The 144,179-nt window shown below is 40.9% G+C and overlaps 5 protein-coding genes across 6 annotated transcripts in view; 2 read left to right on the forward strand and 3 right to left on the reverse strand.

Annotated features, from left to right (window-relative positions):
- tfap2a (transcription factor AP-2 alpha) overlaps positions 1–875 on the reverse strand; it is a gene marked incomplete at its 5' end in the record, with an annotated part of 8,395 nt that extends 7,520 nt beyond the window's left edge. Inside the window, one exon of the mRNA XM_062985205.1 lies at positions 435–875. Coding sequence (XP_062841275.1) covers positions 435–875 — 441 coding nt within the window. The remainder of the gene's footprint in view (positions 1–434) is intronic.
- A 12,252-nt stretch (positions 876–13,127) lies between these two features.
- bloc1s5 (biogenesis of lysosomal organelles complex-1, subunit 5, muted) lies at positions 13,128–21,297 on the forward strand. The gene is made up of 5 exons (XM_062985786.1): positions 13,128–13,270; positions 15,558–15,640; positions 16,941–17,070; positions 17,495–17,553; positions 20,439–21,297. The coding sequence occupies exons 1-5, from the start codon at positions 13,252–13,254 to the stop codon at positions 20,610–20,612; spliced, it is 465 nt and encodes a 154-aa protein (XP_062841856.1). The 5' UTR covers positions 13,128–13,251; the 3' UTR covers positions 20,613–21,297.
- Positions 21,298–36,923: 15,626 nt separating this feature from the next.
- txndc5 (thioredoxin domain containing 5) lies at positions 36,924–55,030 on the forward strand. 2 transcript variants are annotated; one of them, XM_062985464.1, is made up of 11 exons: positions 36,924–37,105; positions 39,262–39,411; positions 40,022–40,127; positions 42,909–43,005; positions 43,195–43,310; positions 46,418–46,504; positions 46,636–46,803; positions 47,474–47,556; positions 48,116–48,245; positions 49,975–50,103; positions 54,929–55,030. In XM_062985464.1, the coding sequence occupies exons 1-10, from the start codon at positions 36,933–36,935 to the stop codon at positions 50,095–50,097; spliced, it is 1,233 nt and encodes a 410-aa protein (XP_062841534.1). In that variant the 5' UTR covers positions 36,924–36,932; the 3' UTR covers positions 50,098–50,103; positions 54,929–55,030. The 2 variants fall into 2 exon arrangements, with proteins under 2 accessions (XP_062841534.1, XP_062841533.1); XM_062985463.1 differs by lacking the exon at positions 54,929–55,030 and having other exon boundaries at positions 49,975–51,416.
- Positions 55,031–55,176: 146 nt separating this feature from the next.
- bmp6 (bone morphogenetic protein 6) lies at positions 55,177–109,889 on the reverse strand. The gene is made up of 9 exons (XM_062985249.1): positions 109,874–109,889; positions 107,334–107,660; positions 84,809–85,001; positions 76,927–77,075; positions 75,089–75,273; positions 61,909–61,933; positions 59,121–59,200; positions 56,909–57,019; positions 55,177–55,326 (listed from the first exon to the last, which is right to left on the reverse strand). Exons 1-9 carry the CDS (start codon positions 109,887–109,889, stop codon positions 55,177–55,179), a joined length of 1,236 nt encoding a protein of 411 aa, XP_062841319.1.
- Positions 109,890–125,764: 15,875 nt separating this feature from the next.
- Positions 125,765–143,307, reverse strand: zgc:101569 (uncharacterized protein LOC449822 homolog). Its single transcript, XM_062985668.1, has 7 exons — positions 143,098–143,307; positions 142,884–142,958; positions 135,758–135,922; positions 130,674–130,771; positions 130,243–130,387; positions 127,736–127,885; positions 125,765–126,252 (listed from the first exon to the last, which is right to left on the reverse strand). The coding sequence occupies exons 1-7, from the start codon at positions 143,150–143,152 to the stop codon at positions 126,029–126,031; spliced, it is 912 nt and encodes a 303-aa protein (XP_062841738.1). The 5' UTR covers positions 143,153–143,307; the 3' UTR covers positions 125,765–126,028.
- Positions 143,308–144,179: the final 872 nt, after the last annotated feature.

Genomic DNA, 144,179 nt, shown 5'->3' on the forward strand with positions numbered 1-144,179 from the left:
ATATATAACAGTAAGTAAGTAAAGGTAAATGGGAGTAAAGGAACGCGTAAAGTGTTATTTAACAAGATACGTGTTTTGTATTTAATTTCGTAGAATATCTGACACCAAGAATTTGGCATTAATAAAATTATTTATACTATTACTTTAGCACTACTTCATTTAACACGTATTCTATTATTGTTTTTATTACAATTATGGAATACACTTTGGCTATATGCCTTATTTAAAAAAAAATAGGACATAATGTCAATAATGTCAATAAAATTCTTTAAAACAAATGCATTACTTTTTTTTTTTTTTTGGAAATTTATATTTCTTAATGCGTTGTTTTCTGTTGATTTTGCTTTATGGGGGTATTCGTAACTGTAGAATCTAACGAAACATGCAAATCTAACAGTCAAACCAAGGCTAAAGTTCTGGCGTTGAAGACTGACCTGTACGTCGTCTAAAGAATGAGGTATTCCATGGATAGAAATCGAGTCTGTGAGTCCCGCGTCGATGCCGTGGGCCGAGGGCAGCAGCACTTCTCGGCGGTACTCCCTGCAGAGCTGGTGTGGCAGGCCCCGGTGCTGGTGCAGCAGGCCGCTCTCCTGGCTCTGGCGCTGGCTCGGCCAGGCCGGGTGTTGAGGCTGCGCCTGTGCGTGTAGCGAGTTGATGGAGTAAGGATCGTTAACGTGCGAGTATGGATCCTGAGACTGGGGGTAGATGGGCTGGTAGGGTGGTGGGAAATACGGAGGCTGGAAGTCCGAGTTGGGCGTGTGCGAGAGCGGCGGTGCGCTGCTGTACTGGCCCACACCGCCCAGCTGAGGTAGCCTGGCTGTACCATTACTGGTACCGTCGTGACGATCCTGCAAATTGGGCGAAAGAGAGAAAAAGAATTAGGAATTCTGGCTGACTTTTTTTTTTTTTTTTTTTTTTTTTTTTTTGGTTTGTTTTTTAGAGGTGATATTTATTTTCGTTACAAATAGCAAGACAGTTGCATGACGACAATTTTACAATTATTGTATATTGTATATTATTAATAATATATAACCTATTGTTTGCAACCTATAATAACCTTACTACAACTACCAATAATTATTATTATTCAATGCAAGAAGAGAATGAGATAAAGAAAGAAGAATACTGAAACAAACAAATTATTTGATAGATATACAGCCCACATTAAATAAAATTTTTGCCTAATATTTTTCATGCAACCAAAACAGCTTGCTTGATGTTAGAAGATAATACACAAGTACTTTAAATGTGAAAAGTCCTCAAAGCTTTAGCAACTCACCATTGCGGAAAAACTGTGAACTAACATTTTTGAAGGTTTCAAAACACGCAAAAACTATAAGGGATAAAATGAGCGTCGAAACCGAAAAAACCAAAAACAAACAAATGAAGTTAACTCAGCACTGAATTGTGCGTAGACAATGCGGAGACCAGTGTTCAGATAAGTGAAAAACAAGCACGATAATCCATCAGAGTTTGGGTAGATTCCCCAGTCCCAGTGTTCTTCATCTGCTGTTAAAAAATGCGCAGTTTATGTTTTGCGGATAAACTGTTTAAAGTGCCTCGTATCCCTTTTCCATCGCCTGGCTGTCAGTAAGCTGGTCCCTCGGCTGGGCGCATAGTAACGAAGAGCTGGCTTCTTCCTCTAGACTCCTAATAGAAGATATTCATGACTATTAATATTACACGAATGCTTAAGAGAAGAATGGTCGCAAATCGAGCGTGAAGCGAGGAAGCAACTCAAGGCAGACTCTGCACTAAATGACGTCCATTGAACGAGGAATCAGTATATCTAATCAGAGATGGGGAAAGAAAGAGGGGGAGTGAAAGAGTGTGAGAGTGTGTGTGAGAGAGAGAGAGAGAGAGAGAGAGAGAGAGAGAGAGAGAGAGAGAGAGAGAGAACTGGGAGTGAGAGAGAAAAAGAGGGAGGGAGACAAAAAAGAGGGACATTCTCTTGCGCCTGACGAATCAGAGAGAGGGGTAAACATTTTAAAATGTTCCAGGGTGAGCACAAGAACCAAGGGGAAACGAATAATTGAAAAACGAATACATGAAACAGTGCGCAACTATGATACGGGTGAAAATCGTGCAAATGCTGGGGCAATTTCGTCCCTCATATTTCTTCAAAAAACGACAACGATCATCTGCGCACAGGTTTAATGCTATTTTGCACTTTTTTACTTTTTGCACTTCATGGCCTGCAAAAAAATCTTTCCCCAGAATTTGACAAATGCCACCTCACACAAGGTTGCTTTCTGAGCGAATATACTCCAAAGTTTACGATTCAACGTTCACCATGCAAACACACTTGACGAGGAAAAAAAAAACCCTTGCCCTCCCTTCCTTCCTAGCTTATTCGCACGCAATCCTGTTTTGTGTTCTCTGGCACGATTTACGACCTTAATTATGAAAACTATCGTAATAAAAGACAGATCAAGAAAGACAATTCGATAAAAAAAAAAAAACAAGAAAGACGAAATAAGTGAACTAAACAAGTGCACTTGAGAAGTAAAGCGAAACTTTGTGTTCTTGGCTGGGGTGCTTCTGTCCTTCAGAGGCTGTCAAACTACACATTGGTGGCTACACCGATTTAAAACAGCTTCCAAATATTCCAAACATTTCCAAATATAACCTTGTTCTTCTTCACTAAAGCACCAGCACATTCAATTTATATTACATTTTAACTTTTTTATTTTGATAAATTTAGAATTTAACACCACAAAAGTGTAATAAATAAATGATAATACATCTTAAATTAAAAGCAATTATAATAATAACAATAATAATTATTATTATGTTTTTTTATTCAGTATGAAGTACCAGTGTAGTATTAGTAAAATATATTTTTTATTGTAAATATTAATATTTTCGCCAAATACCAGGTGTACAAGGAATTTCAACATATAGGTGTCAACATATAAACATATAAACATCTAATTAAATAATAGAAAGTTGTACTATATATAAACATAGAATAAAAAATATATAAAATAAGTAGTATCAGTAATATTAGTAGTAGTACTTATAGAAGCAGTTGTATTTATCTTATAATAACCATGTTATTATAAAGTCAACACAAAATAAGTAAAGTATTTAATAAAAAGTTAATAAAACGTGTTTGTAAAGTATTATTAATGTTGTACATTATACAACAACAAAAAAATAATAATAATGATAATAATAATAATTATTATTATTTTTATTAATAATATTATTATTACTATAATACACCATGCAACATCGCACATTCAGCAATTTCAGAAAATACAATATATAATAACAAAAAAATTCAAATATTGCAATTGACAAAAAAAAAAAAATTTGACGATTTTTTCTTTAAAATCCTGTCTTACCTCGCACTCTTCATATTTAATATTGTCTGTTAATTTCCAAAGCATTTTCATGGGTTGTGGATTGAAGAGCGTCTTTTGCCTGGTTTTGCACAGTGCGCGTGAACACAGCACAGCAGGCTTTTTTGGCAGGTTGGCTTGTGGGCGCGCTCATATCTCCCTCTAATGGTGAAAGTTAAAAGCCTCGCGCATTGCTGCACGAGCACTTTGCGCTCCTTCATTAGCATATTACCAGTCAAAAGATTCTCATCTTATTCAACATCAAGTCATAAACTCAGGTAAAACCAACTGTGTGAGTCAAAGTGTTTTGGAAAATGTAGTTTATTTTTGAAGTCATGAATGTAGAGGGTTGTATAAAGGTATTACAAACAACACTGGCTTATTCTGGCTTGAAAAATTCCAACTTATGCAAAGGTTGGAATCATTTGCAAAATATTGACCCACATTCCCCCCAATTACAGGCAAATCCTTCCAGTGGATGCAAACAACAGAGGACAAGTTTAGATTTTTAGTGGTATGTTGCAATGACAGCTCTCAAAACTAAGGTGGTTTAGCATATCACTGAGCTTTTCATGCAATGCAAATACTTCACGTCTCTCCGTCGCCAGAGATACTTTGTTGCCGAGCTGATTTTTGTAAACTGTTGTTTTAGACCCATTGAGATCCTTGACCGTGAGGCAGTGATTCTACGTACTGTTATGCTAAGAGGTCGATCCTTGTGCGCGTATGGGACTGTATCGGGGACAAGCATCGTGTGCGGTTTTTAAAAAAGGGGTTAATAATTAACACAACAACATGGGTTGTTAAATATGAATGAGCGATTGGACGAGTGGGGTTGAGGCTCGCGAAAGCGGCGACACAAGCACCCCGGGTTGCGGGTTAGAAGTCTGGCCGACAGGTTTTAGGCGTTGGCCTTCTCCTCTCGCCGTGGCTATAGTCTGATGGGGGTAAAACCTTAAACGACAGTTGTCATTAATGAGAGAAACTTTGCTCAGAATGAGAATTAGGTGCAATTGAAACGGGTAGTTGTGTGGCTCTGTGCTGGCTTGCGTGGGGGTTCTGCTTGGGTGAAACCACACCAATGAAACAAGATGTCTTTTCTAAAACAGGTTTGATTTTTAGGACTTTAATACTTTTTAGAGATACACCATTTTCACTGAAAATAATTTGTCTCACACATCTCACACATTAACAAAGCTTAAAATTGTATATAGTCACATAATGAGAGGAAAGGCCAATTTTTTCAATTTTAGAGCAAATTTTTAAATAATATAATAATAATTATATATATTGCTATTATTAATATTATTGTTGTTGTTATTATATAACCTATTCATATTGTGTATTACAGAACAGACTTCGATTTTCTGACATTTTTGGACACTAAAATATAAACAGTAGCCTATAGTACCTAAATCAACTACTTTCATCTGCACGTTTTTTATTATTATTTGAGCCCTTAATTGATTGGTAAACAGAAAATGTACACTCATTGATTTAACTGAATGAGGTCAATTAACACAATGGGTAATTGATATGCAAAGTGAGCAGCTTAAGAAGAATCAGCAGCGGTCGGGATGGATTAAAAATCTGTTCACGAAGGGGTTAAAAATCATGATTGTGTGTATTTGAAGAATGATTTGTTGTTTAGTTGCACACACCTGGTTACAAACCTAAGATCGAACCAGTTTGTTTAAGTTTTTATTCAATTATTTTTGTGTTAAACATCTCAAACGTATTTTTTCCCCAACTGTCTAAGTAAAACTGAATAAAAATAATACAAAAAAATGGCAAAAACGTAACAGTTTAAAATTAGATTTAATGTTGCGCAGTGTTAATAATGCACCCTGTTTTCTTGATTCATGTTATGTAAATGCGCGATTTAGCCAACGAATCTCTGTGCACAAACTGCACTGACATTAACGCTAAACCACCTTTCTAACAATCACATATCTCGTATGATCGAAACCTGGAACACATACCTGCCAGTCTCCCATTTTGCCAATCATTGACATTGGTAACTCTTCTTGCTGAATAGATAACACCTTGTTATTGCATTTAGCCTGTAGTTCTTAAGCCAAATTTTCCTTTCACCTGAACAAAAAGTTCTCACCTGGTCATAAAAACGCGGTGGCGCATGCGCGCTGAATTGTGTGTGTGAAGGTAAACTATACGTGAAAAGCTAAACGCTGTCAAGATTGAAAACCTTTTTAGGGACCATTTGAGAAATTGATTTTGAAAGAAAGTAATAGTTCAAATGGGAAGTGCATGGACCGACGTATGCTTGTATTTTTTTTTTAGTTTATTTATGTATCTTTTTAAAGAAAAACAATAATATGAATTCTTTGTTTTGTTATGTGAACTAATTTCTCTAAAAGGTTATTTTAAAAAAATAATAATAATAACAAAACTTCTACCAATGTTGCTGTTTTTAAGACTGGCAAATGCAACAAAAAATAGCAAAAATTGAAATTAAGTGTATTTTCTTGAAATGTTTAACCCAAAAGAGGACCGGCCACTGCACCAGGCAACCATTTATTATAGCTCTGTTTAAAGCCATGTGTGTTGAGAGCTTTGGCTTGTGATTGAATAGCCCAAATCCCCCAAGCATGCCAAATAAAAGAATAGCACGTGCGCGTCCCGTGGTGAAAACACTGCTCTGAGGTTGTTTTCAATAAGTCACATACCGATACTGTCCTGCCTTTGCAAACACAACTTCAGACCAGTTTCTCATAGAGAGCATTAGGGAAAGAGCTAGAGAGAAAGGGCAGAAAATATCATATTTAATAAATCACTGATTAAGTCCAGTAACTGTACATTTTTATGTGGCTGTTTGGCCTCTGAAACATTAATGTGCAGACACAAAGTTACCAGTTACCAGTATAATATAATAGTTATAATAATTCACTATTATAAATATAATTGGGTTTACAATAATAATAGTAATAATAACAACAACAACAACAACAACAAAACAACAATATAATAATAATAATAATAATAATAATAACAAAACAACAATATAATAATAATAATAATAATAATAATAATAACAAAACAACAATATAATAATAATAATAATAACAACAACAAAACAACAATATAATAATAATAATAATAATAATAATAATAATAATAACTATTATTACTAAGGGGTTTTTGGTCTGTTGGTCCTGGATTCTGTAAAGCTGATTTGAGACAATGTTCATTGTAAAAAGCACTATATAAATGAGTCTGACTTGACTTGATACACATAACTTATTGTGTACAATACCTGCACATCTGGACATTTAAAAAAGATATCCTAATTCTAAACTGAAACGTTATATGCTGGAATAATACTTGAAACATTTACATTTGCATATCAGAATATGTTTTTCTACCTCACCCATCATTTACTCAGTACCATGTACTGACCAACACTTGTCTCTAGTCTTGTCTTCCTAATTACTCTTTAGATTAGAAATGTCTTTTTGTATTTATTGTACTGTTGTTTATCTGCACTGGGTATTGTACTGTCTTGCACTTTTGTTCTGTGTTGCACCCTGGTCCTGGAGGAACGTTGTTTCCTTTCAATATGTACTTGTATATAGCTGAAATGACAATAAAGCCTCTCTTGACCTCTCTCTCTCTCTCTCTTTATTAATAATATGTATAATAATTCGGGCGCTACAGACTGTCGCCTCACAGCTACAAGGTTCTGGGTTCAAATCCCAAGTGAAGTGGTACGGGTTCTTTCAGTGTCGAGCTTTCTGTGTCGAACTACCAAAATTGCCTAGGGTGTGAGTGTGTGTATCCAGTAAATTGGGCCCGCCGCGACCCTGAATAGGATAAAACAGACAATGAATGAATGAAAGAATTAATTAACTGCTTAATTTACAGTCTTGACAGGGAGTACATACCAAACGGAGGTGTGGTTTAAACCAAGGTCCAGATCTGTCATGCTGTTGTCTGGGACCCGCTATACCTGCTGCATCTTCATCCCAGCACTATTATTATTATTATTATTGTTATTGTTATTGTTATTATTATTATTATTATTATTATTGTTGTTGTTGTTGTTGTTGTTGTTGTTGTTGTTGTTGTTATTATTATTGTTATTATTATTATTATCATCATTATTATTATTATTATTATTATTATTATTATTATTATTCATTATTATTCATGGTAGTAGTAGCAGTAGTATTATAACAGTAATAATAGTATAGTCAAAAAAGAGCAAACGTTACAGGCTTGCAAATGATTAGACTGGTTCTAACGTTCCCATTACTGATCATTTATTTGCCCTAAATTAGCAGTTTAAAGTGGGATACAATGGGAAAAATAGATCTTTGGGATCGAGTGTCCCCCAGCAACGCGTAAATGAGTGGTATCACAATCCTTCAGCCGTTCTCTGTCTCCATCTTTTGAGTAAATAGGGTTGTGGCAGTGTGGATCCCAAAAATAATTAATCCCCACATAAAAAAAAAAAATCACTGACATAAATGAGGCATTATCATTCCAGTCTAGATCTTTTTTCACTCGTCATTTTGGTTGTTTACATGTATTATGTATGTATGTATGTATGTATATATGTATGTGGGCCAGCTTTAGCCTAGTGGTTAAGGTACTGGACCAGTGATCAGAGGGTCGCTGGTTCAAGCCCCACCAATGCCAGACTGCTGCTGTTAGGCTCTTGAGCAAGGTCGTTAACCCTCAATTGCTCAGACTGTATACTGTAACTGTAATGTAAGTCGCTTTGGATTAAGGCGTCTGCTAAATGCTGTAAATGTATTTATTTCCTCCGGGTGTCCCGGTTTCCTCCCACAGTCCTAAAAAAAAAACAAGTGAGGTAAATTGGAGACACTAAATTGTCCAAGACTGTATTTGATATGATGAACCTTGTGTAATGAGTAGCTACCAATCCTGTCATGAATGTAACTAAAGTGTAAAACATGACGTTAAAATCCTAATAAACAATTAAGCAAAGACTCCTTTAATTTTTTTTCTACCAGTAACATCTAGGCTATTGCATTATTGTTCTCCAACCAAAAAATACCATTTACCACCCTAGGTACAATTTGACATGACACGGGGCATATAAGGGCAGTTGTAGCCTAGCGGTTAAGGTATTGGACTAGTAATCAAAAGTTCACTGGTTCAAGCCCCACCACTGCCAGGTTGCCACTGTTGGGCCCTTGAGCAAGGCCCTTAACCCTCAATTGCTTAGACAACACACTGTCACAGTACTGTAAGTCACTTTGGATAAAAGCGTCTGCTAAACGCAGAAAATGTAAAATGTGAATGTAAATATCCTTGACCCCCTTCTTTGCAAAGATGAACACAGTAATGAGTTTTTATATCTGGATTTTCACTTTCAAGAGCAAATCTTTAACCTTGTCTTTCGGATTTTGGAGTGTGTCTGTGGAATTCTGTGCATTTAGTCAAAATAGCATTTTAACCACAAGATCTGGGTTGCATTTGGGTTAAGGTCAGGGATTGATGCAGTTCACTGGGGTTCTTCCCCACTACACAGGTACAAACACAGTCTTGGACAATTTAGTGTCTCCAGTTCACCTCACTTGCATGTCTTTGGACTGTAGGAGGAAACCGGAGCACCCGGAGGAAACCCACGCGGACACGGGGAGAACATGCAAACCCTACACAGAAAGGACCCGGACCGCCCCACCTGGGGATTGAACCCAGGACCTTCTTGCTGTGAGGCGACAGTTCTACCCACTTAATCTTGTGAAGTGATGAACCTTGTGTAATGAGTAACTACCGTTCCTGTCATGGATGTAACCAAAGTGTAAAACATGACGTTAAAATCCTAATAAACAAACAAACTTCCACACTACACCTGTCAAGTCATTACTTTAAAAGCCTTGCTTTGTGTGCAGGGAAAGGAAAGGGCCTGACGTTCTTATATTGAAGTAATATCGAATCAAGCCGTTTCATACTTGCCTGATCCTCTGGTGCCACCTTGTGGTTATTTTAACATCTCCATTTAATGGTAGAGTAATACAGTGCGTTGATAGTATTGACCCCAGCCACAAGCCTGTTAGGAGATCAATACAGCATTAAATCAGTCTTTTAAACTTATCATTCTCTCATTAATCTTCACTTCATCTTGGTCAGGGTCATGGTGGGATCTGAGCCTATCCTGTTAAGACAGGGTGCAAAGCAGAAATACACTCTGCGTAGGAAACCAGTTTACATTTAGCAGACACTTTTATCCAAAGCGACTTACAGTTGTGACAGTATACAGTCTAAGCAATTGAGGGTTAAGGGCCTTGCTCAAGGGCCCAACAGTGGTAACCTAGCAGTGGTGGGGCTTAAACCAGTGACCTTTCAAATACTAGGCCTATACCTAATGCCCTAGGCTACAACTGCCCTGTTTTACAGTTTTTTGCATGGTATCGCACACTCACCTATATCCAATTAGACTTAACTGTTAGCATCTAGGTGGGTAACACTGTTGCCTCACAGCAAGAAGGTCATGGGTTCGATCCCCAGGTGGGGAGGTCCGGGTCCTTTCTGTGTAGAGTTTGCATGTTCTCCCCGTGTACGCGTGGGCACTAAATTGACTGTGTTCGATATAACTTTGTGTAATGAGTAACAACCGTTTTGTCATGAATGTAACCAAAGTGTAAAACATGACGTTAAAATCCTAATAAACAAACAAACAAACCTGTTAGCATAATTTTAATATACAGACGGAAAATGAAAATTTCCAGAGAAAACCAATGCAGGTTAAAAGAACATGCCAAATCTACACAATAAGTACCTAATAAAGAGTAAATTTGTCTGGTTTTAATACAAGTAAAATGGTTGACTGGCCAGTGGTGCACAAGTTAAAGAATTTAATACAGTAGATGAAGCTTCTATTAAAATCTATTTAAAAGATCTATCAGTTTTAGGCAAGACTCTCACTATAATATGGTTTGCTGTAGGTGAGATTGATATTTAAGGACCTAAACAGATAAGGGAACAAAGAAGTTAAGATATTGTTTGGGGTGCTGGGTAAAGTCATTTAACTAGTTAACTAAGGGACGTAACATTTGTACTGAAACCCCCGGGATCAGGATTTGAAACTGGGCCTGGTAATCAACTGGTAATGATGAGCTTTGCTGGATCGACCTTTTATACCAAATTATAATTCCTTCACCTGTTACCATTTGACCTGCTTACTGTAGAATGATTTTACTTGAGATACACCTATCTATAAACCTTTTATACAGTTCTATCAAATCTATTAAAAAAACTCTCATTTTACCTCTCTCCTAACTTTTTTGAAGTGTGTTGCAGGCATCAAATTACAAACTACCATGATCAGTGAAAACATTGGAAATCTTTTCTTTCTACCTTTAAATGAGTTAATAAATAATAGATTCTTCTTTTTACTGCATTTACACAATGTCCCTTTTTTAATACTGTTGTTTTAAATGTTTTAAATAGGCTACAAGTTAGAACGTTCAACCAGTAATGGCAAGTAGATGGCACACTATAGTCACCGTTAAAAATGACATCGGTACCTTGTAACCCGACGTCCCCTAAACTCGAAATCTTTTAAACTCGACACCCTTCTCAAAAATTGTACCTTTAAACTCGATGTTTGTGCAACTGTTGCTTTGTTCAGCACTTGGCTTGAGCAGTGTGGTAAAACATCATCAAAGTTTGACTATTAGGCATATGTGCATTTGTGTGGAACAATCGTCAGATTCACTATAAAAGCGTCCACATGCATCTGTGTTTAGTTGGATTTTCCTCACTGTTTCACTTTTAAACCTGTGTTATAGCTCGAGGTGCTGAGAAATTGTGAGCATCAGCTTTTACATAAGCCTAAAATATAGCCTAAAACCGGAACATGGAATGCATTAACAGGTTTCCCATACATCCTCATGGGGAAAAATACCCTGAAACTCAACGCTTTTTAACTCAATGCCACTCCCAGAACCAACTACCGTCGAGTTTCAAGATACCACTGTATATAGTTTTTTTTTAATTGTCTGTTTTACAACCACTTAATCCTATTCAGGGTCGTGGTGGGTCCAATTCACTGGGCGAAAGGTAGGAAACACCCTGGACAGGTCATCAGTCCATCACTGGGCAAACACACACACACATACACACACCTAGAGCAATTTTGTTTCCCAACTAACCTGACTGCATGGGTTTGGTGTATTGGAGAACACACATGCAAACTTCACACAGAAAGGACTCGGATCACTTCACCTGGGAATCAAACCCAGGACCTTCCTGCTGTAAGACGCCACGCTACCCACCGAGCCACTGTACTGCCTCAACCTGAAAGTAAAAATGCTAAAATGTTAAAATGTAAGCTTTTACTTTAAAAATGAATTGAAAAAAGGATGGTCTTACAGCATAAAAATTTATTTAAAAAATCCCAATATTTAAACAAAATTAACTTTGTCACAATTTGAACTTACCCTTTTATAACCTAAAAAACTAAAATGCAAGCTAATTAATTTAATTAGAAAGTGGATTTAAATGTTGATCTTACAACATAAACATCTAAAATAAATGAATAAATACATTTTAATAAATGTACATTGTATTAAGAAGTTATATAATAAAAAAAAAATATTATATTATATGATAAAAAATAATTTCATTTTTAACATACCCTTTTTTTGGTTAAACCTAAAACATAAAATGCAAACATGTTAAGATAAGCTTTTAATTTAAAAATGTATTTAAATGTATGATCTGATGACATTAAAATGTTGTTGAGAAATTTGTACCCTTAAACTCAACGTTTCCCTTAAACTCTACGTGTCTGCGACTGCTGCTTTGTTCAGCGCTTGGCTTGAGCGGTGCATCTTTGTGCAGGCGCCCTCAATCAGCCAGCAGAGGTCGTAATTGCACCAGTCATGGGAGAGAGACTCTATCTGGCTTAGTCCCGCCCATATCTGAACAACAGGCCAATCGTTGTTCATGTGGCCTCAGCCTTAGCCGGCAGACAGAGCTGAGATTCGATACGATGTATTCGAGATCCCAGCTCTGGTTCCAGTGTGTGTTGTACCGCTGCGCCACCTGAGTGGCTTGTTTCACTTTTAAACATGTGTTACAGCTCGGGGGAGCTGAGTAATTGTAAGAATCAGCTTTTCCGAGAGTCTAAAATGCTTATCGTTTAAAGAAAATAATGTAACTTAATGTATTAAAAGAATGACACACTTCACTAAACTAAACTTCACTTAATTATTACTGCTAATTGGTTTTGTCCACTAATTAAGAAGCGTAAGAAAATAATAAAGAGGTAAAGATAAAGTGCAGGTTTTATTGTATTTTTGATTGATTTTTAACTGTTTTTAATTGTATTTCAGTGTTTTATATTATATTTGTGTTATTTTTAGTGTATAAGTGTCAAAAACAACCCCATTATTTTACATAAGCCTAAAATATACAGGTATGTAGTTCCACGGGACCATGGAACACATTAACAGGCTTCCCATACATCCTTATGGGAAAAAATACCTTAAAACTCAACGCCTTTTAAACTCAACGCCACTCCCAGAACCAATTGACGTCGAGTTTAGGCAAAAATTTACTTTATTCGTCACAATTTTAACAAACCCTTGTTTTTTTATTCCCTCTAGATGGAGTCAACGTTCTTCTAGAAGAATCCATTTCGAAGCTACACAAACATGGCTGACCAGTAGGGGTCAGAAATGCTTCTCAGATTGAGCCGCTATACACTAGAAGAAGATATGTTCCTTTATTGTTGCAGGAAAAGCAGCTGACAGAGTTAGTGGTTTATTGTAGTTTAATGTTTACTGTATTTTATGCTGATAATATTCTTCTGTAGCGTGTAGGCAGATAATTTAATGGTTTTCTTTAACTGGTTTGTAGCTTCATGTATAAGCGCGCTTTGTTTTTGAGAAAGTGAAGTCTCGTGACCATGGACAAAATAACCCATGGTAAGTAATCGCGCGCATGCGCAATAACAACTGATTATGAGGAGTTATTGTTTATATTACAGTAAACTTCTAAGTTAGAATTTAGAAGTCAGACATTTTTTTTTACTCTAGTACAAATAGACAACAGACTGCAGATCTTAAATCTATCTGCAAAACCATGTAAGACAAGCCGTAGCCTAGTGATTAAGGAACTGGACTAGTAATCAGAAGGTCACTGGTTTAAGCCCCACCACTGCCAAGTTGCTGCTGTTGGGCCCTTGAGCAAGGCCCTTAACCCTCAATTGCTCAGACTGTAAACTGTAACAGTACTGTAAATCGCTTTGGATAAAGGCATCTGTCTTTGGCTGCATTGCACTCTATTGTTAGCTATATGTTATATAGCTGGTCTGGTTGTAGATGCTGCTGTTAAAGGCTATACGATTTGGTGTGTGGAAGCAGAGACAATTACCTTTTTCATGGGTGATATAGGTGTTTTATAACCTTTTCTGACTAAAACAATGATATAAAATATTTTGTAAAAACTGTTTCCTTATGTTTCCATTAGGGATGCATCAATACCATTTTTTCCCAACCGAGTACAAGTACATGTATTTTTGTACTTGCCGATACCGATACCGATACCTATTTAGAATGATGGAGTTAATGAGTTGGAGGTTAATAAATATTTTTGCAATGTTGGTGTTTTGTTGTTATGTTTTGTAGAGAACGATCAGGTCAGAAATACTGTAAAACGTGTGTGTGTGCCAGTGTATTCTGATATAAACTATATTATCCCCCTGTCCCACCTGTTTACACTCCTCTCCTGCGTTTCCCCTCACACCGTATCCTGCGTTCTCACTGGCTGTTCGACATGTCACTCATTCCCAGTCGCACATCTCAGATCAGATATCTGACATGCTAGAAAACTCGATCCGGTCGCCGAGCACTCGGCGAGCCGGTCGGATCGAGTTGTTGGATAGTTCACACTTAGCGATCGAGAGCCGAGTTTTGATCGCCGAGCGAACGCCGAGTTGCTCCCGAGCCGGCAAATCTAGCGCCGACCAGTCGCAGAGCGAAAATCAGGGCAGAAATCGTGTAGTGTGAACCAGGCATAACGCAGCAACGTGCACTAGGCACACGGTATCGGATGTTTAGTATCGGAGCCTCGTTTGCGAGTACAAGTTAATGAGCGCGGTATCGGGCAAATATCTCTAGTTTCCATTGCCTATTACTTCAGAGAGGAATGGCCAAATGTTCCTGATGTTGTAGAGGAAGAATCTGGGAATTCAGATTAGACAACATGAGCCATAGCTGAGAGGATAGCTGGCTATGCAGAACAACGTCAAGGTTTCGGACATTCTTAGAGGTCTGAAGTGGAATGACAAACTGGAGATGGAGATATATTCCCAGCAGTATACAGTGAATTCAAAGTATTCAGACCTCTGGACTTATGCGAACTGTGTTGCTGTTTTTAGAATTTTTATATATTTTTATTTTTACCCTTCAATCTCTACTTAATCCCCCATAAGGACAGAGTGACAACAATTTAATAACCCCAAAGCATTTTGGGATAATTACTCTAGCTTGGAAAGTAATCATTTTGGATGGTCAAACAAATGGTGGTAGTAGTGTAAAACTGACAAAATGCATTGCTGCTTTAGGTCCTGGGTAATCTCAGATCTTCAAGAACGTAAGTAATAGGCAATGGGAACATGAGGAAACAGTTTTTACAAAATATTTTATTTCATTGTTTTTGTCGGAAAAGGTTATACAACACCTATATCACCCATGAAATTGTCTCTGCTTCCACACCCCAAATTTTATCATCTTTAGCAGCAGCATCTTCAACCAGACTAAAAAAAAGTAATTGCTTCTGCCTCCACACACCAAATCTTATAGCCTTTAGCAGCAGCATCTACAACCAGACCATATATATAACATATAGCTAACAATAGAGTGAAATGCAGCCAGTATGTTAGCAATAACTAGCTTCTACTGATCAGTTTTGAGGGCGGCATGGTGCCTCGGTGGGTAGCACTGTCGCCTCACTGCAAGAAGGTCCTGGGTTCGATCCCCAGGCGGGGCGGTCTGGGTCCTTTCTATGCGTAGTTTGCATGTTCTCAATTACCTGTCAATTACAATTACCTGTCCTTGATAAAATATGTAAACACAGCTGTGGTCAGGTGTGGTTGTTCAACTTGATGTTGAACAACTTTTGTTTGTTTTCTTTGTTTTTAGGGCACTTATATAGTTAGAAAACTTGACATTCTCTATATTTTACATTAAAAGTTTGCTTTTTAATACACAGCTGTAGGTGATGTTCAGTCTAGGCTGTTGGACCACAAGCCCATCATTCAGGGTGAGATCAGATACTTTGTACAGGAGTTTGAGGTGAGAAACCGTCTTTCACTTCTTGCTTATCTTGTCATGGTATAGCTGGTTTCTCATTATTTAGTTCATTTTATCAGCCTTATAGAGGCATGTGTGGGTACACAATTACTAACTGTAGCCTATCTGTTGTACACGTTCATTATTTTATTTTGTTAATTAGAAATTAGATATATTTGGGCACTGCAATGACACCAACATGGTAATGACATGGTAGTCATACTGGTATGAGTGTATAAGGTGCAGGAGTGCTGTTGACTTTAACATCTTAATGTCAATGCTAGGAATAACTTCTTCAGTCAAACCATTAAAAACGGCAGAGAACTGCCCTAATAAAGCATTGATTTATAGAAGGCAATAGAATTCTAAATGTACACCTATAATGTGTGCTTACAGAGTACGTGTACCTAAAAAGAGGCTAATAAGCTATATGAAAGCTCCTAAATAACTGCATCACCTGATACACTACTACCAATACAGCACACTACCACTTCACGGCTGTTTGTGTCATTGCCGTGCTGAGAATGGTACTTGGTCCTGGAGGAATCCCTTTCTACTGACGGCTAACAAAGTGTTCAGACCATCAACAGCTACCTACAGCCAGTAAATGTATACCCACTAAATGCATTTATATGGTAGGTGTATCTCTTACAGTGGACAGTACATTTATGTACAGGATAGGTGACTCAGGGGCTGACAAAGGGGCTGCTGGCCCTCAGGTGGTGCAGCAGCCTGTTTTATTTGCCCACCACCATTAAGATCTTGGTTCTAGATTCAGCAGTGCCACTGGTCTGGATAGGCACTCCACAGACAATATTAACCATGTCTGTGTGTATTACTTTTGGAGGATTGTATGTTCTTCCATGCATGTTACTCAGTAGGAAGAGCCCAATGACTTTACAGGTATCAGAGGAGCATTGGGTGTTATGCATGAGGCAGAAGTTGCTCGGTGGGTAGCATTGTCACCTCACAGCTACAAAGTCCTGGGTTTGTTTCCCAGACGGAGCGCTCCAGGTCCTTTCTGTGTGGAGTTTGCATGTTTTCCCCCGTGTCTGTGTGGGTTTTCTCCGGGATCTCCAGTTTCCTCCTACAGTCCAAAGACATGCAAGTGAGGTGAATTAATCTTGTGTAACCAGTGATTACCTGTCCTGTCATGAATGTAAAACATGACGTTAAAATCCTAATAAATAAATATTTTAAAAAATTTTTAATAAATTGACTGGTAAGTGTGTGTACATAGCTGTAAAATTAGACGAAGGCTAACATGTTGTCTTCAGTTATAGAACGTTTTGTTTGTTTATAGGAAAAACGAGGCTTTAGGGAGTGCCGTCTGCTAGAAAACATTAACAAGATGGTTGCTGAAGCCAACGAACAAGCAATGCAAAGATGCACCGAGACCATGCAGGAGAATTTATTTGATGCGATCACACGCCGTATGTATAAAATATTTATTATAGGATATTATTGTATTGCAGAAGAACAAATCCTAGACCACATGCTATTAATACATTTTTGTTACTGGTAGTATGGGACATTTAGTGCATATAGCTAAACACACACACATTCCCCCTTTTTAATAAGCCATACCCATTATACATATGAACGTTGTGGGTATACATTACTGATTCTAGCCCATGTGTAGCTTTCTACACTTTGCCACCACCTGTACCTCTTTTTAACAATTGGCAGCGACCACATAGGGTCACCACAGACATCATTGGGTGGTGGACTTATTCTCTGCACGATCTTAATAATTAGAACATTTATAAAAGTAATGAAATGCAGTTTTCTTTCAAGGCTGAAAAATGCAGTGTATTGTCGATTAGAAGTTGTAAATTTTGTTATTTCTCTTTAAAGTGGAAGCTGTAAATCATATGACGCAGAGAATCCAGCAGAGGGAACTAGAAGCCCAGCAGGTGGGTGAAGTGGCACAATCTTAAACAATGGTACCGTGTAACAACTTGTAGTAGTGGATTTAACAGCTGTGACTATAAGGGAGGCTTGTGGTTGATTCGAATTAGTACAGGCATTCCAAAAACCTCAACATCTGTAAATTAGTAAACAAAAAAGTGTCTGCCCCCTGCCCCATTTCTTCTATTTGTCACACACAGATGTTTAAGATGTTTTAACTAATTTTAATATAACGGCAACAGAAGTAAACACAAAATGCAGTTTCTAAATGATCATTCCTTTATTAAAGATAAAGTTTTAATTAAAACCTATATGCCTATGTGAAAAAGTAATTGCCCACCCGGTTGTGCCATCCTTTGCAGTAACAATTTACATAGCCATAGGATTGCTTTACTTCAGCTACATTGGAGGGCCTCCAAGCATGAACTGTCCATTTAAGGTCTTACCACATCATAGGATTTGACTTGGCCATTCCAGCGCCTTATTTTTGTTTCTTTTGAGGTCATGAACTGATGGGCGCACATTCTCCATCAGTATTTTCTGATAGAGAGCAGAATTTAGGGTCAGTTATGTAAGGTTTTCCAGGTCATGTGGAAGCAAAGCAACCCCAGACCATCACTCTACCATGACGGTGTCTAACTGTTGGTATGATGTTCCTATGGTGGTATAGCGTTACGCCAAATGTAACAGGAGCCGTGTCTTCCAAAATTATTTCTTAGTCTTGAGGGTCATATTAATGTTTTTGTGGTCTTTCTGGTCTGCAGTGGTTTGCAGATATCCCATGGATGCCATTCTTGCCCAGTGTCTTTCTTATTGTGGTGTTGTGCTGTTCACCTGGGTTCTTTTGTGATCCCTTGGATGTGTCGTTAATGCATCCCCGGTGAAATTTTGGCACCCTGGTTGCTCCTGGGAAGGTTTACCACTGTTCCTGGTTATCGCCATTTGTGGATAATGTCTCTCACTGTGGTTCGCTGGTTTCCCAGAGCCTTAGCAATGGCATGTAACCCTTTCCAGACAGTAGATTTCAAATGACCTTATTTTGCATCTATATATGAATCTCTTTAGAACGTAGCTGTGTTGCTTTTTGAGACCCTTTAGCCAGCTTCACATTACCAGACAGGTTTTATCTAAGTAATTCAACAGCCAGCGCTGATATTCTGAACTCCTCGGTTCGAAACTCGGCGTTGCCGCCGGTCGTCTGGGCACCATCTAGAGCAGGGGTGTCAAACTCACGGCCCGCGGGCCAGATCCGGCCCGCCACGTCATTGTATGTGGCCCGCGAGAGCTTAAACGACTGTACGATTGTTGTGATGGTTCGAGTCGTCACAGAGACGCGCTTATAATTTAATGGGACTCCTACGCCTTTAAACGGCAACCGGTGGCATCGTAGTCATGGCAACTAACTTTGACCTTCGCTGAGAAGCCATGTGACTTTTACGGCAAAAGAACGCGGGTAGTAATGTAAACAATAATAATAAATATAAATAATTATCTTGCAGTATAATACCAAAGCATCGTCTGTAAGTAGTGGCGTTTATATTCTCAGTTGTTTGTAAATGTTTAGTGAGTATATCACAGCGTTTTAGTTACAAATTTACCGTAATGAAATACAATTGTTACCGTTACTATAGCAATTAGTATATTTACACAAAATGCTAACTCGTTAGCGCTATTTTACTCTTGGTTAAAGCTCATATTGTACCAGATGTAACACTTGACTACAGCTGTGTGCTTGTACTGTATTAAGTTCTTTATTGTTTTTATTGTTTGTATTTTTATTTCATTCTGGTGCACACAGTGTCTCACACAGCTGGGAAGCAAATAAAACCAACTGTATTCTGAAGAGAGCTGTCTGTCTGTCTAGCTGAGAAAGGGGGATAAACTATTAGTGAGGGCAGAACAATTGTCTTAAAATACACTGTAAAATCCTACATTAACTGCATCTCTCAAAATGCATGCTGATTTTGTGACCTGCAAAGTGACACATCCCGCCAGTAGATAAGAAATATTTACACATAATCCCAAAATGTACAAGAAGATAAGTAAGAAAATTAAGCAGAAGGAGGAAATTTAATGAAAATGAAAACAAGTTTGTGCTTCAGGAAGAGAAAACGGTGCGTCTCTTGTGTTATGAGGCCGTGTCTGTGGTGAAGGAGGACAATATAAATGCATTTATGCCATTTATGCTTTATAAATGAATTTAGCCGCCAAGAAAAACAACAGACTGCAATCACAGCAGGATACGTTACAATCGGCCCTTTGAGGGCCACCGTAATGCTGATGTGGCCCTCGGTGAAAATGAGTTTGACACCCCTGATCTAGAGGGAATAATTGGCACGTTTCTGACGTTTCTGCCAGGGTGGGATGACGGGACTATGTGGGTGGGATCTTTAAACTTTGTGTAAGGACCCTGATTAGCAGATAGAGAGGCGCCTCTGCTGAATGCATGGGTGGAAAAGGGCTCCACTAAGGGCTGCACGCGGTTGGAGGAGGTGTGAGCAGCAATATACCCACCTCGACTGCAATCAGGGATCCCCCAGCAGTGGAAGACATATTGATTACACTAAATTGGGAGAAAATGCATAAATAAAGTAGAAAAAAAGAGCTCTGGGATTAATTAGGCCTGGATGCCGCTAGTGAAATTAAAAAATGAAATCATCATTTTAAAAAGCATTTTGTGTTTACTTTGGTTATGTTTGACTAATATTAAAGTAGTTTGTTTATCTGAACCATATTATTGTGACCAATATGCAAAAATAAGTTTTACAGGGAATTCGGAGACCCACAAAAGCTATTTGGTTTATAATAATGCACACTAAACGTTAAGACAATACTGTGATAATGCTTTGCTTTACCTACATAATGTGTGTGTGTGTGTGTGTGTTTGTAGGGCTCCCTTCTACAGGAGAATAAGGAAAGGTGTAAGGAGGACTGGGAAAAGTTCTTAAAGGAGCAGAACAGGCTAAAGGAGGAGGTGGATGAGGAGCATCTTAAAGCTGTGAGCAGACTAAGTACTCAGTACAGTGAGATGAAGAAAGACCTTTCAAACCTTTCTCATATTTGACTTCTTTTGTTCCTGGACTGTTTTTTCTTGTTTATTTATGTTGTACAGGGAAACATGTTAAGTTTCCTGCCAAAGTCTGATTAAAAAAGTAGTGCAATCAATAAGGCTTAATAATTACCAAAGGTAGGTGTTAATGGATGGTACTCAGTGTCTTATCATTGTTGTAATACATTTTTTAAACCACAAATAGCAGCCAATTTCAGCGCTTCAGTTTTTTACTTGGTAGTTTTATTAGTGAGCCTCTGTACAGTAGACATTTCCCTAATGCCACTACTAAATTATATTACTTATACACAAATAATTTGTACAAGGATTAAAACTTTGCTCTTTAATACTAGACTTTAATTAATGTTCTTTAAGGTGCCCAGGTGGCGCAGCGGGATATTCCGCTAGCACACCAGCGTCGCCGGTCGGCTGGGCGCCATCTAGCAGGCATAATTGGCAGTCCCTGCAGGGCAGGATGACAGGACTATGTGGGTGGGGTCTTCAATCGCTGTGTAAGGACCCTGATTAGCAGATAGAGAGGTGCCTGTGCAGAATGCATGGGTGAAAAAGGGTTTCGTTAAGGGCTGCGCGCGAGTCAGAGGAGGTGTGAGCAGCAATATACCCACCTCGACTGCAATCGGGGATCCCCCAGCAGCGGAAGACAAATTGACTACACTAAATTGGGAGAAAATGCATAAAATACAGTGTATCACAAAAGTGAGTACACCCCTCACATTTCTGCAAATATTTTATTATATCTTTTCATGGGACAACACTATAGACATGAAACTTGGATATAACTTAGAGAAGTCAGTGTACAACTTGTATAGCAGTGTAGATTTACTGTCTTCTGAAAATAACTCAACACACAGCCATTAATGTCTAAATGGCTGGCAACATAAGTGAGTACACCCCACAGTGAACATGTCCAAATTGTGCCCAAAGTGTCAATATTTTGTGTGACCACCATTATTATCCAGCACTGCCTTAACCCTCCTGGGCATGGAATTCACCAGAGCTGCACAGGTTGCTACTGGAATCCTCTTCCACTCCTCCATGATGACATCACGGAGCTGGTGGATGTTAGACACCTTGAACTCCTCCACCTTCCACTTGAGGATGTGCCACAGGTGCTCAATTGGGTTTAGTCCATCACCTTTACCTTCAGCTTCCTCATTAAGGCAGTTGTCATCTTGGAGGTTGTTTGGGGTCGTTATCCAGTTTTCGAAGGGAGGGGATCATGCTCTGTTTCAGAATGTCACAGTACATGTTGGAATTCATGTTTCCCTCAATGAACTGCAGCTCCCCAGTGCCAGCAACACTCATGCAGCCCAAGACCATGATGCTACCACCACCATGCTTGACTGTAGGCAAGATACAGTTGTCTTGGTACTTCTCACCAGGGTGCCGCCACACATGCTGGACACCATCTGAGCCAAACAAGTTTATCTTGGTCTCGTCAGACCACAGGGCATTCCAGTAATCCATGTTCTTGGACTGCTTGTCTTCAGCAAACTGTTTGCGGGCTTTCTTGTGCGTCAGCTTCCTTCTGGGATGACGACCATGCAGACCGAGTTGATGCAGTGTGCGGCGTATGGTCTGAGCACTGACAGGCTGACCTCCCACGTCTTCAACCTCTGCAGCAATGCTGGCAGCACTCGTGTCTATTTTTTAAAGCCAACCTCTGGATATGACGCCGAACACATGGACTCAACTTCTTTGGTCGACCCTGGCGAAGCCTGTTCCGAGTGGAACCTGTCCTGGAAAACCGCTGTATGACCTTGGCCACCATGCTGTAGCTCAGTTTCAGGGTGTTAGCAATCTTCTTATAGCCCAGGCCATCTTTGTGGAGAGCAACAATTCTATTTCTCACATCCTCAGAGAGTTCTTTGCCATGAGGTGCCATGTTGAATATCCAGTGGCCAGTATGAGAGAATTGTACCCAAAACACCAAATTTAACAGCCCTGCTCCCCATTTACACCTGGGACCTTGACACATGACACCAGGGAGGGACAACGACACATTTGGGCACAATTTGGACATGTTCACTGTGGGGTGTACTTACTTATGTTGCCAGCTATTTAGACATTAATGGCTGTGTGTTGAGTTATTTTCAGAAGACAGTAAATCTACACTGCTATACAAGTTGTACACTGACTACTCTAAGTTATATCAAGTTTCATGTCTATAGTGTTGTCCCATGAAAAGATATAATGAAATATTTGCAGAAATGTGAGGGGTGTACTCACTTTTGTGATACACTGTATAATAGAAAAAAAATAGTAATAATGTTCTCTAGCCAGCTTGCCATAAATTACGAATTCTGAACTTTATTTTCCTTGTGCTAGATTTACCACTTCACATGTCTGCGATATTAAAATGTGTAATAAATTATTATTTTAATTAATTACATGAATAATATAATTGTTTAATAATATAACCAAATGTTTATTGTCTTAATTTTTTCCACTGCTTGTCAACTGATTTCTTGTAAGCACTTCAGCTACTGATCAGCCATAACATTAAAACCACCTCCTTGTTTCTACACTCACTGTCCGTTTTATTAGCTCCACTTACCATATAGATACTTATCATCTAGTTCATCAGCACTCTCCCAGGACCACCACAGAGCAGGTATTATTTAGGTGGTGGGTCATTCTCAGCACTGCAGTGACACTGACGTGGTGGTGTGTTAGTGTGTGTTGTGCTAGTATGAGTGGATCAGACACAGCAGCGCTGCTGGAGTTTTTAAATACCGAGTCCACTCACTGTCCACTCTATTAGACACTCCTACCTAGTTGGTCCACCTTGTAGATGTAAAGTCAGAGACGATCGCTCATCTATTGCTGCTGTTTGAGTTGATCATCTTCTAGACCTTCATTAGGGGTCACACAAAGCTACCCATGTGGTGCTGTTGGCTGGATATTTTTGGTTGGTGGACTATTCTCAGTCCAGCAGTGACAGTGAGGTGTTCAAAAACTCCAGCAGCACTGCTGTGTCTCATCCACTCATACCAGCACAACACACACTAACACACCACCACCATGTCAGTGTCACTGCAGTTCTGAGAATCATCCACCACCTAAATAGTATCTGCTCTGTAGTGGTTTTGGGGGGTCCTGACCATTGAAGAACAGCATGAAAGGGGGCTAACAAGGCATGCAGAGAAACAGATGGACTACAGTCAGTAATTGTAGAACTACAAAGTGCTTCTATATGGTAAGTGGAGCTGATAAAATGGACAGTGAGTGTAGAAACAAGGAGGTGGTTTTAATGTTATGGTTGATCTGTGTATAAACCTATTCTATAAAAAAAATGGCTTTTTGACTGTTTTATGCTTTTATTCATTTTAGATCCTTATTCTATTATTGTGATACTGTGATTGTAGGCAAATAAACCTATCGATAAACATTTAAGAGAGTAAAATTGGGCTTCTAAATGGTGCAGGAATAGCATTAATTGTCCTGTTGTTGACAGACTGCTCATTCAAGCGTCTAAATGCTATTTGTGGACATGGTTCAAAGAGTCAGAGTGCAGCAAAATGTGACTTATGACCCTATTTTGCTCATTAAAAAAGCTTGCTTAGATTTAGCGCTCTGTACAGGAAAGTGTTTGATACCACCTTACTGCCTGTAACCTTTAAGATGGGCTTTCAGATGGAAAGACAGGAAGAAGATCAGTTGTGAGCATGCTCATTGCCACGGCATCTTATCATGCCTTGACCTGACTTGCCTGAACACCACAAACCCAAGGTTGTTTTTCTTTTTTTTGTTAATTTGTCTCCTTTTTATCACTTCCTAGGTCTTCCTGTTTTGGCAGCGACACAGTGATGTAAATCAGAGAATAAAGCAAAATGTCAACATAAATTTTAAAGGGCAGAGGTAGTGAGGTCTGGTCTGTCAGAAAAAAGAAATAACATTTGATTTCATTGTATATACACCAATCAGCCATAACATTAAAACCACCGCCTTGTTTCTACACTCACTGTCCATTTTATCAGCTCCACTTACCATATAGAAGCACTTTGTAGTTCTACAATTACTGACTGTAGTCCATCTGTTTCTCTGCATGCTTTGTTAGCCCCCTTTCATGCTGTTCTTCAATGGTCAGGACTCTCCCAGGACCACTACAGAGCAGGTATTATTTGGGTGGTGGATCACTCTCAGCACGTTAGTGTGTATTGTGCTGTTGTGTATGAGTGGATCAGACACAGCGATGCTGATGAAGTTTTTAAACACCTCACTGAGAAAAGTCCACCAACCAAAAACACCCAGCTAACAGCTCCCCGTGGGCAGCGTCCTGTGACCACTGATGAAGGTCTAGAAGATGACCGACTCGAACAGCAGCAATAGATGAGTGATCGTTTCTGACTTTACATCTACAAGGTGGTCCAATTAGGTAGGAGTGTCTAATAGAGTGGACAGTGAGTGGACACGGTATTTAAAAACTCCAGCAGCGCTGCTGTGTCTGATCCACTCATACCAGCACAACACACACTAACACACCACCACCATGTCAGTGTCACTGCAGTGCTGAGAATGATCCACCACCCAAATAATACCTGCTCTGTGGCGGTCCTGTGGGGGTCTTGGGAGTGTATACCACACCAGGTCAGGTTGCCAAATACACAACATTGGCCTATTTAATTAGCCTACACCACAAAGTATTATAACTCAACACACACACACACACAGGTGACCTCTTTGCTTTCAAGTCAACTCTACTCTCTTTAGATCCACCTTTGTGTCACAAAAAATGTGTTATTCAAAATTAGGTTAATAGATAATTACTATGTGTGTGTGCACACAAATATTTTTTCTTGGCCCACATCGGGATCCCTTACAATTATTGTGCCTATTCCAGAAAAACACAGATAAGAGTAATCTCAACATTCCCCTTCCTCAGTCAATCATTTTCCAAACAATAGGCAGCCAGGTCAGAAAAAATGCCCTGTCACTGCAGTCTCTCCTTTTTATGTTTTTTGCCTCTTGGAATGTGTAGACCATGTCCTGGCTGCACCCCAACACATTTTTTCCTATTCCTGCAGATTGTGTTTTGAAGATAAGTGTATTTTTGGGCAGGATTTCAATATAAATCCATACTCAGGAATTGCAAAGCTCTGTAGGCATTTTGCTTTGCAACACATTAAATTTTAAGAAGTAAAAAGGAACCATTTCAAGTCCTTTTCTTAAAAACAAAAACACTCAAAATAAAATACCTTAATATGGTTACATGATAAAAGTTTGTTTGTTTATTTGGGTTATATCGAACACAGTCATGGATAAATTTGTATTTCCAATTCACTTCACTTGCATGTCTTTGGACTGTGGGAGGAAACCCACGAAGGCACGGGGAGAACATGCAAACTCCACAAAGAAAGGACCCGGACCGCCCCACCTGGGGATCGAACCCAGGACCTTCCTGCTGTGAGGCAACAGTGCTACCCACTTAGCCACCCCGCCACCCCGCCACCCCATAATAAAAGTTGTCTATACTGATAACAGATTAGGCCTCACAATGGAACATCAGGTATTGTTGGCTCGACATGGCTGAGTACTGGTTACTGTCTGTTTGGAGTCTGGCATGTTCATCCTGTATCCATGTGGAATTTTTTCGGATAAAATGATTTGGCTACTCTGAGTTTGTGGTACACTCTTAATATCAGCAGTACCCGAATCCCAGGCTGGGCTCACAAGGTGCATGGCCATATGTGAACCTTGCCATTGGGGGGGACACATACCAGTGCACCCTTGATGCTGTTCCCAAGCCCGAATAAACGGGAAGGTTGCATCAGGAAGGGCATCTGGTGTAAAAACTGTGCCAAATCAAATGGCACAAAAAAAGAAGTGATTTTGCTACTCTAAATTACACACACAGTATGCATAATGAGTTGATTAAATGTGAAATGCCCAGAGTGCTCAAGTGGCTAGCACACCAGAGCTGACATCTCAAACTTGTGAGTTCGAATCTCAGCTCTGCTACTAGCAAGCAAGGCGCCTACACAGACAACGATTGGCTCAGCCATCTGGGTTGGATGCTGGATAGGATTTATCATAACTAATGCACTTATAACATCTCTTGGCTGAACGATGGCACCTGTACAGGGACGAGAGATATTGGGATCGGTGTGTGACTCTCCATGTGCAAGACTGAGCCCCATATGAACTCGTCTCATGCGGGTGAAAAGATGCAGTCGGCTACTGCACACTTGTTGGAGGGGGTGTGTGGTAGTCACGGCTCTCCTCGGTCAGGAGTGGAGGTCAGCAGGAGTAGAGGGGAAGTGAAATGCAATCAGGTAATTGGACATGACTAGATTGGGAGTCCAAATGTCCTGACTGTTACCGTTTCCAGGGTGTATTACCTCACTTTTTAACCGCTTATCCAATCAGGGTTGCGGGGGGTGGTGGTGCTGAAGCCTATACCAGCTTTTCAATGGGCGCAAGGCACACAGTAACACCCTGGACGGGGCGCCAGTCCATCACAGGGCAGACACATATACACACACCCATTCACCTATAGGGCAACTCAGTGTCTCCAATTAACCTGACTGCATGTTTTTGGACTGTGGGAAGAAACCGGAACTCCCGGAGGAAACCTACGCAAGACACAGGGAGAACATGCAAACTTCACACAGAAAGGACCCGGACCGCCCGGCCTGGGGATCGAACCCAGGACCTTCTTGCTGTGAGGCGACAGTGCTACCCACCGAGCCACCGTGCCACCCCAGTACGTGTTTAATGGAATAAAGAGCATGGCAAACATATCATCTAGTCATTGAATGAAGCAGCAGAAGAGAAAATAGATTATTCACGGTCTCCTTTCTGGATACAGTAACACATCATGTCCTGTCTGTGGTCAGCACCAATGAGCATGCCACATAAACCATAGTCCTTTGATATATGTTGTCCTGCTGTCAGCGCAGGACCTTTCAGCAGCTTAGTATACATTATGTTAGAACAGTTGAAATTCAATCCAGATCTGGCTTTTTATGTTCCACTTTCCACTTTCTCAAAACATTAAAGCCTTAAACGCTCATGAACATTTGGGGGCATGCTGCGCTGTCATGTTATTTCTCCCTGCACTATGATCTTTGCTTTTAAGTTTTATTTCAGGGCAAACAACCGTGACCAGCATCTGAAGAGCATTTTACAGGTGATAAGCTGTCTATCTAGCTGGTATTTTTTCAACATACTAATCCAAAGAGGATGAAAAGCAATAGATTTGACATGAAAAGCAATAGATTTGCCTATTTATTCATGTGTCAGTACTCCCTGAGGATCCTTACTGTGTTTTAGACCAGGGTTTCACAATGTCAGTCATGGTAGACACTGCTGCAGTCAGCAAAACAGAAATGCAGTGGACCTTCATGAATTGTTTTTTGCAATAAAAAGACAATATTACTGATAATTCATGACCGATCTGTAAGAAAAAGCACTTTTTGTAAGACTATTATTTTTAGAACATATACTACTACAGAATATGCAGGCTACACTTAAATGACTTTCCCCACTGTCTGCGATTGCTTTGAAATATTCACCAATCAGCCATAACATTAAAACCACCTTCTTGTTTCTACACTCACTGTCCATTTTATCAGCTCCATTTGTTTCCGTTTGTCCATCTGTTTCTCTGCATAATTTGTTAGCCTCCAAGACCATCACAGAGCAGGTATTATTTGGGTGGTGGATCATTCTTAGCACTGTAGTGACACCTACTACACACTGTGTTAGTGTGTGTTTTGCTGGTATGAGTAGATCAGACACAGCAGCGCTACTGATGGAGTTTTTAAACACCTCACTGTCACTGCTGGACTGAGAATAGTCCACCAACCAAAAATATCCATTCAACAGCGCCCTGTAGGCAGCGTCCTGTGACCACTGATGAAGGTCTTGAAGATGACCAACTCAAACAGCAGCAATAGATGAGCGATCGTCTCTGACTTTACATCTACAAGGTGGACCAACTAGGTAGGAGTGTCTAATAGAGTGGACAGTGAGTGGACACGGTATTTAAAAACTCCAGCAGCGCTGCTGTGTCTGATCCACTCATACCAGCATGTCATTGTAACTGCAGTGCTGAGAATGATCCAACACCCAAATAATACCTGCTCTGTAGTGGTCCTGTGGGGGTCCTGACTATTGAAGAACAGAGTGAAAGCAGGCTAAAAAGTATGTAGAGAAATAGATGGACTACAGTTAGTAATTGTAGAACTATAAAGTGCTCCTATATGGTAAGGAGCTGATCAAATGGACAGTAAGTGTAGAAACAAGGAGGTGGTTTTAATGTTATGGCTGATCAGTGTACATAAGACATACTGTATATGCCATGACATTAGCCAATTTTTCATTTTAAAGCACTGCACAGAACATTGCAACTTTTTGTGCTTCTTAATAAATTCATAGATGATAAAATAAAAACAATAAATAGCTATACTTTGTGTAAAAGACAGTTTATAAATGATTGCTTTCTGTTTTTTTACCTACAGTCACAACAGTTTTTTTAGTTGTAAGCTAAGCTATTAAAATTAATGTTTTTGGCTAAAGATCATACAATGCACGGATATTTTAAAGGTATAAAAAAGAGCAACACTATGATGAGCAAGCATATGGTCAGATAATTAAGGATTAATAGGTTTAGCTGACAGAAATGTGGGGAATCCCTGGCTGAGTAAGTGTGGTAGTTTATGGGAAAATGGGTCTTTGGGGCATCCAGGTTGGATTATTCATTGCAACAGGAAGCTGAACTGCAAGTACAAATAGCTTCAAGATGAAGAAGCTGGAAAAACCACATCAAAAAGAAATGTTGGGATCATACAACAGGATTTAACAAGGAAGGTCCAGCGGCAAAAGGAACCATATGAGTAAAAGTAATCTTGTTGGGTATCACATAATGTTTCAAGATGACTACTACATAAACCACCTTTAGCATCAATTACTTCTAACTGATAACTAAATGCTTTTTTATTCAAGCATGTACCACACATGTACAGTGCCTTGCAAAAGTATTCAGCCCCCTTGAACTTTTCAACCTTTTGCCACATTTCAGGCTTCAAACATAACGATATGAAATTGTAATTTTTTGTGAAGAATCAACAACAAGTGGGACACAATCGTGAAGTGGAACGAAATTTATTGGATATTTTAAACTTTTTTTAGAAATAAAAAACTGAAAAGTGGGGCGTGCAATATTATTCAGCCCCCTTGCGTTAATACTTTGTAGCGCCACCTTTTGCTGCGATTACAGCTGCAAGTGGCTTGGGGTATGTCTCTATCAGTTTTGCACATCGAGAGACAGAAATTTTTGCCCATTCTTCCTTGCAAAACAGCTCGAGCTCAGTGAGAGCGTTTGTGAACAGCAGTTTTCAGCTCTTTCCACAGATTCTCGATGGGATTCAGGTCTGGACTTTGACTTGGCCATTCTAACACCTGGATACGTTTATTTGTGAACCATTCCATTGTAGATTTTGCTTTATGTTTTGGATCATTGTCTTGTTGGAAGATAAATCTCCGTCCCAGTCTCAGGTCTTTTGCAGACTGCAACAGGTTTTCTTCCAGAATGGTCCTGTATTTGGCTCCATCCATCTTCCCATCAATTTTAACCATCTTCCCTGTCCCTGCTGAAGAAAAGCAGGCCCAAACCATGATGCTGCCACCACCATGTTTGACAGTGGGGATGGTGTGTTCAGGGTGATGAGCTGTGTTGCTTTTACGCCAAACATAACGTTTTGCATTGTGGCCAAAAAGTTCGATTTTGGTTTCATCTGACCAGAGCACCTTCTTCCACATGTTTGGTGTGTCTCCCAGGTGACTTTTTATAGATATCTTTGAGAAATGGCTTTCTTCTTGCCACTCTTCTATAAAGGCCAGATTTGTGCAGTGTACGACTGATTGTGTCCTATGGACAGAGTCTCCCACCTCAGCTGTAGATCTCTGCAGTTCATTCAGAGTGATCATGGGCCTCTTGGCTGCATCCCTGATCAGTCTTCTCCTTGTTTGAGCTGAAAGTTTAGAGGGACGGCCGGGTCTTGGTAGATTTGCAGTGGTCTGATACTCCTTCCATTTCAATATGATCGCTTGCACAGTGCTCCTTGAGATGTTTAAAGCTTGGGAAATCTTTTTGTATCCAAATCCGGCTTTAAACTTCTCCACAACAGTATCTCGGACCTGCCTGGTGTGTTCCTTGGTCTTCATGATGCTCTCTGCGCTTTAAACAGAACTCTGAGACTATCACAGAGCAGGTGCATTTATACGGAGACTTGATTACACACAGGTGGATTCTATTCATCACCATCAGTCATTTAGGTCAACATTGGATCATTCAGAGATCCTCACTGAACTTCTGGAGTGAGTTTGCTGCACTGAAAGTAAAGGGGCTGAATAATATTGCACGCCCCACTTTTTAGTTTTTTATTTCTAAAAAAAGTTTAAAATATCCAATAAATTTCGTTCCACTTCACGATTGTGTCCCACTTGTTGTTGATTCTTCACAAAAAATTACAATTTCATATCGTTATGTTTGAAGCCTGAAATGTGGCAAAAGGTTGAAAAGTTCAAGGGGGCTGAATACTTTTGCAAGGCACTGTAAATGATGCTACAATATCTCTATTAGATTAATGTAACTCTGGCAACCTTGGCCAGTTGAAACACACCAAGGCTGCTCTAGGAGGGCCTCCTCTGACCCAGATCTTTAAATCGTCCAGCGCTGGAAAAGAGAATCAGCCTGCTCTCTCCTTATAACTCTGCTGAACGCCACCTTGACCACACCATTAGGAGCTGTCGTTAAAGTATGCAAAAAGACATTAAATCCAACTTTGCCTCTTTTTGTAAATTGTATTGAGGCTATAGACATTTTGCTATACTTAAAAAAACTTACTGTTGATCTTTTGTCCTTAACCCTTGTGTGATGTTCATAGTTTTGTTACTCAGCCAATGCTTGCAGGTCTGGTGAGACACACTCACAGCAGGACATGTTGTAGTAGGACAGAGTAAAGGGACACACTTTTATACCTGCGGGTCCAGACCCGAACACCACATGTGTAATATAAATGTGTAGGGGGGTGTACAGTGTGAACTCATTAAAAACATGTTATTTTATATGTTCTTTACACAAAACGAGCCAAAGGCAAAGAGGCTGAGGTTAAAATAATAATAAATAGCATCATTTTTCTTTTGGTAAACACTGAAAACCCAGTGAAAACACCACACAAGGGTTAAATAATTTTTGCAAGCCTTACTTTTCAAAGTAGTTTTTTATTTGAATTTTATCTGAACCCAAGAAATTTCATCGTTTGTTTGGTCAACGTAATTTCATTTGTTAATACTCATTCCATACAAGTCATATTTTTATTTGCATTTTCCATGACATTCGAACTTGTTCTGATTTGAGATTGTAAACAAAATAAAGCTTATTGATAACAGAGCTGATTTACGGTCTTTAGAGAACCACTTGTTAGTGAGGCTAGTCTGAAAAAAAGGCTTCCGTTTGTTTGCATGGGAGCATACACAGACATCCCAAGTTGCAAAAACTCATTTCAGGGAGGTACCCCGGGACCCGGACCCGACCCCCCAAGCCCCCAGATAGTGTGAAAGATAATAGATTTATGTTCCCTACATGGTGCACTAGATTGTATACTAGAAAAGAATTTATGTTCTTTACTTAGTGCACTAGATAGTGTACTAGATAATAGACTTATGTTTCTTACATAATGCTTTAGGTAGCGTATTAGTTAACGGATTTACTGTACATAGTGCACTAAATTGTATATCAGATAACAGATTTATGTTCCCTACATAGTGCATGAGATAGTATTTTAGATATGAATTTATGTTTCCTATGTAGTGCACTAGATAGGGAATTAGACAATTGGTTTATGTTCCCTACACAGTGCACAAGATTGTATATCAGATAACGGATTTAATACGTGATGGGGAAAAAAGTCTTTCACGGATTTGTTCCCTACATAGTGCACTAGATAATGTATTCGATAACGCATTCATGTTCACTACATAGTGCACTAGAAAGTATAACTGGATGATGATTTGTGTTCCCTACATAGTGCACTAGATTGTATATTAGAAAATAATTTATGTTCCTTACTTAGTGCACTAGATAGTGTACTAGATAATAGACTTATGTTTCTTACATAATGCTTTAGGTAGCGTATTAGTTAACGAATTTAGGTTCCTTACATAGTGCACTAGATAGTATTTTAGATATGAATTTATGTTTCCTATGTAGTGCACTAGATAGTGAATTAGACAATTGGTTTATGTTCCCTACACAGTGCGCTAGATTGTATATCAGATAACGGATTTAATACGTGATGGGGAAAAAAGTCTGTCACGGATTTGTTCCCTACATAGTGCACTAGATAATGTATTCGATAACGCATTCATGTTCACTACATAGTGCACTAGAAGGTAAAACTAGATGATGATTTGTGTTCCTTACATAGTGCACTAGATAGTGTATTACATAATTAATTATGTTCCCTACATAGTGCACTAGATTGTATATTCGATCATAGATTTATGTTCCCAACTTAGTGCACTAGACAGTATATTAGACAATTGATTTATGTTCCCGACATAGTGCACTAGATAGTATTTTAGATATGAATGTATGTTCTCTACTTAGTGCACTAGATAGTGAATTAGACAATTGATTTATGTTTCCTACACAGTGCGCTAGATTGTATATCAGATAACGGATTTAATACGCGATGGGGAAAAAAGTCTGTGTCGCCTGCGTGCGCGTGTGTGTGTGTGTATACGAATGTCCTTATTTGTCATGCCAATAAAGCTTCTTTTGAGTTTGAGTGTGTGTGTGTGTGTGTGTGTGTGTGTGTGTTGCTCTTGGCCACTCGTTCTAGATTCCGGGAGATTTTATCTGACTTGCGGGCATCAGGGAGCCGCTATAAATATGCGGGAGACTCCCGGAACTTCCAGGAGACTTGGGATGTCTGCATACAGCTTTGGGCAATGGGCAAATTAGGATAAGAAAGAAAGCCCATGAAGCCATGCCCACATTTTGCATGTTGGTTTTTTTCCATTGGTCAGATCAAGACTTAGCAGTGTTATGTGGCAATAAAATTAAGTCGTCTGACCACCTCAACGTACTTACTGACCAGTTATTCCATAAGTACATTTTTTTTCCCTGATGTCATGGCCAGATTCCAGGACTACAATACCAAACTTAAATGGGCTCAAACTGTAAAGAGTGGTTCAGAGAACATAAAGAATCATTTTAACACATTAATTGGCCATCAAAGAGTTCTGACCTTATCCTCATTTAAAATTGGGATGTGCTGAAGAAGACTGAGGTTGAGGAGTGGTTCAGCTCTCCTATATAGACAGATCAGGCATAACATTATGACCACCTTCCTAATATTATGTTGGTCCCCCTTTGCTTGTAAAACAGCCCTGCCTCGTCGAGGCATGGACTCCACTAGACTTCTGAAGGTGTGCTGTGGTATCTGGCACCAAGATGTTAGCAGCAGAGCCTTTAACTCCTCTAAGTTGTGAGGTGGGGCCTCCATGGATCGGACTTGTTTGTCCAGCACATCCCACAGATGCTCGATTGGATTGAGATCTGGGGAATTTGAAGGCCAATCAACACCTCAAACTCGTTGTTGTGCTCCTCAAACCATTCCTGAAGCATTTTTGCTCTGTGGCAGGGAGCATCATCCTGCTGGAAGAGGCCACAGCTATCAGGGAATATCGTTTCCATGAAAGGGTGTACATGGTCTGCAACAATGCTTAGGTAGGTGGTACGCGTCAGAAACCATCCACATGGATGGCAGGACCCAAGGTTTCCTAGCAGAACATTGCCCATAGCATCACACTGCCTGCGCCGGCTTGCCTTCTTCCCATAGTGCATCCTGGTGCCGTATGTTCCCCAGGTAAGCGATGCACACGCACCCGGCCATCCACGTGATGTAAAAGAAAACGTGATTCATCAGACCAGGCCACCTTCTTCCATTGCTCCTTGGTCCAGTTCTGCTTCTAACACATCAACTTTGAGGATAAAATGTTCACTTGCTGCCTAATATATCCCACCCACTAACAGGTGCCGTGAAGAGATAATCAGTGTTATTCACTTCACCTGTCAGTGGTCATAATGTTATGCCTCGTCGGGGTAGAATATGCAACTCTGGATGGAAATATAAGTTGTAACGGTACATTAGCAGACATTCAAAGTCTCCTGGAAGTTCCTGGAGTCTCCTGCATATACATAGCGGCTCCCTGATGCCCGAAAGTCAGAAAAAATCTCCCGGAATCTAGAACGAGCGGCCAAGAGCGCACACACACGCGCACGCGTATTAAATCCGTTATCTGATATACAATCTAGCGCACTGTGTAGGGAACATAAATCCAGTGTCTAATATACTGTCTAGTGCACTATGTAGGGAACATAAATCCGTTATCTGATATACAATTTAGTGCACTATGTAGGGAACATAATTAATTATGTAATACACTATCTAGTGCACTATGTAAGGAACACAAATCATCAGCTAGTTATACTTTCTTGTGCACTATGTAGTGAACATGAATGCGTTATCTAATACACTATCTAGTGCACTATGTAGGGAACATAAATCTGTGATCTGATATACAATCTAGTGCACTGTGTAGGGAACATAAATCCGTTATCTGATATACAATTTAGTGCACTATGTAGGGAACATAATTAATTATGTAATACACTATCTAGTGCACTATGTAAGGAACACAAATCATCAGCTAGTTATACTTTCTTGTGCACTATGTAGTGAACATGAATGCGTTATCTAATACATTATCTAGTGCACTATGTAGGGAACATGAATGCGTAATCTAATACACTATCTAGTGCACTATGTAGGGAACATAAATCTGTTATCTGATATACAATTTAGTGCACTATGTAGGGAACATAATTAATTATGTAATACACTATCTAGTGCACTACGTAAGGAACACAAATCTTCATCTAGTTATACTTTCTTGTGCACTATGTAGTGAACATGAATGCGTTATCTAATACACTATCTAGTGCACTATGTAGGGAACATGAATGCGTTATCTAATACACTATCTAGTGCACGATGTAGGGAACATAAATCTGTTATCTGATATACAATTTAGTGCACTATGTAGGGAACATAATTAATTATGTAAAACACTATCTAGTGCACTATGTAAGGAACACAAATCATCAGCTAGTTATACTTTCTTGTGCACTATGTAGTGAACATGAATGCGTTATCTAATACACTATCTAGTGCACTATGTAGGGAACATAAATCCATGATCTGATATACAATCTAGTGCACTGTGTAGGGAACATAAATCTGTGATCTGATATACAATCTAGTGCACTGTGTAGGGAACATAAGCCAGTTGTCTAATTCACTATCTAGTGCACTATGTAGGGAACATAATTAATTATGTAATACACTATCTAGTGCACTATGTAAGGAACACAAATCATCAGCTAGTTATACTTTCTTGTGCACTATGTAGTGAACATGAATGCGTTATCTAATACATTATCTAGTGCACTATGTAGGGAACATGAATGCGTTATCTAATACACTATCTAGTGCACTATGTAGGGAACATAAATCTTCATCTAGTTATACTTTCTTGTACACTATGTAGTGAACATGAATGCGTTATCTAATACACTATCTAGTGCACTATGTAGGGAACATAAATCTGTGATCTGATATACAATCTAGTGCACTGTGTAGGGAACATAAGCCAGTTGTCTAATTCACTATCTAGTGCACTATGTAGGGAACATAATTAATTATGTAATACACTATCTAGTGCACTATGTAAGGAACACAAATCATCAGCTAGTTATACTTTCTTGTGCACTATGTAGTGAACATGAATGTGTTATCTAATACACTATCTAGTGCACTATGTAGGGAACATAAATCCATGATCTGATATACAATCCAGTGCACTGTGTAGAGAACATAAACCAGTTGTCTAATTCACTATCTAGTGCACTATGTAGGGAACATAAATTCATATCTAAAATACTTTCTTGTGCACTATGTAGGGAACCTAAATCCGTTAACTAATACTAATAGGGTCGAGGTCCGAGTCCGTTGGTACCTCCCTGAAATGAGTTTTTGCAACTTGGGGTGCCAGGATGAACACACATGCACCCCGTATTTAAACCGGCATCTGTTGGGTTTTGTCTTTGGGCCCAGGCGGTTCGGTTTAAAAACGGCCCCAGACTCGGTTGGTCATTCCCACAATTCAGAGCGAAGTGACGTCCGCGAGCTCGCTGCTCCCTCTCTCCTGTCAGAGTCTGTAGTTTAGCTTTATGCTATCATGTTTACCTCAGCACTGATTAAATGCGCTCTTTTTACTGCTTTTTTCGTAAATACAATATTGTGTGATAATGAGACTGAAGAAGACGAACATGCTTTACATACTTATTCTGTGGAAATGTTTAACAACGCCATTCCGACTGCTCCACACTTCGTGATGTTCTTCGCTCCTTGGTAAAGTTACTGTTTTCATTAGCAAGTTGAGCTAACCGGTAGCCGGTTTAGACAAAGTGTACTGGTAATGTATTTTAGGGGTTGTGTTTTGTTTTATTCATGCACACAAAATAATACAGTATTAATTAAATACAATATAATTATAATACAATATAAAATATACTTTTTTTTTAATGTGGGGGTGGGGGTCGGTAATAAGCTGCAGAGTTGAACGAGTTCGGCTGCTGAGATTGCTTATTGAGCATTCGGTCCAGTGTTTTTCCCCCCATCAGTTAGTCTTTCTATAATCGACCGTTTGTAAGGAAAGATCTAGAACCAAGGATTATGTTGGATAGAATGATAAATGTAAGCAGTTATGGTTAACTAACTATGGATTAGTACATTTACGAGCATTTGCAACAGCACGAAATTGCAGCCTACGTGGCAAGCCCCTGCAGGACAGTTATCAAATAGTAGGGATGTAACGATACACCGTACCCACGATTCACGATACTGGGTTCACGATACGATTTATTCCCGATTTTTTTAAACAAAATCAAATTGCAGACAAATTATTTCTCTTTAAAAAGTGAAGTACTGTATTTGTGCCCTAGTGGTTAGGGTACTGGACTAGTAATCAGAAGGTTGCTGGTTCAAGTCCCACCACTGTCAGGTTGCTGCTGTTGGGCTCTTGAGCAAGGCCCTTAACCCTCAATTGCTCAGATTGTATACTGTAATACATTAACATTTACATTTTTGGCATTTAGCAGACGCTCTTATCCAGAGCGACTTACAGAAGTGCTTCCATAGTAAACATTACCTTACTCTAGTTTAAGTAAAACAACAGTCCAAGAACACATCTGCTAAAACCTGATAGAACCAACTCTTTTTTTCTTTTTTCTTTTTTTTTTTTCTTTTTTTTTAAAAGAAATGAAAAAGGGTGTTAGTAAGTACAAGTCAGCTTAAGTGTTCGGTAAAGAGGTGATGAAGGTTTTTAATCGTTTTTTAAAGACAGCAAGAGACTCAGATGTTCGGACAGACAGAGGAAGCTCGTTCCACCACTTGGGTGCCAGTACAGAGAAGAGCCTTGATGCTCGTCTTCCTCTAGTCCTGGGTGGAGGATCAAGTCGAGCGAGACTAGTGGCTCGGAGGTTTCGCAGTACAGAGCGAGGTTTGATTAGACCACGAAGGTAGCTTGGGGCTGGTCCATTTTTGGCTTTGTAGGCGAGCATCAGTGTTTTACATTGAATGCGTGCAGCTACAGGACGCCAGTGAAGAGAACGCAGCAGTGGGGTGATGATGTGGTGGCAGTGGGGTGATGTGGCAGTGTTTGGGCTGGTTAAAAACCAGGCGAGCAGCTGCATTTTGAATGAGCTGCAAGGGTTTAGTAGTAGACATGGGAGCACCTGCCAGGAGGGAGTTGCAGTAGTCCAGCTGTGACATTACAAGTGACCGGACCAGAATCTGAGTAGCTTCTATGGAGAGAAATGGTCGAATCTTTCTGATGTTGTAGAGGAGGAACCGACACGATCTTGTTATGTTGGCTACATGAGAAGAGAAGGTCAGCTGGTTATCCAGGATGACACCAAGGCTTCTTAGTTCTTACCTTATCAGATGGTCTGATCTGGGAGTCATAGTACTGTAAGCTGCTTTTGATAAAGGCGTTTGCTAAATGCTGAAAATGTAAATAATGAATGCCCTTTTATTTCTGAGGTAGGTACAAACTATGCAAAACAATGCTGCACCTTTCCCTTTGTGTGTAAAAAAAGAAAGTATCCTCACATAAATAAATTTGGCTGGAAAATTCAGAACCTGGCAACCCTGTAGTGACGTCAACCAGGCGAGGTGAGTAGAACCAGTGCCCTCTGCTGTTTAAAGTGAATATCGATTCATTATACATGTAAATCGATTTGAATCGTTACACATGTGGATCGATTTTTAACTGTCTTGTGGTACATCGTTACATCCCCATCAAATAGCATAAGCAACACTTTATATATAGCATTATACCATGCCCATGATTTATAATAACCTTGTTGTATATTAATGCAAGATCTAATTACACAATCGGGTGTGTGTGCAAAAGTTTATTGCAGTTAATATGTTTTATGCGTCCTATTAAAATCCCATGTTTATGTTATACTTTAACTTGGTGTCTTGTACTTTGTCCTGGGCAGGTGTGGTCATTGCAAGAGGCTGCAGGGGACCTGGAATGAGCTGGCAGATAAATACAACAGTATGGAATCTCCACCTGCCTATGTGGTCAAAATCGACTGCACTAAAGACACAAAGTTTTGCTCAGGTCATGGTGTTCGTGGATACCCAACGTAAGCTTTAAAAATGTGTTCTTTTTAAGCTTTTATCTTTTAACCTGCCAACCATCATTTTATATCCAAAGTTCTACCTTGGTTGCTGGTAGACATTCCTGATTTTACCGATGGTTTTGCTGGTAGATACCCAGTCCTCACCAGAACAATGCCATTTGTAACTTAAATAAATCAAAACGGGCAGTCCTAGGGTCTCTCTCATAACTAATGCAATTACGACCTCTGCTGACTGATTGATGGCGACTGCACAGAGATGGGAAAAGAGTGCCGTCAGGGTGTGTCTCTCCGTACACAGTGCTGAGCTGCATTGCAGTCGTCAAAGTGTAGGTGACAAGATGCATACGACATGCTGCCCATGTGTCGGAGGGGACATGGGTTAGCTTTGTTCTCCTCTATTAGAGCGGGGATCGGCATTGGTGGAGAGGAAGGATGACGCACTCTGGCAATTGGACGCGCTAGATAATTGTGACGTATTCAGATAATTACACATTGCTGGACGGATTCTCCAACTATTACTTGTCACATTGTACTGTATAGTTTAGGCAGTAATTTGTAGTTCTTTATTGCAGATCTGTAAGTCATTTTGTGTGTCTGTGTACTTTTTAAATAGTTTAAAGCTATTTAAACCTGAGCAGGAGTCTGTGAAGTATCAGGGCCCAAGAGACCTGAATTCTTTGGAGACCTGGATGCTTAAAACTCTCCAGGAGGAGCCAGAGGTAGGTAAACTGTAATAGTGTGTCTTAACCCAAGCTGATTAAATATCAATTTATTAACAGTGTGTGGATAAAATGAACATGAGCTTGTTGGTTTCTCTTTAAAAACCATTAACTATGATATGTTCGTGCATGTCTTTATAGACAGTACTTCGTGCACAGGGGTGTGTCTCACTGAAACAGAAATTGACCTCCACACTGTTGCTAAATAGTGGGATGCATATGTTTTAATTAGGGCTGTCGAAGTTAACGCGATAATAACGCATTAACGCGACCTCAATTTAACGCGATTAAAAAAATTAGTGCCATTAACGCAAATTCTAGTTCATGTTGACACTTGACTGGTAGAACAAACGTTTTAATGTCGGACTTGCCACCGTTTTTCATTTGCGGTTTGTTAACATAATGTAACCGATCGTGGTAGTGATGCACTTGCATAATAAAGAAATAAATACACGCTATATTCACAAGTTGTCGGGAGCAGAACACTTTATTACACTTAATTAACTTCTTCTTCTGTACCGAATACCGGAAAGCTGAGTCGAGCACGTTAGTTCATGAACTATGGAAGCCCCAAAGGGTCAAAACACACTCACTTCGTGTAGAAACGTCCATCAAACCATCGTCACGATACAACCACAGACAAGTCTGTTACAATAACTACGCCTTATCCCACCTAAAGCACCGCTGATCTACAATGTTTGCTGATGGAGAAATTCTAACCTACAATCTGACATTTACTGCCTAGTATGTGAGTGAATAAAACTCCCTTACAGTTTTCTCTTGTCCCAGCAGTTTTTAACATCAGTACATTTAGCATAAAATGTGTTCACCATTTTAATTGTAACATTTCACTTAAAAATCCTTGTTTTCTATAACATTTACACAGATTTTTTTTAATGCGATTAATCGCGATTAACTATATGAAATTCTGAGATTAATCGCGATAAAAATTTTTAATCGTTTGACAGCCCTAGTTTTAATATACAAGAGTCAGGCTCTTTTACTTTTGAGAAAGAAAGAAAGAAAGAAAGATGGATGGATGGATGGATAGAATATAGACAGATACTTTATTTATCCAGAAGGAAATAAATAAAGAAATTTTGCATTGCGCTCAGGCATTTTTCTAAGTATGCTATAAGTAGGCATATAGCAGTGTTGCTCAATGGCCCAACAGTTTGTCAACTACAGCACACACTACCACGTTCATCTTTTTAATCAATAGCATAGAGCACTAATGATTCAATCTATGCATTTGTATTATTCTCTCCTAATCTAGTTGTATCTAATTACTCAGTTGTATCTCCTCTACTGCTGCAAACCCCTAGCCCGACCAAGCAGGGCCGTAACTAACACACACCCCTTCTGACACATGTGCAGGTCTGTGTAGGATCCCAGCCTGGTCGATCTCAGAAATGATTTTATTTAAATACAATTCTTTATTTGGGTGGCATGTAAACACTGTATTTTCCATCCTTATTCAGAATTATAGATTGAAGACGATTGAAGCACGTGGTATTTGTTGGTTTAAACCAGGGGTGGGCAATTACATTTTCCAAGGGGCCACATAAGAAACTGGGACTGTTGTGGAGGGCCGGACCAATAAGGTGAACTTAATTCTGCTCGATATTAATTTTATCTCTTTATTTACGTTTACATTTACATTTTCAGCATTTAGCGTCGACGTCTTTATCCAAAGCGACTTACAATACAGTTACAGTATACAGTCTGAGCAATTGAGGGTTAAGGGCCTTGCTCAAGGGCCCAACAGCAGCAACCTGGCAGTTGTGGGGCTTGAACCAGCGATCTTCTGATTACTAGTCCAGCACCTTAAGCACTAGGCTACAACTGCCCACTCTTTATGAGAAGCAGTAAATTGTGCAGTTCTAATAAGTTGTTAATGTTTAGATGTTACAATCAGATCATTAGAAGTAGGCAGAGTAAAAACATCAACATTATTTTACTATTTAAACAAACAAATGCAAAAAAAAAACAAATGTGAACAAAATGTGCAGGTTTTTAAACTATTTTGTTTGGAGTCTAATTACCTCATTTATTTTTCAGTCTGTTGTTATTGTTGGATATTCTTTTTAAAATCACAAAGCTGGTCCTGACTGCTTCAGTTCTGGATGTGTTAAACTTTATAAAAAGTCCTTGTTGCTTTTGCAGTTTTGTTAGTGAAGCTTCAGGTGTGATGCTCCGCATCTTTCATGTTCTTGTATTTCTCTGTTTAGTACCGTGATTTAGAGCCTAAATTCTGATCCTTAACCAGCTTTACACCTGACTTCAGTTAATAAATACTTCAGAAGTTCATGTCTTGTTAAAAACTCCACCATCAGTCACACTCAGTTCTGTTCGCATTACGGTGAAGCTGATACACTCTCACACACGTAAATCGAAACTTACGGATATTTAAAGACAGCGCTCCCGTCAAAATCAGTCCTGTTGTATTGCATGTTTGATGTACATTTATTTACATCCAATTTTAAATTGTTTCAAACCTCATGCGGGCCGGCTGGGGATGTCCCGCGGGCCGTACAATGCCCAGGTCTGGTTTAAATCAAGGCATTGTCTAATATCAAATTAATATTTTGCACTTTACAACAGCAGCAGTGGTCTGCAAGTCTGTGCCAGTGTCTATAAAGAATGAGTGTTAGGCATTTGATCCTTAGAATGCTGAATGACAATGACGTTTATCCTAATAAAGCCAAAAGAATGTTTTTAATGATATTAGCAATTGTGACTGATCCATGAGACTAATTTTTCTCTTTATCTTCCTGCCAGGAACCACAGAGTGAACCAGAACCTCCCAAAGTGCCAGAACCCAAGCATGGCCTGTATGAGCTTACTGCTTCCAACTTTAAAAGTCATATTTCCACAGGTATTTTTTTTTGTTTACTTTTTCAAAGATGTATGTCATAAATGTGGACACCTTGTATGTGATAGCTGTACCATGAGTAACCATGTTTTAAAAATAAGGTAGCTTGATAGAATCGCATAGGTCAGGTTATCAGACAGTGTAATGCCAAAATATTGCTATTATATGTTTTAATGCGACCTATTTTTGCAGGCTCTCACTTTGTGAAATTCTTTGCGCCATGGTGTGGCCACTGCAAAGCTATGGCTCCTACATGGGAGCAGCTAGCTACCACCTTCGAACACTCAGACTTGGTCAAGGTTGCCAAGGTTTGTAAAGATTCCATTAATAAAACCTATTTCTCTGTGCTGTATGTGTACTTACCTGCCACTTAATTAGGTTTTCTATTCTACCTTACATTCATTGGCCAATTTATGAGCTGCAACATGTGGGTATACAATTACTGTTGCTATGTAGACTCTATAGATAAGAAGTCTCACTGAATAGTGGGTGGTGGATCATTCTTAGCACTGCATTTACACTAAAATGTTAGTGACATGGTATTTCGTGCTGTACTGGTATCAGTCTATTAGGTGCAGCAGTGTTGTTGTTTGCAAATACTTATTGCATTTACAGGCTTCTTTATATTTTTATATAATTCTCCCCCCAATTTTTATCCCCCAGTCTAGTCGTGTCCAATTACCCAGATTTTGTCCTCTATACTGATTCGACCCTTCACCGCTGACTGAGGACGCCTCTCAACTGCATTTTTCAACTGCACGAGTCGAGTTCATACACTTGACGGGCACTGTGTAAGGAGGGCCACACCCCCATCAGCATTATTCCTCAGCCCTGTGCAGGCGCCGTCAGTCAGCCAGCAGGGGCCGCAGTCGCACCAGTTATGAGGACCTACGATCCGACTTTCTTACCCTCTAACCCTGAACAACAGCCGATCGTTGTTCATGCAGCCGCCCAGCCCAGTCGGAAAGGCAGAGCTGAGATTCGATACGATGTATTCGAAACCCCAACTCTGGTGAGCTAGCGTACTTTACCTCTGCGCCACCTGAGCGGCTACAGGCTTCTTTATAAAAAACAAACACCCTATTAGGACACATCCTAAGTTCAAAGATATTGACCATAGCCATTTTCTTTTAGTACTGTGTGTGTTAACCTTCCTCTAGGCTTTTATCATTGGACAAGTTTTATTTTTTTTGGTTTGAACAGCTTTTTCCCCCAGTGTTAACACTGATGTCCCCACAACAATGTTGCACTTAATACTCTATTACCAGTACAACGCTGATTTCTGTGCCATCGAATTAGCATGTTGGTGTCATAGCCGTTCTAAGAATGGTTTGCCCCCAAATAAGATAGAAGATATACAAGATGTACTTTATTTGTTATGTACAGTGTATCACAAAAGTAAGTACACCCCTCACATTTCTGCAAATATTTCATTATATCTTTTCATGGGACAACACTATAGACATGAAACTTGGATATAACTTAGAGTAGTCAGTGTACAACTTGTATAGCAGTGTAGATTTACTGTCTTCTGAAAATAACTCAACACACAGCCATTAATGTCTAAATGGCTGGCAACATAAGTGAGTACACCCCATAGTGAACATGTCCAAATTGTGCCCAAAGTGTCAATATTTTGTGTGACCACCATTATTATCCAGCACTGCCTTAACCATCCTGGGCATGGAATTCACCAGAGCTGCACAGGTTGCTACTGGAATCCTCTTCCACTCCTCCATGATGACATCACGGAGCTGGTGGATGTTAGACACCTTGAACTCCTCCACCTTCCACTTGAGGATGCGCCACAGGTGCTCAATTGGGTTTAGTCCATCACCTTTACCTTCAGCTTCCTCAGCAAGGCAGTTGTCATCTTGGAGGTTGTGTTTGGGGTCGTTATCCTGTTGGAAAACGAGTTTTCGAAGGGAGGGGATCATGCTCTGTTTCAGAATGTCACAGTACATGTTGGAATTCATGTTTCCCTCAATGAACTGCAGCTCTCCAGTGCCAGCAGCACTCATGCAGCCCAAGACCATGATGCTACCACCACCATGCTTGACTGTAGGCAAGATACAGTTGTCTTGGTACTTCTCACCAGGGCGCCGCCACACATGCTGGACACCATCTGAGCCAAACAAGTTTATCTTGGTCTCGTCAGACCACAGGGCATTCCAGTAATCCATGTTCTTGGACTGCTTGTTTTCAGCAAACTGTTTGCTGGCTTTCTTGTGCGTCAGCTTCCTTCTGGGATGACGACCATGCAGACCGAGTTGATGCAGTGTGCGGCGTATGGTCTGAGCACTGACAGGCTGACCTCCCACGTCTTCAACCTCTGCAGCAATGCTGGCAGCACTCATGTGTCTATTTTTTAAAGCCAACCTCTGGATATGACGCCGAACACGTGGACTCAACTTCTTTGGTCGACCCTGGCGAAGCCTGTTCCGAGTGGAACCTGTCCTGGAAAACCGCTGTATGACCTTGGCCACCATGCTGTAGCTCAGTTTCAGGGTGTTAGCAATCTTCTTATAGCCCAGGCCATCTTTGTGGAGAGCAACAATTCTATTTCTCACATCCTCAGAGAGTTCTTTGCCATGAGGTGCCATGTTGAATATCCAGTGGCCAATATGAGAGAATTGTACCCAAAACACCAAATTTAACAGCCCTGCTCCCCATTTACACCTGGGACCTTGACACATGACACCAGGGAGGGACAACGACACATTTGGGCACAATTTGGACATGTTCACTGTGGGGTGTACTCACTTATGTTGCCAGCTATTTAGACATTAATGGCTGTGTGTTGAGTTATTTTCAGAAGACAGTAAATCTACACTGCTATACAAGTTGTACACTGACCACTCTAAGTTATATCCAAGTTTCATGTCTATAGTGTTGTCCCATGAAAAGATATAATGAAATATTTGCAGAAATGTGAGGGGTGTACTCACTTTTGTGATACACTGTATACATATACAGGTGTACAGTACAATGAAATTCTTTCTTCGCATATCCCAGCTTGTTTGGAAGCTGGGGTCAGAGCGCAGGGTCAGCCATCGTACGGCGCCCCTGGAGCAGACAGGGTTAAGGGTCTTGCTCGAGGACCCAACAGTGGTTGCATAGCAGAGCCTGGATTTGAACCGCCAATCTTCCGGTTGATAGCCCAAAGCTCTACCCACTAGGCTACCACTGTCCCCAAATAATATTTGGTCAGTTGGGGTTCTGTTGGGGTCCTTTGAGAAATGGGTAGTGGAAGTGGACAAAGGTTTTCAGCAGGGTTTAAGTTGTACCTCTGCAGGTTACTGTAGTTCCACCACACCAAGAAGTGTCTTCTTTAAACGTTTGCCACAGATTTGCGTATATGTACATTATTTTTTCTTTTCACTATTTAATTGTCTTTGTTGTGCTGGTTCTACAGTTGGACTGCACTCAGCATTACGAGATCTGTTCAGAAAATCAAGTGCGTGGATACCCTACTCTGCTCTTCTTCACTAATGGAGAAAAGGTAAGGACATTCGCTCTAAACCACACTACTTTGGCCAAATGTTGTCTTTGGCTATCTTATCTACAGATCTTTTCATTCCTAACCTTGTTATTTAATGAATTTAATCTTTCAGTTGCTGTATCGTTTTGCAGGTAGATCAGTACAGGGGAAAACGTGATCTGGAGTCCTTTAAAGAATTCGTTGATAACCAGTTAGCAGCGATTGCTGCCAAGGATAAACCTGCTGCTGAGGATAAACCTGCTGCTGAGGATGTAAGAGCCAATGAAATACCACAGAACACAGAGCCTGATAAGGAAGAGGTAACATCTGAATTAAAATGACTAATAATAAGCTGCTGTTATAACAACATAAACACAAAGATTTCTCACATATTGTAATAAGAAAATCCATCTTTTGCAATGCAATGGATCCCCTTCCAAAAAAAGTTGGATGGAATGCTGATATTTAAAAAAAAAAAACCATTTAAAATAGGTTATGCTGTCATGATTGGGTATAAAAGCAGTTTGAAATTATGCTTTTTGTAATGAATACAATCACGTAGTCTTGCTGTACTGTGTCTAAAAGTGGCTGAGGAGTGGAGAAGCACGGAGATCGGTGCATGACTCTCCGTGTGTGATATCTGGCCTCATGTGTCAATCCACTGAAGTATAGGCGAATAAAAAGAAGCATTGGAGGGAGCTTGTGGGTCTCACTGTTGGAGACCCAGATCGTGTCTGAAGAGGGTACATTTGCCTAATTGGCTACACAAAAATTGGGAGAAAAGAAAAAAAATGCATAAATAAAATTAAGAAATTAGAAATTGAACATTTAGTTTACTGTTTGCCATGTTGGTGAAACACCCAGATATCAATAGACAATAACAGTAATTTGGAATCTTTGACCTTGATTATTTATGCATGTGTATGTGTGTATTGTCAAGTTGCTGTATCCTCTAATATAATGTCTTTCTTTTTTTTTTTTTGCTTTCAGTCCTCTGTTGTGGTTCTTACTGAAAGCAATTTTGATGATGTTGTTTCTAAGGGTTTAGCATTCATCAAGTTTTATGCTCCATGGTAAGTGCTTCTTTAATAAGCTGTAAAATTACAGAAAAATATACAAATGTATTTAGAGTAGACTATACCACCTTGTTCTGTAGTGCAGTGGTCCCCAACCACCGGGCCACAGACCGGTACCGGTCCGTGGGTCATTTGTTACCGGGCAGCACAGAAAGAATAAATAATAAGAGATCGCTACAAGAGCAATTAAATTTCCAAAACTCTTTGGGTGTTATTGTCTCCAATCACCACTAGGTGGGAGCAGCGTCTCATTGCATAAAAAAAAAGCTTAGGATTCACACCGATTTTCCATTCTATAGTAATTCTTTTTCTAATCCTTCCGCCTCCGCCGGCACTAAAATTATATCTTATATATAAGTGGTTCATGCTGCAAAAAAGGTTGGGGACCGCTGCTATAGTTCTTATATTTGCGGGCATCACACACAACTGATTTCTAAAAATGTAACTGTGTGTGTCCTTGCTACAGGATATTGTTGAGTTTGTTTTTGTGTCTAAAAGCAGAAGGTTTTCTCATTTAAAATGAAAATGCTTATTGTGCATATGTGGTGTGTTGAAGGTGTGGTCACTGTAAGAACCTGGCTCCTGCTTGGGAGGACCTAGCCAAGAAGGACTTTCCAGGCCTTACTGATGTCAAGATTGCTAAAGTAGACTGCACTGTTGAGCGAACACTTTGTGAGAGATTCTCAGTAAGTTACTCTGTTGTTTTTGTAGTTTAATGTGAATTTTACTGGACAAACCACAAGTCCTAGCAGGTTATATTCATCAAATTCCTGATTTATTTGAACTAACTAGTACCTAATAGCCTACTCAATGTTTGATTGACACTAGTTTTCTTTATACACCAAGTACCAAAATGGGTGGCACGGTGGCTCGTTGGATGGCACTGGTTCGATCCCCAAATGGAACGATCTGGGTCCTTTCACAATGCTGCGAAACATAAAAATATAAAGCTATATAAATCTTTCTGCTTCCGCTTCAAATGCCTGTGCAGCTTCAGTTGAATTATGGGATAGATTATCGGACCGCAGTGAGCTGTTTTAGCTGTTTTTAGTTTTTAGTTTTACTTAAAAATGGCTGCCCATACAGTAGGTCATCCGGCTACTTTTCACATTCAGTACGGAAGTATGCCATTTTTTTGTTGTTCTTGTTTATGCATTTTCTCCCGACTTTTAGCACGTCCAATTGCCTGATTGCATCACGCTTCCTCTCCACTAATGCCGATCCCCGCTCTGATTGAGGAGAACGAAGCTAACCTATGCATTTTTTTCAGGCGCCATCAATCAGCCAGCGGAGGTCGAAGTTGCATCAGTTACGAGGAGACCATATTCGGCTTACTACTACCCCACCCCTATATGAACAGCAGGCCAATTGTTGTTCATGTGGCTGCACAGCCCAGCCGGCAGGCAGAGCCGAGACTCGATACGATGTATTCGAGATCCCAGCTCCGGTGTGCTCGCGTGTGTGTTACCACTATACTGTTACCACTAAAGCCTAAAAAAATGTTTTGCACATCCTGGATTTGTTTATGGTTTACCTAGTGGGTGGCGTGTGGATGAGAGTCAGCAGAACTTCACTATTGGACTAATTGGACATATCGAATAAAAGTATAGCTTTTATATTAGAGGCACAAAGCTTCTACTTAATCTTTCTTATAGACAAATCTGTGTGGATTAGGAAAGTGTTTTATATAATATATAATAAAGCAATAAGCCACGAGAGGCCGTGCATTACTGTGATTTTAGCACGGGGATGACGTTTTTGGCACGAAGCGGAGCTAAAACGGCGGTCAACATAAAATATAATAAATACAACAATGTTTAATTCATAAATGTATTTATTGTGTATAAACTTACAATAAAGCATTCTTCTGTGACGCAAAATAGTTCGATTAACAGTGTTGCTAGGCAACATGAGGGCGAAAATAACATTCACTTTTTCTTTTCAGTGGCGTATTAATATGGAATGATGTGAGGTGGTCATAGGTGTGAGTTTATCGGGGATTTTACAACGGCTTCGAACGCGGCTCAGCCAATCAGATTTTAGGACCGGAACTATCCGTTTTATAATAAAGCAATAAGCCACGAGAGACGTTACTGCGATTTTATCACGGGGAATGACGTTTTGAACCTAAAACTTCTTTCCCCGTGATAAAATCATAGCAGTAACGCACGATTAACAGTGTTGCTAGGCAACATGAGGGCGAACATAACATTAACTTTTTCTTTTCGGTGGCGTATTAATATGGAATGATGTGAGGTGGTCCTAGGTGTGCGTTTATCTGGGATTTTACAACGGCTTCGAACGCGGCTCAGCCAATCAGATTTTAGGACCGGAACTATCCGTTTTATAATAGAATTTTTGTGATAAGTTTATTGCTTAACATGTATTTGAGCTCTTCATGTTTTTCCACTGTAGGTGCGCGGATACCCATCTCTATTCATATTCCGGGCGGGCCAGCAGGGTGACGAGTATAACGGTGCTCGGGACTTGGAAAGCCTGCACAGCTTTGTTATGAAGCAGGCCAGAGATGAGCTGTAGCTCCACGTACGTCACGCCCTGTTCGGATACAAACATGATCTTGTTTTCGACACGGCAAGAATGTATTTTCATTACTGAAAACGGCAGAAATTTACACAACTTCCATTTGCTGATGTCCATGTCATGTTATTATTACCAGTGAGAAGAAAGGTACTGTTGATTGACTACAAGTTTTCCAGTAATAGAAGTACAGTGCTGCGGAAAAAAATATCACCAGATTTCTTTTATTTTTGCTAATTTATCACGTACAAATGTTTCAGATCTTCCACCTAATTTTAATATAAGATAAAGACACGAGTAAACACAAAATACAGCTTTTAAATCATCGTTCCATTTATTGAAGATAACGATTTAATTAAAACCTGTATCACTCATGTGAAAAGTGATTGCTTTCCTAAACCTTATAACTGGTTGTGCCACCTGTTAATGGTTTTGCCAGCATCTCAATGGGATTTAAGTCTAAATTTTGAACCAACCACTTGTTACTTTTAAACCATTCAAGAGTTTACTTGCTTGTGTGCTTTGGTTCTTTGTCCTGCTGCCTAATCCATCTTTAGGTCACAGACTGACAGGTGGACATCCTCCTCCAGGATGTTTGGGTTTTAACAATTATGGCAATTCGTCCCGGTCCTGCAGAGGCAAAGCAGCCCCAGAACGTTTTATCATTGGCTCATCAGTCTTGCAGATTATGTTGGTGTTTTTGGCCAGTGTGAGACAAGCAGTTATGTTCTTAGTCAGTAGTGGTTTGCATCTTGCATCTCTCCAATGGATCCCATTTTTGCCCAGTGTCTTTTTTGACTTAATGCCAAGTAGGGATGAAGAGCACTTTTCCCTTAATAAATGATATGATCATTTAAAAAGCATTTTGTGTTTATATGTGTCTAATATTAAAAGTAGTTTGATGTCTGAAACAAGTGTGACCAGTATGCAGAAATAAAAGGAATTGGGGGCCATTTTTTCCCCGCCATTTTTTCCATGCTCTCAGGGAGAACATTTTCTTAAATATCAAACTGTGTTTCTCCACTCTTCCTCTAGTTAGTAATGTTTGGGGTTTTGTGTATTTAAAAACAGCACTTTGTTTTAAAGGCACGTTTTTCCATTCACATACTATTGTCCACAATAATATCTCTTCCTTTCAGTGTACCATGCAGATTCATTATTCATTCATTATAGAAATGCACATTGTCAGATCATATTGCAGTAGAGAGTAATATCGTCTCCCTTTTTCGGGCGGTGCCTATGGATTTTGTACTACTTTTTCTAAAGTGGCTTCAAATTGTGTCACAAATTTTGTAATAAAAAACCAAAAAACCCTTTGACTGGGCATTAACTCTTTACTTTGGGTCTGGAAGCATTTTTTTTTTTTTTTATAATTGCCTAGAAAGAAAATATACACATTTACATGACGCATGATTAGGAAATATAGATCATTTATTGTTATAGAGGTATAGACCTGTGGCAGTCTTCGAGTTAGCAGAGTTTATGCCAGTAACGCTGTACAACCAATGAACAACCAAATGTACACCGATCAGACATAACATTATAACCATCTCCTTGTTTTTTACACTCACTTTCAATTTTATCAGCTCCACTTACCATATAAAAGCACTTTGTAGTTCTACAATTACTGACTGTAGTCCCATCTGTTTTTCTACATATTTCTACCGTGGACACGGTATTTTAAAAACTCCAGCAGCACTGCTGTGTCTGATCCACTCATACCAGCACAACACACACTAACACGCCACCACCATGTATGTCAGTGTCACTGCAGTGCTGAGAATCATCCACCATCTAAATAATACCTGCTCTGTGGCGGTCCTGACCATTGAAGAACAGGGTGAAAGGAGGCTAAAAAGGTATGTAGAGAAATAGATGGACTACAGTCAGTAATTGTAGAACTACAAAGTGCTCCTATATGGTAAGTGGAGCTGATAAAATGGACAGTGAGTGTAGAAACAAGGAGGTGGTTTTATGGCTGATCGTTGTGTATGTAACCAAGTCACAAGCGGTTAATATTTACATGAGGTATTTCTGTAAAAAAAAAAAATCTGATTGACATTTTTAACTCATTTAATTCATTTTAAATCCTTGTCCTTGAGACAATGGAAGTTTTACCCAGTTTTCAGATGCTTTCAGTTGCAAATGCTTTGTTCTAGCTTCTAAAAAGACCTGACACTTTGGTTAATGGCACCATGCAAAAACAAAATAAATCACAGCAGTCTAATACTAACCCATCACTGTGGAGAATTTGAGCTCTCAAGTTCGAGTCTCTGCATTACTGCTTTGACCGGACGCAGACCAGACACACTTGTCTGTGTTTAGGCGAGCGAAGGTCGAACAGGTGCTAGACTGCAGCCCTCCTTAGCCAGCATGGGCTTGGTGCCAGCAGTTTTTTTTTTTAAATATTTTGTTTATGCCTTTTCTCCCCTTTTTCTCCCTTTTAGCGCGTCCAATTAATTGCCCGACTGCGTCATGCTTCCTCTCCACCAATGTCGATCCCCGCTCTTATTGAGGAGAACGAAGCTAACCCACGCCCCCTCCGACACGTGGGCAGCAGCCGTATGCATTTTGTCACCTACACTTTGACGAGTGCAATGCGGATCAGCACTGTGTACGGAGAGACACACCCTAACGGCACTCTTTTTCCCGTCCCTGTGCAGGCGCCATCAATCAGCCAGCAGAGGTCGTAATTGCATTAGTTATGAGAGAGTCACCCCTATATGAACAACAGGCCAATCATTGTTCATGTGGCTGCTCAGCCCAGCCGGCAGGCAGAGCCGAGTCTCGATACGATGTATTCGAGATCCCAGCTCTGGTGTCCCAGGGTGTGTTTTTACCGTTGCGCCACCTGTGCGCCTGGTGCAAGCAGTTTTTAGTGGGGAATTGGAAGAAAAGGGGAAGAGAAGATGTTTTGTTGCATTATTTGCCACCCTGTCACGGTGGCTTGGTGGGTAGCACTGTTGCCTCACAGCAAGAAGGTCCTTTCTGTGTGCATGTTCTCCCCATGTCTGAATGGGTTTCCTCCCACAGTCCAAAGACATGTAAGTGAGGTGAATTGGAGGTACAAAATTGTCCATGACTGTGACATTTAAAACTTGGACTGATGAATCTTGTGTAACAAGTAACTACACTATATTGCCAAAAGTATTCACTCACCCATCCAAATCAGTGAATTCAGGTGTTCCGATCACTTCCATGGCCACAGGTGTATAAAACCGAGCACCTAAGCATACAGACTGCTTCCACACACATTAGTGAAAGAATGGGTCGCTCTCAGGAGCTCAGTGAATTCCAGCGTGGTACCGTGATAGGATGCCACCTGTGCAACAAGTCCAGTCATGAAATTTCCTCACTACTAAATATTCCACAGTCGACTGTCAGTGGTAGGATAACAAAGTGGAAGCGATTGGTAATGACAGCAACTCAATCACGAAGTGTTAGCCACGTAAAATGACAGAGCGGGGTCAGCGGATGCTGAGGAACATAGTGCGCAGAGGTGGCCAACTTTCTGCAGAGTCAATCACTACAGACCTCCAAACTTCATGTGGCCTTCAGATTAGCTCAAGAACAGTGTGTGAGAGCTTCATGGAATGGGTTTCCATGGCTGAGAAGCTGCATCCAAGCCTTACATCACCAAGCACAATGCAAAGCGCCGGATGCAGTGGTGTAAAGCACGCCGCCACTGGACTCTAGAGCAATCACGCTTCTCCGTCTGGCAATCCGATGGTCGAGTCTGGGTTTGGCGGTTGCCAGGGGAACGGTACTTGTCTGACTGCATTGTGCCGAGTGTTTGGTGGAGGGGGGATTATGGTGTGGGGTTGTTTTGCAGGACTTGGGCTCGGCCCCTTAGTTCCAGTGAAAGGAACTCTTAATGCTTCAGCATTCCAAGAGATGGACAATTTCATGCTCCTAAATTTGTGGGAACAGTTTGGGGATGGCCCCTTCCTGTTCCAACATGACTGCGCACCAGTGCAGAAAGCAAGGTCCATAAAGACACGGATGAGCGAGTTTGGTGTAGCTTGACCTCAACCCGACAGAACCCCTTTGGGATGAATTAGAGCGGAGACTGTGAGCCAGGCCTCCTCGTCCAACATCAGTGTCTGACCTCACAAATGCGCTTCTGGAAGAATGGTCAAAAATTCCCGTAAACACACTCCTAAACCTTGTGGAAAGCCTTCCCAGAAGAGTTGAAGCTGCAAAGGGTGGGCCGACATCATATTAAACCCTATGGATTAAGAATGGGACGTCACTCGATAGTCAGTTCATAGTGTGAAGGCAGACGAGCGAATACTTTTGGCAATATAGTGTACCTGTCCTGTCATGAATGTAACCAAAGTTAAAATCCTTATAAATTAAATGCAAAAAAAAAAACGTTGCTTTGAAAAAATGCTGCTAATGTTAGGACTTGTTTATAATGGTTCATAATAGTTTAATAGTAGAATAATAGTTTCCTTTGATGCTTGTGCCTATTTGTAGCTGCTTAGACAAACCACATGGATTATAGAGCAAATACCAGGAGAGTAAAAGTGTCTTTTTTTCCCCTAGTACTTAAAATAGCTTGTTTAGATGACGGGTTTGATGAGTAATTGTATAAAACACAAGCACAGCTTAATATATCTGTAGAAGTCTCTGCACTGATGTAAACGAATAAGGTTGTTAAATGTTAACAGATGTTAAAAATAAGCTTCAGTTAGTCAAATACAGAATAAATAGTATATAAAGTACTCTATATAAAATGTAGACATGGAGTATTTGCTCATGTTTCTGTGGTATTTACTCTTTTAGGTACTGCATGTGTGTATCTCACTGTCCATACTTTTCATTGTAGGCTATCCAGTCTTGAGAGCAGACTGTAAACAGGAAAGAGATTAAAGCAGCACATTTTTCACACAGTTAACAGTTCAGCTTCTAATACAGTCAGGCTGATGAGAGAGGTACACACACCCATCTGATGTCTTTATGTCTTTCATAACTCACAAACTGGTACTTTCATACCCAGGTGTTCTCTAGCAACATATTTGTATGCTGTCAGACTCTTCAAGCCGTAGCTGCTGGGCTCACATGGCTGCCGTTGGATCAGTGGCAGCCGCACGCGCGCACCACCATGTTTTTGTATTTCTTTAAGATTACGTTGGAGTTGTCGTCAAAATACAGCACAGAGATGGCGTGCAGCTTTGTTGGGGCGCAGCACGGCTTGGGGACGTTCTCAGGGTTCATCAGGTGGACCTGTGACGGGGTAGACAGATTATTAGAAATATGTAATAATATACAGGGTGTCCCTAAAGTCTGGACTCGTAGAAAATATCACTATATAGTGGAAACACATTGATAATTATTGATTAATATTCTAATGAAACTTCATTTCATTTAGTAATAAATATCCATTCCTGCATTTCAGACCTACCTTCCAAAAAAAGTTGGGACAGTAAAGCATTTACCGCTTTGTAATGTTGCCATTTCTTTTCACTACACTTAAAAGATGTTTTGGCACCGAGGAGACCAAGTGATTTAGTGTTTCAGGTTTTATTTTGTCTCGTTCTTCCTGCAAACACGTTTTAATATATACAACAGTACGGGGGTCGTCGTTGTAGCATTTTACGTTTCAAAATTCTCCACACATTCTCTATTGGGGACAGATCAGGACTGCAGGCAGGCCAGTCCAGTACCCGTACCCTCTTCTTCCACAGCCATGCCTTTGTAATGTGTGCAGTCTTGTTGAAAAATGCATGGACGTCCCTGGAAAAGATGACGTCTTGAAGGCAGCACATGTTGCTCTAAGATCTCGATGTACTTTTCTGCATTAATGCTGCATCACAGAAGTGTAAATGACCTTTACCAAGGGCACTGACACAGCCCCATACCATGACAGACCCTGGCTTTTGGACTTGTTCCTGATAACAGTCTGGATGCTCCTTTTCGTCTTTGGTCCAGTGCACACGGCATCCATTTTTTCCAAAAAAGACCTGGAATGCTGATTCATCTGACCACAATACACGTTTCCACTGTGTGATGGTCCATCGTAGATGCCTCCGAGCCCAGAGAAATCGACACCGCTTCTGGACATGGTTAACATAAGGCTTCTTTTTTGCACAGTAAAGTTTTAAGTGGCATTTGTGTATGTAACTCTGTATTGTAGTGCTTAACAAAGGTTTGCTAAAGTAATCCCTCACCCATGTGGTTATATCAGCTATTGTTGAGTGGCGGTTCTTGATGCAGTGCCGTCTGAGTGATCGAAGATCACAGGTGTTCAGCTTAAGCTTGTGCCCCTGGCCTTTATGAACTGAAATTCCTCCTGATTCCTTGAATTGTTTAATGATATTATGCACTGTAGAGGGAGAAATATGCAAATCCCTTCCAATCTTTCTTTGAGGTTCATTGTTTTTAAACATTTTAATCATTTTCTCACACATGTTGACAAACTGGAGATCCTCTGATCATCTTTGCTCATCAAAGTCCATGTGCAAAACCATGATTACAGTCACCTGTTTAAAATCGCATCATTATTTAGGTTTTTCACCTCATTACTAGCCCTAAATTGCCCCCGTCCCAACTTTTTTTGGAATGTGTTGCAGGTCTGAAATGCAGGAATGGATGTTTATTAATAAATGAAATGAAGTTGAGCAGATAAAACATGAAATCTCTCAGGTTCATCCTGTCTGCAATCAAAGAAAAGTCAAAGTAAATGTAAGGAACACTGCATTTTTATTTTATTTGCATTTTCCATAATGTCCCAATGTCTGTGATACCTGGGACAATACATTGGGAGAGTGTAATGTATTGGGTGGTGTAGTGTTTTTGCATGGCTCACCAGTGTCTGTACAATAGCATGATTAGTAGCATTCATGTGAGCATTTAGCGGGAACGAGCATTCTCCGTCACAGAAATTAGCTGAATAGCCTTCAGGTGCAATGATCCAGTCCTGACCACAGACAAAAGACAACAAAATTGGTCATCAACCCAACAGTGAATTATTTACAGTTTTTGGTTTTGTCTTGAAGGTTTATTCAGCCATGGCTAAGGTTGTAAAATGACTAACGTTCCTTAGGTCCCGTCCCATAAACAACACTGGTGAAAACACTGTGAAATCAAAGTTTTTCTAAAGTGAAATGTAAAAGTAACGTTTTATAAACCTCAAAACAATGTAAATTTAGCATTTTATATTCAGTTATTGCTCAAAAGGAGCTAAATGTACCGCTTTAACTAATCCGATTTTAACTACCTGTGATTGCCAGCAGATAGAATTAATTACTAAAATCATTTAGTTAGGGTGATCATAAATACCTCTGGTGTTCAGCTTAGGCATATATTAGTGATGTGGGGGACTACTTACACTGATCAGCCATAACATTAAAACCACCTCCTTGTTTACAGCTCCACGTACCATATAAAAGCACTTTGTAGTTCTACAATTACTGACTGTAGTCTATCTGTTTCTCTGCATACATTTTTAGACTGCTTTCACCCTGTTCTTCAATGGTCAGGACCCCCAGCACCCCCACTGTAGGACCACTACAGAGCAGGTATTATTTAGGTGGTGGATCATTCTCAGCACTGACATGGTCCACTCACTGTCCACTCTATTAGACACGCCACCTTGTAGATGTAAAGTCAGAGACGATCGCTCATCTATTGCTGCTTTTTGAGTTGGTCATCTTCTGGACCTTCATTAGTGGTCACAGGACGCTGACCATGGGGCGCTGTTGGCTGGATGTTTTTGGTAGGTGGACTATTCTCAGTCCAGCAGTGACATTGAGGTGTTCAAAAACTCCAGAAGCGCTGCTGTGTCTTATCCGCTCATACCAGCACAACCATGTCAGTGTCAGTACAGTGCTGAGAATGATCCACCACCCAAATGATACCTGCTCTGTGGTGGTCCTGGGAGAGTCCTGACCATTGAAGAACAGCATGAAAGGGGGCTAACAAAGCATGTGGAGAAACAGATGGACTACAGTCAGTAATTGTAGAACTATAAATGGTTTCCATATGGTGTTTTTATATAGGGCCCAACAGTGGCTTCATGGCAGAGCTAGGATTCGAACTCTCAACCTTTCAGTTGATAGCCCAAAGCTCTACCCACTAGGCTACCACTGTCCCTAGTAGACTAGTAAGATTTGAGGAACAGATGAATCCAGCCAAAAAAACCAGCCCCTTTTTCTCCCTTTTTAGCGCGTCCAATTGCACGATTGCGTCATGCTTCCTCTCCACCAATGCCGATCCCTGCTCTGATTGAGGAGAACGAAGCTAACCCACACCCCCTCCGACACGTGGGCAGCATGCCGTATGCATCTTATCACCTACACTTTGACGAGTGCAGTGCAGCTCAGCGTTGTGTACGGAGAGGACACACCCTGACAGCACTCTTTTCTCATCTCTGTGCAGGTGCCATCAATCAGCCAGCGGAGGTCGTAATTGTACCAGTCATGGGAGAGAGACCCCATCCGGCTTAGTCCCGCCCATACCTGAACAACAGGCCAATCGTTGTTCATGTGGCCGCTCAGCCTTAGCCGGTAGGCAGAGCTGAGATTCGATACGGTGTGTTTTTTTAGCGCTGCACCACCTGAGCGGCCGCAACAGTTGATCTTTCAATTACTATGACCCGAAGCATAGAGCAAGTCTTTAAATGTCGTCGAGTGGCTCAGTCAAAGCCCAAACATCAGTAGAGTTATCTAACAACATTAGTTTTGTGCAGAGCTTAAGAGTGTACCATGATGAATAGGATAAACTGCTTAATCCAGATGTGTAGAGACTTATCAAAGACTTCCAGCTGTAATTGCTACCCAAAGGGCATCTCCACAGTATTAAATGAAGGGTCTAAATACTTTGGCAAAAACCTCAAAACAGGTTTTTATTTCATTACGGGTAAGTGTGTGATGGGTAAAATGGGTCACACCGCAAAGTGTGCTAAACATCAAAGGTTTAATTTACATTTTATTCTTCTGTATGTGGTTTTGTTAATACGTGCTGCATAAAAACTCATATTTGTATGCTTGTTATCTTACATTAGTCATGTGTGTACTCACCTGCCAGCCTAGCTCCTTGAAGCTAACATATAGCTCATGCTTTCTGCATCCTGTCTTCTGATCACTGCTGTTGTAATCTGCTAAAGAGAGAAAAAAATGGAATATCAGCCTGGCCTTTTTATCACAAATGCTCATTTGACTAAATGAGTGCAAATTATTAAAAGAAGCACTTGGGAAGCACAGCGGTCTCTTGAGTCTATAGGCTGGTTGTATGTCTACACATGGTTGACTATGTCTGGGTTGGCAAAGAAAGGGGGGATCGTCAAAGCCCTGCCATGTATTGGAGGCCTGTCTAGGATATTCTCGTCTTTTGCCAAGTGTTTCCCTCAGTGCCCATAGCATGGGTGACTTGCATATGTGTTCGGTTTTAGAAAGGGGCAACTTCTTTACCCCCGAAAGTCTGTAGGTATTTCAACAAGATAGTGCAGGTGCTTGACTGGCCTGCCTGCAGTCTCCTATTAAAAGTACATGATTCAGCCGCTCAGGTGGCGCAGCGGTAAAAAACACACGCTGGAACCAGAGCTGGGATCTAAAACACATCGTATCGAATCTCAGCTCTGCCTGCCGGCTAAGGCTGAGCGGCCACATGAACAACGATTGGCCTGTTGTTCACATATGGGCGGGACTAAGCCGGATAGGGTCTCTCTCCCATGACTGGTGCAATTACGACCACTGCTGGCTGATTGATGGCGCCTGCTCAGAGATGAGAAAAGAGTTCTGTCAGGGTGTGTCCTCTCCGTACACAACGCTGAGCTGCACTGCACTCGTCAAAGTGTAGGTGATGAGATGCATACTGCTGCTGCACACGTGTCGGAGGGGGCGTGGGTTAGCTTCGTTCTCCTAAATCAGAGCGGGGATCGGCATTGGTGGAGAGGAAGCATGACGCAATCGGGCAATTGGACGCGATTTAAAAAATGCATGATGCATTATCAGTCAATGGCGACCACAGACTATTGAGTCTATTGAGCTGAGGTCTTGTATAAAGAAAGAATGACAGAAAATTCTGGAACGGTGATGGAACACAGTGTTAAACATGCCTCTGTCCCAACTTTTTTCAGCATGTTGCTGTAAATATAATTGTATTTAAATTTACAAATTACAATAAAGTTGATAAGTGAATACACTGGACAAGGTTCAAGAGAACTAATAAATCACAGATTCTTCTTTTTACTGGGTTGTGCCAAGTGTCCCAACTTTTCTGGAAATGTTTGTATTTGTTGTGGCACTCTTGGAATTTTAAGAATTTTGCAGCTTTTCCCCCTGTGATTATGATTAAAGCATCATTTCTTTGACCATCATGTCCTTTGACTCAAAGAATACAACTGGTATACACCTGGTATTCACAGGTTTCACACAGGAGCTTTTTTTTTCTTGCTTGGCAGCCTCTACGCCCATGATAATTTAAAGCTTGCTTGACTGTAGATACTGTCACCTGTGTTTTGAAAGCACTTATTTAATGATAGACCTGTATTTCCAGGTAGTCTGTGTATTCCATCTCACCAACCCAACAATTTTCCTTTGAGCATTTGAGTTTTCTTCCTAACCGTGGCAAGGAAACCACTGATCCATGTACAACCCCAAATCAGAAAAAGTTGGAACAGCATGGAAAATGCAAATAAAATAAAAATGCAGTGTTCCTTACATTTACTTAGATTTTTAATTTGATTGCAGGATGAACCTGAGATATTTCATGTTTTATCTGCTCAACTTCATTTCATTTATTAATAAACATCCATTCCTGCATTTCAGGCCTGCAACACATTCCAAAAAAAGTTGTGACGGGGGCAATTTAGGGCTAGTAATGAGGTGAAAAACCTAAATAATGATGCGATTTTAAACAGGTGATGTCAACAGGTGATTGTAATCATGGTTTGGTACAAAAACAGCATCCAGGAAAGGCTGAGTCTTTGATGAGCAAAGATGATCAGAGGATCTCCAGTTTGTCAACTAATGTGTGAGAAAATGATTGAAATGTTTAAAAACAATGAACCTCAAAGAAAGATTGGAAGGCATTTGCATATTTCTCCCTCTACAGTGCATAATATCATTAAACCATTCAAGGAATTGGAAGGAATTTCGGTGCGTAAAGGCTAAAGGCGCAAGCTTAAGCTGAACACCCGTGATCTTCGATCCCTCAGACGGCACTGCATCAAGAACCACCACTCAACAATAGCTGATATAACCACATGGGTGAGGGATTACTTTAGCAAACCTTTATCAAGCTCTACAATACAGAGTTACATGCACAAATGCCACTTAAAACCTTACTGTGCAAAAAAGAAGCCTCATGTTAACCATGTCCAGAAGCAGCGTCGACTTCTTGGGGCTCGGAGGCATCTAGGATGGACCATCACACAGTGGAAACGTGTATTGTGGTCAGATGAATCAGCATTCCAGGTCTTTTTTTAAAAGAATGGATGGCGTGTGCTCCGAACCAAAGACTGAAAGGACCATCCAGACTGTTATAAGGAACAAGTCCAAAAGCCAGGGTCTGTCATGGTATGGGACTGTGTCAGTGCCCTTGACAAAGGTCATTTACACTTCTGTGATGGCAGCATTAATGCAGAAATGTCCATCAGCGGACTTCGGTAAATCAAATCCCAAGAATGCTATAACATTTCCCCTACAAGTGTGTGTAAACTCCTGAAATTCAGCAGTCTGGTTGAGATCTGCATGTTGCTAAATTTATTATTGCTGAACTACAGAAACCCACTAACTAAGAAAAAAAAAGAATTTCAGACAAAGGAAGGGGGCAAACGAATGAAAAGGAAATGCACATGATATCAACACAGATTACATACTGTAGTTGCTTCCTGTAATTTTTGGTGTTCCTGTCCAGAGTGGAGTAAACTGGGCTTTCCCAGTTTCACACGACTTTGGTAAACCTGTAAACTGATTAAACTGGCATTTCAATAAAAAAGTTATATAACAACAATGGTGCATTAATCATACAGTAAAGTGGGTACAACATTAAAACCACCTCCTTGTTTCTACACTCACTGTCCATTTTATCAGCTCCACTTACCATACAGAAGCACTTTGTAGTTCTACAATTACTGACTGTAGTCCATCTGTTTCTCTGCATGCTTTGTTAGCCCCCTTTCATGCTGTTCTTCAATCGTCAGGACTCTCCCAGGACCACCACAGAGCAGGTATTATTTAGGTGGTGGATCATTCTCAGCACTGCAGTGACACTCACATGGTGGTGGTGTGTTAGTGTGTGTTGTGCTGGTATGAGTGGATCAGATACAGCAGCACTGATGGAGTTTTAAAACACCTCACTGTCACTGCTGGACTGAGAATGGGGCCAGTGATAGCTCAGTGGTTAAGGTACTGGACTAGTAAACAGAAGGTTGTCGGTTCAAGCCCCCGCCACCACCAAGTTGCCCTTAACCCTCAATTGCTCATTGTGTAAGTCGCTTTGGATAAAAGCGTCTGCTAAATGCTGAAAAGGTAAATGTAAATGTAAATGTAGAATGGTCCACCAACCAAAAATATCCAACGAACAGTGCCCTATGGGCACCACTGATGAAGGTCTAGAAGATGACCAACTCAAACAGCAGCAATAGACGAGCAATCGTCTCTGACTATACATCTACAAGGTGGACCAACTAGGTAGGAGTGTGGACACGGTATTTTAACTCCAGCAGCACTGCTGTGTCTGATCCACTCATACCAGCACCATGTCAGTGTCACTGCAGTGCTGAGAATCATCCACCACCTAAATAATACCTGCTCTGTGGGGGTCCTGACCATTGAAGAACAGGGTGAAAGCAGACTAAAAAAAGTATGTAGAGAAATAGATAGATTACAGTCAGTAATTGTAGAACTACAAGCGCTTCTATATGGTAAATGTAATTGATAAAATGGACAGTATATATAGTTTTGTACAGTACTTTTCTTATTCTTGGCTCAATCTGCAGTCATTTAAATGAGACCCTTCCTTGTGGTTCCTCCTCACTATCCACACACTGGTAAGGGTAAATATTTACTGGGATAAATCTGCTAGTAGGAGAAAAAAAATTCTTAGATTACCCGGGCAGCATGTTTCCCTTTGATCATTAGCACCATGCACTGATTGTGTTTACATGCTAACTGATGAGATCTTGTTTTACTTAGCGACTCAAAGTTGTCTCACTGCAGCTGGCATGTGTGTGGTGTAACAGCAGTGGTTTTTCGACATGTACACACACTGGTGAAGTTATTTATGTAGTTCTGTTGGTATGTTACAAAAACACAGTGTAACGCTGTAAGAGTAAAACTGTGTAAATGAGGCAGTTTGTTAGCATTTAAAGGTAAATATTTAACAGATACACCGATCAGACATAACATATAACATTAAAACCACCTCCTTGTTTCTACACTCACTGTCCATTTTATCAGCTCCACTTACCATATAGAAACACTTTGTATTTCTACAATTACTGACTGTAATCCATCTATTTCTCCACATGCTTTTTTAACCTGCTTTCACCCTGTTCTTTAATGGTCAGGACCACCACAGGACCACTACAGAGCAGGTATTATTTGGGTGGTGGATCATTCTCAGCACTGCAGTGACACTGACATGGTGGTGGTGTTTTATTGTAATGCTCTTCTAACTGGATGCTCTGGTAGATCCTTAAACAAACTCCAATTAGTTCAAAATGCAGCAGCTCGAGTGCTAACTAGAACTAAAAAATTTGACCATATTACTCCTGTTCTATCATCTCTACACTGGCTGCCAGTTAAATTTCGCATTGATTACAAAATACTTTTACTAACTTATAAAGCGCTACATGGTCTGGCTCCACAGTATCTGAGTGAACTTATTAATCACTACAGCCCAGCGCGTCCACTTCGTTCACAAGATGCAGGGTTACTTATAGTTCCTAAAATTAAAAAGATCACGGCTGGTGGAAGAGCGTTTTCTTACAAAGCTCCACAACTCTGGAATAATCTTCCTGCCTCTGTTCGAGATTCGGACACAGTCTCAATGTTTAAGTCTAGACTGAAAACATATTTATTTTCTCAGGCTTTTGATTAATATAGACAAAGGCGCAGAGCTTGGGGGTTCTTGGTCATAGAAACTTGTGGTGATCAGGGATGTTGGGTTGCTGTCGTTCTGCCTCTCTTGTCCGATCACTCAGGTTTGGTGACGGTGGGGAGATGGGCGCTGATGTCCTGTGAAAGCCTTCATGACCTTGTTACCTGCTCGCTCTCCCTTTTAGTTATGCTGTAATAATTAGGGCTGCCGGAGTCTAAAACTCTCTGTAAAACTGTTTGTCAACTAGCATTGTACATTATTAACTACATTCTCTGTTGTTTTACCCCGAGGGCATTCTGATGGAAACCTGTTTACCCGCCGAGGTTAAGGATTAAAGTCGAGACAACGATGCTGCTCCTGTCAGATGTGACGGGTCTGGAGTAATTGCAACGACAAGAAATCACTACAGACTTTATTGAAGACTAGAGCGGATAACAACTCTATTATTATTTAATTGTTTATTTATCTATTTATTACCAGTTATGACTTTTAGATCATTTAATTCTGTGTTTGTATGATTTGTGTAAATCGTGTATTTATTTAAAGTATCCTCCAGGCCACCCAAAAAGGATGGGCCCTGCTGAGTCTGGTTCCTCTCAAGGTTTCTTCCTGTAATTTTCAGGGAGTTTTTCCTTGCCACAGTCGCCCTCGGCTTGCTCAACAGGGGTTTTTGTATCTGTTGGTCCTGGATTTTGTAAAGTTGCTTTGAGACAATGTCTATTGTAAAAAGCGCTATATAAATAAAGTTGACTTGACTTGACTTGGTGTGTTAGTGTGTGTTGTGCTGGTATGAGTGGATCAGACACAGCAGTGCTGCTGGAGTGTCCACTCACTGTCCACTCTATTAGACACGCCTACCTAGTTGGTCCACCTTGTAGATGTAAAGTCAGAGACGATCGCTCATCTATTGCTGTTGTTTGAGTTGGTCATCTTTTAGACCTTCATCAGTGGTCACAGGACGCTGCCCATGGGGCGCTGTTGGCTGAATATTTTTGGTTGGTGGACCATTCTCAGTCCAGCAGGGACAGTGAGGTGTTTAAAAACTCCAGCAGCATTGCTGTGTCTTATCCACTCATACCAGCACAACACACACTAACACACCACCACCATGTCATTGTCACTGCAGTGCTGAGAATGATCCACCACCCAAATAATACCTGCTCTGTGGTGGTCCTGGGAGAGCCCTGACCATTGAAGAACTGCATGAAAGGGGGCTAACAAAGCATGCAGAGAAACAGATGGACTACAGTCAGTAATTGTAGAACTACAAAGTGCTTCTATATGGTAAGTGGAGCTGATAAAATGGACAGTGAGTGTAGAAACAAGGTGGGTTTTATTGTTATGGCTGATCTGTGTATATAAGATGATAACCAAGAAGATAACCACCAGCAAACCAACACTTTTTCTTGTGCCATGTGCAGTCAGGACATGCACATCACTGGCTTTTTACTCACTTTTAAAACAATAATGCCTAAAGCTTATCCTAATCAGGGTCGTGGAGGGGTGCTGGAGCCTATCCGAACTCTCAATGGGCGCAAGGTGCAAAGAAACACCTTGGACAGGGTGCCCGCCCATCGCAGGGTAGACATCTAGGGGCAATCTTTGAGTATCTTCAATTAACCTGACTGCATGTCTTTGAACTGCTGGAGAACCCACATGGACAAGGGGAAAACTCCACACAGAAAGGACCCAGACCACTCCACCTGGAAATCGAACCCAGTACCTTCTTGCTGTGAGGCGAGAGTGCTACCCACTGGCTTTTTATTAAAACATTAAAACGGTGTGTGTTTGACAGCATTATGTGCAATCTGCAACTATATAAAATAAATCTTGGCACCCAGGTGGCACAGCGGGATTTTCCGCTAGCACACCAGCGCTGAGATTCTGAACTCCTCAGTTCGAAACTCGGCTGGGCGCCATCTAGCGGACATAATTGGCAGTGCCTGCAGGGAGGGTTGACCGGGATATGTGGGCAGGGTTTCAAAACGCTGTGTAAGGACCCTGGTTGACGGATAGAGGCGTTTGTGCAGAGTGCATGGGTGGAAAAGGGTTCCGTTAAGGGCTGCGCGCGGGTTGGATTATATATATATATATATATATTAGGGCTGTCACACGATTAAAAATTTTAATCGAGATTAATCGCGATTAAAGAACAAAATGAGTCGAGATTAATCTCGATTAAAATTTTTAATCGTGTGACAGCCCTAATATATACAGTATGTATTTATCGTAATTAATCGCAAACTAATATTTAAGCAAAATTTGAACAGTTATGCACATTGTTATTGCAAGAACGTGTTTACCAATAAAACATTCATAAAATAAGATAAAATTATTAAATCTAAATTTATTGTAGAAAGCACATTATCTGACAAAAGTGAGGATCTTTTCCTGTTCATGACCCTGACACTGAAAACAGGTGCACCAACCATAATGTTTTGATCTAATATAAGGCATCAATAAAGCATCAAAACACAGATATGATTATTTCATAGATCTATTAAGAAAACCCTTTAATACTGTGCTTGTGCAGAAAGAATACTGGGAAATACTGTTCTAAATGACCATTTAAACACCTATAAATACCTGAAACAGTCAAGTTAGCAAACATTATCTAGAAGTAATTGACTAGCTATATAAAAAAAGTGTTAATTAAAACAGTCCATGTAAACGCTTAGTCCATATAAATATCAGATACGAATGTGTTTTTAGAAAACTACAAACATCACAAATATAAATCATGTTTATAACCATGTGATAGAATAACCTGAATAAACTGTAGAGATGAAACATCACACAGAGTTTCACTTCTCACCGGAGGGGGAGGAGGCGGAGCTACGCGGTTTTGATGGACAGCTCTAGCAGCCAATGAAAATACTCGTTACAAAGCTTGCGTGGTTTCATTCATCTTTTCATCAACACGTAAAAAAAGTGAAAACCGCTAAAAGTAGTTTATCATCGGACAGTTCATGCGCTTTACATCCTAATTCATCTGAAATACAGTTCATTACCACAGAGACACACATGTATGTGGCACAAACAGCCAAATAAAAATAGTTAGATTAATAATTTTAATTTTGATAAAATTTTTTAATCGCGATTAAAATTTTAACGCGTTAATCGCGTTAATTAATCGCGTTAATTAACGCGATTAACGACAGCCCTAATATATATACAGTGTATCACAAAAGTGAGTACACCCCTCACATTTCTGCAAATATTTCATTATATCTTTTCATGGGACAACACTATAGACATGAAACTTGGATATAACTTAGAGTAGTCAGTGTACAGCTTGTATAGCAGTGTAGATTTACTGTCTTCTGAAAATAACTCAACACACAGCCATTAATGTCTAAATGGCTGGCAACATAAGTGAGTACACCCCACAGTGAACATGTCCAAATTGTGCCCAAAGTGTCAATATTTTGTGTGACCACCATTATTATCCAGCACTGCCTTAACCCTCCTGGGCATGGAATTCACCAGAGCTGCACAGGTTGCTACTGGAATCCTCTTCCACTCCTCCATGATGACATCACGGAGCTGGTGGATGTTAGACACCTTGAACTCCTCCACCTTCCACTTGAGGATGCGCCACAGGTGCTCAATTGGGTTTAGTCCATCACCTTTACCTTCAGTTTCCTCAGCAAGGCAGTTGTCATCTTGGAGGTTGTGTTTGGGGTCGTTATCCTGTTGGAAAACTGCCATGAGGCCCAGTTTTCGAAGGGAGGGGATCATGCTCTGTTTCAGAATGTCACAGTACATGTTGGAATTCATGTTTCCCTCAATGAACTGCAGCTCCCCAGTGCCAGCAACACTCATGCAGCCCAAGACCATGATGCTACCACCACCATGCTTGACTGTAGGCAAGATACAGTTGTCTTGGTACTTCTCACCAGGGCGCCGCCACACATGCTGGACACCATCTGAGCCAAACAAGTTTATCTTGGTCTCGTCAGACCACAGGGCATTCCAGTAATCCATGTTCTTGGACTGCATGTCTTCAGCAAACAGTTTGCAGGCTTTCTTGTGCGTCAGCTTCCTTCTGGGATGACGACCATGCAGACCGAGTTGATGCAGTGTGCGGCGTATGGTCTGAGCACTGACAGGCTGACCTCCCACGTCTTCAACCTCTGCAGCAATGCTGGCAGCACTCATGTGTCTATTTTTTAAAGCCAACCTCTGGATATGACGCCGAACACGTGGACTCAACTTCTTTGGTCGACCCTGGCGAATCCTGTTCCGAGTGGAACCTGTCCTGGAAAACCGCTGTATGACCTTGGCCACCATGCTGTAGCTCAGTTTCAGGGTGTTAGCAATCTTCTTATAGCCCAGGCCATCTTTAAGGAGAGCAACAATCCTATTTCTCACATCCTCAGAGAGTTCTTTGCCATGAGGTGCCATGTTGATTATCCAGTGGCCAGTATGAGAGAATTGTACCCAAAACACCAAATTTAACAGCCCTGCTCCCCATTTACACCTGGGACCTTGACACATGACACCAGGGAGGGACAATGACACATTTGGGCACAATTTGGACATGTTCACTGTGGGGTGTACTCACTTATGTTGCCAGCTATTTAGACATTAATGGCTGTGTGTTGAGTTATTTTTAGAAGACAGTAAATCTACACTGCTATACAAGCTGTACACTGACTACTCTAAGTTATATCCAAGTTTCGTTTCTATAGTGTTGTCCCATGAAAAGATATAATGAAATATTTGCAGAAATGTGAGGGGTGTACTCACTTTTGTGATACACTGTATATACATACGTATATATAGTATATACAGTATATACACACACATAAATCTTTAACAAGTATAGTAACTCAAAACTTGACTCATTGGAAGTCAGTAACCTTTAGTCAATTGTGCTTCTGACCAGTCCAGTAGTAAAACACCACAGACTACTAGAATAGGTAAAAATGAAACCATTGGTGGTATACTAATCTGACATACATATCTAAAGATTATATGTATTACATATAAGAGTATACATATCATACAGCAGAATTGCACAGTCCCATGTCAATGGGATCATAGAATGGAGACGTATTTGTTAAATCGCAGAGACGGAATGTTGCGGCTGTGTGTCCAGATAATAAACCGCATAACACATTTAACAATGGCCCTAGACCATCTAGTTCATCCAAACAAATAGGCTGAGACTGCTGCACCATGTCATTACACACTCACACATACACACACACACACATTACCTACCTAAACAAAATGCTGTCATGGAAAAAGTGCCTACACACACATATACAATAATCAGCCATAACATTAAAACCACCTCCTTGTTTCTACAATCACTGTCCATTTTATCAGCTCCACTTACCATAGAGAAGCACTTTGTAGTTCTACAATTACTGACTGTAGTCTATCTCTTTCTCTGCATGCTTTGTTAGCCCCCTTTCATGCTGTTCTTCAATCAGGCTGTCAGGACCCCCACAGGACCACAACACAGCAGGTATTACTTGGTTGGTGGATCATTCTCAGCACTGCAGTGACACAGACATGGTGGTGGTGTGTAAGTGTGTGTTGTGCTGGTATGAGTGGATCAGACACAGCAGCGCTGCTGGAGTTTTAAACACCTTACTGTCGCTGCTGGACTGAGAATAGTACACCAACCAAAAATATCCAGCCAAAAGCACCCCATAGGCAGCGTCCTGTGACCACTGATGAAGGTCTAGAAGATGACCAACTCAAACAGCAGCAATAGATGAGCGATCGGCTCTGACTTTACATTTACAAGGTGGACCAACTAGGTAGGAGTGTCTAAAAGTGGACAGTGAGTGGACACGGTATTTGAAAACTCCAGCAGCGCTGCTGTGTCTGATCCACTCATGCCAGCACAACACACACTAACACACCACCACCATGTCAGTGTCACTGCAGTGCTGAGAATCATCCACCACCCAAATAATACCTGCTCTGTGGTGGTCCTGTGGGGGTCCTGACCATTAAAGAACAGGGTAAAAGCATGCTAAAAAGGTATGTAGAGAAATAGATGGACTACAGTCAGTAATTGTAGAACTACAAAGTGCTTCTATATGGTAAGTGGAGCTGATAAAATGGACAGTGAGTGTAGAAACCAGGAGGTGGTTTTAATGTTATGGCTGATTAGTGTACACACACAATGTTTAGCAGACACACACATTGACACATTGACAATTTTAGTAGTACCAAGTGGCCTGACTGCATGTCTTTGGACTGTGGGGGGAAACCGGAGCACCGAGAGGAAACCCATGTGGACACAGGGAGAAGATGCAAACTCCACACAAAGAACCCTGACTGACAGGCTGGGGAATTGAACCCAGGCTCTTCCTGCTGTGAGGTGACAGTGTAATAAATAAAGATTGTATTTCCTTCCTTCCTTCCCTCCTCCCTCCCTTCAGTATGTACTAAAATGTTTACCATCTATTATGCAGACATACAACCAAAAAATACACAAACCAGTTTCAGATGAAGGAAGAACAGAAGCTCTTGGCATTCCATTTCTTTCAGCTCTCGGAAAAAAAAACTTGAAGAAGAACTATACTGTCGTCTTTGTCCACGTTGGGTCTATTTTTCATCCTGTCTTTCATCACTGCCGTTATTAAGCTCTCTCTCTCTCTCTCTGAAGCATCTCTCAGAAAGCAAAGTTGGGGTGGTGGGGACTGAAAGACCAGGTTGCGTAAAGGGTCAGTGCTGTGGACAGTGCTGTGTAATTATAATTTAAGTAATACTGTTAACTCTGTCAGATGTTTTAACACAGCAGCTAATTATGGTCCTGAGGTAATTACAGGTCGAGCTCAGGAACAGTCCTCTAAGCAGCTCTGGATGATCGTTAACTGCTCTTAAGAGGAGGGCAAGTCCAGTTCCTACTGCAATGCAACCCAGCTATTATCTTTAAAGGTGTTGGGGTTTTTTTTTTAGGTATGCAACGTTGTGAAAGAGAGACACGTCTTTAATTAATCTTTAAATACAATAAGTATAGACCTAGTAAATTTCCAGTGTCACATGTCAGGGCAGTCATTAAATAACACTCGTAAGCGTCCTGTGACCACTGATGAAGATCTCAAAGATGACCAACTCAAACAGCAGCAATAGATGAGCGATCGTCTCTGACTTTACATCTACAAGGTGGACCAACTAGGTAGGAGTGTCTAATAGAGTGGACAGTGAGTGGACACGGTATTTAAAAACTCCAGCAGCGCTGCTGTGTCTGATCCACCCATACCAGCACAACACACACTAACACACCACCACCATGTCATTGTCACTGCAGTGCTGAGAATCATCCACCACCTAAATAATACCTGCTCTGTGGGGGTCCTGTGGGGGTCCTGACCATTGAAGAACAGCATAAAACTACAAAGTGCTTCTATATGATAAGTGGAGCTGATAAAAAGGACAGTGAGTGTAGAAACAAGGAAGTGGTTTTAATGTTATGGCTAATCAGTGTATATATACATAGTTTATGCATTTTCTTTAGCACGTCCAATTTCCCGAGGAGAACGAAGCTAACCCACGCCCCCTCTGACACGTGGGCAGCAGCCGTATGCATCTTCTCACCTACACTTGACGAATGCATATACGTATCAGCACTGTGTACGGAGAGACACACCCTGATCAGCGCACTCTTTCCTCGTCTCTGTGCAGGCGCCATCAATCAGCCAGCAGAGCTCGTAGTTGCATTAGTTATGAGAGAGTCCCTATCCGGCTTGATATCCCACCCCTATATGTACAACAGGCCAATCGTTGTTCATGTGCTTGCTCAGCCCAGCCGGCAGGCAGAGCCGAGACTCGATACGATGTATTCGAGATCCCAGCTCTAGCATGTGTTTTACCGCTGCAACACCTGAGCGGCCTTTTGTAGATATTTCTCAGCTTCACTTGTTGGGAACCCGCCTTAGTTAAACGCTGATATGGGTCACAAAATCAACATGCATTGTGTGAGATGTAGTTTATGTACGATTTTACAATGTGTTCTAAGACATTCGTATGCCTTTTAAGCTCTTGCCGGGCTGGATTTGGCCCGCGGGCCTTGAGTTTGACACGTGTCTTAGACATTTTGTCTAATTGTTGATTACTAGTGTAACTGAGCGTCTTTAGAGTTTGCTGAGTTTATAAATAAAGTAATAAACTGTACATAGACGAACTATCGGGAGCAGAATACTTTACTTTACTTTACAATTTTTGTCCCCTAATCTAGTCGTGTCCAATTACCCTCATTGCATCCTCCACTGATTCAACCCTCCACCGCTGACTGAGGACGCTTCTCAACTGACACACGCCCCCTCCGACATTTTTCACCTGTACGAGTTGAGTTCATATATACCGATCAGCACTGTGCACGGAGAGCCACACCCTGATCAGCATTATTCCTCGGCCCTGTGCAGGCGCCATCAATCGGCCAGCAGAGGTCGTTATGAGGACCCATGATCCAGCTTGCCCCTAACCCTATGAACAACAGCCAATCGTTGTTCGTGCAGCCGCCCAGCCCAGCCGGCTTGTTCTTTTGAGGCGCGGCACAGACTACAGAGAGATGATCACGTGTGTAGAGAAGCACACATTTCCTTTGAATATGGAATCCCCAATACATAAACACATACATCAAACATTGTCAGCACACTACAGCACAGAAAAGTCTGTTACACTAACTGAACTGCTGTATGATTGCTAGGACCGCCCCATATTGCATATTGCGCCTCATGTTACATCGCTAGACGCAAACCATGCATTTTGAATTTCACGGCATATTGCATATTACACGGCAAGCGACTCATTTCACGGTCCGTGACACGATTTTCTCGGCTGTGAATAAGGTAGGGCCTTAACATTAAGGATTGTCCATTGTCTAAAAGTAGGGGAAATGGCAAAATACAACTCAAAAGCAAGTTACTATACACATTAAGATGGTGATGTGGTATTGGAACCATATGAAAAATCTGAGATCTCATGGGCCTCAACAACTTCCTGCATGGAATCTAAATATTTGTACTCCAACCAACCCAACTGGAGAAGGCAAGACTCCTTGTTGGTTACATAAATTCCTGTCCCCCAGGACAGAGGGGCCAGATTAAGCAGATTGTCCTCATTATTCTCAACGTCTAGCGTGCAAAGTTTACAGGCTGTGGGTTTCAGCACGACTGTGCAATCAAAGGTGATGGAGCTTATCCGTGCTTACTTGCTGAACTATTTACAGAGTAAACGTAGGAAATATTTGCAAGGCTTCTTGCGCAACGAAACAGAATCGGTAGCCTGCATACGGCAGCTTAGTAGCATGTTTAATACTGCATAAGCTCTCCAATTAAATGCTTAAATGAAATACTGGGATTAGCACTAAGCTGTCTGCTGCTTTTGAAACTCCAACACAAAGACCACTTCAGGGCTGTAATATCACAAGAAGACACACAGACTTCTCAGCCATTTTCCCACCAAGGACTGACCGAACTACATTACTGCATACTAATCTATACATACATTCATATATCTATACATCATATTTAATGGGACCAAAAGCTGCATATAGTAGCAGGAAAATTATATTAAAGGAGTATTGGGTTCCATTCCCAAGTGGGCCGGTCCAGGTGTGTGGAATTTGCTTGTTCTCCCCGTGTCCACGTGGGTTTCCTCCGGGAGCTCTGGTTTCCTCCCACAGTCCAAAGACATGCAAGTGAGGTGAATTCACTCACTTTCCTAACCGCTTATCAAATCAGGGTCGCAAGGCACACTTTTCAATGGGCGCAAGGCACACAGTAACACCCTGGACGGGGCGCCAGTCCATCGCAGGGCAGACACACATACACACACACACACACACCCATTCACCTATAGGGCAATTCAGTGTCTCCAATTATCCTGACTGCATGTTTTTGGACTGTTGGAGGAAGCCGTAGCTCTCGGAGGAAACCCACGCAGAGACGGCGAGAACATGCAAACTCCACACAGAAAGAATCAAACCCAGGACCTTCTTGCTGTGAGGTGACAGTGCTACCCACCGAGCCATCGTGCCGCCCGTGAGGTGAATTGGAGATACTAAACTGTCCATGACGCTAATTGTTCGCGCTGAGAGACTTATAGTCCGGATTTAGCTCCATCTGATTTCCACCTTTTTGGACGCTTAAAGAAGCTTTGAGGGGAAGAAGATTTTCATGTGCTGATGATGTGAAAGCACAGTGCATCAGTTCAACCAACTCACTTTGCCCAGAACTGTTGTTTTTTGTTTTTTTCCTTTCCTGGGGGGGTGGGGGGAGTCCTTAGGTGGGTCCTTAATTAGTCCTTAATTAGGTGGGTCAGACCCCGCCCAATCCCCCTCATAATTTGCACGTTGCATGTGAACTTATATAGAATGGTGCAGTTTTGTGCATTGCATTGTTAACCTAGAACTAGAAAACCTGTATTATGTCATCTGAAATACAGAACACATGATGTTGTATGGTCTGTCATTAAATTCAGTAATGATTTAACAGCAGGCACAATTTCCAACAGTATGAAGTAGTAATCTCAATATACTATGGCTTTAGATAGAAGACTCATAGTAGAATGGATAAAGGTAAAACTAATAGGTGTGGCACAAGTATGTGAGGTAAGATTAGGCAGATTAAATTAATGTTTCTGTTTTCGAATGTGAATGTAAACTACGAGGCTGGTCTTTCCCTCAACATGTGTTGTAATTCATGTGTATATTTCCCTGACCTCTCCTCCAGACTCTCCTTAAGCTTCCATTGTGTCATTTAAGGTGACTTTCTGTGGAAAATTACTCAGTACAGACAGAGTCATCATTTTGGGTGTCTGGAATGACAGAATGTCACAGATGTGGTGGAAACTTTCCTAACCTCTCTAGTAGGACTATACTGTTATTTGTGTAAGATTTCAATAAACATTACTTACAACCAGGGAAAGAGCGGCTTAAGCAATAATATGACTCAGACCAACCTGTGTTTACTGGACCTCTGGGTGTTTCCTGTGGATGGTTTGAGCGACTGCGATTCTGCTGCCGGTGTTTTCCCGTGGAGCGAGCTGTACGAACGTGTATCTCCCTCACCTTGAAGAAGGCCACCAAAAACGGTTGCCTTTCCTGAGGCCCATCCTGACCCACCAACCCTGCCTCTCTAGGGCTGATGTTCAGTCCTGTAAGAAAGTATGTTATAATATAATGTACCACTGCATGGCAAGAGCGACGTTACTGTATGAATGCTGCAGCCTACATGATTAATATCTACAACATTTGTACAACCCCAAATCAGAAAAAGTTGGGACAGTATGGGATATTTTTATAAAATAAAAACGCAGTGTTTCTTACATTTACTTTGACTTTTATTTTATTGCAGACAGTTTGAACCCAAGATATTTCATGTTTTATCTGCTCAGCTTTATTTCATTTGTAAATATACATCCATTCCTGCATTTCAGGTCTGCAACACATTCCAAAACAAGTTGGGATGGTGACTGGATTTACATCATTTTTTAGTTTTTACACCTTATTACTAGACAGGTGATGTCAACAGGTGATTGTAATCATGGTTTGGTACAAAAGCAGCATCCAGGAAAGACTGAGTCTTTGATGAGCAAAGATGATCAGAGGATCTCCAATTTGTCAACAAATGTGTGAGAAAATGCCAAGGATGCAAGCTTAAGCTGAACACCCATGATTTTCAATCCCTTAGACGGCGCTGTATCAAAAACCGCCACTCAACAATAGCTGATATAACCACATGGGTGAGGGATTACTTTGGCAAACCTTTGTCGAGCACTACAATACAGAGTTACATGCACAAATGCCACTTAAAACCTTACTGTGCAAAAAAGAAACCTTATGTTAAACATGTCCAGAAGCGGTGTCGACTTCTCTGGGCTCGGAGGCATCTAGGATGGACCATCACACAGTGGAAACGTGTATTGTGGTGAGATGAATCAGCATTCCAGGTCTTTTCTTGGAAAAAATGGACGCCGTGTGCACCGGACCAAAGACGAAAAGGACCATCCAGACTGTTATCAGGAACAATTCCAAAAGCCAGGGTCTGTCATGATATGAGGTTGTGTCAGTGCCATTGGCAAAGGTCATTAACACTTCTGTGATGCAGCATTAATGCAGAAAAGTACATTGAGATCTTAGAGACGTCATCTTTTCCAGGGACGTCCATGCATTTTTCAACAAGACGATGCAAAACCACATGCTGCACACATTACAAAGGCATGGCTGCGGAAGAAGAGGGTACGGGTACTGGACTGGCCTGCCTGCAGTCCTGATCTGTCCCCAATAGAGGATGTGTGGAGAATTTAGAAATGAAAAATGCAACAACGACGACCCCGTACTGTTGTACATCTTAAGACGTGTTTGCAGTAAGAATGAGACAAAATAAAAGCTGAAACACTAAATCACTTGGTCTCCTCTGTGCCAAAACGTGGTGAAAAGGAATGGCAACATTACAAAGTGGTAAATGCTTTACCGTCCCAACTTTTAAGAATGTGTTGCAGGTCTGAAATGCAGGAATGGATGTTTATTAATAAATGAAATGAAGTTGAGCAGATAAAACATGAAATATCTCAGATTCATCCTGTCTGCAATCAAATAAAAGTCAAAGTAAATGTAAGAAACTCTGGGTTTTTTATTATTTGTATCTTCCATGCTGTCCCAACTTTTTCTGATTTGGGGTTGTATGTGGCCTAAGACTTTATACACCTGTTAGCAATGGGTGTGAGCAAAATACCTGTTTAAATCCTTTTTCTAATGCCTTGAGTGTTTGATTTGCATGTTAGGTCAGCTTCGGTTATATCTCTTACCACTGCTGGTCTCCACGCTGATCTGCAGACCCAGATTGTGATGTGGGCTCATTACCCAGAGGTTACTGGTGGCAGTGATTTCAAACTCCAGCCAGCCTTCTTCCACCGCCCAGAGCTTACGGGACTCCAACAAAAACAGGTCCGTGTCTCTGCGAGGGGAAAAAATAGGAGAACATGATGGTGTAACTGTAGCTTAAAAGAAACTGTCCATGAATGAATTGAATTATCGGCTGCAGGAGTCCGTGTGATTACTTAGTAATTCAACTGTCCAGTATTTTGTTGCAACTGGCAGCTTTTCCCACGTATTCGGGTGTCTGCTCGAAACCAAGACGCTTCTCCTCATTACACTAATGACACGCCAGGCTGGCATCCAGAATAGCTTCTTGTCTCCGAGCCACTTCAAAGCACCCAGACACACAGGTGTTTTAGGGAATGCCCCTGAAGTCATGTTTCAGCCACCTCTCTTTACCGCATACTAATTAGAGCCGCTCGGTTCGACACGCACTCGTCGGGAGTTCACAAGTCTCACGTGGAGTGAACTCTCGTGATGGGAGTGACTCACGCTGGTACTAGACGGGCGATGATTTAAAGGAAAAGCCATGTGAGTAGTATGTGACTGGATGGTTTACAGATATGGTTCGTATCAAAACCACATGCTGCACACATTACAAAGGCATAGCTTTGGAAGAAAAGAGTACAGGTGCTGGGCTGGCCTGCCTGCAGTCCTGACCTGTCTGCAGTAGAGAATGTGTGGAGAATTTTGAAACGAAAAATGCAACCACAACCCGTACTGTTGCACATCTCAAGAGGTGTTTGCAGGACGAATGGGACACCTGAAACACTAAATCGCTTGGTATCCTTGGTGCCAAAATGTCTTTTAAGTGTTGAGAAGGAATGGCAACATTACAAAGTGGTAAATGCTTTACCGTCCCAACTTTTAAGAATGTGTCGCAGACCTGAAATGCAGCAATGGATGTATACACTGATCAGCCATAACATTAAAACCACCTCCTTGTTTATACACTCACTGTCCATTTTATCAGCTCCACTTACCATATAGAGGCACTTTGTAGTTCTACAATTACTGACTGTAGTATATCTGTTTCTCATACTTTTTTTAGCCTGCTTTCACCCTGTTCTTCAGTGATCAGGACTCACCACGGAGCAGGTATTATTTAGGTGGTGGATCATTCTCAGCACTGAAGTTACAGAGTGTGTTGTGCTGGTATGAATTTTTAAATACTGTGTCCACTCACTGTCCACTCTATTAGACACTCCTACCTAGTTGGTCCACCTTGAAGATGTAAAGTCAGAGACGATCGCTCATCTATTGCTGCTGTTTGAGTTGGTCATCTTCTAGACCTTCATCAGTGGTCACAGGACGCTGCCCACGGGGCGCTGCTGGCTGGATATTTTTAGTTGGTGGACTATCCATGAGCATTGCTGTGTCTGATCCACTCATACCAGCACAACACACACTAACACACCACCACCATGATCCACCACCTAAATAATACCTGCTCTGTAGTGGTCCTGGGAGAGTCCTGACCATTGAAGAACAGCATGAAAGGGGGCTAACAAAGCATGCAGAGAAACAGATGGACTACAGTCAGTAATTGTAAAACAACAAAGTGCTTCTATATGGTAAGTGGAGCTGATAAAATGGACAGTGAGTGTAGAAACAAGGAGGAGAAACAGTAAGGTTTATTTTGAAACGTTTGGGGCTAAGGTCTGTTTAGAAAAACACTGGTGGCCTGATTATTTACCATGAGTTGTGCCCTCATTGCCCTCTTCTTTTGACAGTAGACACAACACCCAATCATACTGCTGGTGTGATTCATGGAAATCGTCCGGCCTTCCTCCCACAGTGTCAACGTCTGACATGTTTGGCTTGCTTCTTTTTTGAGCATAAAGCTATTTTCAGTGAAGCACTGCGGTCAGGGCTAAGCCTACACAAAGTACATGGTAGAAAACTGAAACTGGGGCCTCTCGTCTCTTTCTCCAAACTGTCCTTACTTCCAAGTGCATTGGGTCACGAAGAAGACTTTAAAATTATTAAAAGCTATAAATGTAGACGTAGCGATAATGCCAATATTAATATATGGAAGCCTAGGCTTAATGAATTCATTCATTGTCTGTTTTACCAGCACTTTATCCTATTCAGGGTTGCGGTGGGTACGATTTACTGGGAGGAAAGTGGAAAACACCCCAGACAGGTCACCAGTCCATCACAGGGCAAACACACATGCACACATTCACACACACCCATACCTAGGGGGACTTTAGTATCTCAAATTAACCTGACTGTATGTCTGTGGACTGTGGACCTAGACATTTTTGCTGTGAGACAACCATGCCACTGCATTTACACCAATCAGGCATAACATTATGACCACCTACCCAAAACAACCCTGACCCGTCGAGGCATGGACTCCACTAGACCCCTGAAGGTGTGCTGTGGTATCTGGCACCAAGATGTTAGCAGCAGATCCTTTAACTCCTCTAAGTTGTGAGGTGGGGCCTCCATGGATCGAACTTGTTTGTCCAGCACATCCCACAGATGCTCGATTGGATTGAGATCTGGGGAATTCGGAGGCCAAGTCAACATCTCAGACTCGTTGTTGTGCTCCTCAAATCATTCCTGCAGGGCGCATTATCCTGCTGAAGGAGGCCACAGCCATCAGGGAATCCATCCATGAAAGGGTGTACACGGTCTGCAACAGTGCTTAGGTAGGTGGTACGTGTCAACATAACATCCACATGGATGGCAGGACCCAAGGTTTCCCAGCAGAACATTGCCCAGAGCATCACACTGCCTCCGCCGGCTTGCCTTCTTCGCATAATGCATCCTGGTGCCGTTTGTTCCCCAGGTAAGCGACGCACACGCACCCGGCCATCCACGTGATGTAAAAGAAACATGATTCATCAGACCAGGCCACCTTCTTCCATTGCCCCGTGGTCCAGTTCCGATGCTCAAGTGCCCATTGTTGGCGGTGGACAGGGGTCAGCATGGGCACCCTGACTGGTCTGCAGCTATGCAGCCCCATTCGCAACAAACTGCGATGCACTGTGTATGATGACACCTTTCTATCAGAACCAGCATTAACGTCTTCAGCAATCTGAGCTACAGTAGCTTGTCTGTAGGATCGGACCACACAGACCAGCCTTCTCTCCCCACGTGCATCAGTGTGCCTTGGCCGCCCATGTCCCTGTCGCTGGTTTACCACTTTTCCTTCCTTGGACCACTGCAGACCGGGAACACGTTCAAATCCTTATGCTTGACCATCTTTTCTGCTTCTAACACAACAACTTTGAGGATCAAATGTTTAGTTGCTGCCTAATATATCCCACCCACTAACAGGTGCTGTGATGAAGAAATAATCAGTGTTATTCACTTCACCCGTCAATAGTAATAATGTTATACCTAGTCGGTGTATATAGTACATGCTCTGGGCATGTGTGTGGGCATGTTAACTGTCTGTTTGACTTTTTTGTAATTAATTTTGACTCTGTATGACACATCTTTACCAGAAGGAATAATTAAAGTCTGATCATGTTACTTTGGTCTTGTCTGTCTTTTAAGTTCAACAATGACTACAAACTCTTGTTTATTGCATTTAAAGCTTTTAATTGTTTGGCTTGTGCATATCAGACTGATCCCCTCAATTAATGTAGTTCATCTTAAGCAATTTGCTTCACAGAAGCAGGTTTACTGTTAATCCCTAGGATCACTTACAGTTGGTCTGGTAGAAGATCTTTTTCTTTTATTGTTCCTAAACTCTGGAATAGTGGCCCAGACACTTTTACCCAAAGCCTAAATACAATTTGAGCAATTGAGAATGAAGGGCCTTAATCAGGAGCCCAACAATAATAAGGCTTGAACCAGCAACCATCTGATTACTAGTCCAGTACCTTAACCACTGAGCTATTACTGTCTTGATTTTAAAGTTGCCACACCTTATAACATTGATATACACCGATCAGCCATAACCATATCGAAGCACTTTGTAGTAGTAGTTCTACAATTACTGACTGTAGTCAATCTGTTACTCTGAATGCTTTGTTAGCCGCCTTTCATGCTGTTCTTCAATGGTCAGGACTCTCCCAGGACCACCACAGAGCAGGTATTATTTGGGTGGTGGATCACTCTCAGCACTGCAGTGACACTGACATGGTGGTGGTGTGTTAGTGTGTGTTGTGCTGGTATGAGTGGATCAGACACAGCAATGCTGCTGGAGTTTTTAAACACCTCACTGTCACTGCTGGACTGAGAATAGTCCACCAATCAAATATATATCCAGCCAACAGCGCCCCATGGGCAGCGTCCTGTGACCACTGATGAAGGTCTAGAAGATGACCAACTCAAACAGCAGCAATAGATGAGCTAGGTAGGAGTGTCTAATAGAGTGGACAGTGAGTGGACACGGTATTTAAAAACTCCAGCAGCGCTGCTGTGTCTGATCCACTCATACCAACACAACACACACTAACACACCACCACCATGTCAGTGTCACTGCAGTGCTGTGAATGATCCACCACCTAAATAATATCTGCTCTGTGGTGGTTCTGTGGGGGTCCTGACCATTGAAGAACAGGGTGAAAACAGGTTAAAAAGGTATGTAGAGAAACAGATGGACTACAGTCAGTAATTGTAGAACTACGAGGTGCTTCTATATGGTAAGTGGAGTTGATAAAATGGACAGTGAGTGTAGAAACAAGGCTGATCAGTGTATAGTAAAGAGTGTTTAGGGCCTGATGGAATCAGTGGCAAATTGGATCTACATCTGGATATAGGTCCTGGCCGACCTGCTTCTAGAAAGGTGGAGCCCAAAAACACTATAAATTGAAGCAAACCATGTCCGATGCACATAGAGGTTGAATGTATTCTCATAATTGCCAATAGCCGGGAGTCATCTGAGATTTTATAGCTAGAATTTCATTGTCCTCCATCCATGCTGCCTTAAGTGACAGAAAAAGCAATCATTTGAACATAGCCTAGTTCTCGGACCTTTCATATCGTATGACCACAGGTGGGTTTATGGTAAAAAGAAGGATGGCTATACAGAATAGAATGCAGTTCTCATTGTTCAGTATAGTGTGAGGTCTGTGATGTTAGCAGCTCTTTTTTATATACAGAACCTGGCATCATAGACCCCATAATGTACCAGATTCTAAATAAAGATCTGTCTGCTGCGGCCAAGAGGAAAAAATAGGTAGTGGTTGGTAGTAATTCAAAACATGTGCAAACTTACTAAAATAGTTTTATATACAAATAATCAAGCTAATCCCGTGGCTCTCAACCTTTACAAAAAGGTATTGTGTTCTTGCTCATGGGGAAGTTAAATATCTGGGTTGTTTCTGATTATGGTTGATGTAGTGGGTTTACTTGAGGTGAACGGGTGCTGGGAGCTTCCTTATTTAAGTCTACTTAAGTGGGATCTGCATCAACAACTGTACTGGAATCATTTAGTAATCGCCATCCGTCGACTTTGCACTTTAGAGGTGGGCAAATCAAACATTTGTCCACTCTCAAAGACCCAACATAGGCTATTGGTAGTTTAAAATAGATTTATATGACATGAGAGAGCTCTCACTTAAGCCATTAGCCTATTGATGGGTGATTTTATTTATTTTTTTAATTTTCTATTTTTCCCACTTTTTTCCCCCCAATTTTCTCCCCTAATTTAGTCGTGTCCAGGGGCGATTTAATGCACGGGCTTACCTGGGCTTCAGCCCAGGGGCCCCGAATAATAAAACTGATTGGTGGTTTCAGTTAAGCAACATGAACGTTAGAGCTAGTATGTGAGTGACATTCAGCTCAGCCAATCAGAATGCAGCACCAGGTTTATACATGTGCGTTCGGACGTTCTGCAGTTAGTTTTGTATATGAGTCTCGCCTTATGGTCCCAGCATTGAAGTTCGGGTTCTGGAACTAGGCGATCTAAAGTGCTGTAACGCTCATTGAAGTCCTGACTAAACAGTTAAAGTGACTCGACCCTGTCGTGTGCCTTTATTCCCACACCTCCACCACCGCACAGCAAAAGACCCGTAACATCCCCACCGGACAGCGGCTAGGTGAGCCGACCCTCTACGGTAGCAAGTGGCTAATGCTAGCGGTAAAGTGCCGCGATAACGAAAGTAAAAAAAAACACGGCAATGTTTTTGTTAAGTAAAATATAAAAATAACTAAAAGACAATAAAATATCAGAATGCATGTAATCACACTACACAGTGAGTGCACAGCAAGGGATTTTGGGAATCTGTGTAACCTGCTTAACGTTACTATATATATATACAGTATATATATATATTTGTACTGGGGCCCATGAGCTGCCACTGAACTCTGTTGTCTTGCGTTGTGTACTGATTTTATGAAAACTATACGTGGGGGCCCACAGGCAGATTAAATCGCCTCTGGTCGTGTCCAATTAACCCGATTCCTCTATACTGATTCGACCCTTCGCTGACCGAGGACGCCTCTGAACTGACATACGCCCCCTCCGGCACGTACAGTCAGTACAGACTGCATTTTTCACCTGCACGAGTCGAGTTCATACACCGATGGGCACTGTGTACGGAGGGTCACACCCCCATCGGCATTATTCCTCAGCCCTGTGCAGGCGCCATCAGTCAGCCAGCAGGGGCCGCAGTCGCACCAGTTATGAGGACCTATGATCCGACTTTTTACCCCTATGAACAACAGCCAATCGTCGCCCAGCCCAGTCGGAAGGCAGAGCTGAGATTCGATACGATGTAGTCGAAACCCCAACTCTGGTGTGCTAGCGTACTATGGGTGATTATTTTTAACTCTCTATAAAATGCAATGGGACCCCCCCTCTGGGCTCACTAGGGCCCCAAGTGGGTTGAGAATCACTGCTTTAACCTAACCCCATTGGAAGTGAGCTAAAAAGAAGACTACACAAATGAGAACACAGAAGCCTGAAGGATAGGGATGTAACGATACACTCTACCCACGATGCAATGCGTTTCACGATAGTGGGTTTACGATACAATTTTTTCCCGATTTTTTAAACCAAATGAAGTTGAAGACACATTATGACAAAGTTTCCTTTTATTATTTCTCTTTAAAAAAATAAAATAAAATACTGTATTTGTGCTTATCTTTTATTTATCTAAATAATGAATGCCCTTTTATTTCTGAGGTAGGTACAAACTATGTAAAACAATGCTGCATATTTCCCTTTTTGTGTAAAAAACTGAAATAAAATTTTAAAACAAATCCCACATTAAATAAATAAATAAATAAATAATACAAATAAAGAAAGTATCCTCACATAAATAAAAATTCGGAAAATTCCGAACCTGGCAACCCTGTAGTGACGTCAACCAGGCGAGGTGAATAGCGCCAGTGCCCTCTGCTGTTTAAAGTGAATATCCATTCATTATAACGATTTGAATCGTTACACATGTGAATCGATTTTTAACTGTCTTGTGGTGCATCGTTACATCCCTACTGAAGGATATTAAGGAATGTTCAGTTGTCCATTTACAATCCCAATTAAATGTTAAATGTCTTTTATATTTTCAGCGTAAGTAATGAAATAATTAATCACAGAGATCAGAAGGTTCTCGGTTCAGGCCCCACTGTTGGGCCCCTGAGCAAGGCCTTTAACTCTCGATTGGAAGTCGTTTTGCTTTAGATAGTCTACCACTCACTCCCACGCAGAAACGGGGAGAACATGCAAACTCCACACAGAAACGACCCGGGCCGCCCCGTCTAGGGATCGGACCCAGGACCTTCTTGCTGTGAGGCGACAGTGCTACCCACTGAGCCATCGTGCCGGACAGTCTACCAAATGCCATAAATATAAATGTTATATGTTAATGTTATTATGGTGACCGATAAGCCATCTTCCTCACCTGTCTGGATGTTCGCCCACCACTTGGAAAACACTGAGTCGAAAGGTTTCATTGTGGAAAGCACTGCTCACACACTCCTTGTAGATCCTGAACTCTGCTGCTGCAACTGATTCTCCCTCTGGGATCTGAGATAGATTAAACATGAACTCCTTATGGTGTCTTCTGTGAGGAGACAACTCCCGGTCATACTCCACTGCCCAAAAAAAAGAGACACAAGGGGGTAAGCAAATACAATAAAAGTTGTTTTTAATAAAATATACAGTGTATCTGAATGCTAATGAGGTATTTTAGATTTTGAGGCCCTTTGTATAGTATATCATATACACTGATCAGCCATAACAATAAAACCACCTCCTTGTTTCTACACTCACTGTCCATTTTATCAGCTCCACTTCTACAATCACTGACTATAGTCCGTCTGTTTCTCTACATGCTTTTTAACCTGCTTTTCACCTGACCATTCTCAGCACTGCAGTGACACTGACATGGTGCTGGTGTGTTAGTGTGTGTTGTGCTGGTATGAGTGGATCAGACACAGCAGCGCTGCTGGAGTTTTGAAATACCGTGTCCACTCACTGTCCACTTTATTAGACACTCCTACCTAGTTGGTCCACCTTGTAGATGTAAAGTCAGAGACGATCGCTCATCTATTGCTGCTGTTTGAGTTGGTCATCTTCTAGACCTTCATCAGTGGTCACAGGACGCTGCCCACGGGGCGCTGTTGAATGGATATTTTTGGTTGGTGGACTATTCTCAGTCCAGCAGTGACAGTCCACTCATACCAGCACAACACACACTAACACACCACCACCATGTCAGTGTCACTGCAGTGCTGAGAATGATCCACCACCCAAATAATACCTACTCTGTAGTGGTACTTGGAGAGTCCTGACCATTGAAGAACAGCATGAAAGGGGGCTAACAAAGCATGCAGAGAAATAGATGGACTACAGTCAGTAATTGTAGAACTACAAAGTGCTCCTATATGGTAAGTGAAGCCGATAAAATGGACAGTGAGTGTAGAAACAAGGAGGTGGTTTTAATGTTATGGCTGGTCGGTGTATAAGCGATTTAACATACTTAATTTGTGTAGCATTCTAGTGCCTCATGTTTACTGGTTAATTTGCACTATGAGGTGGTTCTAGTGTAACTGAGCGTCTTTAGAGTTTGCTGAGTTTATAAAGCAAGAAATAAACTGTACATAGACAAACTATCGAGAGCAAAGTACTTTACTGGCTTGTTCTATTGAGGCGCAGCATAGAGATGATCACGTGTGTAGAGAAGCACACTTTTCCATTGATTATAGAATGCACTCAATACGTATAACACATACATCAAACATTGTCAGCACACTACACCACAGAAAAGTCTGTTACACAAGCAATCCTACGGCAATTCAGTTAGCAATCGGTTAGTCAAAATGTCCAAGATGTCGAAGTCTAAAGCAGCTAAAAACACGACTCAGCACTAAGCACATTTTACCAGGAATTTAGCAGGGTCCTAATCATACATCAGCTCACATACACCGTAATTAACGATCAGTAAAGTTTACTTTTGTGGTGAATACATTTGTATGTGAAATCCACTTCACAAAAAGACTACATGCTGAGAATCTACTCTGAAATAATGATCAAGACCTGGTGGGTCACAGTTTCACTATTCAAAGCAGTTTCTCACCAAATCCCATCGACAGATGTGTTTCCACGCAGTTCCTCTTTCCTTCTAAGAGGAAAATAGAAGGAATGGCAATTACATTATACCTTTTTGTCAGATGACAGCTTTGTCATCCTCTAAAATACACACACACACACACACACACACACACACACACAAACACAGACAAACATGCCATGACCGGTCCTTCTTTCCAGACGCACAGTCTATCATTCTTGCCACATAAGTACATGTCCAACCGGATACCACCGTTCCAGGATAAAATGCTCTGCGCTGATTTGATTTCCATGCATCCTAACTACATAAAGGGTAACTAGTCCAACACATCTACACCATCTTACCCTCTTTACTTCTTCTTTCAAAAAGAGAAAGACAGTAGTAAAGAAGGGTAAAGTAAAGAAGCCATTTCTAAAGACTTAAAGGAAATAAACTGGGAAACAGCTGTTTGAATGGAAGTATGAGTGAAGACGTTTTGGATGAACCTTATGTAAGTATGAGTGAAGACGTTTGGGATGTACCTGAATGCTCTTTTCCAGTCTGTCATAATTTACTGAAGACTCACAAGAAGGTCAAAGTTCTCTCTAACTTCTTGCCCTTAAACAAGGACCTCTATGTTCAGTCACAGCTCATGTGTTATCAATTAACCCATTCTGTCTTAGCTTTATAAAGCTCGCCGCTCAGGTGGCGCAGCGGTAAAAACACACGCTGGAACCAGAGCTGGATCTCGAATACATCGTATCGAATCTCAGCTCTGCCTTGCCGGCTGAGGCTGAGTGGCTACATGAACAACGATTGGCCTGTTGTTCAGATGGGCGGGACTAAGCCGGATATGGGTCTCTCTCTGTCAGACTGGTGCAATTACAACCTCTGCTGGCTGATTAGAGGCGCCTACACAGAGATGAGGAAAGAGTGCTCTTAGGTTGTGTCTCTCCGTACACAACGCTAGGTGGCACAACACTCGTCAATGTGTGGGTGATAAGATGCGTACGGCTTGCTGCCCACGTGCCGGAGGGGGCGTGGGTTAGCTTCGATCTTCTCGGTCAGAGCAGGGATCGGCATATGCAGAGAGGAAGCACGATGCAATTGGACACGCTAAAGAGGGAGAAACCACCAAAACATACAGATGGTTGAAGGGATCACATGACCAGACCATTAATTTTCTAAAACCCCTTTTTAATTAGCTTGAAATAAAAACAGTACAGTACAATACAACTCAACGTCCCTTAAACTTAAAATCTCAACGCCCTTCAATGAGAAATATTTGTACCCTTAAACTCAACGTTTCCCTTAAACTCAACCTTTTCAGTTTCTTTAATTTTTTTTTATTTCAAATTCAATGCAGTAAAACGTCATCAAAGTGCGAATATGAGACAAATCTGCATTTGTGTGGAATAACCATCAGATTCACCCTGAAAGCATCTACATGTACTGTATCTGTGTTTAGCTGGATTTTCCTCCTGTTTCACTTTTAAACTTGTGTTATAGCTCGAGGTTCTGAGAAATTGTAAGAGAGTCTAAAATGCTTATTGTTAAAAAGCAGAGCCAAACCTAATGTGCCGCTTCTCATGCGAATGCGCCTTTACTGAATGGAATCAATCATCTCCAAGATTAAGAAGCATAAGGAAACAATAAAGAATTAAAGATAAAGTGCAGGTTTTATTCTATTGTATTTATTGATATATATTGATATAGGCTTATAGGGCCAGTGATAGCTCAGTGGTTAAGGTACTGGACTAGCAAACAGAAGGTTGCCGGTTCAAGCCCCGCCACCACTAAGTTGCCACTGTTGGGTCCCTGAGCAAGGCCCCTAACCCTCAATTGCTCATCGTGTTCCGCTCATTGTGTAAGTCGCTTTGGATAAAAGCGTCTGCTAAATGCTGAAAATGTAAATATATGCAGTTCCACAGGACCATGGAACGCATTAAAAGGTTTCCCAGACATCCTTATGTTTCAAGGTACCACTGTAGTTGCAATATGAGAAAATGACAAAGAAAAATGACTGTAATTAGTCTTAAAAGCATGTTTATTACAAAAAGCATGTGGTGACTTGTCATCCAAAATGTTTCACTTTCGACTCAGTCCTCAAGAGATTTATCTAAACAAGCCTGTCATCAAGCTGTTTAGAGATGTGTGGGTTCCTGGAAATGTTCTCAGTTCTTTTAGACACGAGGTGTTTTGACATAAATGCATCATGTAATTTAATCAGTTTTTGTCTCAGGACTCAAACCAGCCTGGCTGGAACCAACAACCAGTGGTGTATAAAGTACCGGAAGGCCATACTTGAGTAAAAGTACAAGTATCTCACCAGAAATTTACTTTGATAGAAGTAAAAGTCACCTTTTAGAATATTACTTGAGTAAAAGTCTAAAAGTATCTGATTTTTAATGTACTTAAGTATCAAAAGTAATTTGATATTAAATGTACTTAAGTATTAAAAGTAGAAGTAAAAGTAAATGCTGTTAGTATAAATGGAAGCGGTCATTTTAAATATGAATATTGTTCTTTTAAGCCTGTAAACCACCTTAACAATTAACCTGTTTTCTTCCTTTCATCTGAACATGATTTGTGCCAATTCATGATCATAATCAACTGTTGACATCACCTGTTTGAAATCATGACATTATTTGGTTGTTTTTTTAACTTATTACTAGCCCTAAATGTTCCTGTTCCAACGTTTTTAGAATGTGAGTTGATGTAAATGTAAGAAACACTGCATCTATTCTGCATCTATTTTATTTGCATTTTCTATACTGTCCCATTTTTTTATTTGGGTAGTATATTTCAATAACAAAAAAACAATTTTAGCACAATTAATTTAAAGCAAAACTCAAGACAGTTTAACAAAACGTGTGGCACTTTTAACCCTTTAATGATCTGTTCAACCATTAACTTAAATCAAAATATTTGAGTAAAATAAGCTGTATTTAAATAATCTTTTTTGGGCTGTATCTACTCACTGAATGGCATGTGTTAAACTAAAAAAATATTGGTATTTTTACTTTAAGAAAACATCATTTCTAACTTGAAGCCAACAGCTGAAAAATCATTAATAATAAGTTGGATAAGTTGAGTTCTTGTTGACATGATTAAAGGGTTAAAGACGTGCTGCATGTTCCTCAGCACCATGAATCTCTCCTCTGCAGGTCTAATACAGAAGTTATCTGAGGAAATATTTGTCCATAGGTGAGTTTTAAAAAATAATGGCAGTCGTCTAGCCATCACAATTTGGCCCTTGTCAAACTCGCTCAAATCCTCACGCTTTCCATTTTTCCTGCTTCTAACACATCAACTTTGAGGATAAAATGTTCACTTGCTGCCTAATATATCCCACCTACTAACAGGTGCCGTGATGAAGAGATAATAAATGTTATTCACTTCACCTGTCAGTGGTCATAATGTTATGCCTGGTCGGTGTATATACGTATTATATACAGCCTCCAACTTTTGGGAAGACTTTTAACAAGACCTTTGCTAAGGTTTGATGGTAAATGAGAAGGTCTGGTTAACAATTCTTTCCTAAAGGTCAGTTGGGTTAAGGTTGCATATTTATAACCTGTCAGTAATGGATGTGGCTAAAACACCTGAGCTTTATACTGAGCAGGGTTGTCCAGATACTTTTGACAACATAGAGTACACACAGCTAAGGGATGGAAATTTTTCAGTCCAAAGCCGAAGAGCTAAAGGACAAATAAAGAAACTGGTTCAGCTGACCACCAAATGTGAGACCAGCAAAATGCAAGACCAGCATACACCTGGTTGCTCTTTTACCATGATATTATGGACATAAGGTGTATTTTTAAAAACAATGGTCCCTTTTAGTGTTTTGTATCTGCACTTAAGGCTCAATGTTGCCTTTGTTGTGCACAGCTGAGATATTTCTATTAATTCTTCTCAAAGCTGCTTCTATGAGGGCAAATTATACCAATCCATCAGCACATCAGTTTTTTTTTACAGAGAATGTGGGTCACTGACTCACAAATGACTTTTGAACACTTGCTTGACTTGTATATGTCAAATAATTAGATCTTCATAACCATCTTTAGTAGCCACTATGTCTTAGACATGGTTACTATGGGTCTAACGTCTATATAAAGAACATGGAGCAAAGCAGGAATCAGGAATACAAGCTTGGCATGGTGCAAAATTAGTCTTTAATCATTAATTTATGTATCAAGATTCATTTATTAGTTGATATTTACACACTGGACAGAGCACCAATCCATCACAAGTCTTGGGAATCCAACACAGTCAATCACACACCTAAATACTATTTGTCACTTAAATCAAGTGGCAATTTGGAGTACCTAATGCCTCTGCATGCTTTGTTAGCCCCCTTTCATGCTGTTCTTCAATGGTCAGGACTCTCCCAGGACCACTACAGAGTAGGTATTATTTGGGTGGAGGATCATTCTCAGCACTGTAGTGACACTGACATGGTGGTGGTGTGTTAGTGTGTGTTGTGCTGGTATGAGTGAATAAGACACAGCACCACTGCTGGAGTTTTTAAACACCTCACTGTCACTGCTGGACTGACAATAGTTCACCAACCAAAAATATCCAGCCAACAGTGCCCTGTGGGCAGCATCCTGTGACCACTGATGAAGGTCTAGAAGATGACCAGCTCAAACAGCAGCAATAGATGAGTGATGATCTCTGACTTTACATCTACAAGGTGAACCAACTAGGTAGGAGTGTCTAATAGAGTGGACAGTGAGTGGACAAGGTATTTAAAACCTCCAGCAGCACTGGAGTTGTACCACCAAAATAATATCTATTCTGTGGTGGTCCTGTGGGGGTCCTGGCCATTGAAGAACAGGGTGAAAGCAGGTTGAAAAAGTATGTAGAGAAACAGATGGACTACAGTCAGTAATTGTAGAACTTCAAAGTGCTTCTATGTGGTAAGTGGAGCTGATAAAATAGACAGAGAGTGTAGAAACAAGGAGGTTTTAATGTTATGGCTGATCGGTGTATGAAATAACTGATCCAAATGCAGGTGACCAATTCATTAGATAAAAACTATTAAATAATGGAAATACCATTCAAACCATTACACTTCACACCAGTGTTGGGTTCTAGGTTTACAGTAAACAAAGACTCACTATAGGTTTGTAAACATAAAAGGTAGGCCTACTAAGCAACCGGTCAGTACTGACAAACGTAAAGGGTATTTTTAGAGATCTCAAAGTTTGTGAATAAAGTTCTCAGCTATTGTAGGTCTGGTTTAGTGATTTCACATATGTAACCTCTGGCTCCCCTATTGTTATGGTTTTGTCATTAACCCACTCAGTATTGAACGAGAGATGTGACTGGATTAAATGGTGAAGTAGAGAAGAGGCCAGAGGGGTTCATAATGCTTAGATTTCTACCTTTAATTCCTACCCATTGGTCATCATCTAGACCTTCATCAGTGGTCATAGGACGCTGCCCACAGGACACACCACCACCATGTGAGTGTCACTGCAGTGCTGAGAAAGATCCACCACCCAAATAATACCTGCTCTGTAGTGGTCCTGGGAGATTCCTGACCATTGAAGAACAGCATGAAAGGGGGCTAACAAAGCATGCAGAGAAACAGATGGACTATAGTCAGTAATTGTAGAACTACAAAGTGCTTCTATATGGTAAGTGGAGCTGATAAAATGGACAATGAGTGTAGAAACAAGGAGGTGGTTTTAATGTTATGGCTGATTAGTATATAGTGGATGAGACAATAAAGCATATTTTGCCACAAGCAGAAACTTTTCTTAGGTTATGAAGAAATGGCAATTCCACTCACCATTAAATTCTTGGCATGGACTAGACCGCCTTACCACAAACCAGTGTCTGAGCCTGAGTGCTACAAAAATCTGTTACACAAAATAATGTCTCTACAAGCTCTATTTTCAGAGAAGTTGGGACGTTTTGCACAATGCAATAAGAGGAATCTGTGATTTGTTGTGAATGCTCTTGAATCTTTATTTAACTGATAAAAATTCATTGTATTTTGTAAATATAAACACATTTTAATACTTCACAGTCTTAGACCGCCTTTATGTACTTAAGGACTGATCCTTTGGTGGATCCTAATTTCATACCCACTCATGATTCCCTCACTTAATTATTCTATAGACTTCTCACTCTTATTTTGCCTCTGTCCAATCATTTTTGGAGTGTATTTCAGGCATTAAATTCTAAATTTGTTTACAAAAATATTAAAAAGATTTTCTTTTTTACTTTTGTTAGTTAAATAAAAATAGAGGATTAAAAAAATCACATATTTTTCTTTTTAAAGCATTTTTACAAAGTGTCCCAACTTTATCAGAGATGGGGTTTATATTAAATAACAGTTCTTAGTTCCTGTCCTGGAAACCAAGAGAGCCACGCGCTAATCTCCGTGCTCCTCCACTTTCTGTACTGGCGCCTCGGGCTACTAACCAGGGTCCTTAAACAACGTTGATGACCCCACCCACTTTTCAGTCTGGCCATTTTCCCACCTGGCAGACATACACTGATCAGCCATAACATTAAACCACCTTCTTGTTTCTACACTCACTGTCCATTTTATCAGCTCCACTTACCATATAGAAGCACTTTGTAGTTCTACAATTACTGACTGTAGTCCGTCTGTTTCTCTACATCCCTTTAGCCTGCTTTCACCCTGTTCTTCAATGGTCAGGACCCCCACAGGACCACCACAGAGCAGGTATTATTTGGGTGGTGGATCATTCTCAGCACTGCACTGACACTGACATGGTGGTGGTGTGTTAGTGTGTGTTGTGCTGGTATGAGTGGATCAGACACAGCAGCGCTGCTGGAGTTTTGAAATACCGTGTCCACTCACTGTCCACTCTATTAGACACTCCTACCTAGTTGGTCCACCTTGTAGATGTAAAGTCAGAGACGATTGCTCATCTATGGCTGAATATATTTTTGGTTGGTGGACTATTCTCAGTCCAGCAGGGACAGTGAGGTGTTTAAAAACTCCATCAGCATTGCTGTCTGATCCACTCATACCACCACCCGAATAATAGCTACTCTGTAGTGGTTCTGTAGTGGTCCTGTGGGGGTCCTAACCATTAAAGAACAGCATGAAAGAGGGCTAACAAAGCATGCAGAGAAACAGATGGACTACAGTCAGTAATTGTAGAACTGCAAAGTGCTTCTATATGGTAAGTGAAGCCGATAAAATTGAGGTGGTGTTAATGTTATGGCTGATCAGTGTATAATGGCCAATTTTGTCTGCTGCAGGCACTGCCAATTATACCCGCTAGAGGTATGGCCGGTAGCAGAGCTAAAGTTCAGTACCCCAGTGCTGATGTGCTAGCGGATTATCCCGCTGTGCCACCTGGGCGCCCCAACAAATCTTAATAGTGCGTATGTCACTGGTCTAGTCTTATATGGTCAATGTCCTTCTAAGTTCAGGCATTCACATTGCTAACAGGTTTAAACGGTTCATAATTGTGTATTACATTTCAACATCGTAGGCAACCAAAGGGGCCCTTTTAACCTCTCTTAACATTTAAATTCCTCCATCTCACATAATTAAAGGCTCTTGCAGTTTAATTGTTGTGTGTAACTGAGGAATGTAATTGATAGTTAACTCCAGTTTAGAGTTTTAGTTCAACCTGAAAACCCCAAAGGACATTCAAGTAAATTCCAAATTCAGCGAACGTAAAAACCCGCTTTAATTTAAAGATGAAGTCTTTAAGGAGGTTCTATTTATTAAACAGCACTGCTGGGTTAAAGAGGTAATGTCATTTCAAGTCTTCCATTTTTCCATCTATTTTATATGCTGGATAAATAGATCTGCAATACAAAATGCAGCAGGGTGTGGAAAACTAGGCCACCCTGGATATTTCTTTACAATACTGATCCAGGTATTTAACCTGGAAAAGGAATCAAGCCTCTACAGAAGCTGCTACACTTCCCCCAGTTGGGTCGAGTTAAAGAGTACTTTGATTACTCTTGACTTCACTTGACTACACTCTGCACGAGTCAGTTATACACTGATCAGCCACAACATTAAAACCACCTCCTTGTTTCTACTCTCACTGTCCATTTTACTCTACATACTATTTTTGGCCTGCTTTCACCCTGTTCTTCAATGGTCAGGACCCCCACAGGACCACTACAGAGCAGGTATTATTTAGGTGGTGGATCATTCTCAGCACTTTAGTGACACTGACATGGTGGTGGTGTGTTAGTGTGTGTTGTGCTGGTATGAGTGGATCAGACACAGCAGCGCTCCTGGAGTTTTCAAATACCGTGTCCACTCACTGTCCACTCTATTAGACACTCCTACCTAGTTGCTTCACCTTGTAGATGTAAAGTCAGAGACGATCGCTCATCTATTGCTGCTGTTTGAGTTGGTCATCTTCTAGACCTTCATCAGTGGTCACAGGACGCTGCCCACGGCACGCTGTTGGCTGGATATTTTTTTGGTTGGTGGACTATTCTTAATCCAGCAGTGACAGTGAGGTGTTTAAAAACTCCAACAGTGCTGCTGTGTCTGATCCACTCATACCAGCACAACACTTACTAACACACCACCACCATGTCATTGTCACTGCAGTGCTGAGAATGATCCACCACCTAAATAATACCTGCTCTGTGGTGGTCCTGGGAGAGTCCTTACTATTGAAGAACAGCATGAAAGGGAGCTAACAAAGCATGCACAGAAACAGATGGACTTCAGTCAGTAATTGTAGAACTACAGAGTGCTTCTATATGGTAAGTGGAGCTGATAAAATGGACAGTGAGTGTAAAAACAAGGAGGTGGTTTTAATGTTTTGTCTGATCGGTGAATAATAGTTGTCCCATCTTTTTTGGAATTTTTCTTTGTAGGAAAAATGTTAGCTAGGTGTTTTATATAGCAAGAATTCTAATAACTTGGTACTTTTTTCTGTTTATTTTACATTCTGCAGTACAAAATGATCTATAATATAATACAGGGCTTGTTTTAAGGTCATTTGGGATAATTACAGCTGCTAAAAGACGTCTAAATCCTCTGAATGTCCTCATCCTAATGGCTCTAACAACCAGCAACTATCTGCATGTGGATCAGACCTTATCTGTATGGCAGTGGTCAGTAGCTCATACCTGTGTGTCAGTAGGGGATTTTGGCTCACTGCAAAAGACAGAAAGGAATTTAGTGTTTTGATCTGTGGTATTGTACAGGTATGGGTTAGGGTTTTTACCGAAACGAGTAAAATGTTTGAAAATCAAACTATGCAGCACATTTATTCATGTCTGTTAAGCTTTCAATTTACACCGATCAGCCATAACATTAAAACCACCTCCTTGTTTCTACACTCACTGTCCATTAAATCAGCTCCACTTACCATATTGAAGCACTTTGTAGTTCTACAATTACTGACTGTAGTCCATCTGTTTCTCTGCATGCTTTGTTAGCCCCCTTTCATGCTGTTCTTCAATGGTCAGGACCCCCACAGGACCACTACAGAGTAGGTATTATTTAGGTGGTAGATCAATCTCAGTACTGTACTGACACTGACATGGTGGTGGTGTGTTAGTGTGTGTTGTGCTGGTATGAGTGGATCAGACACAGCAGCACTGCTGGGGTTTTTAAACAACTCACTGTCACTGCTGGATTGAGAATAGTCCACCAACCAAAAATATCCAGCCAACAGTGGCCCATAGTCAGCGTCCTGTGACACAAATCAAACAGCAGCGATAGATGAGCGATCGTCTCTGACTTTACATCTACAAGGTGGACCGACTAGGTCGGAGTGTCTAATAGAGTGGACAGTGAGTGGACACAGTATATGAAAACTCCAGCAGCGCTGCTGTGTCTGATCCACTCATACCAGCACAACACACACTAACACACCACCACCATGTCAGTGTCACTGCAGTGCTGAGAATGAGCCACCACCTAAATAATACCTGCTCTGTAGTGGTCCTGACCATTGAAGAACAGGGTGAAAGCAGTATGTAGAGAAACAGACGGACTACAGTCAGTAATTGTAGAACTACAAAGTGCTTCTATATGGTAAGTGGAGCTGATAAAATGGATAGTGAGTGTAGAAACAAGGAGGTGGTTTTAATGTTATGGCTGATTGGTGTATCTATCTTGAGCATCCACAGTTTTTAAAGCATGTATTTTATTGACTGGTGCTTAGTATTACTAATTTTTTACAGATTTCTGACCCCCACACTGATGTAAATAGACATCTGTTTCAATTTTAAACCCTTTGTTATAACATATTCAAACCCCAGTTCCAAAAAAGTTGGAACATCTTGTCTAATGCAGTATAAACAAGAATAATCAGTAATTTCTTCATTGTCTTGAACCTTTATGTACCTTTAAGTCAAAAGTACAAAGAACAGAAATTTGGTATCTACAACATACTCTAAAAAAAGTTGGGACTAGCCAAAATAAGAGTGCAGAGTTTATAGAATATTCAAAATGCTCTGTCTTTGCAAGCACTTTATGCCCAACTTCATTAGAGAATTGTTCATTAGTTTAAAAAGAACACTTCTCAGTGCAAGATGCAAATAAGCTGGGTGCCCCCTAGCAGACACAATTGGCAGTGCCTGCAGCAGACAGAATTGGCCACTTGTCTGCTGGGTGGGGAAAAAAAAAAACTGTATTAAGAAGGAAGTGGGGTCCTCAACACTGTGTAAGGACCCTGGTTAGTAGTCCAAGGCGTCTGTACAGAAGTGGAGGAATGGGGAGATTAGTGTGTGACTCTCCATGCGTGAGACTGGTCTCACATGTGAATCCACTTGAGTGTAGGCAAATAAGAAGGGGTCATGGTGTATACATAGAAGGGAAGACTAATTGGCTATGCATAAATAAATATAGTACCAAAAATAGATAAGACCTTTTCCCATCTATCGTACATAATATTGTGAAAAGATTCAGGCAAAAGTTCTACAGTGTATAGTGCAACAACATTTTTCCACATATCCCTGCTGTTGTCTGGAAGCTGGGGTCAGAGCGCAGGGTCAGCCATTGTACGGCGCCCCTGGAGCAGACAGGGTTAAGAGTCTTGCTCAAGGCCCCACAGTGGATGCATAGCAGAAGCTGGATTTAAACCAACAATCTTCCAATTGATAGCCCAAACCTACCCACTGGGCTACCACTGTCCCACTGTCCCAGTAGTATACCGGCTTAGTAACGGCTCTATTAGTAACGGCTCCATCATGGTCCGTCCAGGGTGAATTCAAAGCCCATCCTAAAATACTGCACAGGCAGGAATGCACACCTAGGGGTAATATGCAGTGGTCAATTCGTCTGCTGGCACATTTTTGGCAGGTGGGTGAAAACTACAGTTCCCGGAGGAAACCCAAGCAAATATGGTAAGAGCATGTCAGACTTCACATTAGGGGTGTTCAGAGACAATGCTTGAACTTGTGCAACACCAACACTGCCTGTTTAGCCACTATGCCACTTAAGTTTTAAATATTCAGTGCAGTATGCACATTTGATCAGCTCCACTTAACATATAGAAGCATCTGTTTCTATGAATGTTTTTTTTTGCCCTGATTTCACACTGTTCTTCAATGGTCAGGACCACCACAGAGCAGGTATTATTTAGGTGTTGGATCATTCTCAGCACTGCACTGACACTGACATGGTGGTGGTGTATTAGTGTGTGTTGTGCTGGTATGAGTGGATCAGACACAGCAGTGCTGCTGGAGTTTTTAAATACCATGTCCACTCACTGTCCACTCTATTAGACACTCCTACCTAGTCGGTCCACCTTGTAGAGGTAAAGTCAGAGACGATCGCTCATCTATTGCTGCTGTTTGAGTTGGTCATCTTCTAGACCTTCATCAGTGGTCATAGGACGCTGCCCACGGGGCGCTGTTGGCTGGATATATTTTTGGTTGGTGGACTATTCTCAGTCCAGCAGTGACAGGTAGTGATGTGTCTTATCCACTCATACCAGCACAACACACACTAACACACCACCACCATGTCAGTGTCGCTGCAGTACTGAGAATGATCCACCACCCAAATAATACCTGCTCTGTAGTGGTCCTGGGAGAGTCCTTACTATTGAAGAACAGCATGAAAGGGGGCTAACAAAGCATGCAGAGTAACAGATGGACTACAGTCAGTAATTGTGGAACTACAAAGTGCTTCTATATGGTAAGTGGAGCTGATAAAATGGACAGTGAGTGTAGAAACAACTTTTTAATTTGAATATAAGTTACTGCTTATTTTACCTGTCGGGTAATTTGAACTTATCCCGTTTCTTGGAGTTCTCATTAACAGTAACAACCCCGCCGTTTGTGTTACATCTGGAGACCTGCGAGAGTAATCTGTGTGCTGTAGCAGGTGTGTGTGTGTGCGAGCGTGTGTGTTTGTGTGAGCTGAGGGCTTGCCAAAGGGGCAGATGTAGAGGAGGAAGCCACTGTCAGACGGCAGAGATAGATTTCTCCTAAGGGATCAGATAAATAAGGAAAAAATATCTTTGAAAAAGGAAACACAGCTGTTTCCAAAGGAGAAGTCAAAATATTGGTGGATCACATTCCAGAGAAACAAGTACATGAGCCAAACTATTTCCCTTACTTTTACTGTCCCACCCACTGATTGCACCGTCCTATATGCTTTTTCATCTCACAGCTGGAAATCATGGATGATGTACCATGCTAGTTTTATACTGATACTTGAAATGTAATTTTATTTATTTATTAGGATTTTAACGTCATGTTTTACACACTTTGGTTACATTCATTACACATTCATCAGATCATAAGTTTAATGTCAAACACAGTCATGGACTAGGGCTGGGCGATATGACTAAAAAACTCATATCTCGATATGCTCTTGAGAAGTGGCGATATACGATACGATATAATGTAAACTTAAAGTACAATAGCGGGCCACCGCCCATATTTTAACTTATATTGTTTATCTTAAGTTATCTTAAAAACACAAAATTTGGTAGTTCTGATAAATTCTGACTGATTTACAGTGTTTATATTTTGTATTATAAGGTTGTATTTGTGTTATTATTGACAATTTGACTTTTTTACTTTTTACGTTTTACTTCAAATAAATGAGCATCAAAAATATCCCAAGAAAGTTGAATATTTGATAATGCTTTGCTATAATTGCAAAATGAAAGTGCACGTTAACCAACAGCACCGCGACCCAGATCAACCACACAGCAGCATAAAATCATAACCGCTGCTTACCTGAAGGCTAGGGCTGTAACGATTGATCGACATAATCGATAACGTCGACTATAAAAATTTGTCGACGTGGAATTTCATTGTCGACGCGTCGTTATTATTGCAACGCACTACTGGAACTGCAGGGGGCGCAGCATCGCTTCCATAGCGCAGTGGGGAGTTTATGAACACAGAGAAGCAAAGATAAAGAGACCGAAACTTTCTAAAGTATTTCAGCCAAAATAACCCAAAGAAACGAGCTGAACGCTCGTGCTTTAACCAACGTAGTTAATGTTTGTTAATGCTAGAGTACTTGTCGGACAACTTTCTAAAAGTTCGCTATTTTTCAGGTTTGTTAGCTAGCTAACTTATTAAGTGCAATAGTTAATCAGTAATTTATATGAGTAACGTTATATAACTTAACATTATAGCCTAACGTTACCTTGTCTCGTCTTCCATATTTTTTACTCTCGTTAATGAGAGCATTCATTCTAAATAATAAGCCTCCTTCACTTAATGATAGCTAGTTAGCTCAGCAGATAATTCAGTTAAGATATTTAACCTGTTATGGTTTAGTTGGCATAGCCAGTACACTATTTGTAATAAACTATGATACATAGCCTTCAGTTTGTGATAATTAAAACAGCTTTCTCTTTTGCTCTTTCTATTAATAGCACTAAGCAATGGAGTGTGGATGAGAAGAGGTTCATGCACCCCTCAGATGGCTGAGGTCTTCACAGACAGCATTCACATGTTTCTCAACAACATGTTATAAATGTTTTTGACTTCCAGAGTGATAACTTCTGAAACATAACAGTTTCTAATGCTGTCCAAAGCTTTCTTATTTCATTGATTTTTTTTATTGTGATTGTGTATTAATGTTTAATATATTTAATTAAACTATCAAGCTTAAGTTTCATATTCATGTTTCATGGGTCATTATTTTAATTTGATATTGGAACTTAAATAACATAACAGAGTTTTGTTATGTTAAGGCAGAGATGGAGGGTATGACATAAATAATCGTTGACTAGTCGACTAATCGAAAAAATAATCGTCAGATTAGTCGACTACTAAAATAATTAGTTGCAGCCCTACTGAAGGCCACCTTATATGTTTCCAGAATATTTCCAGAATATATAAATCCATTTCCAACTGTGTTTGTCCACCAAAATAATGAAAACCGTCTTAGATCGTTCATTCTTTTGGCTTTCCCGGTAAAAAGCTGAAACTGGTAATTCGTTCACTAAACTGTCACTTATGCCTCAACAACCAATCAACAGCGAGATTGAAATTCCTCCCAGAATCTGAATTCGGAAGCTCTGATTGGTTTTTAAGGATTGAACCACGAATGAATCTCTTTCACGAATGAACCGATTCGTTTGTGTGAGTAGAACGAATGAATCTTTACCATAGATAAGAGCACAGCTCGCTGATTCGATTCCAATGAATGATTCGTTTGAAAAGAGTCGTTTCGGACAGTGATTCAGTTTGCAAGTATACCAATACTGGCACGGGGGCTGCAGGCTACCAACATGCCCCCTCCAACATGTACAGAAGCTTTTTTGGGGTTATTAAAAAATGGAAACAGTGATAATAATACTTTTTAAGTTATTAAGACTCATTTGCTAACTAATTTTAAATGTCCATTATATGTGAAATTAATACGCTTTAGGCGCTCATGTAGTGCCGCAGTGGTCTGTTACGCTAGCTCACCACCGGGAACTTACACAGGTACATTCACATTCATGCACTCACATTTACGGCATTTAGCAAACGCCTTTATCCACAGCCTTGCTCAAGGGCCCAACAGTGACAACCTAACAGTGGCGGGGATTGAACCAGCGACCTTTTGGTTACCAGTCCGGTACCTTAACCACTAGGCTACAACTGCCCTACAACTTACACAGGTATGATTGGTTATGTCTGGATAAAGGGAAATGGCTGAACCCCGTCCCAGTGTTTCCTAGTGAAACCAGACCTATGATGACCCTGATAAATATGTGTGAATGGCATTAGCCAGATGATGAACGGTGCCTGGTTTCCTCCAGACGTGACGCTTGGTATTCAGGCCAAAAAGTTTAATTTTGGTTTCATCAGACCAGAGAATCTTGTTTCTCATGGTTTGAGAGTCCTGAGAGCGGGCTGTCTAAGGAGTGGCTTCCGTCTGGCCACTCTACCATAAAGGTGTGATTTGTGTAGTGCTGCCTGGATGATGATCCTCTGATAGGTTCTCCCATCTCCACAAGGATACACTGGAGCTCTGTCAGAGTGACCCTCGGGTTCCTGCTTACCTCCCTGGCCAAGGCCCGTCTTCCCCGATCGCTCAGTTTGGCCGGGCGGCCGGCTATAGGAAGATTTTTGGTGGTTGCAAACTTCTTCTATTTACGAATGATGGTGGCCACTGTGCTTATTGGGACATGTAAAGCTGCAGCAATTTTTCTGTACCCTTCTCCAGATCTATGCCTTGACACAATCCTGTTCCTGAGGTCTGCAGATAATTCCTTTGACCCCTAGCAGTTAAGGTACTGGACTAGTAAGCAGAAGGTCGCTGGTTCAAACCCCATCATTGCCAGGTTGCCACTGTTGGGCACTTGAGCAAGGCCCTTAACCCTCAATTGTCGCTTCGGATAAAAGTGTCGGATATGCTTGTCTCACTTGTATTTCACACCCTTCTAAACTCTCTGACTTCTTTAACACAGTGTGGTGTCTAACGGTTTGTATGTGCTGTTCTTTGGTTTAAACCTTATAGCTGTTTCCTGTTCCTGTTCTCCACACTTTTTGCAACCTGCATTTTACATTTTATAGCTATGTAGTAAACCCTTGACATGCCTGTGTAGAAAATATTTCTAGAGTAAAGAGTAAATTTACAAACCCACTCTTATCTCACGCAGTACTTACACAAGAGGTCAAAGGCTCCTTCACTAAACACTAAACGGTGAGCATTGTTTCTACACTCACTGTCTATTTTATTAGTCTCACTTACCATATAAAAGCACTTTGTAGTTCTACAATTACTGACTGCACCCTTTTATGCTGTTCTTCAATGGTCAGGACTCTCCCAGGACCACCACAGAGCAGGTATTATTTAGGTGGTGGATCATTCTCAGAACTGCAGTGACACTGACATGGTGGTGGTGTGTTAGTCTGTGTTGTGCTGGTATGAGTGGATAAAATACAGCAATGCTGATGGAGTTTTTAAACACTTCACTGTCACTGCTGGACTGAGAATAGTCCACCAACCAATAACTTCCAGCCAACAGCGCCCCATTGGCAGCATCCTGTGACCACTGATGAAGGTCTAGAAGATGACCAACTCAAACAGCAGCAATAGATGAGCGATCGTCTCTGACTTCACATCTACTAGGTAGTGTCTAATAGAGTGGACAGTGAGTGGACACGATATTTGAAAACTCCAGCAGCGCTGCTGTGTCTGATCCACTCACACCAGCAAACACACTAACACACCACCACCATGTCAGTGTCACTGCAGTGCTGTGAATGATCCACCACCTAAATAATACCTGCTCTGTGGTGGTCCTGTGGGGGTCCTGACCATAAAAGACCAGGGTGAAAGCAGGTTAAAAAAGTGTGTAGAGAAACAGACGGACTACAGTCAGTAATTGTAGAACTACAAAGTGCTTCTATATGGTAAGTAGACAGTGAATGTAGAAACAAGGAGGTGGTTTTAATGTTATGGCTGATTCATATTCATCCTCCATTGACCTGCACAGATCTCTGACCCCAACCCTACTCAACACCCTTCGGAAAAACAAGAACGTCACCTGGTCACATGTGCGCCAGGCCTTGTTGTGCTCTTCTGACTGAATAGGAACACATTCCGACAGACACACATTCCCAAATACACAGTGTATTTACCAAAGGGGTGCTACTAAGTACAGACTAAGTATAGTATCCAAAGTCTGGCATGCACTATGAGTTTTTTTTCTATTTTTAAAGCAAATCAAATATACAGTAACTGTGCAGTAAATAAAGCTAAGCTGCAATCACAAGTTATGTTAAATCCTTGCACCACAAACCCATTTAATAGTTATTTGGTGTACTGATCACACATCAGTTTTATCTACATCCAGCTAGCAGATCAGCAGTCGATATCTCTCCTGAAGCATCACAATGCAAATATTTTGTTCTGTTTTGAGTCTGACTACCCAGGACTGCTCTGGGAACAGTGTTTACCTGATACCTGATTACAGGAAAATGATTAATCGCTCAGTAAGTCGCTCAGTTACGTAACCTCCTGGAACTTCTGAGATTCCTCAGGACTGATTTGTTACATCAGTGCTGGTGTGATCTCAGAGAGATGTAGCGTGACAAGAAGTGATATCATCAAGCATTCTTTGGTGTAGCAGGACAGTAAAAAAAAAAAGTCTTATCTCTGACCTCCCAGCCATCAAACGTGTGTGTGTGTGTGTGTGCATGCTGGTCCCAGAGATTAAAAATCGCATTCCTTTGAGTTCTTCAATTACTATAGAGATTTTATAAAAAATAAAAGGTTATATTTTTCTAGAGGCAAGAAGTTACTGCAATCATATGCTACTTTGCTAATGCCTAGTGCACACTACATTGGTTTAGGTTTCATTATTTTAACTATGATTCATCATCTACTGTAATTAATATGGTGATTAAAACAACATCATGTAGTGTGCATTACGTATTGATGGGAAACCGAGAGCTGTGTAAAGAAAGTGCAAGATTTAGACTTGGATTAAATCCTAAAAATATACACTGATCAGCCATAACATTAAAACCACCTCCTTGTTTCTACACTCACTGTCCATGTTATCAGCTCCACTTACCACATAGAAGCACTTTGTAGTTCTACAATTACTGACTGCAGTCCATCTGTTTCTCTACATACTGTTTCAGCCTGTTCTTCAATGGTCAAGACCCCCACAGGACAATGCAGTGACAATGACATGGTGGTGGTGTGTTAGTGTGTGTTGTGCTGGTATGAGTGGATCAGACACAGCAGTGCTGCTGGAGTTTTCAAATACCGTGTCCACTCACTGCCCACTCTATAAGACACTCCTACCTAGTTGGTCCACCTTGTAGATGTAAAGTCAGAGACGATCGCTCATCTATTGCTGCCGTTTGAGTTGGTCATCTTCTAGACCTTCATCAGTGGTCACAGGACGCTGCCCACGGGGCGCTGTTGGCTGGATATTTTTGGTTGGTGGACTATTCTCAGTCCAGCAGTGCCAATGAGGTGTTTAAAAACTCATACCAGCACAACACACACTAACACACCACCACCATGTTAGTGTCACTGCAGTGCTGAGAATGATCCACCACCTAAATAATACCTGCTCTGTGGTGGTCCTGGGAGAGTCCTGACTATTGAAGAACAGCATGAAAGGGGGCTAACAAAGCATGCAGAGCAACAGATGGACTACAGTCAGTAATTGTAGAACTACAAAGTGCTTCTATATGGTAAGTGGAGCTGATAAATGGACAGTGAGTGTAGAAACAAGGAGGTGGTTTTAGTGTTATGGCTGATCAGTGTAAGTCCAGATTTGTTCGAAAGAGGACATAATGCTAGCCCTTACATGACAACCGAAGTTTTATTGAAGTCCAAAACCGGTGCATCTAACATGGACTACTGTGTCTATTGTAGCAATCACATTAACATTCCCTGTTTTTGGTTTTACTCTCATTGAATGTGAGCTAAGCTCCGTACACACCGTTTTAATAAAGAATTTATACACCAATGATTCCACTTAAATGTCTACAAAGTTATGCTGCTGTAACTTGTGCAGATTGATGCCTGCCATTGTCCTTAAATTCCTGGGAAAAGATGTTGTCTTGACGGTATCATATGTCTCTCCAAAATACCACTATAAGCCTCCACATCAATGGTATCTTCACATATATGCAGATCATCTACACTATGGGCACTGCTGCACCCCCAGGCAATCACAGATGCTGGTTTTTGTACTTTTTGTTGGTGACAGTCTGGGTGGTCTTTTTCATCTTTGGCACAAAGAATCTGACGTTCAAAGAGTCAACAAAACAACAACCCAAGCTCAAGCCAAACTTAAGAGACAAACTTGAGATAAACATGCCCAGAGAACTTGACGTCGCTTCTGGACATGGTAAACATACAGTAAGGCTTCTTTTTTTACCCAGTAAAATTTTAAGTGGCATTTGTGCATGGAACTCTGTATTGTAGTGCTTGCCAAAGGTTTGCCAAAGTAATCCCTCACCCATGTGGTTATATTAGCTATTGATGAATGACGGTTCTTGATGCAGTGCCGTCTGAGGGATCAGAGATCATGGGGTTCAGCTTAGGCTTGTGCCCTTGCCGTACACACTGAAATTCCTCCTGATTCCTTAAATGGTTTAATGATATTATGCACTGTAGAGGGAGAAATATGCAAATCCCTTCCAATATTTCTTTGAGAACAAGAAACACAATTTGCCTACTGTCTTATTTTACAGACTGAAGAAGCAGCAGTTGACAATGGGTGATCTAAGAGTTTTGATTTATACAACCCCAAATCAGAAAAAAGTTGGGACAGTATGGAAAATGCAAATAATAAAAAAAACATAGAGACTCTTACATTTACTTTCTTACATTTACTTTGACTTTTATTTGATTGCAGACAGGATGAACCTGAGATATTTCATGTTTTATCTGCTCAACTTCATTTCATTTATAAATAAACATCCATTCCTGCATTTCAGGCCTGCAATACATTTCAAAAAACGTTGGGACAATAAAGCATTTACCACTTTGTAATGTTGCCATTCCTTTTCACCACACTTAAAAGACGTTTTGGCATCGAGGAGACCAAGTGATTTTGTGTTTCAGCTTTTATTTTGTCTCATTCTTCCTGCAAACAGTACATCAAAATTCTCCACACATTCTCTATTGTGTACAGGTCACGTCTGCAGGCAGTCCAGTACCCGTACCCTCTTCTTCTGCAGCCATGCCATTGTAATGTGTGCAGCATGTGGCTTTGCATCGTCTTGTTGAAAAATGAATGGATGCCTTGAGGGCAGCACATGTTGCTCTAAGATCTCAATGTACTTTTCTGCAATAATGCTGCCATCACAGAAGTGTAAATGACCTTAGGCAAGGGCACTGACACAGCCCCTGACTTTTGGACTTGTTCCTGATAACAGTCTGGATGGTCCTTTACGCCTTTGGTCCAGCGCACACGGCATCTGACCACAATACACGTTTCCACTGTGTGATGGTCCATCCTAGATGCCTCCGAGCACAGAGAAGTCGACGCCGCTTCTGGACATGGTTAACATAAGGCTTCTTTTGTGCACAGTAAAGTTTTAAGTGGAATTTGTGCATGTAACTCTGTATTGTAGTGCTTGACAAAGGTTTGCCAAAGTAATCCCTCACCCATGTATCATATATCAGCTATTGTTAAGTGGAGGTTCTTGACGCAGTGCTGTGTTTCCCCTCCTTACTAGCCCTAAATTGCCCCCATCCTCATTACAGGAATGGATGTATATTGACAAATGAATTGAAGTTGAGCAGATAAAACATGAAATATCTTGGGTTCAAACTGTCTGCAATGAAATAAAAGTCAAAATAGATGTAAGGAACTCTGCATTTTCCATACTGTTTTAACTTTTTTATTGTATTAATGTATTTTATGTATTAAAAAATATTAAGGTACTTCTGTGTGTTCAGTTGTTTGCCTGAACCATGTTAAGCTAGAGATGCTTGTACTCATGTACTCACCTAGATTGACAAAGCTCATCACCATGTCGGCATCATTTAAATACGCAGTATCTTGAAACGTGACTAAATGGGGTCCTTGCGTGGTGAAGGCTGATTTATACTGGTCCACTTCGTTCTTCTCCTCAGTGTTTATGGTATTATATAGATCCAGCATGAAAAGTGGGGCTGAGTTGTACTTGCCGTTCCACGGATGCGGTCTGGGTCTGTGCGGCAGCCCGAGAATGGACAGGATCTCTTTCTGCATTTCTCTCTTTTCGTGAGTCCGTAACCTCCTTGGTATGGAGTTCAAGTGGACTTTGCTTTCGGGATCGAACGAATAGCTCCTAACTGCGTTGAGGAACACGAAATAAGAGCTCCACCAAAACCCCGCTATAAGAAACAAGTGCGTTTTCATCGTAGACCCAGTGTGTCGCGGTGAGGGCGCAGCTGCGGACGGTTCCAAACTTCAGAACGCGAGTCGTCTGGGAGTTATGGAGAAAGGTGCGATACTTTACTGAGGATAATCACAGACCTGTGGACAGAACTGATCCGAACAAACCCTTCACGCCACAGAAAGTACCATCCTGTACGACATAACGAATTAAAAATCTCCATTAAATCCAAAGCGCAATGCTTCTCCACCTCTGATGCATAAAATACTATACAGCACCCTCGATAGGTGACCTAAAGTTTGTCACTCACTTATTCTAACAAAAAATAAAATGCAAAATACATCACAATAAAGTTGAATGGGCATAATTCCGAAATAACATAATAGAGAAAACTTAAAAAAGTCCAAGCAGCGATCCACGCAGACGTGCGTAAAAGACGGCGATCCTTTCTGAATAACAGCTGTAGAGTTCCTGTCCACGGTAGTCCTGCAGCTGTAATGTAGAGGAGGAGCTGTCGAGCCAGAATATCATAGACAGATTGCCACCACTGACCACGACTGGTTTGGTTTAATATTTACCTGTTTATTTATTAGGACTTTTTTTTTACATTATTTATTTACAACCCCAAATCAGGAAAAGTTGGGACAGTAAAGAAAATGCAAGTAAAAAAATGCAGTGTCCCTTACATTTTGAACCCAAGAAAACTAAATAATGATGTGATTCCAAACAGGTGATTGTAATCATGGTTTGGTACAAACGCAGTATCCAAGAAAGGCCGAGTCTTTGATGAGTCAACATTTGATGAAATGTTTAAAAACAATGAACCTCAAAGAAAGATTGGAAAGGATTTGCATATTTCTCCCTCTACAGTGCATAATATCATTAAACGATTCAAGGGATCATGCAAAGGCCAAGTGCGCAAACTTAAGCTGAACGCCCGTGAGCTTCGATCCCTCAGACGGCACTGCGTCAAGAACCGCCACTCAACAATAGCTGATATAACCACATGGGTGAGGGATTACTTTAGCAAACATTTGTCAAGCACTACAATACAGAGTTACATGCACAAATGTCACTTAAAACTTTACTGTGCAAAAAAGAAGCCTTATGTTAAAAATGTCCAGAAGCGGTGTCGACTTCTCTTGGCTCGGAGGCATCTAGGATGGACCATCACACAGTGGAAACGTGTATTGTGGTCAGATGAATCAGCATTCCAGGTCTTTTTTTGGAAAAAAAATGGACTCCGTGTGCTCCGGACCAAAGACGAAAAGGACCATCCGGACTGTTATCAGGAACAAGTCCAAAAGCCAGGGTCTGTCATGGTATGTGGCTGTGTCAGTGCCTTGGCAAAAGTCATTTACACTTCTGTGATGCAGCATTAATGCAGAAAAGTACATTGAGATCTTAGAGCAACATGTGCTGCCTTCAAGACGTCATCTTTTCCAGGGATGTCCATACATTTTTCAACAAGACGATGCAAAACCACCTGCTGCACACATTACAAAGCCTGCCTGCAGTCCTGACCTATCCCCAATAGCGAATGTGTGAACTGTTGTACATCTTAAGACGTGTTTGCAGAAAGAATGGGACAAAATAAAACTTTAAACACTAAATCACTTGGTCTCCTCTGTGCCAAAACGTCTTTTAAGTGTGTTGAAAAGGAATGGCAACATTAAAAAGTGGTAAATGCTTTACTGTCTCAACTTTTTTTGGAATGTGTTGCAGGTCTGAAATGCAGGAATGGATGTTTATTTATAAATGAAATGAAGTTGACCAGACAAAACATGAAATATCTCAGGTTCATCCTGTCTGCAATCAAATAAAATGGGTTGTACAAATCTGATATACACTGTACAACTGCAGTAAAAAATTCATTGTCTCTATTTTTAGCAAATCAACATACTCATTGTACTAACACTAAAAAGACTGTATCTAATACAAATGAATCAACAATATTAGGCATAATTTTGGATTCAAACAAGGGGGGGGGGGGGGGGTGAACTCTGCTTCAATCCAGTATTTTATCTCTATTTTGTTTTTAAATCACTGTGGTGAACCTAAGTCTCTTAGAAGTACTTTTAAGATCAGACAAAAGGATGAGACTGCAGGTACATTACACAAACACATACACACACACACACACACACACACACACACACACACACACGCATATTGTGTCTGCCATGCTTTAAGATCGACATGATAGGTGAGAAGTTGAAAGACTCTCGGTGAGAGACTAACCTTATCTACTAGTACTACAGAAAACATGCATCAAAACCCAGCTCAGTCAACCCCCAGCCACATCAAGCCCCTTCCATCTGCTAACCATGAGCATGAGAAAGATAGCTCAATACAGAGATAATATATCTGTGATCGTGGTTCTCACATGACACAAGCAATATCTAACAAAACAATCATAAGACAGTAAATATTTTACTGTTGTTTCATATGGACTGTTTTACCATTCTGGTGGCACATTATGCCACACCATTAGGGCAAAAAACATGAGCATTATACGAAGGAGCAGAAAAAGATGATGAATATTTATTCTGCAACAACAGAAAATACAGTATATGGGTCACTCCTGGGATTGGGTACCTTTTGGACTGTAAAAAACTCCGTTATTCAATGGTTTACCTTTCATTAAATTGATTGTTTTCTGTTAATTTGCTTAATTGTTATCACCTGGTCCCACCCATGCCCTTGATTCTGTCCTTATGTAACCCCATGTAGAAGCGCTTTGTTCTGTTTAGCAGCATGGCAGCATGAGGTGTGGATGCGTGATTGCATGTAAACCACCCACATTATGAGATTCTTGACTACGATGTGTGAACCATCTATGTAATTAAACTTTGTGGACATTGAACCATTTCAAGGCTGCAATCCTTAGTAAAAGAAGGAAAACTGCACATTCTTCTGTTTCCTGTGTTTTTATCAAACACCCCACAGCGTTTACTTTACTCCACCTCACATTAAATATCCTCCTGAGCTGTAATATGGTCCTTCGAGCCGGATGAGTAAACACTGTGGATATGGATTCACAATCAAGAAATGAACGTCTTCGCCGTCAAAGACGACCTCCTCAGTATTTAGAAAAATATGTAATGCAGCCTGGTCCATCTCAAGTGAATCAGCCGGAAGAGCATTCAACAGTGGTTCAAACTCATGTTCAACAAAGTCAGCATATCGGTTCTCCAGATTTAAAAGAGGAGATGAGAACATTAAAAGGAATGATGATGCAACTACTTGACAATATGTCTCAACTGTCTCAGCATCAAGCTGAATGGAAGCTCGATGGTCAGAGTGTTCATCTGAATATGGAAGCTCTAATACTGAGGAAGCTATTCCTATAGTTCATGAATTATGTGAATGTATTAATGAAGTGAAAGGTAAAGAAGCTCGGGATCAAGCAATCCAAGTTTATAATCACCTATCTCCATTACCACCTCCAACTAGTCGACTTCAATCTTTACCTCCACCTCCACCTCCACCTCCACCTCCAATGATTCCAAGACCTTTGCTTCCTACTCATAACTCCTCAGTTTCAAATACTGCTCAGTTGTCTCGTTTGGAGAATCAATCACATTCTGTTTACCCTGTACTATCTGAATTCCATCACACTAATCAGTTGAACTGTGCTGTTATCCCTTCATTACAATGTGTGCCTTCAGTTCCTGCTGCATCATTGCAAGACCTGAGTGTGGCAAACCTTAATGTCCCTACAGCCCCGGTTCAATCCATAAATTATTCTCATCCACCTATGACTGAATTATCACACTCTGATTCCCAACAGCTTCAGTCTAAATCTCTGCTGCCTGCTTCTAAGTTCCAAAAACTTTCTTTCCAAGTTCAGTCTCAGCCAGCTCATTTTCAGTTACAACAACCTTTTTCTCAGGCCCAGCCTCCTCAGTTCCAGTTATCTAATAATCAGTTTCAATTCCTGTTCAATCTCAGTTTCAACAGTCTTAGTATTCAGCCTCAAATACCTCCTGTTCAGTATCAGTCCCAGCATTCTGTTCAGTCTCAAGTTCAACAGCCTCTTGGTTCAATCCAATTTGGGCAGAGTGGTGCTCATGCTCAATTCCAACAGAATGCTAACCAGTTTCAACCAACAGCTTTACCTAATTCTGTACAACCTTCTAGTTTTTATTTTAATTCTCAGCCTAGACTTTATTGTAATCCATATGTCCCCACCTTCAGTCCTGTGCACGCCACTGCACGAGTGGAAGGTCCTTCTTTTCCTTCCTTTAGTAAAGGTGATCCGCAAGAATTTGCAATGTTGCAGCTGGCTTTGAATAACCTGATGCCTCAGTTCGAATCTGAGCATTATAAATATCATATTCTCTTAGATCATTTGCAGTTTCCACCAGCACGATCTTTAGCCCTAGCTTATGCTAATGATCCTTGTTCATACTCCAGGGCCTTGTTGGCCTTGCAGCAGAAATATGGACAACCGTGTCAGCTTAGAGAAATAGTGTTCTTAGAGAAATTAAAACAATTCTTTCTTTACCTCAAATTCGATCTGGTGATTCTCAGGCGTTTAGTAATTTTGCTTTACGTGTGAGAGCTTTAGTAGGTATGTTTCAATCCTTAGGCCAAGATCAAGGCAAGGCTGAACTTTCTTGTGCATCACATGTACAACAATTGCTTTCCAAACTTCCTTCAGAACATGTTACTAGTTATGCTCGTTATGCCCGTGCTAACCATCCTAACCAAAGTTACAATCTCATTGACTTTTCATCCTGGTTACAGGAGGAAGCCGAATGCCAAGCATTAGCTATTCAAGTCAGTGATCCATCAAGGCAACAAGTAATAGACCGCCGTCAGTTAAAGAGCAACTCTAGTACTGCTACAATTCTGCATGGAGTGAACAATTCATCTGTATCCAAAGGTAATATGTCTCAGGTTTTACTGAGACATGAAAAGTCAAAGCATTGTTGTGTGTATTGTTCTAGTCATGACCACTTTATAGGCCTATGTCCAAGTTTTAAGAGCCTTGATAAAAGCAGCAAGGAGAAATGGATCAGACAAAACAGGAGATGCTGGAGGTGTTGTCTTGAGCACCATGCTATTGATTGTGATTTGAAGAAGCCTTGTCCTCAATGCAAAGGTAAACATTTAGGTGTGCTACGTGATGTTAACAACAGAAATCATTATGGCGGTGCCTATTATCTTAACCGTCCTAGTCATTCTGGGAAAGTCTTACTTAAAGTAGTGAAAGTTCTGCTCAGTCATGGGGGCAAGTCCTTGGAAACCTTTGCCATCTTGGATGATGGTTCAGAGCGCACAATGTTGTTGGCACAAGCTACACAACATCTTGGCCTTAATGGGGTGGCCGAATCCTTATCTCTTCAAACAGTTCAAGATACTGTGGTGCTGGAGGGTTGCTCTGTTACCTTTCAGATTTCTTCTGTTGCTGAACCCAAGAAGAGATATACCATACATAATGCTTTTACTGCAAGTAAATTAAGGTTATCAGATCAGACCTATCAAGTTGAAGGATTACAGCAACGTTTTTGTCATCTTCAGGGTCTACCATTTCAGACCTTTGTTAAAGTTCAGCCCTTAGTTCCTATTGGGGCTGATAACCCACATTTGATTAATTCCATAGAGCCAGTTCGCCTTGGTCCGGCTGGTGCTCCAGCTGCTATTCATACTAGATTAGGTTGGGTACTGCAGGGACCCACTCCTTTTCCAGCTTTTAGAGATCAACAGTGTCTTTTTACTGCCACTTGCAGTTCCATGGATGATTTGCGTCAAGATGTTGAGAAGCTCTGGCAAGTGGACGTCCTTCCTTTCCGCAATGAGAAGCTTATTACAAGATCGAAACAAGATAATGAAGCCATTGCTCTCCTCGATTACAAGACAACCAAAGTTAATATTGATGGTATTGAACGATATGCTTCATCTTTACTAGGTGTCCTTCTTCGATTCCGCCAATATCCTTTTGCTATTAGTGGTGATATAAAATCCATGTTCCATCAAATTAGGTTGCTTCCAGAAGATACTTTGTTGCGTTTTCTTTGGCGTGACATGAGAAAGACTGAACCTCCAGATATCTATGAGTGGCAGGTTCTGCCCTTTGGGGCAACTTGTAGTCCATGTGGTGCTACGTATGCCTTACAGAAACATGTCCAAGAACATAAGGATGGTGCTGATGTCTTGACTTCCATTCTTAAGTCTTTTTATGTAGATAATTGTTTGGAGAGCTTTCCTACAAAGGAGGGAGCTAAACAGCTCTTGGACAAAATGCGTTCCTTACTGGCAGAAGGAGGTTTTAACATCTGTCAATGGGTAAGTAATGCACCTGCTGTTTTTGATCACCTACCAGTAGAGGCAAAATCTGAGAGCACTGAGCTTTGGCTGCATCAAGACTGCATTGATTCTAAGGAAGGTGCTTTGGATAAGTTGGCACTGTCCATCTGATACTTTGGGTTATAAACATAGAGTTTACATAAAGTACTGGCTAGTCAATATGATCCACTTGGTCTCATAATTCCATTTACCACACGAGCGAAGATCATTCTACAACAGCTTTGGATGAAAAATCGTGGCTGGGATGACCCTCTAATTCCTGAGACAATCAAAGCAGCATGGAACACATGGGAAAATGAGTCTTTGATTCAGAGTTTCCTAGATGTTATTTTCCACCTGCTATGTCTCATACAGCTACTAGAGAACTGCATGTCTTTTGTGATGCATCAGAATGTGCCTATGGTTCTGTTGCTTATTTAAGGATGCAAAGTCAAGGAACGATCCATGTTTCATTTGTTACGGCATGTTCTCGTGTAGCACCGAAACGGCAATTATCCATTCCCAGATTAGAGTTGTGTGCTGCCTTGACAGGAGCACAGCTGAGTAAATTGTTGAACACAGAGTTAAATTTACCCTTGGATAACACAGTCTTGTGGTCTGATTCAACTACCGTTTTAAAGTGGCTTCAATCATCATCTTGTAGGTACAAAGCCTTTGTGGCTAACCGGGTAACAGAAATTGCAGAATTGACTGATGTGCATTCATGGCGATATGTGAATTCTGCACAAAATCCTGCTGATGATATAACGCGAGGTAAATCCTTAATTGAACTTGCAAAGTCTCAGTATAGATGGATGCAAGGTCCATCTTTTCTCCATTTTTCTTCAGATCAGTGGCCTCAACTTCCAAACCTACAAGTTTCTGAAGATCCAGAACTCCGTAAACCTTTATTTTGTGGGTTTTCACAGATGAAATGTGTTGATCCTGTTCCTGATCCTTCTCTCTTTAAAGAATGGACAGATCTTGTTGATGCTACTGTGGTATCTTTGCAAGGCACTGGTAAGATGCCAGATTCCTCTGAAGTTCAGAAAGTTCTTTTCAGGAATGTTCAACAGGAATGTTTTCCTCAGGAGTTTTATAACTTAGACAGGTAAAGACATTCCTTCTCAAAGTCGTCTTGCTACTCTTTCTCTTCAATTTGATCAGGAGACGAATCTCATCACAGTTGGTGGGAGACTTAGAGAGGTTCAGGATGTGGATCCTGAGTACGTTCATCCAGTAGTTTTGGATCCCTAACATCCTATTACCCCAACTACTTATTAAGGATTATGATAAACGTTTGTTCCATCCAGGACCTGAAAGAGTGTTTGCAGAGTTGCGTCGACACTTTTGGATTTTACGTGGAAGTCAAGCAGTGCGCCTTCTTGTTTGGTCTTGTTTAGAATGTAGAAAGTGGCGATCAAAACCACGTGTGCCAAAGATGTCTGATTTACCACCATCCAAATTAAGGTTATTCAAGCCCCCGTTTTGGTCCACAGGTATGGACTGTTTCGGTCCTTTTACGGTGACACTGGGAAGAAGGTTGGAGAAAAGATGGGGAATCATATTTAAATGTCAAACCACACGTTGTATTCATTTAGATTTGTTGACTAGTTTGGATAAGGACAGTTTTCTTATGGCACTGCGGCGCTTCATTGCACGACGTGGATGTCCTTTTGAATTGCTCTCAGATCAAGGGACAAATTTTTGTGGAGCTGAGAGAGAATTACAAGAGGCATTTTGTAATTTAATCCCTGAGTTGCAAGTGATTTTGCAGAAGCAACAAATAAATTTTTGGTTCAATCCCCCTAATGCTTCACATTTTGGTGGCTCTTGGGAAAGAGAAATTCGTTCAGTCAAAACAGCTTTATGAGTCACTCTGGGCAATGAAACTGTAACTGAGGAGGTACTGAGAACAGTGTTGGTAGAAGTGGAGGGAATCCTTAACTCTAAACCTCTTGGTTATGTTTCTTCAGATATTTCAGATCCTGATCCTGTGACCCCCAACCTACTTTTAATGGGACGACGAGACCCCTCTCTTCCTCAAGTCATTTATGCCCATTCTGATCTCTTAAGTTGACGGCGTTGGCGACATAGCCAAATACTGACAGATCATTTTTGGACCTCATTTATTAGACATTATTTACCTATGGTGTAAGGACCAAGGTGGGTTGGACAAGTCGGCAGTGGTCATGATTGTGGACCCACAACTACCCCGAGCATCATGGCCGATCGGGAAAGTAACTGGTCTAATTCCAAGCCAAGATGGTCGTGTCAGGACAGCAGAAGTGACAGTGAATGGTAAAAGCTATATTAGGCCTGTTGCAAGACTTATTTCACTCCCACCAGTTGAAGATGCTGATGATGAGGATGCCCAGTGTAAAAGGACACTTGATTCATAGTTACAAATACAGAACCGTATTTGGGGGCGTATTTGTAAAAAACTCTGTTATTCAATGGTTTACCTTTCACTATATTGATTGTTTTCTGTTAATTTGCTTAATTGTTATCACCTTTGTTCTGTTTAGCAGCATGGCAGCATGAGGTGTGGATGCGCGATTGCATGTAAACCACCCACATTATGAGATTCTTGACTACGATGTGTGAACTGTCTATGGAATCAAACTTTGTGGACATTGAACCATTTCAATCCTTAGTAAAAGAAGGAAAACTGCACATTCTTCTGTTTCCTGTGTTTTTATCAAACACCCCACAGCATTTACTTTACTCCACCTCACATTAAATATCCTCCTGAGCTGTAATATGGACCTTAAAACTTTTTGAAAATGAAACACTGTTTTAATTTGTTTTTCATGTTTTATTATAAAAAGGATGTGTTATACTTTTCCAAACTAATATTGGTCAAGCTAACTTACACATGCACCTCATATACACTGTGACATCCACCCTGTTAAGTATTAGGTTGTAACAGGGTAGACCATAACAGGGTGGACATTCTGACATAAAATTATCCATTAGCTAGCAAGTGAGCAAATCATGCTAGCATAAAAGTGAATTCAGACAAAGAATTCTCTGCTTTTTAGTATTATTATTTTTGAAGGTATCAAATCGTATTGCTTTTTCTCATATATCCCATTACAGGGTGGACATGTTATGGTTGACCATATAAGACTTTTAGGATAAAATGTGGAACAAACAACATTAAAATGAGGAGTTTAATAAGCCACTCATCTTCCACAGTTGTTTTCCCTCTAAAAAGATCATGTGAGCTCCAGGAAATGATGTCAGTATGTAAAACATTTTAAGAGACAGTAGTAAGAGATAACAGGGTGGACAGCAACTTGAGAAACGTGTAAAAAACCCTTATAATCAGCAATAAAATGAAACTCGTAATGAAAGAAAAATCCAAGGTTTAGAGGGACTTAAGCAAATCTTTTAAACAGTATTGAAAGACTGAGATATTTTCATGATTAAAGCTCATATATCCATAACTAAATCAGAATGTACAGCACTGGGGTGTACAGTCAGATAAAATCTCCCGGAATCTAGAACGAGCAGCCAAGAGCGCGCACACACACACACACACACACACACACACACAAACACACACACACACACACACACACACACACAAACACACACACATGCACGCAGGCGACACAGACTTTTTTCCCCCGATCGCGTATTAAATCCGTTATCTGATATACAATCTAGCGCACTGTGTAGGGAACATGAATCAATTGTCTAATATACTGTCTAGTGCACTACGTAGGGAACATAAATCCGTTATCTGATATACAATTTAGTGCACTATGTAGGGTACATAATTAATTACGTAATACACTATCTAGTGCACTGTGTAAGGAACACAAATCACCATCTAGTTATACTTTCTAGTGCACTATGTGGTGAACATGAATGCGTTATCCAATACACTATCTAGTGCACTATGTAGGCAACATAAATCCGCGATCTGATATACAATCTAGTGCACTGTGTAGGGAAGATAAACCAACTGTCAAATTCACTATCTAGTGCACTACGTAGGGAACATAAATTCCTATCTAAAATACTATCTAGTGCACTATGTAGGGAACATAAATTCATATCTAAAATACTATCTAGTGCACTATGTAGGGAACATAAATCCGTTATCTGATATACAATGTAGTGCACTATGTAGGGAACCTAAATCCGTTAACTAATACGCTACCTAAAGCATTATGTAAGAAACATAAATCTGTTATCTTTCACACTATGTAGTACACATTAATGTGTTTGTGTAGCTCAGTTAGCAGCTCCTAAAAGTTCTGTTATCACCCATATGCTTTGGTGTGTGCGAGAAGTTTTTTAGCTTTTTTTTTTTTTGGGGGGGGGGGGGGGGGGGGGGGTACCTCCCTGAAATGAGTTTTTGCAACTTGGGATGTCTGAGTACTGGGGACACAAAAGGCACCGAATTGTAGGAATGACCCATATGCCAATCAATATAGAATTTTATTTTTCTTTCATTTTTTTTCCGCTTTTTCATCATACCAGAACATCATACCAGATTACAGGCATTGGTAGCTCAGTGGTGAAGGTACTAGACTAGTAATGAGAAGGTTGATGGTTCAAACACACCACTCCACCATAAATTGCATTGTTGGGCTTCTAAGCAAAAGCTTTAACCTGCAATTACTTACCTTAAGCTTAAGTTCAAATGCAACTGGGTTATGCAACAGGACAATAACCAAAGCTTTGAAGTCAAAGTCCTGAGTTTGGGGGCGGCAAGGTGGCTAAGTGGGTAGCACTGTCGCCTCACAGCAAGAAGGTCCTGGGTTAGATCCCCAGGTGGGGCGGTCTTTTCTGTGTGGAGTTTGCATGTTCTTCCCACGTCCGCGTGGGTTTCCTCCGGGTGCTCCGGTTTCCTCCCAAAGTCCAAAGACGTGCAAGTGTGGTGAATTGGAGACACTAAATTGTCCTGTGTAATGAGTAACTACCGTTCCTGTCATGAATGTAACCAAAGTGTAAAACATGACGTTAAAATCCTAATAAAAAAACAAACATCCCATTGGGATGAGATCTTATATGGGCAGATTATGCTTGAAAACCATCCAACACAGCCAAATTAAAACAGTCCTCCCTTGATAGCCCGGTCCCTCAGCCCACCCCCCACCCTCAAAGTGTAGATGCATTGACCAGTCAGCTGATGCCACATTTATTTTTACCCTGAGGATGTGTAATAAAATAAGGATGTAACGATGCACCACAAGACAGTTAAAAATCGATGCACACGTGTAACGATTCGAATCGGTTCACATGTATAATTAATCGATGTTCACTTTAAACACCAGAGGGCACTGGCGCTATTCACCTCGCCTGGTTGACGTCACTACAGGGTTGCCAGGTTCAGAATTTTCCAGCCAAATATATTTATGTGAGGATACTTTCTTTATTTCTTTATTATTAAGTGGATGACTTTATACATCTCCGCTTTCAGTTCACTTACAACGTTGGTTTCGCAACTGACCTGAAGTATTTTCACCCCGTAAGACAAACCTGGAATCTAGGGTTTTAATTATTGTTCTGAAAGCTTCTTTCTCGACTATCTATAGAGGAAACGTGTCCTTGCATGTGTGGATTGGTACTGCGTTCGTAATGTTGTTGTTTGCAACAGCCGTGGCTCGACAAACCGTATAGTGTTTTAGTTCTTCCGGTGCATATTTGGTCTTCCTCTCTTCATCCTCCATCTGTTTTTGGTCATTTTTTTTTCACCGTATTGAGGAAGCCTCTCTCATCTGTTAACACTGTCATGCTAACGCTACCTGGCTAACTTGTGAGCTGAATCTAATCTGCACAATGCTTCATAGCGCTTTTAGCGGCAAATAATAGTATATAATTTGCTGCCTACTATATAGCCTACAGCTGTTGTATTAACTATGCTATGATATGGTGGTATTTAAAAATCCATACGGTATGAGGAATCAAAGACGGTATACGGAATGTACCGACCAGCACTGATAGGAATCATGTTCCTGCATGTGTGGATTGTTACTGCGTTCGTACTGTCATTGTTTGCAACAGCCGTGGCTCGGCAAACCATACAGTATATAGTGTTTTAGTTCTTCCGGTGCATATTTGGTCTTCCTCTCTTCATCCTCCATCTGTTTTTGGTCATTTTTTTTCACCATATCGAGAAAGCCTCTCTCATCTGTTAACACTGTCATGCTAACGCTATCTGGCTAACTTGTGAGCTGAATCTAATCTGCACAATGCTTCATAGCGCTTTTAGCGGCAAAAAATATTATATGATTTGCTGCCTACTGAAGCAAATCATATATAGCCTACAGCTGTTGTATTAACTATGCTATGATATGGTGGTATTTGAAAACCATACAGTATGAGGAATCAAAGACGGTATACGGAATGTACCGTCATACCGACCAGCACTGATAGGTACCAGTTATTAAATTGGTAAAAGTCTCATTAAATAGGATCCAGTTTTAGATCAGACAAGAGCCAGAGTTTATGGAAAAGTACTGAAGCTGCCATAATTTTTCCCAAAAGAAATGCTACAAAAACACCCGGATATTGCATGACCACCAAACTAGAAAAAATATATTGACCATGCAAAGTCTGGCCACACTGGCAAAGGTCTCTACAACATGTGAGAGCCAGGAGAGAGGCAGATCTTGGGTGAGTTTAACATTTGGTGGTAAAATTCCAGTTTGCTCTGCAGAACCACTTTCAGGCACTACATGAGAAGGATAAAACAGACAACACAGTGGAGAAGACGTGGTTAGGGCTGATAAAAGACACAATAAAAGCCAAAGATGTGTTGAAAAGACCACCATTAAACAGGAAACTATAGAACACAAACAATTCAAGGAAGCGAGTGGAGGAGAAAAAGCAAATTAAAACAGCACATACACCGATCAGCCATAACATTAAAACCACCTCCTTGTTTCTACACTCACTGTCTATTTCATCAACTCCACTTACCATATAGAAGCACTTTGTAGTTCTACAATTACTGACTGTAGTCCATCTGTTTCTCTGCATGCTTTGTTAGCCCCCTTTCATGCTGTTCTTCAGTGGTCAGGACCCCCCACAGGACCACTGCAGAGTAGGTAATATTTGGGTAGTGGGTCAATCTCAGCACTGCAGTCACACTCACATGGTGGTGGTGTGTTAGTGTGTGTTGTGCTGGTATGAGTGGATAAGACACAGCAGCACTAATGGAGTTTTTAAACACCTCACTGTCACTGCTGGACTGAGAATAGTCCACCAACCAAAAATATCCAGCCAACAGGGTCCTGTGACCACTGATAAAGGACTAGAAGATGACTGACTCAAACAGCATCTACAAAGTGGACCAACTAGGTAGGAGTGTCTAATAGAGTGGACAGTGAGTGGACACGGTATTTAAAAACTCCAGCAGCGCTGCTGTGTCTGATCCACCCATACCAGCACAACACACACTAACACACCACCACCATATCAGTGTCACTGTGGGAGTCCTGACCATTAAAGAACAGTGTGAAAGCAGGTTAATAAAGTATGCAGAGAAACAGATGGACTACAGTCAGTAATTGTAGAACTACAAAGTGCTTGTAAAAGTGGAGCTGATAAAATGGACAGTCAGTGTAGAAACAAGGAGGGAGTTTTAATGTTATGGCTGATCAGTGTATATTAAGCAAGAACTTAGAAACACAAACATCAGCCCCAAAACAGGTCCACTAGACAAACAAAACTATTTCAATACATTTGCAGAACAGACATCATCAGCTGCCAAGATCTGACATATGAAAAGCCTTTGTGCAGCCACCAGACAGATGAGTGATGGGAAAAACAACCCCATTAGACCAGTGAGAGACAAACACACACGGCCAGATGCTTAGTTCAGATGGAAAGATGGTAGGAACACCTTGATAAAGTTCTTAACAGATCTCCACCACAGAACCTGCTAACCTTAGAACCAGTGAAATCCATTAGATCCACAGAACACTGTGAAAATAAACAAGTTAAACAGCTGGAAAACCATTAAAAACTTTAAAAATAGAAAACCAGCAGAAGCAGATACATGATCAGCCGTAACATTAAAACCACCTCCTTGTTTCTACACACATTGTCCATTTTATCAGCTCCACTTACCATATAGAAGCACTTTGTAGTTCTACAATTACTGACTGTAGTCCATCTGTTTCTCTGCATGCTTTGTTAGCCCTCTTTTATGCTGTTCTTTAATGGTCAGGACCCCCACAGGACCACCACAGAGCAGGTATTATTTGGGTGGTGGATCATTCTCAGCACTGCAGTGACACTGACATGGTGGTGGTGTGTTAGTGTGTGTTGTGCTGGTATGAGTAGATAAGACACAGCAATGCTGATGGAGTTTTAAACACCTCACTGTAACTGATGGACTGAGAATAGTCCACCTACCAAACATTTATGCAGCCAGCGTCCTGTGACCACTGATGAAGGTCTCTAAGATGACCAACTCAAACAGGAGCAATAGATGAGCGATCGTCTCTGACTTTACATCTACAAGGTGGACCAACTAGGTAGGAGTGTCTTATAGAGTGGACAGCGAGTGGACACGGTATTTAAAAACTACAGCAGCGCTGGAAACTACAAGTGACGAGGGGTTTAATGATACCATGTCCAAAAATGCACGCCAACAAGAAGAAGATGAATCTGGGTGAAGGAGTGGATTTGGCTACGTGGCCAGCAGGGATTGTTCAGCACAGAGCGTGGATGATAAGTCACAAATACTGTAAAGCTTGTGTGTGCCAATGTATTCTGCTAGAAACTAGCAGATTAACTATTATGCCCCTGTCCCACACATTTACATCCCCCCACCCCCCGGGTTTCCCTACTGCATCCATCTGCATTCATAACAATTACAACCTGATCAAAACACCTTTCACACTACATGATTTTGACTCGCCGACAGGTCCAGATATTTAGCATACTAGATATTTTTCTTGAGTTTCTTGAGCCGCTCGGATTGAGTCATTGAACGGATCCACATAGCAATCAAGAGGCGATTTTCGAGCCCCGAGCGAACGCGATTTGACTCCTAGCTGCCACATCTAGTGGTGACCTGTCGGAGAGCGAAAATCAGGGCAATAATCGTGTAGTGTGAACTAGGGATTAGTTGCTTTAATTGTCTTCTCATTTAAATAATTGTCACTAAGCGTACATACCAATAAAATGGAAATATAGAACATGTAACTGGTCAAGATGTAACTGGTGACATTTAGCTCAAGATTAGTATTTTTCAAAAAAAGATTTCATGCATTTTCTCCCTTTTAGCGCGTCCAATTGCCCAATTGCATCATGCTTCCTCTCCACCAATGCCGATCCCTGCTCTGATTGAGGAGAACAAAGCTAACCCACGCCCCCTCCAACATGTGGGCAGCAGCCGTATGCATCTTATCACCTACAATTTGACGAGTGCAGTGCAGCTCAGCGTTGTGTACGGAGAGACACACCCTGAGAGCACTCTTTTCTCATCTCTGTGCAGGCACCATCAATCAGCCAGCAGAGGTCGTAATTTCACCAGTCATGAGATAGAGAGACCCCATCCGGCTTAGTCCCGCCCATACCTGAACAACAGGTCAATCGTCGTTCATGTGGCCGCTCAGCTTTAGCCGGGAGGCAGAGCTGAGATTCGATACGATGTATTCGAGATCCCAGCTCTGGTTCCAGCGTGTGTTTTTACTGCTGCGCCACCTGAGCGGCCCTAATTAACTTTTCCCAAGCCTAGACAGAAATAGGAGGGTTGCATCAGGAATGGCATCCGGTATAAAAACTGTGCCAAGTCTGGTACGCTGACCAGATCCGCTGTGGCAACCCCTAAATACAGAAACAGCCAAAAGACAAAAGAATCCAACAAACAAAACCACTTCCATACACGCCGCTTAGAAAACACTGGATAAAACACTTAAACATTCAGTTAAGATGCAATTTAATCTAAAATATAATAAACTTTTAAATATAATAACTAGGGATGTCCCGATCCGATCTCAAAGATCGGAATCGGGGCCGATCAAGGCATTTTTAACTGATTGGAAATCGGCTTTACTAATGCCGATCATAACCAGATCTTTTGTTTTACGTCAGCATGTCCGCTGTGTGGAAATACTTTCAATTGGAAAGTGAAACGAGTCCAACAGCGGTGTAATGTCTGCAATGCGAGCGTTTCACGAGGCAGAGCTGCGTTCATTACTGTAGAATTTTACTGTTTATATGGTGTGTGAGTCGAGGATCACTCCGGTTTACAAAACAATAACTTTTAATCCGAGTATGAAAACTTCAGGACCATAACATACAGCTTTTACGAGTTTACGTGTTACAAGACTGAACGACATCTCAGTATCAAGCACTCTGATTGGCTTAGTTATGTAACCGAGCGTCGTAGTGATGCACTCGCTTAATAAAGAAATAAAATACACGGTATATTCACAAATTGTCGGGAGCAAAACACTTTATTAACTTCTTCTGTTACTGTACTGAATCGCGGACAGCTAGAGCCGAGCACGCTATCCCATGCACTATGGAAGCCCCAAAGGGTCAAAACACACTCACTCCATCAAACCATTGTCACAATACAAGCGCTTTAAGAACTGGCTTTCCTTCATAACAAAAGAGTGACTTTCCATTTTATTTTGGTATTCAAGTTTTACTGTAATGCTGTTAAGTAACTTATTTGTTTTTTTATATTCAAGTTAAGCTGCTACACCACTTGTGAGTGGAGATTTTTGTTCATTTTTAGTGCATCACTGCATTAAACAGAATTATGTTCTTTGAATATAAAGTTCAAAGTGAAACTGTAATTATCTCACTTCATTTTTACTACAATGCTGCACTAGGTTTGTTTACTTTTATTTTGTAAAAGAACATTAAGCAATAGCTTGGATGAAGACAATTTTTTTCCTACAGCACTGCAGAGCTATTCAGTTGTTAAACATGTACATTGGATTAATTTGAATAACTATAATGTACTTGAAGTGTGCACTGTGTGAACAGTATTATCTAGTTCTTAACTAGACAATATCTAAAAAATACAAGTATCGGTTTGAGAATCGGTATCGGATCGGGATCAAAATTAAAGATCGGGATCGGGAACAAGAAAACGTGATCGGGACATCCCTAATAATAACTTCTTAAATAATGAGGTATAGTTTAGAGTTATATCCTAATTTTGTATTTATCACAAATGTGGGTATTTAAAAAAGCAGTTTATTACCAATAATATGACCTTAGACCGTACCCTGAGTTATAGAGAACACATTAGGAAGACAAGACTCAAGGTCTCCACCAGACTACTACGACGATTAACAAGCTCTAAGTGGGGGGCCCACCCAAGCACACTGCGAACAACAGCATTAGCCCTGTGTTTTTCCACCGCTGAGTATGCCTGTCCAGTATGGAGCACAGAATCGACCCTATCCTCAATGACACCTGTAGGATAGTGACTGTGTGCACTAACACGACTCCAGTACCCTGTCTCTATGCTCTCTCAGGCATCGCTCCCCCTTACATCCGGAGAGCAGTTACCACCCAAGCTGAGCGGACAAAGCAAAGCCAATGACACCGGGCACCCACTCCATGCACACTGAACCGCCTGCTGCATCTGACTTATGCGTGTGAGGTGAACTCCAAACCATGGAACATCTCATGAGATGCGGTTCTGCTCCACAATGCACCGCAGAAGACCTGGCCGAACCAAGTGCAGCCGCACCTGCCCGTGTTAACTACTGGAAGGACATGATATAGATGACGGCTGGACACAAGGAAGAAGACGAAGAACCAATAATATCAGATGTTAACTGATCATTTTAATAAATTAATATTAAACAGTAAAATCCACAAAGAATACACTGTTCATTCATGTAATCATTGCAAATCCTGACCAAGATGTTGTAGCAATAGGTAGGTTAGTAGCAATGGGACCAGAGGTCATCCAAAACCACTCAGCATAAAGTGAGCATGACAGACCGCCAATCAACTGCAAGGCAACGCTCTCTACCCACTACCCACTACCAGCTGTATTATTATGCCACCTACTGTTCATTATCTTTCTCACTCAAACTTTCCCCCTCTCCCAGTGCCAGAACTAAACCTGGTGGCCCCGGCAACAGCTTCAGCGGGAATGACTGGAAAACCATGGTCGGTCTCATACTGCATGGCTTCAGTGAAGGAGGTTGAGTCAAAGGCTGCGTGGTAGGCCGAGTTCCGGTCAGCACGTAGACAGAGCTGTGGGAAGCTGCTTATTTGCTCGGCAAGCTCAATAGCTACCTGCAAGGCTGAGGAGCGCACACACACACACACACACACACACACACACACACACACAGAAAGTAAGGAAAATACTTGGATCTTAACAGTGTTTTACAATGTATGACTGTAGGGCAGTTGTAGCTTAGTGGATAAAGTACTGGACTAGTAATCAGAAGGTTGCTGGTTCAAACCAGGTTGCCGCTGTTGGGCCCTTGAGCAAGGCCCTTAGCCCTCAATTTCTTAGACTGTATACTGTCACAAATGTAAGTCGCTTTGGATAAAAGCATCTGCTAAATGCTGAAAATGTATAAGTAAAATCTTTTTGTTGATTACCAGCTCATTTAACATCTGAAGTTGTTTTGCACTATCTGTGATGACAGCCAATTAAAGTTACTAAACAAATAACGTTATTTAAATGTCATGCTCAATTAGCTAAACCTGGTTAGCCAGTCTCTTGCCAAAATGTTACACCCATTAAAATAGCAAGAAAACCCCAAAACAGCCATTGGTATTGGTAATTGGTATAAAAGTATCCAATGAAGCACATGACTGTACTGTACAATGAAAGCATATATACATTTTAAGATCCACACAAACTTTCCATTGGGTTGAGATGCACTCATGCACAAATTTAGGAGTTGCATTGTGTCATTTTTGTAATCTGACCCATATTACGTACATTTGAAAAATCTGCTATAGACAAATACAGATGACATACAACAAATGACAACAAACTGTGATGCACTGTGTATTCTGACACCTTTCTATCAGAACCAGCATTAACTTCTTCAGCAATTTTAGTTACAGTAGCTCGTCTGTTGGATCGGACCACACGGGCCAGCCTTCGCTCCCCACGTGCATCAATGAGCCTACCCGCCCATGACCCTGTCGCCGGTTTACCACTGTTCCTTCCTTGAACCACTTTTGATAGATACTGACCACTGCAGACTGGGAACACCCCACAAGAGCTGCAGTTTTAGAGATGCTCCGACCCAGTCATTCCCATTTTTCCTGCTTCTAACACATCAACTTTGAGGATAAAATGTTCACTTGCTGCCTAATATATTCCACCCACTAACAGGTGCTGTGATAAAAAGATAATCAGTGTTATTCACTTCACCTGTCAGTGGTCATAACGTTATGCCTGGTCGGTATATACACAAGAGATCTTAAAAAAGTTTCCGCACTTTTATATTTTGATTGGAAATGGTGAGGGTGGGAGGAGTAGTGGTTGGTCATGTCTGAGAGACTGAGAGATGCTTATAGTCCGGATTTAGCATCGTCTATTTTTCACCTTTTTGGATGCTCAAAGAAGCTTTTCATGTGATGATGATGTGAAAGCAGCGGTGCATCAGTGGCTATGCGCTCAACCAAAAACATTTTTTGCTGATGGCATTAAAAAGTTGGTACAATGCTGGGAAAATGCATCGGAAGGTGACTGTAGAAAAGTGATGTCATTTGTCATTTACCGCCAGTATCATGTTATAGACGAACTGTATTTTTGTGTACCTTTTCCCTCAGGCACCACTCTGTTTGCTAGTCCAAATGCCAGTGCCTCCTGGGCTCCCACAGGTCTGCCAGTCAGAATAAGGTCCAGAGCCCGGGACAAACCTATTAACTGTGGCAGCCGTACTGTACCACCGTCAATCAGTGGCACACCTAACAGATTGTAGAAACAGTGGAAAAGTTAGAGTCCTGCATATACACCAAAATACACTGTAAATAAACAAGAAAGTGTCTGCACACCACAGAGAAAATAAAAACGTTCAATTTAAAATGGAACTTTTCATGGAAAATAACCACGGCTGTCATTCCCTTAAGAAAAATACTTAGTTAAAACCTAGTTAGAATTTAGTAAGAACACAATCCAAGCAAAAAGCCTGTTTATATTGATCTTGCTTGGTACTAAAATCCAGCCAGCAACAAACACCTGTCCCTGTGTGTTTAGACATGAATGCTTTTTAAAAACCAGATATTTAACGCTTGCTATTCTATTATTTGGGCCTAGACAACCCCCGCCCCCCAAGACAATGTGGCCAAACCAAAGTTTAGGGTTTAGCTGGAAGATCTGTGATGCTGGCAGACGTGAGGTTTCTAGATAGACCCAAGTGAAGCAGACAGTCTGGTATGAATGCACAGTAGCAGACGTGGGCAGTGCAAGAACGCTTGCTTTAATGACAGAGTATAGAGGATGACTGAGACTCTGTTTTTGAACCAGCCAGCATGGAAAACAGCGACTGGTAGTAAATTATAGCACAGCTGGCGTATTTATAAACACTGTGGTCATATTTATAACACTGAGCAGGGTTCTGCTTGTACTAAAGGCAGTAAGAAACAGTACTGGATGCTTGCTTGCAAGATCAGGTATTGAAACAATTGAGCTAGTCAGCCAAAAAATATACATTTGTCAAACTGATTGCTTAATTAATTGCTTAATGCCATGGTACAGTTGGAAGAAAAGCTTTTGTGAGCTCTTCGGAATTCATTACATTCCCGCATTAATTACTCATTAATTGTGGTTTAATCACCATTACACAAACAATTGCATTTATTATTGGCATTTCTTTACTAAACTAAATTCAATAGATGCATTAATCTAAAAGCTTATAAAAGTATTTTAAGTCAGTATTGTAACCAATCTAAAGTAAAACTGTCCCTAAAGTGCCATTGTGGCTCAGCTGTAAGGGTCTAGTAATCTGCAGGTTGCTGGTTCAAGCTCCAACACCATCCAGTTGCCTCTGTGTGACTTTACTTTTGGGACTAATACCATCCATCCATCCATCCATCATCCAACCAAAACATCCATCCATCCATCCATCCATCCATCCATCCATCACATCCAGACCATCCATCCATCCATCCAGAACATCCAGAACATCCATCCATCGAAAACATTCATCCATCCATCCATCCAGAAAATCCATCCATCCATCCATCCACAGCATTCATCCATCATCCATCCAGAACTTCCATCCATCCATCCATCCATCCAGAACAATCATCCATCCACCCAGAACATCCATCCATCTATCCATTCAGAATATCCATCCATCCAGAACATCCATCGATCCATTTAGAACATTCATCCATCCATCCATCCATCCATCCATCCATCACATCCAGAACATCCATCCATACATCCATACAGAACATCCATACATCGAAAACATTCATCCATCCATCCATCCATCCATCCAGAACAATCATCCATCCACCCAGAACATCCATCCATCCACTCAGAACATCCATCCATTAATTTAGAACATCCATCCATCCATTTAGAACATCCATCCATTTATCCATCCAGAATATCCATCCATCCATCTATCCATTCAGAATATCCATCCATCCAGAACATCCATCGATCCATTTAGAACATTCATCCATTCATCCACCCATCCACCCAGAACATCCACCCATCCAGAACATCCATCCATCCACTCAGAACATTCATCCATTTATTTAGAACATCCACAAATCCATCCAGAACATCCAGAACAGCCATACACCCATTCAGAATATCCATCCATCCATAACATCCATCCATTCAGAACATCCATCCATCCACTCAGAACATTCATCCATTCATTTAGAACATCCATCCATACACTCAGAACATCCATCATCCATTCAGAACATCCATCCATCCATTTAGAATATCTATCTATCCATCTATTTAGAACATCCATCCATCCATCCATTTATACAGAACATCCATCCATCCATCACACCTAGATTTCACCAATAAGATAACTGGAAGACAACCAGTGTTAACTACAAACACTTTCCTAGTTTTTAGTTCAAATACAAATAAAACATATTATACAAGCAGAACCTAACCAAAATAACAAAAGAAGACCATAATCATTTTACAAGAGCTATGGCTGACAAAAAGTTAGTATTCGTATTTGTTTATGGCTTGTCTGTATTCTGACTTGCAGAATCTTTACATCATTAATACTGCTTAGCAGTTTATTAAGCACAAATATAAAAAAAATCAGAAATAATCATCTTACCAAATCTACGACAAAAAACCCCCATAATCGCAGTGTCCTCCATCACTCTGAGATCAGCTAGTAGGGCCAGCTCCAACCCTCCAGCTACAGCATAGCCACTCACGGCTGCAATCAGTGGTTTGGACAGCCTTAGACGAGAGGGACCCTGTAGATGACAAACAAACTCTACAAATTCACAGAACTAATGATTCTTATCTTAAATCTGACTGTATAAGGAAAATATGAGCAAATAACAGATAAATATTTGACTAACAGCTTATTCTCAGTTTATTTTTTAAATCCATCAGGGCTTAGTACAAACCCCATTTCCAGAAAATGCATTAAATTGGTACCTGCGTAGCTAGTACAATCACAAAGATGAACCACTCAGTCTATATCTAATATTTCGACAGTCCGCGTTAAAGAGAACAGGGTTAAGTTTCTTGTCTTACCATTGGAGCAGGACCTCGAGTAACATTCTGCTCCAGACTGATGGAAGCCGTGTTTTGACTAAGCTCTTTAAGATCATAACCAGCACAAAAATTTCCTCCTAAACAGATTACAGAATTACAATATAAGGAAAAACACAAACAGTTAAGATTGATATAAATAGAATAATAATCATGCTTATTTGTAAGCTTTAAAAGAAAACTTGGACCTATGAACATGTATCATTATTTTGTAATGTTATATATGATGTATAATATCCCTTAAACATTAATACATTACATTATATATACATACATTATACAATTATTTGCATACATTTAAAACATGATCATTTACCTTAGATGCCTAGAAACCTAGAAGTGTTTATTTATTTATTAGGATTTTAACGTCATGCTTTACACTCTTTGGTTACGTTCATGACAGAAACGGTAGTTACTTATCACACAGTCATGGACAATTTTGTATCTCCAATTCATCTGACTGCACGTCTTTGGACTGTGGGAGGAAACCAGAGCTCCAGAAGAAAACCCACACAGACACGGGGAGAACATGCAAACTCCACACTGAAAGGACTTGGACGGTCCCACCTGGGAATCGAACCTTCTTGCTGTGAGGTGACAGTGCTACCCGCTGAGCCACCGTGACGCCCCACAAATGTTTAGAACTTACCACTTTCTACTGTTTATGATGCAGGAGACGTACATTTATGTATTAATATGCTCATTAGTCTTTAGTACAATGTTTTTATTATAAAACCCTATTAAATATCCAATCTACACTTTATTTACATGCAGTTACAATAAGAAAATAATACCCCCCCCCCCAAAGAAAATAATGATTTATCACTCTAAACATAGTATTTATTAATTAAATGATATATCAAATGAAATAAGTCAATGACTGATATAGTATTTTGAAATGGCAGAATATTTTGATAATAGCAGAGACCTAATTCTTCTAATTACTAGTCCAGTACTTGAACAACTGAGCTGCTACTGCCCTATACCAAAATAAAGGTCCTACAGTGGCGCTTGAAAGTTTGTGAACCCTTTAGAATTTTCTATATTTCTGCATAAATATGACCTAAAACATCATCAGATTCTCACACAAGTCCTAAAAGTAGATAAAGAGAACCCACTTAAACAAATGAGACAAAAATATTATACTTGGTCATTTATTTATTGAGGAAAATGATCCAATATTACATATTTGTGAGTGGCAAAAGTATGTGAACCTCTAGGATTCGCAGTTAATTTGAAGGTGAAATTAGAGTCAGGTGTTTTCAATCAATGGGATGACAATCAGGTGTGAGTGGGCACCCTGTTTTATTTAAAGAACAAGAATCTATCAAAGTCTGCTCTTCATAACACACGTTTGTGGAAGTGTATCATGGCACGAACAAATGAGATTTCTGAGGACCTCAGAAAAAGAGTTGTTGATGCTCATCAGGCTGGAAAAGGTTACAAAACCATCTCTAAAGAGTTTGGACTCCACCAATCCACAGTCAGACAGATTGTGTACAAATGGAGGAAATTCAAGACCATTGTTACCCTCCACAGGAGTGGTCGACCAACAAAGATCACTCCAAGAGCAAGGTGTGTAATAGTCGGCGAGGTCACAAAGGACCCCAGGGTAACTTCTAAGCAACTGAAGGCCTCTCTCACATTGGCTAATGTTAATGTTCATGAGTCCACCATCAGAAGAACACTGAACAACAATGGTGTTATTGGCAGGGTTGCAAGGAGAAAGCCACTGCTCTCCAAAAAGAACATTGCTGCTCGTCTGCAGTTTGCTACAGATCACGTGGACAAGCCAGAAGGCTATTGGAAGAATGTTCCGGGACGGATGAGACCAAAATAGAACTTTTTGGTTTAAGTGAAAAGCGTTATGTTTGGAGAAAGGAAAACACTGCATTCCAGCATAAGAACCTTATCCCATCTGTGAAACATGGTGGTGGTAATATCATGGTTTGGGCCTGTTTTGCTGCATCTGGGCCAGGACGGCTTGCCACCATTGATGGAACAATGAATTCTGAATTATATCAGAGAATTCTTAAGGAAAATGTCAGGACATCTGTCCATGAACTGAATCTCAAGAGAAGGTGGGTCATGCAGCAAGACAACGACCCTAAGCACACAAGTCGTTCTACAAAGAATGGTTAAAGAAGAATAAAGTTAATGTTTTGGAATGGCCAAGTCAAAGTCCTGACCTTAATAAAATCGAAATGTTGTGGAAGGACCTGAAGCGAGCAGTTAATGTGAGGAAACCCACCAACATCCCAGAGTTGAAGCTGTTCTGTACGGAGGAATGGGATACAATTCCTCCAAGCCGGTGTGCAGGACCGATCAACAGTTACCAGAAATGTTTAGTTGCAGTTATTGCTGCAAAGGGGGGTCACACCAGATACTGAAAGCAAAGGTTCACATACTTTTGCCACTCACAAATACGTAATATTGGATCATTTTCCTCAATAAATAAATGACCAAGTATAATATTTTTGTCTCACATGTTTAACTGGGTTCTCTTTATAGTGGGGTCAAAAAGTATTTAGTCAGCCACTGATTGTGCAAGTTCTCCTACTTAGAAAGATGAGAGAGGTCTGTAATTTTCATCATAGGTACACTTCAACTATGAGAGACAAAATGAGAAAAAAAATCCAGGAAATCACATTGTAGGATTTTTAAAGAATTTATTTGTAAATTATGGTGGAAAATAAGTATTTGGTCAATAACAAACAAGCAAGATTTCTGGCTCTCACAGACCTGTAACTTCTTCTTTAAGAAACTCTTCTGTCCTCCACTCGTTACCTGTATTAATGGCACCTGTTTGACCTCGTTATCTGTATAAAAGACACCTGTCCACAGCCTCAAACAGTCAGACTCCAAACTCAACCATGGCCAAGACCAAAGAGCTGTCGAAGGACACCAGGAAGAAAATTGTAGACCTGCACCCGGCTGGGAAGAGTGAATCTACAGTACAATAGGCAAGCAGGTTGGTGTGAATAAATCAACTGTGGGAGCAATTGTAAGAAAATGGAAGACATACAAGACCATTGATAATCTCCCTTGGGGTCAAGATCTCATCCCGTGGGGTCAAAATGATCATGAGAACGGTGAGCAAAAATCCCAGAACTACACGGAGGGACCTGATGAATGACCTGCAGAGAGCTGGGACCAAAGTAACAAAGGCTACCATCAGTAACACACTACGCCGAGAGGGACTCAAATCCTGCAGTGCCAGGCGTGTCCCCCTGCTTAAGCCAGTACATGTCCAGGCCCATCTGAAGTTTGCCAGAGAGCTTATGGATGATCCAGAAGAGGATTGGAAGAATATCATGTGGTCAGATGAAACCAAAATGGAACTTTTTGGTAAAAAGTCAACTCGTCGTGTTTGGAGGAAGAAGAAAAACCCAAGAACACCATACCTACTGTGAAGCATGGGGGTGGAAACATCATGCTTTGGGGCTGTTTTTCTGCAAAGGGGACAGGACGACTGATCCGTGTTAAGGGAAGAATGAACGGGGCCATGTATCGTGAGATTTTAAGCCAAAACCTCCTTCCATCAGTGAGAGCATTGAAGATGGAACGTGGCTGGGTCTTCCAGCATGACAATGATCCCAAACACACCGCTCGGGCAACAAAGGAGTGGCTCCATAAAAAGCATTTCAAGGTCCTGGAGTGGCCTAGCCAGTCTCCAGACCTCAACCCCATAGAAAATTTGTGGAGGGAGTTGAAAGTCCGTGTTGCCCAGCGACAGCCCCAAAACATCACTGCTCTAGAGGAGATCTGCATGGAGGAATGGGCCAAAATACCAGCTACAGTGTGTGCAAACCTGGTGAAGACTTACAGGAAATGTTTGACCTCTGTCATTGCCAACAAAGGTTATGTTACGAAGTATTGAGTTGAACTTTTGTTATTGACCAAATACTTATTTTCCACCATCATTTACAAATAAATTCTTTAAAAATCCTACAATGTGATTTCCTGGATTTTTCTTTTCTCATTTTGTCTCTCATAGTTGAAGTGTACCTATGATGAAAATTACAGACCTCTCTCATCTTTCTAAGTAGCAGAACCTGCACAATCAGTGGCTGACTAAATACTTTTTGGCCCCACTGTATCTACTTTTAGGACTTGTGTGAAAATCTGATGATGTTTTAGGTCATATTTATGCAGAAATATAGAAAATTCTAAAGGGTTCACAAACTTTCAACCACCACTGGTTTGTTTTGTCTGATTGTCTGATTCTTCACTTACTCACTCACTTTCTTAACCGTTTACCAGTTAGGGTCGTGGGGGGTGCTGAAGGCACACAGTAACACCCTGGAAGGGGTGCCAGCCCACCAAAGAGCACACACACACACACCCATTCACCTATAGGGCAATTCAGTGTCTCCAATTAACCTGACTGCATGTTTTTGGACTGTGGGAGGAAACCGGAGCCCCCGGAGGAAACCCATGCAGACACGGGGAGAACATGCAAACTCCGCACAGAAAGGACCCGGACCGTCCCGCCTGGGGATCGAACCCAGGACCTTCTTGCTGTGAGACGACAGTGTTACCCGGAGCCACCGTGCTGCCCTCTGATTCTTCAAAAAATCAACATTTTTAAACAAATATCATTTAATTGTTTAAAACACAAAATGCAAAATTATTTTATGCACTATTTCTGGCACTGCCGGGCACTGGAATGCCCAAATGTCTTTAATTTTATATTATGCTCCTGTATTTAGGGGCTGCCACATTAAATCATTCTGGTCAACATATCTACTGTAATTTGGCACAGTTTTTCATGCTGGATGCCCTTCCTGACACAACTTTTCTTATTTTTACCTCCAAGACTATTTCTGATAAAATATATAAAATATTTTTTCCTTTTAATTACTGTATATACTGTATCTTTTAGTACATATGTAAATAATAGATCAAAAGTATGACCAATATAGAAAGCTTTTAAAGCTAGTTAGGTTAATGTTTTCCAGGTGTGCCGATATTTGTGAGGGGACTGGAACTGCACAAGCAATAAAACTGGTGTCTTACTGTGTGAGATCAAAGCAGGGAAGCTTCTGCAGGCCGACAGTACTGACCTATACCATGCAGCACAGCTACACTCAAGCTGTCGTCCTGGTCAAAAGCTGAAAGCTCCGCAAATAATCGATGGGCTGTCTCTTGGTTGACGGCATTACGGACCTCTGGCCGGTTAATTCCCACTGTGAGCACTGGACCTCTCTTCTGAGTAACCACTGTATGACCTAGGATGAAAGAGAAAGACGAGTGTAAATCTCATTGTAGTTATTACCAAGGTTATACTGGTTATTCATTTACAGTGGGGGAAATAAGTATTTGATCCCCTGCTGATTTTGTAAGTTTACCTCCTTACAAAGACTTGAACAGTCTATAATTTTTATGGAAGGTTTATTTTAACAGAGAGAGACAGAATATCAACAAAAAATCCAGAAAATAAACATTAAATAAAAGTTATAAATTAATTTGTATTTAATTAAGGGAAATAAGTATTTGATCCCCTACCAACCAGCAAGAATTCTGACCCCCACAGACCGGTTATGTGCCCATGAGGCACACAAATTAGTCCTGTCCCTGTATAAAAGACTCCTGTCACAGAATCAGTTTCTTCTGTTCAAATCTCTCGACCACCATGGGCAAGACCAAAGAGCTATCAAAGGACGTCAGGGACAAGATTGTAGACCTGCACAAGGCTGGAATGGGCTACAAGACCATCAGCAAGAAGCTTGGTGAGAAAGAGACCACTGTTGATGCGATAATTAGAAAATGGAAGAAATACAAGATCACAGTCGATCGCCCTCACTCTGGAGCTCCATGCAAGATCTCACCTGGTGGGGTAAGAATGATTCTGAGAAAGGTGAGGTCAGTCCAGAATTACACGGGAGGAGCTTGTCAATGATCTCAAGGGAGCTGGGAGCACAGTCACCAAGAAAACCATTAGTAACACACTTCGCCGTAATGGATTGAGATCCTGCAGTGCCCGCAAAGTCCCTTCGCTCAAGAAGGCTCATGTACAGGCCCGTCTGAAGTTTGCCAATGAACACCTGAATAATTCAGAGAAAGCTTGGGAGAATGTGATATGGTCAGATGAGACCAAAATTGAGCTCTTTGGCATCAACTCCACTCGCCGTGTTTGGAGGCAGAGAAATGCCCAGTGGGGATGGTGTTCTTGGGGTCATATCCAGCTTTTCTCTGCTCCCAGCTCCCTTGAGATCATTGACAAGCTCCTCCCGTGTAATTCTGGACTGACCTCACCTTTCTCAGAATCATTCTTACCCCACGAGGTGAGATCTTGCATGGAGCTCCAGAGTGAGGGTGATTGACTGTGATCTTGTATTTCTTCCATTTTCGAATGATCGCACCAACAGTGGTCTCTTTCTCACCAAGCTTCTTGCTGATGGTCTTGTAGCCCATTCCAGCCTTGTGCAGGTCTACAATCTTGTCCCTGACGTCCTTTGATAGCTCTTCGGTCTTGCCCATGGTGGTCGAGAGATTTGAACGGAAGAAACTGATTCTGTGACAGGAGTCTTTTATACAGGGACAGGACTAATTTGTGTGCCTCATGGGCACATAACCGGTCTGTGTGGGTCAGAATTCTTGCTGGTTGGTAGGGGATCAAATACTTATTTCCCTTAATTAAATACAAATTAATTTATAACTTTTATTTAATGTTTTTTTTCTGGATTTTTTGTTGATATTCTGTCTCTATCTGTTAAAATAAACCTTCCATAAAAATTATAGACAGTTCAAGTCTTTGTAAGGGGGTAAACTTACAAAATCAGCACGGGATCAAATACTTATTTCCCCCACTGTATATTTCTTTAACCCCATTCATAACATCTTTCTAAATTGCACTCAGACCTGGCATGGTTGTTTTATAAACTGCCATAATTTTTATTACATTATAATATTATTACATAATAATAGCAAAACTAAAAATAGCAAGACCTTCCTACTAGAGTAACAATCTCATTCATTCATTGTCTGTTTTACCACTGCTTTATCCTATTCAGGGTCACGGTGGGTACAATTCACTGGTCAAAAGGTAGGAAACACCCTGAACAGGTCGCCAGTCACAGGACAAGCACATTTGCACACACACATACACACACCTAGGGGCAATTTAGTATCTCCAATTAGCCTGACAGCATGTCTTTGGATTGTGGGAGGAAACCAGAGCTCCTGGAGGAAACCCAAGTGAACACAGGTAGAACATACAAACACCACAAAGAAATGACCCAGAGTGCTCCACCTGGCAATCAAACCCAGGATTTTCTTTATGTGAGGTAACAGTGCTACCCACCAAGCCACTGTGCCGCCCAGGTAACAATGTCATTCAAGTGCAGCAGGAATCTGAGTGTATTCTCTATGAATAGTGAATCTATTCAATAATTCCTAATAATTTATGATAAATACTTACCATTATTGTATGCTATGCATACACCAACTTGTAATGTTTACCTACCTACCTACCTACCTACCTACCTACCTACCTACCTACCTACCTACCTACCTACCTACCTACCTACCTACCTACCTACCTACCTACCTACCTACCTACCTACCTACCTACCTACCTACCTACCTACCTACCTACCTACCTACCTACCTACCTACCAGTGGCAGCTGCTGGTCTTTCAAAGAGGGGAAGCTCATTGTCGGCTTACATCATAAAATTTGTCAATTTATTTATACATAAATTCTGCCCTCCGTTCCAAGAAAATGGCCTGTGATCCTATCATACCAAGTAGGCGTCTTTTCCAGGGACTTGACCAGTGTCCTCTCAATGGCCAGCAAATAGCTGTCAATCAAAACGGGATTAAGCCTTTCGACTGATCCTCCAATCATCTTGCAGAAGCTCCGCGTCCAGACCCGCCCACAGCTCCATTCACCCCCAGAGACGCTCAGCGTCCGGGGGCGGGACAAAATCATGGCATTTATCCAATAACCGGCGAGTTTCGAAGCAATGAAAAAAACCGTTCCATGCAGTTCCATTGAAAAGAATAGAAGCTCAGCTTCTGCGGGCAAATGCATTGATGCTGCGGGAATGTATGAGAAGTTAACAAAATCGAGTCAGTCGATTTGTGATAAGTAGCTGATTCTGAACAAACTCGTCTTCGAGATGAACGTGTTCTAACGCATTTGTAGTCAATGAAATGTTAACACATCTGTACATATTTGACCATTTAATTTTTGACATTTTAGGGGAAGCTGAGCTTCCCTTGCAGTCTTAGAGAAATCGCCACTGCTACCTACCTTCTTACCTACCTACCTATTTACCTACTTACCTACCAATTTACATAACTACCTACCAATTTACCTACCTACCTACCGATTTACCTACTTATTTACCTACCTACCTACCGGATTTACCTACCTACCTACTGATTTACCTACCTATTTACCTTCCTACCTATTTACCTAACTACCTAACTACCTACTTACGTACCTACCTACCTATTTACCTACCTACCAACTACCTACCTACCTATTTACCTAACTACCTACTTACCTACCTACCAACTACCTACCTACCTATTTACCTACTTACCTATTTACGTACCTACCTACCTACTTATTTACCTACCTACCTACCTACCTACCTACCTACCTACCTACCTACCTATTTACCTACCTACCTATTTACCTAACTACCTACTTACGTACCTACCTACCTATTTACGTACCTACCTACTTACCTGATTTACTTACCTATTTACCTACTTACCTATTTACCTAACTACCTACTTACGTACCTACCTACCTATTTACCTACCCACCTATTTACCTAACTACCTACTTACGTACCTACCTACCTATTTACGTACCTACCTATTTACCTAACTACCTACTTACGTACCTACCTACCTATTTACGTACCTACCTATTTACCTACCTATCAACTACCTACCTACCTATTTACCTATTTACGTACCTACCTACCTACTTATTTACCTACCTACCTACCTACCTACCTACCTACCTACCAATTTACCTACCTACCTACTGATTTACTTACCTATTTACATACTTACCTATTTACCTAACTACCTACTTACATACCTACCTACCTATTTACCTACCCACCTATTTACCTAACTACCTACTTACGTACCTACCTACCTATTTACCTACCCACCTATTTACCTAACTACCTACTTACGTACCTACCTACCTATTTACGTACCTACCTATTTACCTACCTACCAACTACCTACCTACCTATTTACCTACTTACCTATTTACCTACTTACCTATTTACCTACTTATTTACCTACCTACCTACCTACCTGTTTACCTACCTATTTACCTAACTGCCTACCTACCTATTTACCTACCTACCTATTTACCTAACTACCTACTTACGTACCTACCTACCTACAGTGTATCACAAAAGTGAGTACACCCCTCACATTTCTGCAAATATTTCATTATATCTTTTCATGGGACAACACTATAGACATGAAACTTGGATATAATTTAGAGTAGTCAGTGTACAGCTTGTATAGCAGTGTAGATTTACTGTCTTCTGAAAATAACTCAACACACAGCCATTAATGTCTAAATAGCTGGCAACATAAGTGAGTACACCCCACAGTGAACATGTCCAAATTGTGCCCAAATGTGTCGTTGTCCCTCCCTGGTGTCATGTGTCAAAATCCCAGGTGTAAATGGGGAGCAGGGCTGTTAAAATTGGTGTTTTGGGTACAATTCTCTCATACTGGCCACTGGATATTCAACATGGCACCTCATGGCTAAGAACTCTCTGAGGATGTGAGAAATAGAATTGTTGCTCTCCACAAAGATGGCCTGGGCTTTAAGAAGATTGCTAACACCCTGAAACTGAGCTACAGCATGGTGGCCAAGGTCATACAGCAGTTTTCCAGGACAGGTTCCACTCGGAACAGGCTTCGCCAGGGTCGACCAAAGAAGTTGAGTCCACGTGTTTGGCGTCATATCCAGAGGTTGGCTTTAAAAAATAGACACATGAGTGCTGCCAGCATTGCTGCAGAGGTTGAAGACGTGGGAGGTCAGCCTGTCAGTGCTCAGACCATACGCCGCACACTGCATCAACTTGGTCTGCATGGTCGTCATCCCAGAAGGAAGCTGACGCACAAGAAAGCCAGCAAACAGTTTGCTGAAGACAAGCAGTCCAAGAACATGGATTACTGGAATGCCCTGTGGTCTGACGAGACCAAGATAAACTTGTTTGGCTCAGATGGTGTCCAGCATGTGTGGCGGCGCCCTGGTGAGAAGTACCAAGACAACTGTATCTTGCCTACAGTCAAGCATGGTGGTGGTAGCATCATGGTCTTGGGCTGCATGAGTGTTGCTGGCCCTGGGGAGCTGCGGTTCATTGAGGGAAACATGAATTCCAACATGTACTGTGACATTCTGAAACAGAGCATGATCCCCTCCCTTCGAAAACTGGGCCTCATGGCAGTTTTCCAACAGGATAACGACCCCAAACACAACCTCCAAGATGACAACTGCCTTGCTGAGGAAGCTGAAGGTAAAGGTGATGGACTAAACCCAATTGAGCACCTGTGGCACATCCTCAAGTGGAAGGTGGAGGAGTTCAAGGTGTCTAACATCCACCAGCTCCGTGATGTCATCATGGAGGAGTGGAAGAGGATTCCAGTAGCAACCTGTGCAGCTCTGGTGAATTCCATGCCCAGGAGGGTTAAGGCAGTGATAATAATGGTGGTCACACAAAATATTGACACTTTGGGCACAATTTGGACATGTTCACTGTGGGGTGTACTCACTTATGTTGCCAGCCATTTAGACATTAATGGCTGTGTGTTGAGTTATTTTCAGAAGACAGTAAATCTACACTGCTATACAAGTTGTACACTGACTACTCTAAATTATATCCAAGTTTCATGTCTATAGTGTCGTCCCATGAAAAGATATAATAAAATATTTGCAGAAATGTGAGGGGTGTACTCACTTTTGTGATACACTGTATATACCTACCTACATATTTACCAACCTACCAACTACCTACCTACCTATTTACCTACCTACCTATTTACCTACCCACCTATTTACCTAACTACCTACTTACGTACCTACCTACCTATTTACGTACCTACCTATTTACCTACCTACCTATTTACCTACCTACCAACTACCTATTTACCTACTTACCTATTTACCTACTTATTTACCTACCTACCTACCTACCTACCTACCTACCTACCTATTTACCTAACTACCTACCTACCTATTTACCTAACTACCTACTTACGTACCTACCTACCTATATACCTACCTACATATTTACCAACCTACCAACTACCTACCTACCTATTTACCTACCCACCTATTTACCTACCCACCTATTTACCTAACTACCTACTTACGTACCTACCTACCTATTTACGTACCTACCTATTTACCTACCTACCTATTTACCTACCTACCAACTACCTATTTACCTACTTACCTATTTACCTACTTATTTACCTACCTACCTACCTACCAACTACCTATTTACCTACTTACCTATTTACCTACCTATTTACCTACCTACCTACCTACCTATTTACCTACCTACCAACTTCCCATCTACCTACCAACTTCCCATCTACCTACCAACTACCCACCTACCCACCTACCTACCTACCTACCCGGCATGGTGGCTAAGTGGGTAGCACTGTCACCTCACAGCAAGAAGGTCCTGGGTTCGATCCCCAGGTGGGGTGGTCCCGGTCCTTTCTGTGTGGAGTTTGCATGTTCTCCCCGTGTCCGCGTGGGTTTACTCCGGGTGCTCCGGTTTCCTCCCACAGTCCAAAGACGTGCAAGTGAGGTGAATTGGAGATACTAAATTGTCCATGACTGTGTTCAATATAACCTTGTGTGTACTGATGAATCTTGTGTAATGAGTAACTACCGTTCTTGTCATGAATGTAACCAAAGTGTAAAACATGACGTTAAAATCCTAATAAACAAACAAACAAACCTACCTTCCTATCTACAGTGGGCCCAGGGTCACTGAAAAAGGACAGCTGGGCCAATCAGATTTTTAGAAGCCAGCAAATAGAGCCTATAAATAATCCTTTATACATTTCTAATCCAAATCAGACAAAAATGTACCCAAAAAAAGCAAATGAACTACTGATTAAAGGTGATTTAAGCCTGTGCTTCCCCCTGCTGACAGAGCTGAGATCTGAACCAGATTACCAGCTGTAGTTCCATAAGAAGCACATCTGGAGTTATAAAACTTCCAGCGTTCACATCGTGCAGCTTGGTTCATCACTGTAAACACAGTAAAATTACATTAATTAAGTACCAAACCTTCTTATTGAATACTAGATTACTTTAGTAAATATGATTCAAATTTATAAACACAACTAAACTAAACCCAAGAGCAAAAATTGGTATATATTAAACTTACTGAATAATAATGGTCGTCGAAAGGACATTAAAGAACACATCATTTGAGACAGCATATCTATAAATACTGTGTTACAAACAAAAATAGATGTAAACTTGGTAAACTACAGCAGCTACCAGGTAAACGGAGGACACAGGGACACTAAAAACTAACACCCAAACTTTTAATATGTTACAGAAAAGTAGTTACTATAACTGAACATAGCATATTTCATATATAAATATCAACCGTAGCGTTTGGGAACAGACATTTAAATGGTTTGTTTTGTTTTTTAACTTGAACCTAAACGCGAAGCCAGAAATAAATTGAACCTAAAACAAAATAAAAGTCCTAAACGCTACTTTCTGCATAATAATTCTCTCATGCGCTTCAAAACGGAATACTGTACTGTAACTTTACACTTAATAGTATTTAGTAGTACTAAATAGCACTTATATTAATGGAAATGCAAATATATTTTGGCAGAGAGACTGTATATATATATATATATACAGTGTATCACAAAAGTGAGTACACCCCTCACATTTCTGCAGATATTTAAGTATATCTTTTCATGGGACAACACTGACAAAATGACACTTTGACACAATGAAAAGTAGTCTGTGTGCAGCTTATATAACAGTGTAAATTTATTCTTCCCTCAAAATAACTCAATATACAGCCATTAATGTCTAAACCACCGGCAACAAAAGTGAGTACACCCCTAAGAGACTACACCCCTAAATGTCCAAATTGAGCACTGCTTGTCATTTTCCCTCCAAAATGTCATGTGATTTGTTAGTGTTACTAGGTCTCAGGTGTGCATAGGGAGCAGGTGTGTTCAATTTAGTAGTACAGCTCTCACACTCTCTCATACTGGTAACTGAAAGTTCCAACATGGCACCTCATTGCAAATAACTCTCTGAGGATCTTAAAAGACGAATTGTTGCGCTACATGAAGATGGCCAAGACTACAAGAAGATTGCCAACACCCTGAAACTGAGCTGCAGCACAGTGGCCAAGATCATCCAGCGTTTTAAAAGAGCAGGATCCACTCAGAACAGACCTCGCGTTGGTTGTCCAAAGAAGCTGAGTGCACATGC

This window comes from Trichomycterus rosablanca, chromosome 23 (genome assembly GCF_030014385.1).
Source record: "Trichomycterus rosablanca isolate fTriRos1 chromosome 23, fTriRos1.hap1, whole genome shotgun sequence".
NCBI lineage: Eukaryota > Metazoa > Chordata > Actinopteri > Siluriformes > Trichomycteridae > Trichomycterus > Trichomycterus rosablanca.

Bases quoted from the DNA above. Each gene is read 5' to 3' on its own strand.
- bloc1s5 (XM_062985786.1), top strand. The intron at 15,641-16,940 runs GTGAGAAACCGT...GTTTGTTTATAG, and splicing joins ACTTTGTACAGGAGTTTGAG to GAAAAACGAGGCTTTAGGGA. The intron at 17,071-17,494 runs GTATGTATAAAA...TTCTCTTTAAAG, and splicing joins ATTTGATGCGATCACACGCC to TGGAAGCTGTAAATCATATG.
- txndc5 (XM_062985464.1), top strand. From the start codon at position 36,933: ATGTTTACCTCAGCACTGATTAAATGCGCTCTTTTTACTGCTTTTTTC. The intron at 46,804-47,473 runs GTAACATCTGAA...TTTTGCTTTCAG, and splicing joins CAGAGCCTGATAAGGAAGAG to TCCTCTGTTGTGGTTCTTAC. The intron at 48,246-49,974 runs GTAAGTTACTCT...TTTCCACTGTAG, and splicing joins CACTTTGTGAGAGATTCTCA to GTGCGCGGATACCCATCTCT.
- bmp6 (XM_062985249.1), bottom strand. The intron at 61,934-75,088 runs GTAAACACAGGT...CAAAAATTACAG, and splicing joins AGGAAACACCCAGAGGTCCA to GAAGCAACTACAGTATGTAA. The intron at 55,327-56,908 runs GTGAGCCATGCA...ACCCCGTCACAG, and splicing joins ATGCTATTGTACAGACACTG to GTCCACCTGATGAACCCTGA.
- zgc:101569 (XM_062985668.1), bottom strand. From the start codon at position 143,152: ATGCTGTCTCAAATGATGTGTTCTTTAATGTCCTTTCGACGACCATTA. The intron at 142,959-143,097 runs GTAAGTTTAATA...CTGTGTTTACAG, and splicing joins TCGACGACCATTATTATTCA to TGATGAACCAAGCTGCACGA. The intron at 135,923-142,883 runs GTAATCTGGTTC...CTTTCATCCTAG, and splicing joins TTCTTATGGAACTACAGCTG to GTCATACAGTGGTTACTCAG.